Source organism: Onychomys torridus, chromosome 10 (genome assembly GCF_903995425.1).
Source record: "Onychomys torridus chromosome 10, mOncTor1.1, whole genome shotgun sequence".
Taxonomy (NCBI): domain Eukaryota; kingdom Metazoa; phylum Chordata; class Mammalia; order Rodentia; family Cricetidae; genus Onychomys; species Onychomys torridus.
The window spans coordinates 34,846,342-34,990,520 of record NC_050452.1 but is presented as its reverse complement, the minus strand read 5'-3'; positions in this window follow the sequence as shown (position 1 = coordinate 34,990,520).

The window sequence follows — 144,179 nt, the reverse complement described above, 5'->3', positions numbered from 1 at the left end:
GTGATATAATCTACAGAGATTCTCATGGCTCACTCCTTACACAATGCAACACTTTGATTTTGATCCTTTTTTCTTTGTCTGGCTTCCTTCCTTCCTTCCTTCCTTCCTTCCTTCCTTCCTTCCTTCCTTCCTTCCTTCCTTTTTTTAAATAAGAACGGGTCTCATGTGACTCCAGGCTGAAGCTTGCTATGTGGCCAAGGCTGGTCTTGAACGACTGACCCTCCTTCACCTCCTAAGAGCTGGGATTCCGAGCACCATCCCACCCCACCATACATGACATGATTTACTACTTTTTAAAAGTGGACAAATAGGAGACTATACCTTGTCAACATGTTTCAGCCAAACTTAGATCTTTTTTTTCTCTCTCTCTTCCCAGAAGGCTGCAAGGATATGGGGTTTGGGAACACCATAAACAAAACCAAAAGCAGACCAAGAAAAGCCGCGGCCATAAACATTCCTGTTAATATGCACCTGGGTACTCCGCCACGGTGGGAACTGAACTTAATTTGTTGTAATATGATGAAGCTATTTAGCATTTCCTCCCCTTACTCCTCCTTCTTCTTGTTAATTCTGAGTGGAGATAAATCTTGAACGCAGAATTGGAGGGCACAGTGGGGAGCCCTGCAGAGTCATTTGGGTTGTGGCCTGCCACTCTGCCCTTTGCTGTTACTGAGCAATTAAACCTGGGCAAAAAAAAAGACAAAGTGTTGCCGATGTAATTCATGAACACTAAAGAGCTTTGCTCCACGGAATATTTAGCTTCTGATGAGGGGCGCCTTGGGCACCCACGGGTGTTCAAAAATGATCTCCATCGCCCCAGTAATTGTTCTGAATAGGAGGTGTACGAGCAAAAAGACCAGCAGTCACAGTGGTTGTCAACCCCTTAACTTTCAGAGCATTCCAGAGGAGTAGGCAAGCTACCGAGCTGTCAGTTCTTAAGCCAGGAAACAAAGGGTCCTGGGAGTTGAACAATTTTCCTCAGGCAACTTGTCTAAGCAGGCGACAGAAGCTCGGGTTCTCCGGCTCTGAAAGGAAAATGACAATCCCCACGTCGTTGTCACCCTCCTCTCCCTCCCTTGGTGGTGAGGGTTTGATCCCTGCTATTTCCCCCTGCTGCTAGTTTGATCTGCTATTATTATTTTGTTCTCTCCTTTTGACCCTCACATGTCTCCCGACAGCCCACATTTCAGCGACTCCAAGATGCCATGGAGTAAAAAATAAGCTGTTTCATGTGCAGCTAAACAGGAGAATGGCTGCCAGTTAAACCACGGCATGACCTTGATCATGACTTAAGAGATGTTAACATATGTGTGCTGGGGACCTTGATCATGACTTAAGAGTTGTTAACATATGTGTGCTGGGGGTGTCTTAGGAGCGCCCAAATGTAGTATAGTATAGTAGTCCAGATCAACGCTCTTTTGGGGGGGGGATGTGTTTGTTTGTTTGTTTGTTTGTTTGTTTTGAGACAGGGCTTCTCTGTGTAACAGTCCTGGCTGTCCTGAAACTTGCTCTATAAACCAGGCTGGCCTTGAATTCAGAGATTCGCCTGCCTCTGCCTCCCCAGTACTGGAATTAAAGGTGTGCACCACCACCGCCCGGCTCAGATTCGGGACTCTGATTCATCTTCCAAACACCCTGTGGTCCCACTCTGAGCCACCAGCCAGTGTCCTCAGCTCCATTGGCTACAGGACATAAGAACCCGATGCCTGAAGCCATCACGCATCACCTGTGATGTCTGTGTTGGAGTAGGGGCCGGGGGGGGGGGTGGGGGGGGTGGGGGGGGGGGGAGAAGAGTGCTTCCTCTCTAGTGCTTAAGACAATGTGGGGCTTCAACCAGGAAGCCGGTACCCCAGTCTTTCGGAGAAACCTAATTTGAGGGGGCAAGCACCGTAAGATCTGCAGAGGTAGAGGGAGAATGGCCTCAACAGGATTAAACTATCACGTGTGTCCCCAGGGCCACATACAGTAGCACCTGCGCACTCCATCTTGGCTCTGCCGAGGGGTAGGTGTTCAAGACAGACTGCGAGAATCTTGGTTTTTGCAGATACCAAAAGAACAGATAAGCCAGCAGGATCCCACCCTCTTTCTTCCAGGCTTGTTCACACAAGTCACAGTGAAAAGTAAATAACAAACATCCTGGTTCTGCTTTGTGAATTTAGCCAATGGTTTTCACTACCAAGGATGGTGAACATACATTCCTGCTCCACATTCCATTTACACCAAAGAAAGAGAGTTATATTTTTTGACAAGAGATTTCATTGTTTTAAAGAGAGAAAATCAAAACACCCCTCACAGAAGTGGGAGAGATGCTATGATAAAAACCATATATTAAGACTACATGGGGACTAGAGCGTTGTCTCAATAGTTAAGAGCACATACAGAGGCAGTTCCTAGTTCCCACCATGGTGGCTCAAAATCTCTTGTAACACTAGCTCCAAGGAAATCTAACGCCTTTGTCCAGTCTCCACTAGCAACTGCACTCATGTACACATACATGTCCCCACCCCACCCCCAGACATATGAGCATACATACAACTAGAAAAAAAGTTGAATCATGAGCCAGCAAAATGGTTTAACACATATGGTGTTCGTTGTGTAAGCCTGGTGACCTGAGTTTGATCCCTGGAACCCACATAAAGGTGACAGGTGAGAATTGGCTCCATGGGGTTGTCTCCTGACCTCCATACACATGCCATGGCATGCATGTGCCCCCAATCGACCAAAGAGAAAGAAAACAAAAACAATAAAGTACAGGCAAAAAAAAAAAAAAAAAAAAAAAAAAAAGGTGGGTGGTGCATCTGTGGAGAATGATTTGTGCAGCTTGAGGCCCTGGCCTCCTTTCCCAACAAGAACCAACAGGACTGGAAACCTCCAATAGGCTTAGCCCTCTTGTACAGTCCTTTCTGTTGATGATACATCTCTTTCTACTCCTGTGGAAAAGGCAGAGAGAGGCTGAAGATTAAGGACAGATTTCTTGAGAACTGAAGAAATTTGAAAGTGAACATCCAACACCTGGCAAAACCTAATGTTACCCTCAGACTGTCCACTGTCCCTATTTCCAAGGGTTTCTGCTGGATACTTTGCAAAACCTTTCTGTAGAAAACTTCACAAGTCATCAGGGAATTACACTAATCCACTTACCCTGTTTTAACTCTTCAAACGTCCCCACAAGCCTCGGGTTTTTCTATTGCAGAGAACGGTAAGTGGAAAATTGCTTTTGAGGTTTCTTTTGTACAATAATAACCCTGGGCAGAACCCACCTTGCTGCGTCCTCACGTGCACCTTGTAAATTGATCCCACACTGCTTCCTTATTCAAAAACCCAATCTCCTTGGAAACGAGAAAGAAAATGAATAGTCGGGAAAGCTTATTTTGCTAGCATCAAGATCAAAACCTTCATTACATAAATTTGTTTGTCCTTTGGTGACTTTTAGGTCAGAAATATTCATTATGAGTTGGTGTTGATCTCACATTTTGGCAATATTTTTTCATCTAGATGGATCCTAAAGTTGTTGTAAAGTTGTCTAACTCTTATTGATTAAAAAAAAATTCACTTCCTCCCCTTACACCCAGGCATTTTATTACTTTTTGTGTGCCTGTGTGCAGAAACATTCCTTTATACTGTTTTCTGAAGGTTTATTAACTTTTTACATGGAGAAATGTTGAATGGAAGCAATATTACCTTATGGGTTTTTGATCAGAGCATTTCCCTCAAAGAATGTCTTTTGTGGGAAAACACTGAATGAGAGAAAAGTTGTGCTCCTGCTGAGTAATCGCTTAAATATTGTGCTCACCTGGAGCCTGTTGGGAAATGCAGCGATGCCTCTTTTCTCTCTAGAGGAAGCAAGCTTGAAGCACAACCAAAATGCAGCACAACGCCACCAGCTTTTGAAGCTGTCCGAAAGGTATTAATAATTCAACACTGAAAATGTTCTCTCACAAGTGAGAAGTCTTCAGGAGACTTCGGCGTGGGTATGAGAACCTGCAGAGCAACCTCCCATTCCTCAGACATGTGGTGTCACTGAAGCCCCCAGGGACCACTTTGGTCTCCCAGACTTCTAAAGCCCATCCCATCTTGTAGGGATGAGACTGGGCATGGGATCCTGGTACCAAAGGAGCCGGTGGCTGTTTTAATTCCCCACGCACCCTGTGTATTAGAAGTCCTTGACCTCCCCTTCCAGTGATGTCAGAAGCCTGGCCTCCTTCCATTCCCTTGTCTGGTACTCTAGGTTCTTGCTGGAACTCAAAACTCATTCACCCGACTCTTGTTCCTTACCATCGGGCCCCTCACTGAATGATGGTTTCTCCACCGCTGGTTCCTAGTAGCAAACGGAAAAAGTCTCCTGATGTTACTGCACTTCCTCCAAAGTTAAAAGTTGAAGGGAAGGGAAAGTGTCTGTGTCTGAACTACACTGAAAATTGTTAGATGTATGCCAGAGCTTCCGGGGACCAAAAGGATAATGTTTTTCCTGAAAGCAATGTCAATACATGCAGAAGTGGATCGAGAGAAGACACAGGCCAGGCAAGCACTGCCTACGACATTTATCCCTTACCAACAGTTTTGCTCCCCTGTGCATCATAGCATCCCCATCCAAGGCTAGCTGTGTGTTCCCCCGGTTCCTGTCCAGCATTGTCCTGCGTGGATCCTAACCAGGGCCAAAATGCAAAAAGCAAAAGGCATGGAGACAAGAAAGAAAATCAGACAGTTGCCTGTATTTATAGGCAAGATGGTCTTCTATGTAGAAAATTCTAAGAGAACTACAAAGAGAGAGAGAGAGAGAGAGAGAGAGAGAGAGAGAGAGAGAAACAAACAAACCCTACCCAATTGCAATTAATATGAAAGTTTTAGCAAGGCTAAAGAATTAAAAAAAAAAAAACATGCTGCAGTCTTCAGTTATGATTCTATGTAGCAGGGATAAAAATATTATACATTATTAGGCATGATGGTGCATGCCTTTGGTCCCAGCACTCAGTGGTAGATTTCTGTGAATTTGAGACTAGTCTAGTCTACAAAGTGAGTTCCAAGCTAGCCAGGGTTACATACTGAGACCATCTCTCAAAAGAAAAAATTTATAAATTATGTTTCAATACACCCCAAAGTCAAAAGATATGCCATTATAGACTCACTAGAATAACTGAAGTTAAGAAGACAGATGATGTAAACATTGATAAAGGTAAGTGGGAACTGCATGCCCCAGACCTTGTCACCAGGAAGTCTGACACATGACAACACAGCATCTTCAAAGAGAGTTTGGGAAGAGACTCCTACCATATGATTTAGTGACTTCATCCCTAGGTATCAGCCAAACAGAAATACAAGCATGTATGTCTCCACGAAGACTTAAACCCAAATAGTCATTTCAGCTTTACTAATAAGAGGCCCAAACTGGAAATGGTCAAAATGCTCATCCCCACATGTGCTGGTACATTAATTGTGGTATGTCTGTACAATAGAGTAGCATTCAGCAAGGAAAAGAAACATGTGATTCATGGCCTATTATTGCATCCTAAGAACTTCAAGAAGCGACTCACTGTACATTTCTATTGCTGTCCTTGCACGTTGCCTCTGAATTGCGTGTATGTATCACTCCTTTTCTAGACATATAAAGCAAATCAGTGGTGGCTAGGGCCCGGGAAAGAGATTAGCTGCTGACTCACGAGGCAAATTTTATAGTAATGAAAATATTCTGTGTTTATTTTGATGGTGATTACATGACTGTCACATTTGTCAAAACTCACTGAATTGTGCATTAAACTGGATTTTTTTTTTAAAAAAATCATACGTAAAAGCTGCGTCTAAGAGGCAAGCGTGGCAGCATGCCGGCCTCTGTGTCTGCATTGTGCGAAAGTGAGCAGGGTGCTCTGAGCCAGGAGGCAGCCGGCAGTAAAGATTTTAGGCTTTGTGAGCCATGCAATTTCTGTCAAAACAGCTCAGCACCAGAGCAGCCACAGACCACAGCAAACAAACATGAGTGGCCCTGTTCCAACACTAACTTTAAAAAACAGTGAAATCTGAATTTCATAAAATGGCGACATCATGCGATATCATTCTTCTGCCCCTCCCCCAACCCCCACCGCCCAATCATTTGAAAACGTAAAAACCATTCTTAGCCAGCGGGCAATACAAAAACAGATGGCACACCAGATTTAGCTCCAGGCTCCATTTTAACCAGCCCCTGTTACCAATGCATGTTAGGAAAATACAACAATTACCACCATCACATCAAAGAGGTGATGGCGCAAGGGAAATTTCTAGCAATTCGTTCATCGCCGGCACAGTAGAGAGCCACGCAGTGAATCAGGCTTTCCTGTTACTTGCTCTCCAATGGTGCGTATTTGCTCACCATATCAAAATTACTCTGGGGCTAGGGGGCTTTACAACTCGGGACCAAGGAAATGGAGTCAACTTCTCAGTTGAAAATTCCATATAAATTCGCCTTCCTTGGCCAAAAGGTTTGACTGCCCCTAAGTGATTTTTAAAAGCTTAAGTGTATGCTGTGCCTGAGTTCTATGACACCTCTACTATTTCCTCTTCTGGCTAATTCATGAGTGACTTTGCACTGGTTAGTTCTCTGGAATGTTCTCCGGCACATCCTCATTTTCTATGGGTGTCTCTGCTGGCAAGCTTCTCTGGCCACAACCCCTCTGGTAGTAGACACTTTACAGCTTTTCTGCTCTGCACCCCACCCCACACTTCTTACCGTCAGTCATACCATAACTTCACTTCTCTATGTGTATGCTTCTGTTTCTTCCTCGAAGTGTCCCAAAGGCAAAGGTTTTGCTCAATGTGTGACTGGCTGGATGAGTCACCTAGGAACGCAAAAGTCCGTCTTTTGTAGGAACATCACCCAGCAACTACCACATATGGAGCCAAGTGCTCCAGATCGTTAGCCTAGAACAACTGGGGTGCTATGAGAGAGTGGCAAGTCACCTCAGCCAGATCAGAAGGCCAGCCAGTCATAGTATATCCCGAGGTGCTCACAGCACCCCTAACACAAAGATGTCCCCTTCAGGAACTTGGCTGACACCATAATGATCATTTTCCTTTCTCTACGTCTAACTTAAAGTCAACTTCTAACATTTTTCTTACTAGGGTGTATGTAAATAAGATGGCAGAATTTCAGTAGGAAAGTATTTCTTGGATTTCAGAGAGGAAGGCCATGACTTCAGTCACGGGTACCCAAGAGACTTGATATATACAAATAAAGAGAGTGTATTTGCTTCCTTTAAATTGCGGAGTTAATTTGTACAAATCTGTACCTTTAAAGTTCCTGCCATATAAAGTTGACACTTCAGATCTGATGGAAGATGAAAATGATACAGGTGAATTAGAGTGGCCTGTAGAAAGATATTCTCTGACGTTGCAAAAAGTTTTTGTTTTTAAATGATGAGTAACTTTTAAACTCTGAAATGACCATAAAGGAAAAAGGAAGGTGGGTGGTAAAGAACATTAGCATTGACTCTAATATCCCTTTAAAATTCATATGAAAGGGCAGGGCTTGGTGGTGGAGGCAGAGGCAGGTATCTCTGAGTTAGAGGCCAGCCTGGTCTTCAAAATGAGTTCCAGGACAGCCAGGGCTACACAGAGAAACCATGTCTTAAAAAAGAAAGAAAGAAAGAAAGAAAGAAAGAAAGAAAGAAAGAGAGAAAGAGAGAGAGAGAGAGAGAGAGAGAGAGAGGGAGGGAGGGAGGGAGGGAGGGAGGGAGGGAGGGAGGGAGGGAGGGAGGGAGGAAGGAAGGAAGGAAGGAAGGAAGGAAGGAAGGAAAATTCATATGAGAACTAATAGATACACACATCGAACAGATTTGTGTTTGAAACATCTTTGTTTTTTTTCCACATATTTGAAAACATAAACAAAAAATATTTTGTTGTAAAAATATGCTCTGTAGTTTTTTAACATGGAAGAGCGTGTCAGGATGACTGTGAGGTCGGCATGTAGAGGCTGGTGGTTGATGTAGTTTGCATGTGAAATGTCCCCTGAAGACTCGTGTTTTAGAAACTGGGTCCTCAAGGCCGCAGTGTTCAGAAGTTGGTATCGAGAGGTGATAGGCTCTCAAGAGCTCCAGGCTCATCAATGGCTGAAACTACCGAGGGATCCATAGCTGAATGGATGCCTATTGAGATGTATGATCTTCCTAGGGGAAGTACATCGCTGGCCATGCTCTTGCAGGGCACATTTGGTCTCCAGCCCCTTGTTCTCTCTGTCCGCTTCCTGGCCACCTTGGAGAGAGCAGCCTTCTTACATCTCTCCTTTCCAAGGGACAATGGACCCAGGTGTCCATGGAATTAAGACCTCTGAAACTGTGAACCCAAGCAAATCTTTCATCCTTGTAAGTCCATTTGCTTTTGCCATGGAAATGGAAAGTTAATGCAAGTTAACTTTGTGTGTTTGTATATATAAATATTTGTTCTGACTACTAGCCTTAAAGGAGAACACTAGTGAGTGTTCTCTTCAAAATGTAATATTTTGGAGCTGGAGAGATGGCTCAGAGTTAAGAGCACTGGCTGTTCTTCCAGAGTTCAATTCCCAGCAACCACATGATGGCTCACAGCCATCTATAATGAGATCTGGTGCCCTCTCCTTGCGTGCAGGCATATGTGGAGGCAGAATGCTGTGTACATAATAAATAAATAAATAAATCTCAAGGAAAAAATGTAATATTTGCTTGATTTGTTTTTTACCGCTGAGGGTTAAACCGAGGACTTTGTACATGCTTCCTAAGCATGTATTCTACCACTGAGCTACATCCCTCTCACTTCCCAGATTTATCTGATTTTAATACCCATTATTTCCCTCATTTTAACAACTCTGAAATTACGCTATCTTGCAATAGATGGCATCCTGGACTAAAATTCTCAGTATATGCTTCTTATTATGTGACATGTAAAATAATATTAAACTTCTCAGTTGACATCATTTTAGACCCCATTAAGATTCATATGGAATATATTTTAATGTTCTTTCTTTTATTGTGTGCATTCATTAGATGGAGTTGAGTTGCATAAAGACAAATTCTTCTAAACGTATCACGTACTTTGACCACATTAAAGCCCCCCTTCCCCTCTTCTCTCTCTCCCTCTCCTCCCTTCTCCCAGGCTCCTTCCTGCTTTCATGTCATACATATAGAATGTTTTATATCTCTACAAAGAATTATAAGATGCATGAAGAGAAAACATACAATATTTTTTCTTTTTGTGACTGAATTATGCTTAGCGTGATAAGCTCTAATTCTTTTAATTTTCCAACAAATGTTGCCTATACTCTTTGTGGCTAGATAAAACTCCATTGGTAGAGGAGGGATCTGGGGAGAGTTAGGACATGGAATAAAATATGATCAAAATATATCATATGAAATTCTCAAAAAATGAAAACATAAAAGATAAAAGTAAATATTTTTAAAACTCCATTGGGTATACACACACACACACACACACACACACACATACACACACATATATTCTGTGTGTTTTGTTTCATCATCTGTTGATGGATACCAAAACTGATTCCATAACTTGGTTATTATAAATGGTGTTACAATAAACAGAGATGTGCAAATATGTCTGAGACATGTTGACTTAGAGTCCTCCAGATAAATACTCACAAGTGGTATAGCTAAGTAATATAACAGTTCTACTTTTAGTTTTCCAGGGAGCCTCTATACAGATTTCCATAGCGGCTACCACAATTTGGATTTGTACGAGTAGTGTGTGAGGGTTCCTTTGTGCCCGTATCCTCAGCAGGGTTTGTTAATTTTCTTCAACTAATGAACTTTTTATTTTTTAAGAGTGTTTTGTTTTGTTTTGTTTTTTAACTATGTGTGTGTGTGGGGGGGGGGTGTCTATGTGTTGACATGTGCATAGGAATCCTGGTGCCCGAAGAGGCCAGAGGCAATGGATCCTCTTGGAGCTGGAGTTACAGCTGACTGTGAGACAGTTATCTGACCTTAGTACTCAGGTTCTCTGCAAGAGCAGTCTTAACTGATGATTTGGCCCTCCAGCCTCCAGCCCTAGTTTTTGACTTTCTCAATAATAGCTACTCTAACTGAGGTCAGATGAAATCTCCTTCTGGTTTTAACTAGCATTTCACGGAGGCTAAGGATACTGAGAATTTTATGTGTTTATTGTTTATCCATTGAAATCCATTAATTTTGTCAACCTGTTATACATTAGATTGTTTGGTATTGTTACGCTTAGTTTTTTGAGTTCTTTATATACTATGGATATTAATCCTCTGTCAGATAAATGGCTAGCAAAGGGTTACTTCCCACTCCATAGGCTGTCTTTTCACTCAACGTTGCTTCTCAGAAGCATTTTAATTCCATGCAATCCTGTTTTTCAACAATATTATTTCCTGTGCCTTTGAAAGCCTTTTAAGAAAATTCTTACCTATACCTATACATTGGTGTGTTTCCTCTGACAGTTTCAGGTCTTACATTAATGTCTGATCCACTTTGGATTGATTCTTACACTGACTGAGACATAGAGATCTAGCTTCATTTGTCTACATGTAGACAACCAGTTTCCCCAGCACCATTTGTTGAAGGAGCTATCATGTGACTGTGGTTGTATGGATTTACTTCTGGGTTCTTTATTCTATTCTGTTGATCTAAGTGCCTGGTTTTGTGTTTCTGTGATGCTGCTTTTAGCTCTGCAGTATTTCTAAATCACAAATCAGGTATGATGACAACTTCAACAGTACTTCCCCCCACCCCTACAATTCCTCTGGCTATCCAGGATCTTTTGTGCTACCATATGATTATGTCATTGGAATTTTGGTGAGGACTGTATTGAATATATAGATTATTTTTAAGATATGGTAATTTTCACAATTTTAATTCTGATATCATGAGCATGAGGGCTGTTGTATTTTTTAAATGGTGGGAAGGAGTCACACCATACAACAGGGTCCACATGGGAGGTTTATTGAGGGGAGGGGAGAGAAGGGGCAGAGAAGGGGGCAGAGACCAGTCAGTCCCTGGGGACAAGAGTTAAGGAGAGAAAGAGAAAGACAGGAGGTGTACAGGGCCCTCCTTTTATAAGGAAATGTGGCGAATGCACACAGGGGGTGATCTTAGTGCCTGCAGCCGAGGTACATCCTGTCAAGACTTGAAGGGCAGGCCAGTACAGATACCTAATTGCTAACAGAGGCATCTTTCTATTTTCTTGTTTCTCTTTCAGTATTTTAACATTTTCATTACAGAGATTTGTAGCAGAATCTTAAAAAGTTCTTATTAATAAAATCAAACCTGAGGCCAGATATTGGTATGAATGCTGGAAGATCAGAGAAGCAGAACAAGCCACAGCTTCCTCACCTTGCCAGTTCCTCAGCTGGTCTTGTTTCCTCAGACTGTAAGCTTCTGAGTCCTCCTCCAAATGAATCTCAGCTGAACTGTGCTGCTCAAAGCCTAAAAGCATAACCAGCCAAATGCTTCTAGTTTCTGGCCCTCACACTTTATATACCTTTCTGCTTTCTACCATTACTCCCTGGGATTAGAGGCTCGCTTCTTGGGATTAAAGGCACTGCCTATCCTCTATGTTTAATATTGTGGCTGTCCTGTTCTCTGACCCCGGATAAGTGTATTAGCGTGCACAATATTTCAGGGAGCACAATACCACCACAGAGATTTTTCACTTTCTTAGACAGGTTTATTCCTAGAGCTTGTTATCTGTCTGTCTGTCCGTTCATCTGTCTATCCATCTATCCATCCATCTATCTATCTACCTATCTACCTACCTACCTATCTTCCTATCTACCTATTATCTATCTATCTATCTATCTATCTATCTATCTATCTATCTATCAATCAATCATCTATCTATCATCTACCCACTTACCCATCTGTTTATCATCTATCTATTTATTTTAATAAGCCATTAATGAATGGAATCATTTTCCTGATTGCTTTGTCAGTGTGTTTATCATTGGCATAAACAAAAAAGCTACCAATTTTTGTATGGTGGTTTGTATTCTGATATTTAAGTATTTATAACTTCCATATATTTTCTAGTGGAGTCCTTTGAGTCTCATAAATACATACTAGTGTGATCATCATATCATCTACAAATGAAGATGATTTGACTTCTTTCTCATCTGTCGTTTTGTGGCTCTTACTTGCTCTAGTTAAGACTTCTAGGAGTGCATGAACTAAGAGTAGAGAATGTGGATACCTAGTCACATTTCCGGTTTTAGTCAAAATGCTCTTTCCACTTAGTATGTTGGCTACAGGTTTAGCTTTTATTATGTTCATGTGCGCTTTTTTTTATTGTTAGTTTTTTCAGGGCTTTTATAATGAAAGGGAGTTGAACAAAAGCCCTTTTCTGCATATTGAGATGATCATGTGGTTTCTGTTCTTGACATGATTAATGGGATGTGCTACATTTATTGGTTTTCATATGTCAAACCATGTTTGGATCCCTAAGGAAAGCCTTATTTGGTTATTGGGAATGATCATTTTGATGTGTAGTTGATTTCAGTTTACAGATATTTCATGGAGCTGTTCATATCCATTTCATTAAGGAGGTTGCCTGCAATTTCCTCCTTTTATTGTGTCCTTATCAAGTTTTGATATCAGTGTAGATCTGCCTTCATAGCATGAGTCTGGCAGTGTTTGTCCCTTTCCTATTTAGGAGCATTGCTGTTAGTGCTTTACAGATCTGGTAGAACTTGGCCGTGAGTCCATCTGCCCCTGGCCTGTCTTGGTTGGAAGCCTTTTTACTAGTACTTCAGTCTATTACAGATCTATTTAAGTTGTTCATGTCTTTTGGAGGTAATTTTGGTGGATCATATGTGTCTAAAATTTTTCCATTTCTTGTAGATGTTCCAATTTTTAATACTATAGGCTTTCCAAGTATATCTTAATAATTCTCTGAATTTCACTGGTACCTGGTATAATATCCCCCTTTTCATCTCTAATTTCATTAATTTTTGTCTTCTTATTAATTTGGTTAAGGATTTGTCAATAGTTTTTATCTTTTCCAAGAACCAATTCTCCATTTTACTAAGTCTTTTTTATTATGACTTTTTATTTTCTTGAAAATTTCATTTGTGACATTGTATTACATGATTTCTATTGCCATCTAATTTCTCCTATGCTCCCCTCTCAAATTCATGATCTCATCTCCCTTTGTTATTACTATCGCTGTTTACACACACATAGTGTATATATGTTTTATGAACAGTTAGTCCACTTAGTGTTGCTGTGTGTACATGTGTTTAGACTAACAGCTTTGGACTGGATAGCACATCATTAGTTATTTGTACTGTTTGCTGTTGTTTTTTCCATTTCATTAATTTATTGCCTATTACCTCTGTGTATTGGTTTTGAGCTTGTCTTGTCTTTTTCTCCTAAGATGTTGAGGAGCATCGTTATGCTAGATTATTTAGGATTTCTTTGATTATTTTAAAAGCAAAGTCTTCTAATAAGCCAAGGATGACCGTGAACTTGTGAACCTCCTTCTTCCATCTCCCCGGTACTGAAATCACAGGAATGAGCCCCCATGTTTGGCTTCCTGATATTTTAACTTAGACATTTACAGCTATATACTTCCTTCTTAGAGCTACTTTCATTGTATTCTTCTTGATTCCATCAATAACCCACTCATCCTTTGATAGTGTGCTGTTTAATTTCCATGAGTTTGTGTGTGCGCTATAATTTCTCTTGCCATTGATTTTTAGTTTATTCCATCATGATAAAATAGAATGTAGGAATTCCAGTTTAAGATTTGCTTTGCAGTCTGGAGAGATGGTTCAGTAGTTAAGAACACTGGCTGCTCTTCCAAAGGTCCTGAGTTCAATTCCCAGCAACCACATGGAGGCTCACAACCATCCATAATGTGATCTGAAGCTCTCTCTAGCATGCATGCAGACTGAGCACTCATACCTTAAAAAAATACATAAATAAATAAATTTTTTTTAAAAAAAGATTTGCTTTGCATCTTAAAAGATGGTCTATTTTAGAGAAAGTCCCATGGGCTTTCTCTACACTGGGAAGAATGAGAATGTGTGTTTTGCAGTATTTGGCTGGAACATTCTGCAGATATCTGTTAAGTTCATTTGATCTATAATGTCATTCACCTCAGGTTTTTGTTGTTGATCCTTTTTTTTTTTTTTTTTTTTGTCTGAATGAACTGCTATTGATGAGACTGTGTTACTGAGGCAAACCACTATTGGTGCACTGAGATCAGTTTGTGCCTTTACATCCAATAGTGTATGTTTTATAAATTGAGTGTAGCAATGTTTGGTGCTTATATGCTTATATGCTTTGAACTATAATGCACTCTGGACCCCTTAATCAGCATGTAGTGACTTTCTTTACTTTTGACTAAGATTGGTTTGGAGTTTGTCTTGTCAGGTATTAAAACTGCTTAAGTTGTTGGTCCTCTAGGTCCATTAGCTTGGAATATCTTTAGCCTTCCTTTCCTCTAAGTCTGAGTTTATCTTTGCCATTGAGGTGTATTTCTTAGAGTCTACAAATAAATAAATCCTGTTTTTAAAATATAATCTTCTAGTCTATGTCTTTCAGTAGAGTTAAGATAATTAATGCTCATACTTATTATCAAAAGTTATGTGTTTACTTCTGCCATTTTGTTGGTTTTGTAATGTTAGATGCTTTCATGGCCCTCATTTGCTTATTTAGTATTCTAGAATAGTCTATTTTTTCCATTGTGGCTTATTTCTGTTCTATGTGTATGATTCCTTAAGTGTCTTTGTACTGTTGGTTTAGTAGTCATAAATTTCTTCCATTTATACTTATTATGAAAGCCTTTTCTTTCTCTTTCAACTAAGAAGGGTAGTTTTCAGGACACATTAATCTGGGTTGGTAGTTACTGTTTTTCAGACATTGAAATACCTTGCTCTATGACCCCCTGGCTTTTAGAGATTCTGTGGAGAAATCTGCTATTAATCTACTGGTTTGTCTGTATCTGTGACTGGCTGCTTCTCTCTTGTGGCTTTTAAGGTGATTTCCCTGTGCTGGATAGTTAGTGTTATGGTTCTAGTATGATATATGGAGGTTCTGTTCTGGTCTTGTCCACTTGATGTTCTAAATGCCTCTTGAACCTGAATGATCATCTCTCTCCTTTCCCCAGATTTGCTTTGGCTTTATTGGATATGTCCTCTATACCTTCAGCTTGAAATCTTCTATGATCATGATTCATAGATTTGGCTTTTTAGTGTGTCCAATAGATCTCTCATGTTGTGATCACACTTTTCTATTATTTGATCTTTGTTGTTGTCCAAATGCTCTAATTCCTCTACCTTGTCTCCAAGCCTGATATTCTGTCTTCTTGATCCATTCTATTGGTGTGGTGTTCTATTGTGATTTTATTTGACTTATTAAAGTTTGTACCTCTAGTATTTCCAAGTGACTCTTTCAATACTTCTATTTCTTTACTGAATTCTGTTTTTCTAGCTCACATTAGCTTCCTTATTTCATTCAGCTGTTTCTGTCCTCTCTGAATTCATTCACGTGTTTGCTTATATTCTCTTTGATTGTGTATAACATTCTCATAATAATCCTGTTGACTTTCTTTGGCCTGGGATTTAAGTCATTCATTCTCGTTAGGGGCCATTACTGTGGAATTCGTATACTTCAGACAAGTCATGTTGCCTTCATTTTTCTTATTTCTTCTGTTCCTGCACTGGGACTTGTGTATCTGGAATCAGGTCATTGGTTGAGTTTTTTAGTTACCACCTTCTTTCAATGGAAGTGTTAGCAGTGGGATAGTTGATTATAGGCCGTATTAAGGTGGTGGTGCCATTTCTCTCTACTGAGTGTCTAGGTCAGTAGTTATATCTCTGCCCACATGATCAGAGCACTGAGTTTGTTCTCTAGTACTACTCACAAGTACAGTACTATCTGCAGCAGCAACCACAGCTGGTGGCTATGTCCACTAAGAACATACTAACAGTCAACTGAAAATAATTATCCATTCAACTCCAATACTTTAGGGGAGTAAAGGACCCCTAATAGTTTTATGTATGCTATATGATTTAGTTGCTATAAGTATTAATGAAAGATAAATAAGCAAAGTAAGACTACTCATTATTAGGGTGAGAGGAAAACAGAGAAAGTAAAGAAGGGAGAATGATGGGTACAAGTGGGGAGATACAGCACTCTAGCTAGGAAGTAGAACAAAAAGAGAACGAGATAAAGAACCGCAGACAATGTAAAACAATCTCTACACTTGGAAGCTAGTTCAAGGAAAGCTCCAATTTCAGAGCCCCAAATGCCCATGTCCTCCGGGAAAGTTCATCAATAACAAAAGGGTCCTTAAACCCACAGAGAAGTGTAATCCTCCCCCCTGGTCCGAGAAACTTCTCTTTGCAGAAACAGTGATGACCACAGAAAACCACAACCAATCAACAGACAGAGTTGTGGACCCCAGTCCCAACGGACACATCTACAAAACACTCCCACACCTAAGGCACAGGGAGCACTGTGAAAGAGAGAGCAGAAAGATTGTAAGGGCCTGAGGATCAGGGAGTCTGCTGCGAGATTTTGTCTCCCAATGATGTCAGAAGCCACACCCAGGAAGTCTCACAGCATGACTGCCTAAACACCAACTGAAGAAGGAAGATCCCAATGAACATGCCAGACTTGCACTATGAAAGCCCACTAAGCCTCAACCCTAGAGAAGGAACTATAGAAAAGTGAGGAAAGCTTAGAGCTGGAGAGGCGGTACTCCCCAGGGAAGAGCATACCAATTGGTTGTTCACTACCAAACAGTCACCCTGGAAACATGCACACAAGTAACATTATATGGACTCAAAAGGTTATATTTAGGAATATATATGTATATACAAATACATTTATGCATGTGATAACAATGGATGAAAAGAGAGACCATGAATTTGAAGGAGAGCAGGGAGGGATATATGGCTTGGAGGGAGGAAAGGAGAGAACAACATGTTGTATTTAAAATACAATCTCAAAAATATAAAAAAGAAGAAGAAGAAAAGGCAAGGGAGAGAACAGAGAAAGACAAAACTAGTTCACTAAATTGGCATTATATATTAAATATGGAAAGACTAAAAGAGAAAGCAAAGAGGTGGGTAGAGGCTTGGGAGTCTGTATGTGGTCTTTCTTTTGGACACTGGTGATGAACCTCTGGACAGACTATCAGGGAGTTGGGGTGTTGATCATGCTACTGGGTGATCCTTCTCAGGTCTGATCAAAAGTGCTGGCAGTGCCTCTGAGTGCCTTTACAAGACTGGATCGTTGGAATTCTTTAATAAACTGAGCATGTGTCTGTGTGGTCTACTGCAGACTACAGCTCCAACCAGATTTCCACCTCACTGAAGTCTATGTGGTTTTGACTCAAAATGCCCCCTGCCAAAATCTAGAGCTATTCTGTGGGCTAGCTTGCTTTACTTCTCAGAGGAACTTGGACATTTGGGTCACCTAGCTCTGATTTGTGGCTCTTCTTAAAATAGCTTGTTGACATGCTTGTTGATTGCAGAGAAGAGAGGGCTCCCCATGCTCCCATTTCCTCTCTGTGGGTACGTGTATATAGAGGTCATGTGTTTCTCCCTCTCCATCCCCCTTCTCCAGGAGAATCAGTGGTTTAGCTCCACTCCAAATCTGAAGGCTTAAGAACCAGGATCCTCAATAGGATAAATTTTATTTAAAATGCAATCAGCTTCAAGGCCTAGACCCAATGTTCCTTTCAAGGTCAAAGGCAGGAAAAAGCTAATGTTCAAAGGCATTTCACCAAGGAGCTATTTCTAGCATTAGAAGGCCAGCTACGTTGTCTCCTCAAGCCTTGAAGTAGATTGTATTGGTCCAGATGTACTCTAGAAGACAATCTGTTTTACCAAAGAGACTGCATTAGTGCTATCTCAAAATACCAAAGATAAATGCTTAACCAATATCTGGGCATCCTCTGGCCCAATTGGGTTGATGTATAATTTGTTTTGCTTTTTGAGTCACTCTCTTGCTATGTAGTCCTGGCTTGCCTGGACCTTGAGATCCTCCTTCTACAACTTGGCAAGTGCTGGGATCAAATGCACAGGCCACCATGTCTATCTGCACATAAAATCAATCATGACCTTCAATCTGAGTCTTACTGTTCTTTATGAGGAAAGAAGGTTACAGTTCTGGTTCATTAGGATTGCAGTCGGGGGCAAATGGGGCCATATAGTCAAGGTTTTTCATTTTCCCAATTATTTTACCTCTGCGCGTGTCTGTGAATAGTCAGGGGCTAGCCTGGTCTTTTAGCCTTTGTTTTGTTCCCCCTAATCCAGTTCTATCCAGTCAGCAAAAAATTGTTTTCACACTCCATTGTCCCTCTGTATGCTTCTGAAGTATCTAAACACCTTCCAGCCAGGTTGGCAGAACCATGTTGTTCTCTAGGGAAGAACCTTGTTCCATAAGCTGGTATATCTGCATCCATCACAAACTAGTTCCTTCCTGGCCTTGCTGTCTCTTGCAAGTTAGGGCCAAACATAAGTCCAAAGAACTCCAAATTTCACCAGCTAAACTCTTTCAAGCCCTCTTCCTTGTCCTTCCCAGCTTATGCAAAGGATGCTGTGTGTGTGAGGAGGAGTCTCCGCATGCTTTACCTACTCCATGTTGGGGACATGAGTCATGGATCGCTTAAGAATCACCCTATTTCTTCCTCAGTATTTCACGCTGGCCATCTGTTTATGAGATTACTACATTTTCTTCCCAAATTGCACACTAACTCTCACTCAGTATTTTTTTTCCATGTTACAATTTCCAAATTATAGTGCTTTCTTTCCAATGAGCTTAATCTTGAGTAAATCGATATGCCCATATTATTTTTTCATCAATTTCATCTCTGGTGAATTGAATCTCATTTTCAGTTGAGCGGGTTGGGGGGGGGGAAGGGTTGGTTGAGGCTGAAGAAAGACCAACAATGACTGTATAGACTGGACCTGTATTTTCTTCCTCCCTAAAATCTTGCTGCTTTTACCTTTCCTGTGGTCATTTTAGACCAAGTTTCTAGCCATTTTTCTTTGAGGGCCTTATAGTTATCCACATCACTAAAATTCAAAAGAAAGGAACAATAACTGTTTTCCTTTGAGGCTTTAAGAGAAATACACTCCTCGGCAGAAAACATCTTTATTTTGATTCCACGGTGAAGTCATTTCTGATCTTCAATTGGAACCTACGTCACCCCTACTCACCATATGTCTAATCAAAGTGTGTATGTTCCTTCTCTTAGGCCCCTTTTAGGAAATACGATATGCAACCAAGGTTAACAACTGTTGTCAGGTAAGCATCTCATAATGAGAAAGGATGGACTTCCAGAAGTCTGCTAGTGTGCAACTTTTTGCCCTTCTGATATTTAAAAAGTATGCATAATGGCTGGAAATAATTTTCATTAAAAATAAAAAGGAAGACTGTCTTGTTGCTGAATTAAATAGTCCTGCAGCCTCGGCTTCTGCCTTCTGAAGAATCCTGGCTCAGGGGCGGTGCGCATGGCAGTAGATTTCCCAGCTTGTGACAAAAACCCACAGTGGTGGCTGAGGAAGGTGACATCTGGGGGACCAGTCCTGCCACATCCTTCTTTCTCTGCCACTTTTGGAATAGATGGTTTCTATTATTAAGACATTGCTTGCAACAAAATTATGCTCTGACAAAGACTTGTGTGCCTGCCCGCCCTTTGTACATTCACCTACCCCACTTCAAGAGAACGGGCTATATGGAATTTGCATATGAAAAATCCTTCATTGCTTCTAGACCATACATAGGTTCAGAAAGGGAACCAGCTGATGTGAGTGCAAAGGTCACATGTTACAACTTCACTTAGCAAGTCCTGAATAATGAAATTGGTACCCAAAAGGAAAAACCTGTCTGGACCAGATGAAGAGCTGAGTGATGGAGGATGTAGAAGGGAACATATTAACACTATGCCAGACCACCCTCACGATCGTAATCCGAAAAGCAGCTTCCCTCCTTAAGACACTTACCCTGATGATATATAAACATTCACACACCAGCAATCTCCCACACTGCATCAAACGCTGTGTCTTTTGCTGGCTTAGTACCTTGCTGTCTGTCTTCTCCAAATTGCAACCCACAAGGCTCGCGTCTGGAAATGTTTCTCAGTCTAGTGATGGCTTCCTTGTTTTAACTGATCATTCAAAACTCATTAGACCAGTGATTCTCAACCTTCCTAATGCTGCAACCCTTTAATACAGGTTCTCATGTTGTGGTGACCCCCAACCACAAAATTATTTTCATTGCTACTTCATAACTGTAATTTTGCTACTGTTATGAATCTTATATGCAGATGGTCTTAGGTGACCCATGTGAAAGGGTCATTCAGCCCTGAAAGTGGTGGTGACCTACTGCTTGAGAACCACTGTATTAGCCTCTACAGTCTGCCTTTTTGCTCAGTGAACCCTATTGCTTTTGTAATAGGGAGAACATGGAGTATGAAGAGGAGAGTAGAGGTTAGGCAGATTTTCCAGGGTTCTCAGAATTCAAGGGCTGTACCCTGTCTACGTCTTCATGGATACATACCTTCTTTCCCCCAGGACCTTACTTTACCACCCGTCATGTCCATCCTATAGCCCATGGGCTACATGTACTCCAAGACAGCTATATATACAGCCCTACATGAAATTCTAAACTTACTCCAAACATTGGGAGATTTTCTTCTTTGGCCGTTAGTTTGTTTTTTAATTTAATTTTTTTTCCTTTGAGACTTGATTGGGCATTCTTGAGTGTGAACTTTGTAGACGACAGGATTATTTGACATGCTCGCTACCATTATTCTGTTCCTTGCCAGCGGGAGACCCTTGCCTTACTCTGCTGCAGTAAACAACTATTTCTCCTGTTTATTCATCCCTTCCTCCCTCTGTACTTCTCTCTTTCCCTCCCTTACTTCCCTCCCTTACTATCACTGTCTGCTGAAGCCACCAAGTACCCAAGGTTTCTTTCCTCTCCATCCAGAAATGACATCTAACCCTTTTCACTCCCACATCAACCCCACCTGAAACACGCACTGAAGTGAGACTGCTCAGAGACAGCTCAGCCATAGGGTGCAGCCCAGCCACAGGGTGCAGCCCAGCCATAGGGTGCAGCCCAGCCATAGGGTGCAGCCCAGCCACAGGGTGCAGCCCAGCCATAGGGTGCAGCCCAGCCATAGAGTGCAGCCCATTCACAGGGTGCAGCCCAGCCATAGAGTGCAGCCCATCCACAGGGTGCAGCCCAGCCATAGAGTGCAGCCCATCCACAGGGTGCAGCCCAGCCACAGAGTATAGCTCAGCCACAGGGTGCAGCCCATGCAAAGGGTGATGCCCATTCACAGGGTACATCCCATTCATAGGGTGCACCTCGCTTTTCAACTTTTGGACTTGACTAATTCTAATGTATTTTTGTTGTTGGGCGATGGTTAGCCACTGTTCATTGTTGAATACTAATATAGGCTGGGAACAGCCAAGCAATATTCATATTTTCCCCCATTGAAAGTCCATCCAGACTTTGAGTTAGGAATTATCACTAGTCCTTTCTTTGTAAGTCAAGATAACTACACTGAAGCTGTGACTTGAATGTGGCTTTATCTCCATCAAAGTCCATGTTAACTATTTTGTTTGTTTGTTTATTTTGCAGTGCAGGGGATTGAACTCAAGGCCTCACGCATACTGCACAAGGTGTTTACCCCTCAGCTACATCTCCAGTCCTTTATGTTAGAGTTTGGTCTTCAGTGTTCAGCAGTCAGGGAGGTGGGACCTAGAGGGAGGTACTTGGGAAATGTAAACAGAACCCTCATAAATAGCTTAGGTCTTTTACTTGTAGTAGTGAGTTAGCCTTCCTGGGGTTCAGCCCCATTTTCTCTCCACTGCACACAGTCAGGTCCCCTTCTGCTTTCTACCATGAGTTAAGTCAGCATGTATTCCTCAGCAGACCCAGGTCCCCTTAACCTGGGCATCCAACTTTCAGCATCATGAGCCAAAATAAACCTCTTAAAAAAAAATTATATCATCCAATCTCAACATCCTGTTAAAACAACAGGAAAGAGACAGAGACAACTTAGGTAAGTTAAGGAAATTGTCTCCAAACCCTCACCGGCAAGAACCAGAGGTTTGGTTCAAACTCAGGAATTCAGACGGCCCAAGCACCCAGACCCTCTCAGCCCAGCCGAGGACCAGTCTCCTGTCTGTATTCTAATTTTGCGCGGTGGTATTCCATCACAATCTCCGTCAAGTTTCATTTCTACTACTATGTGTGTTTGTGTCCTCTCTTCCTAAATTGCTTTAATCTCTAAATCCCTGGTGTTGCATTTCCTTCTCTCACAACTCTGGCTTCTTAAAGCATGCCTAAAATCATGTCATGATTGAGCTCCTAACCCTAGCTCACATACCCAAATCTTGGAAGCATCAAAGCAAAGTTGCCCAAGGCAGAGAGACAAAAAAAAAAAAAAAAAAAAATAGAAACTCCATCTTAACATTTTCAGCGGTGGGTGTGGAGCCCCTACGAAGATGGGTCTGCTGGTGACCCTCCTCTTCAAAAGGGATGCTGTGTTCTCACTGGGAGTTGATCTGCAGATCACTGCTGGGAAATCGCTGCCGGGGCAGATGGCTCCTGTCTCGGAGCATCTATGGTGGGATGTCAGCAGGCACTCTAGTCTCAGAGGGAAAGTAGACTTTCCTCCATTGCACTGTAGGCCTTCTTCTGGTGACAGCTTGAAGAGTGTCCTTAGGAAAAGGTCAATGATTATCATGTCTTCTGCTGGCAAGTCTGGAAGAAAGAAAGAGCCTTGAAGTTCTTTGTAAAGGTCACCCGGCTCCCCCAGCTCCAGGCTTGGGCCATGGTCTTACAGCTGCAGGCCTTGGACTGGGGACTTCCAGAAACCCTGGGAAGACATCTGCAACACTAGAGGTAAAGGAATGGCCTCCACTGCTGTGGAAGGCACTGTGGGAAGGAACTTGGGGAGGAGCCAATTCCTGGGGCAAGATGACCTAAGTGGCCCTTGAACATATACCCAAGGTGATTTGTTAACCACCTCAGACTGCTCAACCGGATAATTCCATTCAGGTAGTTAGGGGACACCCGTCGCCGTTGTCATTCATTTCTCCTGGCTGCCAGCCATTAATTTCACTTAACAAATATTTATTGACTGTTGACTATTGCGTCGGGCAGGACCATGGGGTACATGTGACGAATACAGTAAGCTGGCTGCAGCCCTGGTTCTGGAGGCAAACAGCAAACAAGCCAATTCCTCGGGCATTTATTACAATTAGAAGCGTATTTACTATGATGATAATGAAACATCAGCTTCGGGGATCTCTCTGGCTTGCATAGGCTGCTCAGAAGGTCCTGAAGGGGCTGAGTCATGCTTATGGGGTGTGGGAGGTAGGCTAGTAATTTATTCATGAGCCGTGTTTTGTAACATTGGCAAAAAGCAATATATTTGTGTTGCCTTTCTTATGGAAGGTGCCCCGCGTGTATAACCTCCAGCCTGATTGCAAGATAAGGAGCTGTGCATAGATTACTACCTGTGAGCAGCCGTGAAAGCGGCATTGGGCCTTTTGTGGAAAGGCGACCGTGAACGTGTCTGCCGTTGCTATAGACGATCAGCTCTCATTTGCTTTTTCACAATCTCTCCAGGTTTTCTTATATGCAAATCCAGGTCAGTACCGCTCAGCTCAGGGGGTGGCACAGAGACTTTTCCATCGCTGCGAAGTAAAATTCAAAAGTAAACAGAAGCACCAACATCATGTTTACTGAAAAACAGCCTGTTCAGCCCGCCTGGCTTCCTTGCCACAGAGAGAAAGAAGGGAGGAGAAAAAAAAAAAAGAATGATTTTTCAAATTAGCATTGAGATTACTCAAGGCCAGTTGAATCAGGGCCTGAGCAGGCAGGGCTGGGGCTACAGGGCGTCCCAGGAGATCACAATAAAACCACAAATCCACTGTGGTAGTAACAGCAGAGCAGCCAGGACAAAGGTGGAGGGGCTGTCCTTCTCTCTGTTGCAAAGATAGTGGTAATGAGTGGGGAAGTTGAGCTGAAGATTTTAAGTCCATTTTAGTTAAAGACTTCTGGAGGAAGTGCTGGTGACCTTGGCATAGGTGCCTCAGGAGTGTGTTAGATTTCAGTCATTGTGACAAAAATCTCTAAGACAGGTCAAGGAAGAAATGTTTATTTTTTTTAATCTTTTAAAACGATGCTTACAAGTTCTTTAAGAATTTCAATGTATTTGATTGTATTCACCCCTACTCCTTCTTCTAATTCCTCTGACATCCACCTCCACCTCCCTACCCACCTCAACTTCATGTTACGTTTTGTTAAATGACCCATCGAGTCCAATTGCATCCATAATTTCCTGAGTGTAGAGCATAACCTCCTTGCCCTAGGCCATACCCTTAAAGAAAATGGACTCTCCCTCTCCCAGAAGCCATTGGCTGTCTCTAGCTTCTTGGTTAGGAGTGCTGACCAGCTTGGGCTTCTGCAGAGGGCACGCAGGCCAACATGGCTGCCGTGAACTCAAGAGTGCAGCTTCTTGTCATGTCCAGAAGACACACTTCTCTCCCTGCCTGACCTCTGGCTTTGACCATCTTTCTGCTCACTCTTCTCTAGTGGCCCCCGAGCCTTGGGGTGGAGGGTGGTCTGGAGGCCCCTACTGGAGACACTTCTGCACTTTGATCAGTTGCGAGTTCCTGCACTGACCTACCCGCCACTGCACAAGGAAACTTCTCGATGAGAGCCGAGAGCTTTACGGATCCATTTAAATTTTTTATCATTATTGCCTTTGTGTTGGATGTGTGTGAGAGAGCATGGATGTACCATAGCACACACGTAGAAGGCAGAGGACAGCGTTGTGAAGTCAGTTCTCTCCTTCCACCCTTACAGGCCTCCTGGGACTTCAACCCAAGTTGTCAGGCTTACAGAGCAAGTCCTTTACCCAGTGAGTCATCTCATTGATCCTGACATTTTTATTTTGGCTCTTGGTTTTAGTTCAGGACTATTTGATCCTATTTCTCTGGGTTGTGGTGAGGTAAACATCCTAGCAGGAAAGTGTAGTAGAGGAAACTACTGAACTCACAGTCACTGGGAAACAAAACCAGAAAGAACCAGCATAGTGGTGCTTGATTTTAACCCTAGTAGTGGGATCTCTGTGAATTTGAGTCCAGCCTGGTCTGCATAGTGAGTTCCAGGACAGCCAGAGTGAGACCCTGTCTTGAAAAAACAAAGCTCGCTCTCTCTCTCTCTCTCTCTCTCTCTCTCTCTCTCTCTCTCTCTCTCTCTCTCTGTCTCTGTCTCTCTCACACACACACACACACAGACACACACACACACAGACACACACACACACACACACACACACACACACACACACACACACACACAGAGAGAGAGAAATGGACCAATGTCCTAATACCCTCTTCAAGGGCATACCCCCTGTGAACTACTTCCACCAACTAGACCCTGCTCCCTAATGTCTCCCCACCTTCTAATAGCATCATTGGGACCAAACTTTAAACATATGAACTTTGGGAGACATTTAAAATCTAAACCACAATCATAAGTAAAAAAGCTACTTCCTGCTAAAAATACAATCATCTCTACAAAGGACAAAAACATGGCCACAGTACACAGTGAGCACTGTTAGGTGATGAACTGCAGTCTCCCAAATTTCTGTGTTGAAATGTTAATCCCTAACATTTCAGACTGTAATCCAGGATGTCAGTGTTGTGGAAGGGATTAGGACTCAGGCACACACAGAGGGAAGACCTTATGAAGATACACACAGAGAGTAGTTCACCGAGACCATGAAGGAGAGGGGCCTTGGGAACACAAACCCTGATGACACCTTCATCTCAGACTTGTAGCTCTCAGACTGTGAAAACAGATCACTGCTCTGTAGATGAACACTTTTTGCCCTTGTTACCGCAGCGTTAGCTGACTAATACAGACCAGTACTGATGTCAGTGCTGGGTCCGGATAGTGATAATGGAACTCTGAGTCCAAAATGGCCCCACAGAAAGGGGCCTTGGTGAGCCCAGACAAAAGCAGTGTTCTTTGCCTTCCTGGGACAGCTGCTGTGTGTGCACATCAGATGTTACAGTGTTGCCTTAATGTAGCAAAACTCCACTGGTTTCTCTGTAGGCAGGAGGAGGCTTGGTAAGAACTTCTATGGTTACTCTGAATATAAAGTGGTGTAGCTCATTTCTGGAGTATATTGTTGTTTTCTTAGAGAGCGTGACTCTCCAAATGACTCAGCAGTTTCTCTCCAAGGAATTTTGCTCAAGAGAAATGTTTGAAATGCTGAAGAGACATATATACAAATGACTGTGGCAGTTTTATTCTCAGTAGACTAAAATAATCTAGATGTCAATCACTGAATGAATAAAAAGTCAACTGTGAGAACTAATGGTTGGTGGGGAGTGGGGAGGGAGAGATGTTTTCTTCAGTGGTGTAGCTGCTCACATAAAGAACTCTTACCCAACCTCCTGCAAGCAATTCTGATTAAATTCATTGCTTCACCAAAGGAAAAAGGGATGGGGGGGAAGGGGGAATTAAAACAGAAGGGCATTAAAACAGCTAGGGGTCAGTGTGAGTGGTGATTGCAGGAGGTGGCTATGATCAAAATACATTTTAGATCTCTGGAATACCATAATGAAATATTATTATGCACAATAAGTATATCTAATAAAAACGTTTTTAAAATCTAGAAAAATTATACTCCTCAATAAAAGGGAATAAAATACTGATACACACAATATGGGTAAAAATGTCAAAATTCCTCAGCTATATGAATGAAGCCAAACACAAAAGGCATCAACTACTGTGGTGATATTGTGTTCCCCAAAATATTGTGCACTTATCTGGGGTCAGAGAACAGAACAGCCACTAGATATAGAGGCCAGAAAATGGTAGCACACACCTTTAATCCTAGCATTCCAGAGGCAGAGATCCATTTGGATCTCTGTGAGTTTAGGCCATACCGGAAACAGCCAGGTGTGGTAACAAGAGCCTTTAATCTTAGGAAGTGATGGCAGGAAGCAGAAAGGTCTATAAGATGTGAACACCAGGAACTAGACTGGTTAAGCCTTTAGGCTTTTGAGCAGCAGTTCAGCTGAGATCCATTTGGATGAGGACTCAGAAGCTTCCAGTCTGAGGAAACAGGATCAGCTGAGGAACTGGCAAGGTGAGGTGGCTGTGGCTTGTTCTGTTTCTCTGATCTTCCAGCATTCACCCCAATACCTGGCTCCTGGGTTTGTTTTTATTAATAAGACCTTTTGAGATTCATGCTCCAAACTACAATGGCATTTGCATGAACATTGTAGAGGAGTATTGTTTTATGTGTGTTACTTTTGTTCATGAAGCTGTGTTACTGTGCCTGTCTAGAACACCTGATGGTCTTATAAAAAGCTGAACAGCTAATAGCAAGGCAGGAGAGAGGCTAGCCAGGGCCAGCAGGCAGAGAGAATGTACAGAAGGAGAAATCTGGGAGGAGAGAGGTAGGAGTGAGAGAAGGAGGAGGAGCCAGCCACCCAGCTACGCAACCAGCAACTGAGTAAGAAAGAAAGGTATACAGAAATAGAGAATGGGAAACGCCCAGAGGCAAAAGACAGATGTGGATATTTTAAGTTAAGAAAAGCTGGCAAGAAACAAGCCAAGCAAAGGCCGGACATTCATAATTAAGAATAAGCCTTCATGTGTGATTTATCTGGGAGATGGGTGGCAGGCCCCCAAAGAGCCAAAACAGAATAGAGCAAAAGCAAACAACAGAACATCAATGAGATTAAAATAATTGTGACATTAAGAAAAGGTTACAGTTATTAGGGACCAACAGTCAGAGAAAGGAGACTATGGACTGCAAAGACATGAGACTAGTTTGGAGCTATACATGTTTATATTGGTTGAAGTGCGGCATTATTTAAATATGTAACATGCACACTATGTACACACACATGGGTGGTATTAAATAGGCTGTGATATTTAAATACATCTGTGGTGTGAGACACTGCATGTTGTCAAAGCTCATTAAACTCTCCACTCTTAGTGGACAAACTTATTAAACATAATATACTTCACTAACGCTGATCTGATGGGTCAATCTGATAATCATGGAAATGAGGAGAAAGGAAAATAACAGCGGCAAAAATAATCAACAATTGCTTTTGGCAACCATATTTAATGATGTTGGTGTCCCCACTGTTTTGAAGTAGTCACGTGGACAATGTGGGGTCAGCCAGATCCAGTTATCTTCTTATTTCTGGCATCTTTTTTGTCCTTGAGAACCAAGGGACAACTATGCATATGGAAAAGAAGAGAGAGGTGTAGACAGCTTAAGTGAGGCCCCTGAGCACCAAGCTAATATGAGCATATTAATAGGAGCAGATGGAGTGTTTTGTCAACTAAAACACCATGGAAACAACAATCACATCCGATCAGTGAGCATCCCTACCACATTAAGATTTATCAGAGAAATGTACAAGATGAGTTCCGATGATCTCACCTCCTCCTGATAATGAAGAAGTTATGCAAGGCAACTGAGGTCATGTAAACAATATTCAAGGTTGATGTAAAAAGCTCCCACCAGCCCAGAAAGGGAAAAATAAGAAGCTTTCATAAGAATAAGGCTTACACTGGATTGAAAGCTCTCAAATATGTTCGAGTGCATATGCTCATAAAAATGCTTAGTTTTTTAATTGGCAGAGGATCAATAGTCCATTGCCTTGAGAACTGGGAAAATTAAACACTTATCGGATTGCTTGTTCCTTTATGAATTCATTTTGGTACCCAGAAAGTAGTTTTATAAGTGTCTTGTTTATAAAACTATCTCAGCTAATGAATTAAATAAACAAGAAGATGGAGGTAGACTATATGGTCTAGCAGCTGGAAAGAAATTTGTAGATTTGGATATTTGGCATCAACAATTACCATCACTAAAACAGAACAGGAGTGAGACACTTTGTCCCTGTTGATGACGTAGTCCTGCTAAAGGGATCAAACTTAAGTCTGATCTGGATCCAGTTACCAAGTTTTCAGAGGAGATATGGGGAGGCGAGGGTGGGGGGTGAGGAATGACATGGGACAGCACCAGTACACAGTTCGTAAAAGCCAGTCCCCAGGGACTCTGCAACAGTTGTCTGTCAGCCCAGTAGATCTGTTGGGGGGGGGGGGCAAGAAAAAGAAAAAGGATCCTGACAGAGAGAAGCCAATGGACTAGAAGAGACTTATCGACATTTCAAGCTTTTTTATTTTTATTTATTTATTTATTTTTGGTTTTTCGAGACAGGCTTTCTCTGTGTCGCTTTGCACCTTTTCTGGAACTCACTCTGTAGACCAGGCTGGCCTCGAACTCACAGAGATCCGCCTGCCTCTGCCTCCCAAGTGCTGGGATTAAAGGCGCGTGCCACGACCAGTGTGGAAGACAAACCCTTGTGATCTGATTGGTGCAAATGATTACTACAAAAGGCAAGACAATGGCTCTTATTTGGAGGGTGCTATGGCCTGAACTGTGTCCCCCCCCCCCAATTCTTGTGATGAAGTTCTAACCCTCAGGACTCAGTCCAAGTACGTTTGGACCTGGCATCTTTAATGAGGTCACTGAAGGCAGAAAAAGTTCCTTAGGGTGAACCCTGATTCCATATTCCTGGTGTCCTCACATGAAGAGTGACCTTAGGAGGTGACATCTGCAAGTCAAAGATAAGGGCTTCTGGAGATTGAAACCACTGATACTGTCTCTCAGACTTTAGTCTGCAGAACTGTGAGCAATCTGTTTGCGCCATTTAAACTACACAGTTGGCCGTATTTTTTAGAATAGCCACAGCGGGCTAGTTCAGAGGAAGAGATGGGTTGCAACTGAGCAGGACACAGTTGGAGAAACAACAGTTAAGTGGCTGAAACAGTTTTGTCCTAAGTGGTGCTGACAGGAGTGTCTACTTTTTAGCGACTCCTAACCTGCCGCTGTTTTATGAGGTGTCTCTGTGCCCATGTTTTATTTGCTAGTGTAAATGGTAGAAAATAAGAGTGGGAGATGAAGATTCATTGTAAACAAAAATTATCCAGGCAATAGAGGGTCCCAGCTGGGACTAGGGAGGGGTGGAGGTTTTCATAGAAATGAGTGTATTTCTGGCATGATGATTTGAATGAGGACGGCCCACTATCCTCATATGTTTGAATACTTGGTCGCCAGTTGGTAGAAATGTTTAGGAAGGGTTAGGAGATGTGGCCTTGTTGGAGGAGGTAGATCACTGGATAGAGAGTTCAAAAGCCCACACCATTGATAGCTAGCTCTCTGCCTTGTGTGTGTGAATCAGGAAGTGAGCTCTCAGCTACTGGTCCCGCACCATGCCAATCTGCCCACTGCCATGCTCCCTGCCATGATGACCATGCGCTCTAACCCTCTGGAACTGTAAGACCTCAATAAACTCTTTCTTTTATAAGTTGCCTTGGTGGTTGTGTCTTATCACAGCAATAGAAAAGTTACCAAGACATCCAGCAAACTTTCTGAGTAGGGGTTGTACAGGAGAGGAAGTGGACAGAGAGTTGATGCTGTAGGATAGGGGGTGGTAGGTGAGGGTTTTGCTGAAACCTGATTGCTCCTGAGTGACAAGGCTAGCTGACAGCAACCTGTCGCATGCCTGAAACTCCGGCTCCAGAGATCCAGCGCTCTCTCTGGCCTCCTTAGGCACTGCACTCACACACACAGAAACGCATATACATGTAAGGTATTTTTTTTAACAGTAAAATGAAGTTGTTCCTTTCTCCCTTCCTTTCTTAGCTGATGCATGCACACACACAAACTGTACCCATCAATGGAATATCATGTACTTTTTGAGACTTGTAGATAGTGAATAATGTTTGAATCAGATTAAATATATTTGTGACCTCAAACATTTGCAACTTTTTCTTTGTTGTTTGGTTGAGACAGGGTCTCACTTTGTAGCCCAGGCTGACTTAGAACTCACGATCCTTCTGGATCAGCCCCCCAAATTCTAGAATGACAGGCATATGCCATCATGTCCAACTGTCATATCTTTATGAGGATAAATGTCAAAATCTTTTCATTCTTCTGTCCCTAGAACTACATTATACATTATTGTAAGATAAAATACTATGTATATTTTACCAGCACAAAAAGTGTCACTTTAAGACAAAGTCTAGTCCCACATGCAGAAAAGCTTATAATAAATAGCATTCATAATTCTTTGTTTGCATTGTATATTTATTCTCCTTTTGTGCAGTGCTGATGCTAAAGCCAGGGACTCATGCTCCTCAGGCATGTGCTCTCTCGTCAAGCTCCCTGCCCCACAGCAGACTTCTCGCCTTTAACATTATTGCCCACCAGACAGCTGCAAACATCTGGACCGATGCATGCTGGTCTTCTTCCCACCTAAAAGTGTGAACTCATCATTATAGTTTCATTCTGTTACTGTGACAAACTGCTCTGGCCACAGGCAGCTTAGGAGAGGAAAGGGTTTATTTGGCTTATTCTTCTGGGTCATAGTCCATCAAAGAGGGAAGGCAGGACAAGAACCCAAGCAGGAACTCAAAGCGGAAACTATGGAGGAATAGCATTTGCTAGATTTCTCAGGCTCATGCTTAGCTCGATTTCTCAAACAGCATAGGGCCACTTGCTCAGGGGAATTGTACAGCACACATCAGGCCCTCCTACCTCAATTAATAATCAAGACAATCCCTCACAGACAAACCTGATCAAAACCATTACTCACTTGAGACTCTGCCCCCTGCCCCAGTTTCTAGAATTAGGCTCAGTGAGTAATTAAGTACTTGCTTTGCGAGCATGAAGACCCAAGTTCAGATCCCCAGCATCAACAACAAAGCTGGGAATGGCATTATGCACATGTAACCCCACTGCTAGGGGTGGGAGATAGAGACAGGCAGATTCCGAGGGCTCACTGGACAGCCATTTTAGTTGAGACAGCAAGCTCCAGGCTCAGTGAGAGACCTTGTCTCAAAAAATAAGGTGGAGATGGGGGCTGGATAGGTGGCTCAGCAGTTAAAAGCACTGGCTGCTCTTCCAGAGGACCTGGGTTCAATTCCTAGCACCCACATGGCAGCTCACAAATGCCTGTAACTCTAGTTCCAAGGGTCCCAACACCTTCACACAGATATACATGCAGACAAAACATGAATGCACACGAAATAAAAATAAATCAATTTTTAAAAATGAAGTAGAGATTGAGAAGGTTATTCTGACATCAACCACTGTCTTCCATACACATACACACACACACACACACACACACACACACACACACACACACACACACTAGAACTGGGATTTATATCACAAGAATCTAAGGAAACCCCTACTATCCAAGGCCAATGGAACTGGGTTGAAAAACACAGGCAGGAAACCACCCCTGAAGCAGAGAGAGGCCTCCTGCGGGACAGGGCCTGCCTCATGTCCAACCGTGGGCTGTACTATTCATATCAGACTCTAGGATCATGCGCTAAACCCAGTGCCACAACGTCAGAAACATGGACAGACAGTCCCCACTCCAGCCGCTCTTTCCAGTGTCCCATTTTTTAGAAACGTGAGCCTTCTGCTCAGCAGAGAATGTGAAAGCTGTCTCTTCCACCAATGGTGCTGTCAAGGCAGTAAAGCTAACCCTTTTCTACCCAATCTGTACTCCTTCCTCTTCTTCTGAGGCTGCAGCTCTCCAAAAGTAGATGAGAAGAAAGTGGGGCTAGGAGGAGGAAGGAGGAGAAAGACAGTGACAATTTGTATCCTTGGACACGTCGACTAAAAGTCAAAGTGAAATTCTGAAGGGGAAAGAGAAACCTGAAATGTACTAAGGGTTATAATTTTTCACCTGCCACATCTCTTTCCGTCTCCGGATAGCTGGATAGTTCAAGAGGAAGAAGAAAATTGATTTCGCCTTTCTGGAACCTGAAACATTGAGAGCAGGGTGATTGTGGACAGATTCAACATGGACTGAGGAGGTAGCTGGAACTTTTCTGGACAAGCATGAGGGTCTGAGTTGGGTCCCTGGAAGCCATGTCAATCCAGACATGGTAGCACACATCTGTAATCCCACTGTTCCTACAACATTAGGAGGCAGCTAGTCTGGAGGACACAGCAGGAACCAAGAGATCTTGTCTCGAAGTAGTAGGTGAAGACTGGCATACACACACACACACACACACACACACACACACACAAACACCATGAACACACAGACACATACGCACACATAGATGCACACAAACATGTATGCACACACATATACACACACACAGTTCTTTTTTTCAAAAAGACTGTAAACATTAGTCATGGTCTTGGACCTGAACCTTGCAAAAGAGATACCTGGCAAAGCTGCCTCAATGACTCTTGTGCAGGACTGTTCAGGTGAGAGTTTTCACTTGGAACTGGCCTTGGAGATACTTCCTGGTTAAAGTTCAAGGCATCTTAATACCTGAGGCCTTAATCCAAGTTACCTGAGATTGAACTCCAGTCCTCATCCCAGCCTATACCTTTGTCCCTGACTTGTCCCCGTGATTCTTTCCCTGGGGCTGCAGAAAGGGCCTTTTATAACCACATAATCCATTCTTCTTTTCTTCTGTGGTACAACACTAATAGAAGTTGGGGGTCCAGGGACTAGAGATATCTTGGTAGTTAGGTGTGCATATTGCTCTTGCAGAGGACTCAAGTTCAATTCCCCACACTCACATCAGGCTAACAACCACCAGCTCCAGGGTATCTCCAGGCTAACACTCCAGCTCCAGGGTGTCTGACACTTCTGTGGGCACCTGCACCCATATGCATATACACATGACACCCACACACACACATACACACACACTAAAATAAAATAAATCTTAAATGCTTTAAAAAAAAAAAAATGATGCGACTCCAATTGCCATGCTAAAGATGCCATCTCCTGGCTTCCCTTGCAGCTATATCTGGTCATGTGACTGTTAACAGCAATGGAATTTAAATCAAAGTCATGACCTCAATGGAGCAGAGCATGTTCTCTTCTTACCCAGTTCTATCTCCCTCTCCACAGGAAAGAATCCCAGTATTGAGAAACACAGAGCAACTGTAAAAAGAACATTCTTCTCTGATGACTGCAGCACTACGGTGCTATTCTTCTCTAGCAGTTTCTTTTGCCCTACATACCATCCTTATACTAACAACAGCTCAACTTTCCTCAAGCGCAACATATAAACTACGTACAAATGAATCAGACATGTGTACTATACCCTATTTGGCACAGCTGTACTTTAATGTGCAAACAAATCACATTAAAATGCAATGTCTTGTTGAAATGCAGAGTGTTTCAGTAGGTCTGGGCTGGGAGCTAAAATTTGGTATTTCTAACAAGCTGTGATGCTGATCATGTTGATTAGACCACATGCTGTGTAATGAGAACATAAAGACTGGCTGCTGAGAGGTCCCTGTCATCGCTCTACTCTGAGTGTACAGGTCCTCCCGGGCACCCTTTGAACCCGAGAGTCTTCCCCAGCTTCTCTCTTCTTGCTGAAGATCTGTCAGCATCGTGGTGTTCCCATCTCTCTGCACCAGCCTGTGCTGACTCAGGTCCTTCTTAGGTCCAAGGTCAGGCTCTCAGGCAAAGTAAATGGTGTGGCCAGATGTGTGGGACCAGACAGCAGACAGCTATAGTAGTGTCAGAGCATCACCTCTAGGTTACAACATTAACCCAGATGAGGCTTCTCAGTGAGGTCTTCCAGGCCATTTTCTCAAAAATTTCATCCCCACAATGACTTCTCCCCTTTGTTCCCTCCACATGCCCCAAGGGGAACTTCTTACCACCTCCCACCATGCATTTGATACAGTTACTTTATTCACTGCCTGTCTCCTCTCACTGAAATTTCGGCCAGAGTCTGTGTTTATCCAGTGGGTCCATAACAGGAAGCTCATCGTTGCACCAACAGGGACTCTATAAAGACACTCCAGGCAGCCTGGTGATGCGTTTCACAGACATCAGTCAGGATCAAGGAAAAGAGACCCAACTGTGGCCATTCAGGAGCACAGCCAGGCTGCCAGTACAAGTTCTTGAACTCCCAAGAAATATCAAGATCTTATAGATAAGAGTAGATCTCAAAAAGTCCTGCTGCTTACCTCCAACCACTGGTGTTTCTCCCCATTTCTGGAAATCTGATGTGTACCTGCCACTATCGTAGGGTGGATGTTATTTGTCCCTTTCGATCAATGAAGACACTGAGGCTTAGAGACTGGAGATCTGTGTTCAAGAAGAAAAGTCCGGATCCAAACTCAATTCTGCTTAAGCCTAAAGACATGAGGGCTTGTGTGTGGGAGTCCCAGAGCAGACTGGGTTTCTAGGTGAGGGTCTGCTGTGGAATGTTCTGTATGTCAAATGTGTTGCTCTGATTGGTTAAAATAAATAAAGTGCTGATTGGCCAGTAGCCAGGCAGGAAGGATAAGGTAGGCAGGACAAGGAGGAGGAGAAGGCTGGGAACAGGAAGGCTGAGGGGAGAGACACGGCCAGCTGCGGCCATGACAAGATGTAAGGTACCAGTAAGCCACGAGCTATGTGGCAAAGTATAGATTAATAGAAATGGGCTAAATATAAGAGTAAGAGCTAGACAATGGTAGGCCTGAGCTAATGGCCAAGCAGTTTAAATAATATAAGTGTCCGTATGATTATTTTATACGTGGATTATGGGACCACAGGGGCTTGGTGGCACCTGGAGAGAAGCTCTCCAACTACAAGGGTCAAGTGACTCCAGTTTTCAGAAGAAAAAGGCCAAAGAGGCTGTGAACACTAATATGTGTTTCTTCCTGGATGGCTTATGGGCTGATTAGTTTTGCATAGCTGTGACCAATGTGTTACAGAGCAATTTAAAGAACGGGAGATTCATTTTGGCTCTTGTTTTTAGAGGTGTCAGTGGAACATGGCAGGGAGAGTGTGACAGAGCAAATCACAATACAGAGCAGACAGGAAGTGGGGGTGGTGGTAAGAGGACCCCAGGTCCCAGTACTTTCAGAGGCACACCCCAGGGACCCACTTCCTCCTGCAAGAGCCCACTTCCAAGCTTTGACAGCTTCCTAGAATAGCACTGCCAGGTGGGGACACAGATTCAAACCATGAGTGGTGCATTTTGAATTTCAAATATCATTGATTCTTTTCTCTGGGAAAGCTCACACATGCTGTCTTTCATTTACCCTTAGGCCCGGCTTCCAAGTAAGCCCTGCTGACTCACCTGGTCTCTGTATTGGTCTCTTTCTTTGATTTGGAGCAGAATAGTCTAAGATACCCACTTGCGTTATGCCCCTTTGTGACTGACTCTAGGCTACTAATGCTAGCCCACTAGGCCACCCCTGAGCCCCTTACCCTGTAGAACGAGTGAAAAGCATGGCTAAGCGGACTCACCCCTTGGCGGCCACCCCACACACTTCCCCTGAACATTAGGGGCTACCCCCTTCACCCATAGCAACTTCAGGTCACAAGAAACATCTTTAAACAAGCAAAAGTGTAATACAGTTCTCCCGGTGTTCATTTCCACACAGTTCCACAGGTGACATACATGGAGTAAAAGCCCCTCAGGATTCCTACTTGGGGTGGGGGGTCGGGGAGGGGTGCAGCAGAGAGTCCTGGCACAGAGGGACTTCTGGATGCTGCTGTGCTCCCTGCCCCAGGTGGTTATTAAAGCTCACGCAGGCTTTCAGACACAAGCCCACACCTGTGACCTGCACGGCCTGACCAGTGAGTGCTCTATGGACGTGCCTCTGCAATTACTGCGCCCTGTGGAGAGGGCCTGAGAGATGGCTCCCCTCTTCCTGAGTGACACAGCCATGGCCTGAATTTAGAAAACTCCCTTTCTGAGGAACTCAACACCCTTCTAGACATAATCTCATTTCTCCTCCCAGCTGCCTGCCAGTCCTGGCTGCCCGGTTCCTAGAGGTGAAGAATGAGGTCTAAAGAGCTGAAAGACAGCCGGCAGCAGGCAAAAGCAAACACTGACACCTAGGTCTCCTGACCCCATCCCTCAGGCCCTATCCCCCACCCCTCCCACCCTGTGAACACCATTATCCCGAGGCCCTGAGCACCAGAGAGAATGCTCATCCTTCTGCTCGCAGATGTCTGAAGAAAGGCTGGCCTTCAGAATCTGTGCTTTGTCACAGAACAGGGCCCAGGTCCAGGCTAGGTTAAAAACACATAGAATTCACAATTTCGGATTCCTGAGAAGCCAAGTGAGGACTAACTAACGCAGAAAAGCACAGGAGAGGGTGATGGGCTCCCAAGCACACGCTGATTGAGGCCTCAGTGGCTCTCGGCCCCTGAAAGCATAGGCGTGCACGCCATCTCAGCGTGAAACACAATGAACGATGCCGCATGATTCACATGCAAGGATTGGTGGCACGCCTAGTGTTCAGGGTTCATTGGTTTCTGAAATATTCAAGACACAGGCAGATGGTGCAGTTCAGGCTCGTGCCTCCTCAGTCACGGCTGCTCAGGTGTCTAGGCTGGCGAAGACAGAATTGGGCATGACAGTTGTTTGAGTTCATTTTCTGATGCTAAAAGCACAATGCCTCAGAGTGGGTAAGTTATACATGGAAGGGGGTCACTCATTGCTTGTAGTTCTTCTGATGGTGATGGTGGTGGTGGTGGTGGTGGTGGTGGTGGTGGTGGTGGTGGTGTGTGTGTGTGTGTGTGTGTGTGTGTATGTGTGTGTAAATGCTCATGTCAGTTACAAGCAGAGACTAGAAGTCAACCTTGGGTGTTGTTCCTTAGTATGTTCTTGCCTTGCTTTCTGAGAATCTTTCACTGACCTGAGACTTGCTGGTTGAACCCCAGGAATCCAGCAGTCTCTCTGTCCCTAGCTCGGGGATTATAAACACATACCACCACACCCAGCCTTTAATATGTGTTCTGGGGATCAAACTCAGGACCTCATGCTTGTGTGGCAAACATTTTCTGGGCAGAACCACCTCTCAAGCCCTAAGTGGTGGCCATCTTGCCGGTAGAGTCCTGAGGCAGTATGGGGTACCCATGTGCCAAGAGGCAGGGAGTACTCGAGAAATATAGCCAAACTGGCTTTGATACCAGAACCATTAATTCATTAATCGCATGAATGGGTTAATTTATTCATGAACACAGAACCATAATCACCTCCTGGAAGACCCACCTGATCCCTCCTCTGAGGGATCTGTCACACTGGAGATGCAATTTTAACATGAACGGTCATAGGGCAGACAATGTTCAAACCACAGTAGCACCCGGCAGGATATTGACAGTGTTAGCAGCTAACTTTTATTGATAGCTTGCTCAGGAAAGGCATAGTCATTTCATGAGTCTTACCCATTTAATCCTTTGAGAAAGCTTACAATGACCATCCCATTTTCCTTCTGAAAATACTGAGGCTTACTGAATATGTTTGAGGGCTTGTAAGAGAACTCAGGACATAACGTGCTTGACCTATGTGCCTGATGATCTGAATCCACATGGTAAAAGGAGTGTCCAAGTCAGTGTCCTATTGCTCTGCAGAGACACCATGACCACAGCAGCTCTTATAAAGGAAAACATTTCAATAGGGGCTGGCTTACAGTTTCGGGGGCTTCGTTCATTATCATCATGTAGAAAGCATGTCAGCAGGCAGGCAAATGCTAAAACAGTAGCTGAGAACTACTGATCCATAAGAGAGAGAGAGAGAGAGAGAGAGAGAGAGAGAGAGAGAGAGAGAGAGAACAAACCTGGGCCTAGTGTGGGCTTTTGAAACCTCAAAGCTCACCCCCTAGTGACACACTTCCTCCAGCAGGGCCTAATAGTGCCACTCCCAGCTGACCAAGCATTCAAATCTATGAGCCTATGAGGCCATTCTTATTCCAATTACAACATTCCACTCCTTGGCCTCCATAGGCATGTAGCCATATCAATGCAAAAATGCACTCAGTCAAACTTCCAAAGTCCCCATAGTCTAAAACAGTCTCAACACTGTTTAAAAGTCCAAAGTTCAATGTCTCTTCTGAGACTCAAGGCTATCTCCTAGCTGTACTTCCCTGTAAAAATCAAAATCAAAAAAAGCAGATCACAGACTTCCAACATACAATGGCACAGTATATGCATTACCACTTGAAATCATAGGGAAGGGATCTTAGTGAGGAAATACTGGACCAAAGCAAGACCTGAAACCAGCTGGGCAAACTCCAAACTCTGCATCTCCGTGTCTGACGTTGAAGCTTTCTTTAGGTCTCCAACTCCATTCAGCTTTGCTCACTGCGACAAGGAAAATTGTTCTCTGACCTCTGCTTGCACACCATAGCACATGTGCACACACACATCACACACACACACACACACACACACACACACACACACACACACACACCACTACTACTAACTACTATTGCTACTACTACTAATAATGATAATAACAGATATCTTAAAAGAAAACAGTTGATGTTGTTTGCCTGACTCTTCCTCAAATATTCTGCCATTTAAGTGCTTCTATCTGGAAAGCCTAGTCATTGATACACCACGGGGCTTCCTGATGGTCACTGCAATTTTTCTTCCCAAGAAAGCCAGAGAAATGCCAGCATCAACACTCAACACTGAGAAGCAGATGCTACTTTTTAAGTTTCTTCCAGAGGACCTGAGTTCAATTCCCAACACCCGCATGACAGCTCACAACTGTCTGCAACTCCAGTTGCAGGGGACCTGATACCCTCACACAGACATACATGCAAGGAAAAACACTAATGCACATAAAATAAAAATAAATAATGAAAAGAAAAAAAAAAAAAGAAAACCATCACTTTGCAGTGTGAACCTCTGATGACTTCTTCGGAGTTCTAGCACACACTGCTTATACTTATTTCAACCTCCTGGAACACAACATTTAACCACACAACATGGAGAGTTTTATAGGAAGAAATGTGTATGGGCTCTGTTCCCATCACCCTGAGGTCAGTGACAGCATCTTCCACATCTCCAGGACAGGCGCTCACCTTGCCCTCACACTCCAACTGTAACCATTCATTTGCACAGGCTAAAGAGGCCTGCCTGGAGGGTGACTTTGGAAAGACTGTACACCATCAGATGAGTGGTTAGGACACCCGTGGTAACCCTTTGATCAGCAAAGCTCGGCAGTCGCTCGGGCCACAGCTCCCACAGGCTCGCTGTTCCTGCAACCTTAAAGCGAGAGGCAGACCGCGTCTTGACTGATGGCCTTCTGTTGGTTCTGTTTCCTTACTGACAAGCTGCCGCTCCTTTCCTGCCTGCTGAGAAGACTAAGGACAGAGGAACGGACTTATGCAATGTCAGACTCAATGCATCTCGAGGACAAGGATTCAGCCTCTCCTGCTCAGCAGAGTATCCCACACACCTAGCTGTTAGTCACTAAACACTTGTAGAGGAAAAAAAGCATGAGGGGCTGGAGAGATGGCTCAGAGGTTAAGAGCACTGGCTGCTCTTCCAAAGACCCAGGTTCAAATCCCAGCATGTACATGGCAGCTCACAACTGTCTGTAATTCCAGTTCCACAAGACCCAAAACCCTCACCCAGACATACATGCAAGGAAAACACCAATGGGCATAAAATAAAAATAAATATTTTTTTTTTAAAAAAAATGAGTAAACATCCGTGAAAGAATGAGTGAACACAGGGACACAGCATTAGTCAGTTTCCCTCTGTTATAACATATACCAGAGATGATAAATCTGTGAGAGAAAAGGTTTACTTTGCATCACTGTCTTGGAAATTGAGGTGCATCTGCTGTTTTGTGTGTTAGGAGCAGTGCAGAGAGTTAAATGGTATTTTCATCCTATGAAATACAGCACAGGCATTAAGGAGAACTGAGTAAATGGGGCGGGGCCGACAATACATGACTTTAATTCCAGTACTTGGGAGGCAGAGGCAGGCAGGTCTCTATGAATTCGAGGCCAGCCTGGTTTACAAAGAGAGTTTTCAATGACAGCCAGAGCTATTACACGGAGGAACCCTGTCTCAAAACAAAACAAACAAAATGAAGCTATTTAGACTTAGATTTACTTTTTAAAAACAAACAACTTGGGGGGCTGAAGAAATGGTTGGACAGTTAAGAGCACGTGCTGCTCTTACAGAGGACCCCTTTTCAGTTTCTGGTACCCATGTGGGGCTCACAATCACAATCACCTATAGCTCCAGCTGCAGGGGGTCCTACTCACTGTTCTAGCTTTCTTGAGGAATGTGTGCACATGGAATACTTACGTATGCCCAGGCAAAACACTCAAACAGATAAAATAAATAAATTTTTAACAAAAAAATGCTTTTCAAACTCCAAGGTTTTAATAAATGTCCTAAACAGCTTGATCTCAGTTGTATTAAAAATTAGATTTCTAGTCAGGTGTAATGGTATATACCTATAACCCATTAGCTGGGAGGCAGAGGCAGGAGGATCAGTAATTCAAGGTCATTCCCTGCTATGTGTCAATTTCCAGACCATCCTGGGTTACAGAAGACCCTGTCTCAAAAGCAAAACAAAAAGACGGGGAAAAAAAATGTGTTTCTATCCATGTGCTTATGTGCAGATTCATGATAAAAAGCCTATTTTTTTTTTTTTTTTTTGAGCTAAGGATTGAACCCAGGGCCTTGCACTTGCTAGGCAAGCGCTCTACCACTGAGCTAAATCCCCGACCCCAAAAAAGCCTATCTTGAAGAGCCAATCCAAACATGGTGATCTCTGAAAAAGTAAACTGGAAAATGGGTAGATGTGAAAGGGGTCTTTCAGCTTTCAATTCGTGTATTCCTTTGCAATGCTCACTTTTTGAAAAATGAAATTGTGCTATGGTTACAGCATCTGGAAATTCAGACAGAAAGGTAGCAAGTTCCAGGCCAGCCTGCTTTCACATAAAAACCTTGTCACAAACAACCCAGGGAGCAAAGCGAGATTGTAGTCACACATTTGCCATGGATTATTTTTTTCTTATTATTTGTTTGTTTGTTTGTTTGTTTGTCTGTTTGTTTTAACACAGGGTCTCACTGTGTAGCCTTGGCTGTCCTGGAACTCACTATTGGCTGGGGCTGGCTTGGAATTCACAGAGATCTGCCTGTCTCGACCACCACACCTAGCCCTTTCTATTTCTGAAATATTTTAAGTCAGCACAACATACCCAAGAATTTCTCCCCTGTAACAGGTCTAAAAAAACAAGAAAATGGTACAATACAATCAGCCTTTCATATCCAAAGTCATCCATCAACCTAGCCAACTCCAGATCAAAAGTACGTAGGAAAGTTCTGTTGCTGTGTGTGGTGTGGTGGGTTTGGCTGTGTGTGTTGACCATGCAGAATTTCCTCTTCCTCCTCGTCCAGTAAACACGCAACACAACCACAACTTTGGTAGCATGGGTTGTGTGAGGATTATAAGCAATTTTAACACGATCCAAAGCACAGAGGAAGCCATGCACAGGTTACATGTAAATAGGACAACATTTTATGTACGAGCATCGGCAATTGCAGATATTGGTGTCTGCGGGTTTCTGGAACCAATTCCCTGTAGACACTGGAGGTTGTCTGTATATTAATTTGAGGAAATTAGTTATCTAGTCTGTTGCCATAGCCAGAGGCTCTTAGGCATAAGCAATACTTAGAAAAAATCATTGTTTTTAATCCTGTTAAGTGAAAATTATTGAAGGCCATTGTTTTGGAAATAGCAACCAAGTTATTACCTACCCTTCAGAGGAATCAGGAAAGAGCCAAATTTCCCCCCAAAGGCCAGTTTTAATCAGCATGATAATTAAGTTCCTTCAGTTTCATCCTTACAAAAAAGTAGCCTGATGTCAGCAGATTAGTTTCTGGTGTTCTGTCTTCGCCAAGTCCCACAAGAACAGGAACTAAACTGACCCTTTTCCTGGCTGTAAAAACAGCCCCTTCACACAGCTCTTTGAGACACTATTTCATAGACCTAAGTGCAGCCCCGTTCCAGAATGGAAAATCAAGCCAATTAAGATCTTACCAAATTGTTGTAATTTTGTCTTTTGATAGTCTATTCCCTGGAAACAGTCTGGCTCAGAGTCATTGGCCACCTCACTCTAGGGAGTGTGTTCAATCAGGAGCAATGCCCAGGAGTAGCAACCGCGCCACTGGGAACAGAGAGAGAGAGACCAAGCTCTCCAGGCAGTTACAATAGAGGCTTCCATCGTGTTTCTGGCAATGCTGCCACTGGAATGTTCCAGCAAGTGGCCCTTCCCCATCCAGTAGGCATTAGTCGGGGCTGCCTTGGGGTGCAAACATGCCATTGAGCAAAACCACGCCACTGAGGAAGTAAGCCAAGAACTCTAAGCCAACGACTTTGAAGCAATCGTGTTAAGAACCGCACTTTGGACAGGAGACTTGGTTGTTCACCGAAAAGCACTCCATCATCCTTAGCTTCACCTAGAGGGTGACATGGATCTCTTTCCCAGTACACTGACATCCAGCAACACTTTCCTTAAGGAAGAAATGGTGGGCATCAGCCATGGCCTAGGCTCCCAAAACCCCAAGTTGCTGGGTCCCTGTTTCCAGGTATGGGATGCCCAAGGTATCTCACACACAAGGTAGAAGTCACCCTTGTGAAGTCTGGGTCACAGACACTTTGAGTCTCCCTTTCTTGTCCCCCATAAATCTCCTAGGAGGGGGGAGGAGACCCTGGGGACTGCTGGATGTTGGTAGTCACTCTGGCATTCATCCATGTTTCTAACTTTCCTTCCTTTGCTTCGGTTCACCTATCCCAGCTTACAGTTCTCTGTTCTCTGAGCCTTTCCACGAGAGCATTGGAGGAAGAAAAAGGCAACAGAGGTCCAGGATGGTGCTGTGTGTTCAGAAGGCAATCCTGGGGGACATGGCACATTGCCAAAGGCAGAGCCAGGGGCATGAGTGTATGGTCTAGGGTACTCCTAGCAATTCCAGGAAGCCAGATATTATTGACTGCATTTAGCAGCAGGCCTCAGGACGTTCTAGGCCAGTGTTTCTCAGGCTGCAGTGTGAAGACAGACCACCTGGACCTTGTTGCAATGTGGATTCTGCTTCCAGCCCAGAGGAAATTTCAAAATTCTCTTTCTGGTTTTCTGGTTTAGGGATCATACCTGAGATTTTAGGAAAAAATGATTGTAAATGGGTGTCACTGGGTTAGACCAATGACAGTCCTCACCCTGTCACCCCCACCCGCCATTTACAGAACAGAGTCCAAAGGAGATAAAATTAGCCGCTGGTATGTGATGAGCTGTAATGGAGGTCCTCAGAGCCCTGGTACTGATCTTTTAACCATTGTGAAGAGAAGGTACCCTTTCCTGTGTGAGTCTACCTTCTGGAAGGACCAGTGCTGTCTAGCTTGGTGAGAAAGAAAGGCTTGGGATTAAGGGCTTAGTTAGTGCTTGCCTAGAATGTAGGAAGCTCTGGGTTCAATCCCCAGCATCGGATAAACCAGATCCGACAGTCTACACAGTGAGTTAAGGACCAGGCTCTCTCCTGTCTTCATCAGAATGCTGGAGGACAGGCCAGTACCGGCCTGGCCTGGTGCTGAATCACAGTGGGTCCTTGGCAGCTATCCCAGCCTTCAGCTATGAGAAGCAGCGAGGGCCCAGGCACCACCTGCCTGGCCCCATTCGCTGGTCCTCGTGCAGCTGCGGGCTCATTGCTCCCAGCAGCGCCTAGGCAAGCACCCGCGTTCTCAGACCTCAGCAGAACGTTGCTTAGCTCAGGCTTGAAATCCAACCTAAATTCACCCCCTGGGCCTGCAGGCACACGCGCCAGATGCTCTTCCCAAGCTGAGCTGGTGTAATGGGAGGTGACAGGCTGCGCGTGGGGACCCAGAGTGAGGGGCTGAGAGGCTGACAACTAAGCACTCCTCCTTGGGAGGAGACCCTCAGCAGGAAGGGCTGGGCCCACACCCTGCACCTCTCTGGGACACTCTTATGCCTCCAAACCACTCCTTCAGGCTCTGATGCTCCACCTCCTTCAGAGTTCGAGGTTCTGTTGGGTAGCTCCTGTTCCTCAGAGAGGGGTCTTCAGCCTCACCCTCAAAGTCCGCTGCAGCAAACCCCCGATATCAGGCTTTGTGGGAATGTTCTGGGGTGGAGAATAAATCGAAGTCACCCTGGCAACAACAACAAAATTCCATTCAGCCCCTTCCCTTCGCCCAGCCCATCTGGCACCTTTGTGGAAAAGAGAAAAAATACTTGACTTCAGGTCAAGTCAGCAAACAGGGTCAGGACAGGCCAATGAGGAAGAGGCCCAGCTAATCATAGGGCTCCGGACTTTGAGAGACAGCATGGCCCAGCTTTCAGGGTTAGCCGGTGCCTAAGGGCAGTGAACAACAGTCTGCCAGATAGCTTTCTTTCCTTTTACCCTTTCTTCATCAATTGTTGGCTGAAAATCTAGTCCCTGCTCTTCAGCCCCTGACCTTAAATCCCAGGGCAGGGGCAGGCATATAAATGGACAAGGCACTAGGCTTTCTGATGACTGGGACTGAACCGTGGTTTAGACCGCACATGTCTGAAGTCGGGAACCCAGGCACCTCAGCAAGAGTCAGACGGTCCCTTGGAGTGGTTCCCTCTAAAGCCCAACCCAGCAGCAAAGGGTCTCAGGAGTATAAGGGGTCAACATTTCCCATCCAGAGCCCCTGCTTTCCTGTAAGGGCCAATAGGAGGCACCAACAGAGGCCTTGCTCTTCCAGTCTCTCCATAGCATGTCTGGAAGCTGGCTGAGTGACTTTGCTTTACTAGGGCATCTGAATGGGGGCAGTGAGAGGAGACAAGGACAGAGCTCCAGGGCTCTTTGGGGAAGGAGGCCAGAGAAGGTCTCCACAGCAGTGAGTTGTTCAGGAACATCTGCTAAGGAAAATGTCTACCCTGGAACACCCAAAGTTCCACTTTGAATCTTGAACTGCTTGGGGTGAGGGATGGAGATTAAGCTGGCGTTCAGATCCTTTTAAGTTGTCATGGGTCGAAACCGTAAGTGCTGGAGGCAAAGGAGCCCTTGAGAATAGAATTCCTCTAGTATCCACCCCACTCCTAGTGAACTCTTGGGGTCCCAGACCATGGCATCAAGGATTCAGGATATTTCAGCCACTGCTGGAGAGCAAGGTGCCGCGACAATGATGTCTATGGATCTGCCGGACAGGTCTTCAGTTCAGGGTCATGTTCAGATGCATACAGCAGTTCAGCAGGTAGAAGGGCAGGGCTGGCTAGCTGGGAGGCAGCAGAGAGGGGCAGACTTAGTTGCAGAGTTCAGGAACTATCCCAAGAAAGCAAGCCAACATGCTAGACAGTCGCACAGAAGAAAAGCCAGAAATGCAAATGGCTGGGGGCAAAAAAAAAAAAAAAAACCAAACCAACCCTCATCTTAAAAGAGAACTATCCCCAGGATGTAGCTCAGTTGGTAGAGTGTGTGTGTAGCATTGGGTTTGAAAACCAGTACCATATAAACTGAACCTGGGGCGTACCTGCCTATAATCCTAGTGTTTGGGAAGTAGAGGAATGAGGATCTTAAGCTCAAGGTCATCCTTGGCCCCATAGCAAGTTCGTGGCCAGCCTAGGGTTACATGAGACTCTGTGTGTGTGTGTGTGTGTGTGTGTGTGTGTGTGTGTGTGTGTGTAAAACTATATATATTTTTACACACACACACACACACACACACACACACACACACAAAGAAACTCAGAAAATATTTTTAAGGTTCAAGAGTGGGGCAAAGATGTCTTGAGCTGAACGGGAAAAGGAGGAATCTAGGTTGGAAGATGGAGCAAAGTCAGGGATACTATTCATTTTTAGAGCATGTCCTGAGGCCTTTGGCACTGTTCGGGGAAATGGGAAGGAAAGTTCTGGCCTGTGAGTCGCAAGCTGGGCTGTAGCTCTGTTCTGTTGACAATTGTCCGTGTGACTTCCATGAAATCATTTGCATTCTCTGGGACTTATTCTCACTCTTAAAATGGAGGTATTTAATGGGGTCTCTTGATAGCTGGAGATCTCATGTATGGAGGGGGCAGAAGGTCGGAAGAGTGGACGAATAAGACACTTTCCAAAAGCATTGAGTTTATCTGTCATGTGTCTGCGAGGTGTGCTAAACTGAGTCTGGAATTCTTGCTTCCTCTGCAAAAGTCCACATAAACTCCAAAGGCCTCGATGAGGTGCCGCACGGGAGAACAATGCTTTTAAAAAAGAAAGAAAGGAAGGTCCTTCCTTGTGGCTACATGTGTGAGCAGGAGAGCTGGGCCCTGGCAGCGATGGAGGGGAGCTGGCGGTTTGTGCTGCTCCAACTGTACCCTGGCTGATGTTTGTTCGATACCACCCAGCCACGGCAGAGGAGATGTGGGTGGGTCCTGCATCCTTTATCAGCTGAAACCCCGAGGAAAATAAGCTGTAGGATGTTACAGATGCTCTGAGATGAAATACAGATGCTCTGAGACCAAATGATGTCTCCTTGAAAATTCATGAGGCATGGCCCGCTGCCCTGCCTGTTGGCAAACTGCCTTATGCTGCATCAAGACCCCTGCTCCCTCCCCAAGGCCACTCAGCTTTGGGCGTTAGCCTGAGCCCCAGGACAGCTGAGCATTCACTGGGGACTTTGGGGGTGTTATCTGGGGAATCTAATGATCTGGGAAGGTTGGGTGGTAGAGGTAAGGAGGGGGTGCCCTGCTGGGAAGGAACGGCTTAACCAGAAACAACCCGAACAGAGCGTTGGGATTGAGTCATTTTAGGAGGCAGCATTGTTTATGGAACATTTCATTCTTGATAGCTACTGTCACATTCTAGTCATTAGACTGCATTTACTCGTGGGTTGTAGAAATGACTTCCCGTGGGAAGTGAAGGCAATTCCTTTTTCAAAGGATGCTTTGTTTTCGAGGAGAAGAAAACGAAGCATGTGACTGTGAGGAGACCGAAGTCTGAATCCCCTGTAGAGTTAGTCCTGGTTGGAATCCACAAAGCACAAACGTATGAAGAAGTAGCCAGGAACTGATGCTGTTAAAGATGGTGGTGGAGGTGCTGGTGCTGGTGCTGGTGGTAGAGGTGGTGGTGGTGGTGGTGGTGGTGGTGGTGGAGGTGGTGGAGGTGGAGGTGCTGGTGGTGGTGGTGGTGGTGGTGGTGGTGGTGGTGGTGGTGGTGGCGGTAATGGTCATACCCACTTACTGCACACCTTCTGCATGCCTCCCTCTGAATTAAACCATTATATGGGTGTCTCAAGGGATCCGTACAGATACCCCTAGGCACTATTGTTCACCTCATTTTATAGATGAAGAAACTGGGAAGTCAAATCTGTTTGCTCAAGACGATTCAGCTAGGGGACCTGCTCTGTCCAGTTCTGAAGCCCATCCCTACAGTACTGACCTCTCCATTTTAGTATCCACTGCATTTAATAGAGATTTCCCTCGTCCCCCTGATGTAAAACTTCTCCCACCAAAACCCACAGGAGGAAGGAGGAGTAAACAAAAGAAATAGGACACAAACCAGACAACAAAATGGGAGAGAGCCACGTGGCCTCAGCCTTAATCTATTACAGCCATTAGGCGACAGCTGCTTCCCTTCGGTCCCCCAGATGCTGACACCGAGCGCTTAAGATGTCTGCAAATTAAAGTGGGACTGCAGTGGGGTCCAAGGAGGCAGGGCTGCAGCCCAGCTCTCTGCAGCCCCACCTGGCCAGCCGGACCTCCGTCCTTGCCTTGTTAGCATTTATATGAGGCCTCTGGCTGCAGAGCCAATAGATCAAGCCGGGCCACCTCACACTTTCTCATTTTGATTAGTTATGGTGAAGCCATAATAACTGGCCTGATTTCTTCCCGTCACACCTGACAGCATGCCAGGGGCTCCCTGGGCCCATCTTGCAGTCTAGCATCAAGTCTTGGATCCATCCCACCTGAGCGATAATGATTAATTAAATCCATCCATCCTTTTAGCCCATTTTCCAGTTTCCAGAGCTTCCAAATCCACTCTCTTGTTTGCAGAGCTATAATTAGGCAGTGGGGGCCCAGCTAGAAATCTATCCTGCTGCTCCCCACACCACACCTAAAACTCCTTCCTATACTCGGGAGAGCTGAGGCCAGTGGGCTGGATTCTAGAAGGCTTTGGTCTGGAACTGATGTTAGAAGGAGGGAGATGTGTCGATCTCTTTCTCTTCTGATGTTAGCAAGTTGATAGAAGGATGGAGGTAAGACCCGCGGGCCCTTAACATGTTGTTCCTTAAATCTGGGAACTTCCTTTTTGGGTGTCTCCTACTTCCAAGGTGAGTGAAGATTTAAATTAACCCTTTGGGGGTAGCCAGAAGCTTTTCCTAATGGCAGGATCCGCCTGATGATATAACAGCTACTTTGTCCTTACCTGACACTGGGATGCTCACTGGGTCTCTCTCAGCTAGCTGTGAGTGCTGATGTCTGGTTGGCCCATGGCCAGCCATCTCTCCCCAGGCTTAGCCCATGGGTTCTCCAAGTCCGTGCTCCTAGGTCAGACACTGACATGTCCTTCCACAAAAACTTTCTCTTGTTGAAAACTGAACATGGCTGAGTGTGGTGGCACACACCTTTAATCCCATCACTTGGGAGGCAGAGGCAGGTGGATCTCTGAGTTTGAGGACAGCCTGGTCTACACAGTGAGTTTCAGGGTAACCAGGGCTACATAGTGAGATCCCGTCTAAATAAATAAACACATGGAGTGTAAGGTGGTCAAGTAAGTTTGTGAACCTTTGGAATCACTGAGGGAAGCCAGAGTTGAGGAACTCCTAGAGTTCTCTCGGGACAGGGAACACCGGAGCTGAATTGCCCTGTAAAATGTTTCATGATACTGAGAGCCAAGAAAAGGGTCAGAAAGACACACTGACAGCAGGAGGAGATATCGGAGCTGACAGGCATGCTGACAGGCATGGGCAGGTTGCTTCTCACACAGAGTCCAGCATTTAATATTAGGGGCATGCAGGGTTGTGACACGAAGTTTCTTCGTCTCCTTATAGTCACTAAAGTCACCGGCTAACATGCACAGAGTGATGTTAAAACAGCGTTTGCAAAATTGTAGAGAAGTTTCTCCACCATGAGCAGAGGACAGCTGCCGTAGCCAGAGCTGAGCTGGGAAGGCAGCAGCATTTGAGGAATGGAGCTTCCAGGAAAGCACAGCCCCCGAAGAACTGCGAGGTATAGGATGTGGGGAGTAGATGAGGGATCTAGGGCTAGTGGAAGACACACAGCGAACCCTGACCACAGCCCTGTGAGGTAGGCGGAACAACTGGCTATCACTATGCTACAGGAGAGAAAGCCAAGACATGGGCACAGTACCACACTTGCCCAGCTCCACACCACTGACAAGCTGAGAAGCCCAAGTAAGACGCAAAACTCCGTTCCATCCCCAGCTACAAGCTTCCTAACTACTTACTGTCTGTTAATTATGAGACAAGCAGAGAAAGCCTTGGAAGCTAGTTTGGGTTACGTAGTGAATCTTGGGCCAGCCTGGACTACATAGCAAGATTCTATCTCAAAATACCAAGCACACAAAGGGCAGCCAGGAAAAGATAGGGGCAGGGACAGCTTCTAACACACTGCCACCACCCTTGCCCTCTGTTCACTCTGTCGTGACTTCTTCTATGAGTGGAGCCTGGAGCTGCAAGGGGGAGGGAAAGGCCGCTTTGACACAAGGGACATTCGTGGAGCAGAAAATCTGCTTAGGACACCGCAACAGCAAACACTGTGTGGGTGAGGGAAGAGAAGGAGTCTAGCAACATGGGCTCCTGCCTCAGGCAGGCCAGAGCTAAGTCTAGAGGGTCAAGGCTTCACCCAGCCTCTCCACTGTATTGATTCCCTTTGCAGAAATCCTGAGTCTTCTAACTTGATATGATCCTTAACTGTAACCGTCATGTGTGCCTTTCGGCCTACCCTACAGTCTCTTTCCTTGATTCCAATGGGTACTGTCTGCTTAATCTTTCAAATCGACTATTCACGGCCAGGGCTGGGTTCCTCATGGGTGCTTGCTTCCTGGGTAATGGCTGATTGGTTCCCTGATGTTTCTGCCGTGTAACTTGTGATTCTCACATGCTCCTGAACATGAACCGGGCTGAACTGGTGCCATCTGTCATTTGCAGGTGGCCTCGTGGGTGCATTCTTTCCAAGCCGCTGTTGTGGTAAGTAAGCATGACTTCTGTCCCTGGAGCTGTCCCCAGTGACTGCTGTCCCTGAGGCTAATGCTTAATGACTCCATTCCCTGAAGTAGGCTAAGGTGGCTGCTGTTGGGGGGGGGGGGCGGGGAGTAGGTGCCGCTACTCCCGGAAACCTGCCTGATGCCAACAAAGAGTCAGCAATGTGGACCCAGAATTAGAGGCTAGAAAACCCAAGAACCTCTGGGCTGGAAGAAGACTTAGAGGAGGGGTAGCACACTGTCTGGTACGGCCCAGCTGAAATCTGTTGTCCCCATGGAAGCATTACCAAACACCTTCGCAATCTCAAAGCATCACAGCTCAGATGACAAGGGACCTAGAATCGTCCTACTTAATGGTCGTCTAAGATCCTTGTTTTAGTTGATGTTATTTTGCCCGCCCCCCACGTCTTTTTTTAACTGACTAGTATTCCTATAAATATCCATCTTCTCAATCCGGATATTCACCGAAGACACCTGGGTGGTTGCATAACTGTCTGCAGTACCACAATGAACAGGAGAAGGCAAGGCTCTCTTTGGCATAGTGATTTTCGTCTTCTTAGAATGTATCCCCAGCAGTGGGATTGCAAAGTAACATCTTCTTGCTCAGTTGTGGAAACCAGTAAGTTAGCCTTAAAGAAAAAGGAGATGTAAACATGGTTGCCAGAGACTGGGCAGGACAGCGGGGAGGGGAGGCAGAGAGGATCCCAATAAAGGGCCAGAAAACAGAGTGGAAAAATCATGTCGGGTCATTCTTCAGCACAGTAGTGTTAACCATTGGTTAAGAAAAAAACCCCAGGATGTATGGCGGTGCGTGAAATTTAGTATACATAAAAATGATTAAGAATGAAAGATATGGGGCCAGTGAGATGGCTCAGCAAGTAAGGGCATCTGATCCCAAGCCTGATGACCTGAGTTCGAGTCCCCACACCCACAAAATAGACCATAGCTTCCTGAATATTATTCTCTCACCTCCACATCCCACGCCTTGACACATGCATGCCCCTAAGTCACAAAATAAGTAAGTAACTGAGTAAATAAGTAAGTAAGTAAGTAAGTAAGTAAATAAGTAAGTAAGTAAGTAAGTAAATAAGTAAGTAAGTAAGTAAGTAAATAAATAAATAAATAAATTGAGGTACTAGGAAAGAGATATAAATGCTTGTTTCTCTGATTTGACCATTACATATTGTATGTATGTAGTGAATTGGCATAATATACCCACAAAGTTGTACAGTTTAAAAAAAAATAAAGACCCTCCCTGTAAAGATGCACTGTCTATGGAATTTTTGTCCAGTGTTCATCCTGAAAAGAATGGTCGTGTGTGTGTGTGTGTGTGTGTGTGTGTGTGTGTGTGTGTGTGTTCAAAAGCATCAAGTTCACACTTGAGTGGCCCAAGTTCAAAGACAGCAGTAGGAGAATTGCTTGGTGCTGAGGTCAGTTGGCATGAACTGTGTATGTATTATTAAAGTAAACAGGGCCTGAGGACAAGTGCCTTTTCTAGAGTCTGTATCCTTGAACATGTTTGGATGGACTTCATTAATACTGACAAGCAGCCTTTAGAAAGCCAAACAGGAAGCAAACCCCAGGCCCTGCTATAAAATAAACAGTCCCTCACAAAGGCCCCCTTTTGTCTTAGGTCTCTCCCTGAATTAAGAGTTGGCAAATCTAAACTGAAGGAAGCTCCTGTCCCAGAGGCACCAGCTTCTCCCAGCCAAGCCCTTGGTCATTCCACATCTTCCCTTTCCCATGTGCTCTCTCCTGCCCTCACCTGGGTCCCGCCAGGCAGTATCATCTCATCAACTCAAACCCTGTGCAGGTACTAAATTCAAATCAGAGAGCCACACCAGACAAGGCTGTGTCCAAGGCAGCTGGTGTTGGCTTGTAGGTGGAGGCGAGTTTTTCTCTATTTGTTTGCTGTGGGGTTTGTTTTTCTTTGTATTTTAAACTTGTTTTGATGTGATCCAAGCATTGGCTGTTTCTCAGGTAAGCAAGGAAGGACCTGAGATCTGGGACCTCACAAACTGTCATGGCCCCTCCTGGTGTAGAAAAGTAAACAGCCTGATGTGGGGGTGTGCAAAGGCTTCCCACCTGCTGACTCTCAGTATTTGCATAGCTGGGATTCTCAGGAAACACCCAGGTCCACCTGGATATCTATGCAAAGCACCTTCCCCTGAGGTTGGCAGAAAGAAGTGGCCCGGTAGATTCTAAGTCTGTCAATGGTAGACTCCAAGTCTGTCAATGGTAGACTCCAAGTCTGATGGCCACACAGCCCTCACCCTGGGCTGAGATCTCACTACAGGCACAGTACAGAAATCCTTCTGAGGGAACCTACACTTACCCCTTGCAGAGGTGAGGAAACAGGGCTTGACAGATACCAAACGATGACCACAGTCATTCAACACAGAGGTGAAGGCAGCAGCCATACTGAGGGATCCCAGGCCAGGCTTTCCTAACTTCCCTGTGTGTTCAGACCATCAGTCTGGTTGTAGTACATAGCCTGACTCAAAAGCTTCTGAGGTGGCCCAGAAACTCTGCCTTTGGAAGAAGCTCTGAGAAATGCTGTTCAGGATAGTCCAGGGCAGTAGTGCATAAACCCTTTTGTTAGAAAAAATCAGCTTGTCAATATTTGGAGTTTCTGTAGGTCACAGACAGCTTCTGTCACATATTCTTTGTTATTGACCTATTTTAAAGCCATGTGAAACCACTCATTGGCTTTCCAGCTGTCCCAGGACTCAGCAGCAGTTTGCAGGCCCCTAACCCGGGACACTGGATAGAAAAGTCCAGGTAGGGGCCATCTCCCATTGTGAAAGGACCCTGCTCCCCCACCCCCACCCCCCCACCAGTCACCCTGCAAGGAAGCGGTGGAGGTGAAGCTTAGATTCAGCCCTGCTTTGCACAGTGAGGTGTGAGCCTCAAGACAGTAAGATTCCAGACAGGCCAGAGGGCACACAGGCTGGAGCTGGAGGAGGTAGGGGCAGACACCCGGATGATGGTGGTGGAGGAAGGGGCCAAGCTTCATACATGATCCTATGTGCTCTTCCTTTTGCCAAAGCAGCAGCCGAGGGTTGAAGGGGGACTCCTGGGACAGGTGGGGGGTCAAACTCGCAGACGCCTTCAACTCAGTCAGGATCCCACGATCATGAGGCTCAGGGGCTGTCATGAGATAGTCTACGCCCATGGGATCTGATTCTCCTCCAGTCCATCGGCAACCGCATCTCAGAGCGGCTGCCTTCTTATCTGCTGCCTCAGCCAGGGAAGAGCTGTCACTGCTCTGTGATGGGTGGGTGGGGAACCCCAAGTTCTAAAGCTCAAAAACAGAAGATGAAAAAAAATCTTCTACTAGAGAGACTACTCAGTTTGGAGGGATCCCGTTGGCTTTCCCATCTTCTCATAACTTGAGAGTGGCATGTAGTCATCTCGCTTCGGGGAATTCAATCTATAGAAATAATTAGAGCTATGAGGATAGACTCCTCCCCCACATGAAAGGGTCCCCTCTGCCTTATTAGTTTTCCGAGCCTTTTGTGCTTTTACCCATTTTCCTTTAATACTCCTTTTTTGGTTGTGGACAGTCTTGTTCTGGCTCTTAGCATGTCTCTTTCCCCACAAGTGAGCTCTTGGAAATGCTCATTTTATATATACACACATTTTAATTCACTTTGTGTATTGTGCATATAATTTGCTATACTTCTTCTTCACCTGCCGCTGTATTTTTAAGGTGCAGCCCTGTAGCTAAATATAGACACATAGTTCTTCTAGCTGTTACATACCAACTCCACATAACCAAGTTTGCCTTTCTGTTTCTTCTGTGATGCACACACAGGTTTGTTTCTGGCCGGTTCATACATACTGTAATGAACATTCTCACCCCTGATCCTTCATGGCCTTGGGTAAGAAGTTCCTGTGACTTCTCAGGGGACTAGAGTGGTGGTCTGTAAGTACTTGTGAATTTCACTGGATTTCATCTTGTCAGTGACTCTCAAGGAAGGCTAGGGCAGTCAAAGGTCCCACCAGCCGTGGACCAGGGTTCCTGCTGCCGCATCATCTCAGCGCTTGACATTAACCGTCCTCTCTTTCTGCTAGTGTGATACTGAAGGCTTCTCTGTTGTGTTGGTCTGTCCTTCAGCGGCCGAGTTTTGAGCAGCTTTATCTTGGCTTTGTAGGCTCTGGGGTTTTCTTTTTCCATCAACCTCGATTTGCTGTTCTTCTGTTTCCCCAAAGCTTTCCTGATTTTTGTCTTAATTTTTCCTTTTAAAAATCTCGATTTGCAGGGGTTTCTTGACTATTCTAGAATTTAGATCTTTGTCCTTGGTGAGTTTCTGACATTGGCAGTATCTTATTTTGAGTTTGTTTGTGCATTACTATGGTATCTTCCGTTTGAGAAGTCCTTAAAATTGATGTAATCACGAATACCAAGTTTTAATCTCATAGTTTATCTGGTTGGGCCTACCTAGTCCATCTACAGTGCCGGGCCAACGATAGTCTCCTACAGTCTATCTTATCATGCAACTTAACATGTCACATTGGGGCTGTCTTATGATCTAGTGATGACCCCTCAGCAGAGTTATAATTTCTCAGTGTAGTTAGTATTGCTGCAACAAATACCAGAATCTGGGTAATTAACAAAGAAAGAGATTAGCTTGGGCTCGTAACCCAAGGTCAGGAGGCCACGTATAGTCAAAGTCTGATGAAGACTCCAGGGCTTTTGGCAGAAAAACATGAAGGGGGAAATGGGCTCATGTAGAAGGATTGTGTGTGTGTCCGGCCATAGAGTGTGTCAGGTTCACCGCATAACAACCTGCTCTTGGGATAACCGGCCTGGTTCAGAGAGATTGAGCCCATTTCAGGGAGAGAAATCACCCACTCTTTGGAGGAAAACACTGGTCTCATCTATCAAGGAGGGCAATGCCCCCACAACCTAATCCTTCCCAAGGGCCCCACCTCTGACACTACCACAGAGATGAGTTGAGCCATTAAACTTCAAGATGAATTTTGATAAGGACAAATCATATTCAAATTATAATGCCTAGAAAGGGTTTGAGGGTTGGCAAGATGGCTCCTTGGATAAAGGTGCTTGAGTGAAGACCTGAGGACCAGGTTCTATCCCTGGATTCCACACGATGGCAGGACAGAATCCAGTTCAGAGAGTTGTCCTTTGACCTTTACATGTAATTAAAAAAGAAAAAAAGAAAAGAGCTGAGGCAAAAGGATTGTGATTTTTGAGGCCAGCCTGGGCTACATAGGGACATAGACTGTCTGAAAATACTTTCTTTTTTTTTTTTAACGGTGGAAAGAAACAGAACATTTGTAGTATTTCCCCAGTTTGCCTGATGTTGTCTGCAGCTGTGAACTACTTCTTCAACATAAAGTTCCAGCTGCAGCCAAGACTGACTGCTAACCACATGGACTGTCCTTGTAAGAAAATTCACTTTCCATAGGAAAATGATAGCATTTTCTTAAAGTAATCCAAAAACACTTCCTAAAGAATTTTAAAACAATATTTTAATGAAACATTCCTCATGTAAAAAAATAACTCTAATGTGCAGTGGGTGAGACCTGGTTAAGCAAAGTGTTCTAGTTGTGTGTGTGTGTGTTTTTTTTAAGATTAATTTCATTGTTTTCAATTATGTATATGTGCACGTGAGGGCAGTTGCTCACAGAGGCCAGAGGCATGGGACTGGCTGGAGCTGGAACTGTGGACATTTGTGAGGCACTCATCATGGGTGCTGGGAACTGAGCATGAATCCCCTACAAGAACAGCACCCACTCTTTTTTTTTTTCTTTTTCAAGACAGGGTCTCTCTGTGTAGTTTTGGAGCCTGTCCTGGAACTCACTCTGTAGACCAGGCTGGCCTCGAACTCACAGAAATCCGCCTGCCTCTGCCTCCCGAATGCTGGGATTAAAGGCGTGCGTCACCACCGCCCGGCTGAGCAGTACCCACTCTTAACGGCTGAACCATCTCTCTGCCCCCTGCTGGTTAGTTTGAACTGTTGACTTGAATCACCTGGAATCATTGAGAGGAAAAGCTTGATTATTAATTATCTAGCTAGATTGGCCTGTGGGCATGTCTATGGAGGATTGTCTTGGTTGTTAATTGATGTAGGAAGATCCAGATTGCTGTTGATGGCCATTTCTTGGTTTGGGATCCTGGACTCTATGTAGAAGCACAGAGAAAGCTATCGAAGTCCCGACGATTGAGGAAGTCTGTCTGCACACATTCTCTCTTTGCTCCTGACTGTGGATAAGATATGACTGAGTGCCTACCCTGACTTCCCCAGAATGATGGACTATAACTTGGAGTTGCAAGCCAAATAAACCTGTAGCACAAATCTCTGAAGTTCTTATTAATAAAATCAAACCTGAAGCCAGGTATTGGGGTGAATGTTGGAAGATCAGAGAAGCAGAACAAGCCACAGCTTCCTCACCTCACCAGTTCCTCAGCTGATCATGTTTCCTCAGACCAGAAGCTTCTGAGTCCTCATCCAAATGGATCTCAGCTGAACTGCTGCTCAAAAGTCTAAAAGCTTAACCAGCCTAGTTCTTGGTCCTCACGCCTTATATACCTTTCTGCTTCTTGCCATCACTTCCTGGAATTAAAAACGTGAGTCACCATGCCTGACTTTGAACTCACAGAGATCCAGACAGATCTCTGCCTCCAGAATGCTAGGATTAAAGGTGCGTGCCACCATTTTCTGGCCTCTGTATCTAGTGGCTGTTCTGTCCTCTGACCCCAGATAAGTTTATTAGGGTGGACAATATTTGGGAGAATACAATATCACCACATTTCCCCTTTTTGTCTAAAATTTAAAAAGCTTATAACTAATATAAGAAAAACTATATACAATATATACAGTCAAGAATTACATTAACAGCCGGGCGGTGGTGGTGCACACCTTTAATCCCAGCACTTGGGAGGCAGAGCCAGGCAGATCTTTGTGAGTTCGAGGCCAGCCTGGTCTGCAAAGCGAGTTCCAGGAAAGGCACAAAGCAACACAGAGAAACCCTGTCTCAAAAAACCAAAAAAAAAAAAAAAAAAAAAAAAAAAGAATTACATTAACAATGTCTAGTCCATTAACATTTGACAGATTCAGACAAAAAAACTCCATTATATATATTAACAATGTCCAGTCTATTAACATTTGACAAATTCAGACAAAAAATTTCCATTCCTTATCCTATTTAAAACAAGTAGTTTCTTTCAAAAAGCAGATTCAATGATCTCCCTCTTTATCTTATCATAAACCCTTTCCTCCTGTGTCCCTTTGGGTCAGCGACAGAAATGACACTACACCACAGAGATAACACAAATAAAATCTCAATTTACAAGTGGTGATATAAAAGATGTGTATCCAGATGTGTCTAACTGCCCTGTGACGGAACAGACTCATTCATTTCTAGGACAAAGCCTTTTCCACTTGGGCCTGAGGAGGACATACCATATCCAAACTGTAGCATCAGGTCAGGGCTCAGGATTCGGGGACATCTTTGTGAGGGAGTGCATCGCTCTGCGTTCCATAGTCAGGTACATCTAAGGAGCTTCCCTGGGGAGGGAGGTAAGCCGAAGTCCACAGCTCTGTAGACACTTCTTAAAGAGCCTTCTTCCTCGATGAGAAAGAGATCCACAAAGAGGAAGCCATTTCCCGTAACCAACTTTCCATCCTCTGTAAGCTGCTGTGGTGTGAAGACTCAACACTTTGCCCCCAGCAGCCATCTTGTGAGCAGAAGTCTACCCTGAGAATGGCAGAACTGAAGAAGGAAAGAGCTTGTGTCCTTCCCCAACAACCCAACAGACCTGGGATAACTTCCTCTGGACTCCTTAAACTAGAGGTTGATCGATCAGTCCTATTCATAAGCCCACTGTTTGTCAGTCGCTCTGGTGTGTGTAGGCAAAAGCACTGTAGTGAGTAATAAGCCTTGACTCAGTTTCTGTCCGTGAGAAGGTAAGCATTCCCACACTCAGCTTCTCAAGGACTGGTGTCAATCCAGACTGTTCTTCCTCATGTCCACAGTTGGCTAAGTGTAGTACTATGAGTATTGAGTATAGTTCAAGTAAACAACAACAACAACAACAACAACAACAACAACAACAACAATTCTCTTCCTTCTTCTCCAAGAGCCACTCTGTCTATTGGTTCTATCTTTGTGGAGTTCAGCTTACCTCCCTCCCCATGGAAACTCCTCAGATGTACCTGACTATGGATCGCAGAGCGATGCACTCCCTCACAAAGATGTCCCCGAATCCTGATGCCCTGACCTGATGTTACAGTTTGGATATGGTATGTCCCCCACAGGCCCATGTGCTAAAGGCTTTGTCCCAGTCCATGGCACTCCTGAGAAGGGACAAGGATGGACCCTTTAGGAGGCATAGGTCTGCAAGTCATTATGGGTGTGTCCTAGAAGGGGACTATAGGACTCAGACCCTCTTTATCTCATCTGTCCTAGAAATGAAGTGAGCAGTTTTTCTCTGCCTGTGTTCTTGCCATAATGTGCCACGGGCCCCAAGCAATGGGGTCACTTCATCCTAGGTGGGAACCCCCAAACCTGTGAACTACAGTGAGCCTGTCTCTTCAGAACCTGACTGTCTTAGGTGTCAGTCACAGCATGGATCGCTAATAATGCCCCTGTGACAGTGCCTTACTCTGAAGCAGGGAGTCTGTAGCCATCATTAAAGTTAGAGATCCTGAAGTGGGGGGGGCGGCGTTGTCTTGTTTTCTGGAAGGGCCTAATTGAATTGCATGAGTTATGAACCTGGAGAACCTCTGTATGCTGTGGTTAGAAAGACATAAGATATCAGAGGGTAGTCAGAAAGATGGGACATTGCTGGCTTGGAAGACAGAATGTGGGCCCACCTCGAGATTCTGCAAAAGGAAAAAGAATGGATAGATAGATAGATAGATAGATAGATAGATAGATAGATAGATAGATAGACAGACAGACATCTGGAAAAGGAATAGATGATAAATAGGTAGGTGGACAGGTACATAGGTAGGTAAGTAGGTAGACAGACAAACAGACAGATAGGCAAAAACAAACTGTCCCCTGGGGCCTCCAGAAAGGAATTTAGCTCCACTAGAATCTTGATTTAACCCAGGGAGATCCCTAATATATAGAACTATGCTGTAATTAATGTGCATTGCTTAAGCCACTGGCTAATAGTACTTTACTGTAGCAGTGACAACAAACTGAGAAAATGGCCATGAACATGTCAGGGAGTCCAGTTTTCTTTACAGTATATAATAGAGTACATTAGAGTGGGAGTTGGGGGTCCAGGAAGATTTGTGTACAGATCTTGTGTGACCTTGAGCAATTCCCTTGACTTCTGCATCTGAGTTATACTAGAGATTAGATGTGAAGATTGACAAGAGGCTCTCTCTCTCTCTCTCTCTCTCTCTCTCTCTCTCTCTCTCTCTCTCTCATAGGTTTGTTGTGAGATTTGAATGAGGCTGAGCAAGCAACATACTTAGCACAAGACCAGGCCAGCGAATTTCCCCGGATCAATGGTAGCCATTATCATATTTATTGAAGGAGAGAGATCAAGAGCCTTGAGGCTCCTCTGGGGTGAGGGATGCCTTTAAATCAAGCATACTGCACATTCAGTTTGAAGTCAAGAGGCATGTGATACAGTGGGAAAGATCACAGACTCCAAATCCAGGCTCCCTGGAGTGCAGTCTAGCTTTGTGACCTTGGGCACATGATTCAGCATCTTAGCCTGGTGCTAACCACGACCAGCGTTCAGAACTGTATTTGGAGGAGATTCCAGGAAACACACAGTAGGAACTGGGAAAGTGTAGCAAGAAATGGAAGGAGGCAATAAATACGTATTTCCACCATTGCTCAGCCTGAGCAATTCCAGAGCAATTTGAGACCTCATGTGTGCCTGAGTTGTCACACTTAAGGTTGAAGAAGTCAAGCATATATACCAATTCCTGTTGTTTCGGGGGCCAGGGCTTCTTTTAGGGGACAGCTGTCCTGTCACACAAGGGCAGAGGAAGCTCTTAGGGAGAGGCGGTGGCAGGAGGAACATGGGCCGGCATGCATTGACTGGGCAAAGGGTGAAGGGACATAGAAAGAACTCACATCCGTCGAAGGTAGCATTATCGTTGTTAAAGAGAGAAGATAATGATACCTAGAGGTGGGCGGAGGTTAACAAAATGGATTGCTCCCTCCAGAGAGACACATAATCACTGCGGATGCCTTAGTGAGCATCAGCTAAAGTTCTTTGCACTTCCATAAGAGAAGAGCTTCTTCGCCTGACTCCCCAAAATGTTTAGTGAAGCTAAAATCACAGGTGCTTAGGAGAAAGGGGGGATGTGAGAAGTAAGAACAGGGACTAACATTCACCCTTGACCAGAGTCTCATATGTAGGGCTGGTCTCCGTGGAAGCTGAGTGACAGAGTCGGGTACTCAGTCAGCAGTTTGCACTGAACCTAGAGGGCTTTGGGATTCTGTGGAGCACAGATTGGAAGTGGACAGCTCTGTCTCTCAAATGATGCCCAGGCCACAGCTACTCTAGATGTTATGAACTCAGTTATGAGCTTCCTGAGGGCAAGTGCCCACGGCTGCTGGTCCTCTTTCTTTTTCTTTTTTCTTTTTTTTATTCTGGAGCATTGTCAACACTCAATAATTGTCTGTTGGGGAGATGTGTATGAAAAGGGCTGGGAGAACCATAAAGTGATGTTTCCACCTAAAATTAAGTGTCCAGTGCCATTTTCAGGTGCAATCTCTTAGCTTCAGCTCTCTTTCCCTGGTCACTCAGTCACCAGGAAGCTCCCTATGTCTGTCCCCAGCTGATGCCAGCAACCTAGGCGAGCCTCAGCAGCACCCTCTACGATACAAACCACAAGCCCCTACATATTTATACCAATACATGCATTTCAAGTGGGCCCTCATTTCTTCCTGAAAGGAACCCCAGTGCTCTGTTGGAACTGAAAACATTTTATATTTGTGGCTCACCAGTTATTGAGGGAACAAAAAGTACTCAGCAAATATGACCTTATTAGTTCTCACATGAGGCCTAGGGGGAGAAAGAATCTGGCAAGAATTCCTAACCTCCTCTGAGAGGTGAGTATAGGCCCAGGAAGCTGGCTAACAGGCACCAGGGCCTGGGAGTAGAGAAAACTACAGGGGAATGTCAAGTTCAAGAGTTAGCAAGCAGCCTTTGTGCTTGCTGTGTGCAGTAGGAATGAGGGAAAAAAAAAAAAAAAAAAAAAAGAAAGAAAAAAAACCTGGAAACAGCTCCTGTGCTGCAACATGGGGTCTGATAGCTAGGGTATGAACAGCAATACTATTTTGAAGTTCAAAAAGATCCGTGTATTTGGTGTGAAATGATGTTGGAGACATTTGGGTGAGAAACTCAAGGTGAAAGAGCCTGTGTGACATTATCAGAATTATTATTAATTAACTGATTATTAATATAAAGGGGAAATGTGAAAGGAGGTGGGCCAGATCATATATGGAATATAATTACATATTTCTTTTGCATTAGTGTTTTCAAGAGAAAGTTCTAGAAGAATGTACAATTGTTGGTTTCAAACTGCTTCTATTTTCTTAATTATGCATTTGTTAAACACATTTTTTCCCTAGCTTTTGCTTTGTGTTTGCTTTTCTTTGGTAATCGGGTTAAAGTTTTCTAAAAACCTTGAGAAGGGAAATCTCATGTCACCTAGAAAGCACGAAAAATAGGAAATAAAGCGATTAAAATTTGCTCCGAAAAAATAGGAAATGGAGCGATTAAAATTTGCTCCCATCACTTTCTTTCTGTAAGAACGCCAGAAGTGTTTGCTTTGATGTGAAGAACTTGGAAAAGCTCCAGCGGACTGCAAGGCCACCCCTTCTGCACAGCGGAGCGTGGATCGGATACTCTATTTGGTAAACATATGGTCCTGGATCTGCAAATCCACAAACAAGAGGAAACCTTCCTGCTTTTCTCCTCTCTGCTTTCAAACACAAGACAGACCTGATTGACGGCCTGGTCTTTTTACCTGCTAAGCAGGGGTAGAAGAAAAGCAAATCCCACCCCAAGGAGGGATTTCAATCACCCACAGCTCAGAATTTTCACGAGCTATCAGACAAAACATATAAGCTGCTTCGTGTCATTAAACTTTCTCTTTAAAAGCTCAGTTCTCTGTGATTCACAGTAACCTGGACATTGATCACATGACTGAATTGTACAAGTCAAAATGGCCAAAGCAGTACATTTAATCTTGTGCTTTTTTAAAAAAAATATATAACAACAGTAAAAAAAAAAAAAAAATGAAAGCGTGCAATCAACCAACCGACCCTCAGCCCCTGGATTCTGTGATCCTTCTTAGTCTCTGGATAAGGATAGTCCAGAGAGGCGAAGTGGCATCCCCAAGGGTCTTGGGTACAGGAAGTGGTGGCATCAGTGCTGCTGACCCCCAAACTGGCACTGTGTGACTCTTGACTCCAGGGACTGCAATTGTCAGGACAGAGGCCCAAGCGACCAGCCTTGTTCTGTGTCTGGCTCCCTGAACGGGATCGGCAGGCAGCTACAGCCTTCCCACTCTGTGTGCCGGGTCTTATCCTCATACAAAGAGGGACAGCTTACGCTGGACTTTCTGACCACAGCCCTTAGAACACTTCACCAACATCTGTAGGCACTCCACTCCTTCCCAAGGCCAGAGTCCGCATACTGACCTGCCAGTTTATTTACCCGTCTTTTCTTTCTCTGTTTTTGTTTTGTTTTGTTTTTGTTTTTCGAGACAGGGTTTCTCTGTGTAGCTTTGCTCCTTTTTTGGAACTCGCTCAGTAGCCCAGGCTGGCCTCAAACTCACAAAGATCCGCCTGCCTCTGCCTCCCGAGTGCTGGGATTAAAGGTGTGTGCCACCACCGCCTGGCTTATCCATCTTTTCAACCAGTACTAACATGGACGTCTTTGGCAGGCCTATTCTAGGAGCTGGAGATGAAGTATGAGAAAACAGTTAAATATAATTTTGTGCTTGGCTCCCAGTGTCTAGGAGTCTGTCTTCCTCTCTCTTGTCCCATCCTTACTGATCCACACCTTTTTCTTTTATAGAAGTGGGTCTCTCTGGGTCCTGGAAATCACTAGCACAGACCATGCGCAGAGAGAAAGCTGTCCCCTTGCTAAGAGAGGGCTAGATTTCAGTCCCTACTCAACAGGAGGCCAGGCACCTGGGAGTATGTTGTGTCACCCAGCAGCCCCCTCTCGGAGGTTTTTAAGGGATTAGAGATCTCTTCATGGCCGGCGCAGGTCCTTCAAGTCCAACGCTGACCTACCTCCCACATGCTTAGCCAAGTCCGCTATCCAATCCAACCCTACTACCTGGCCACTTCTCCATAACTCCTTGCTCCACAATGACATATGACATAACTCAGACACATTCTGCCCACCTCCCTAGGTCTTACGCTAGCCAACTTTCCATTGCTATTAAAATGGTTGAGAAAGGGCCAGCAAGGTGGTTCAGTGGGTAAAGGTGCTTGTGGCAAAGGCTGACAACTGGAGTTCAATTCCTGAGACCCACATGATAGAGGAAGGAGCCAACTCCTGCAGGTTGTCCTCTGAACTCCACACATGTGTTGTGCATGCACACTCATTCCACACACATCCCTCACACACACACATATAAACACAAACACACATACACACTCATACACAAATAAATATAAGTAAAAAGTTTAAATGGCTAAAATAATCAGTTTGTTAAGGGAAAGGACTTATTTGGGCCCCCAGTCTAGGAGGGTCCAGACCCGGCTGCCTTGTAAAGGAGGTAACAAATAAGCATATTATGACAGCGATGTATGGCAAAACTATGTCTTGTGTTTCAGATGCAGAAGAGAAGAAGGGTCTGAGTCCCCAGATGCCCCTCAAAGGCCACGTCTCCAGAGATGTGAGAAAGTCCTGCCATCCTCCACCTCTTATAGGCCCCACTACAGCCCAGTACCAGAGACCACACCCCAGGCCTTTGGAAGACAGTTGCCCAGACCTTAGCAGACTCCCCTCCTCTTCTCTCCCTGGCTCTTAGAACCTGAGACCTTCCCCACCTCTTATAGCATAACACCATCCCATTCTCACACCAGGACGCAACAGGCCGGCTGCAGTTATCCACCGCTACTCAAGAACCATTCTGATAGTGGGGCCATTTTTGAGGCTCCCAACACCGTGTCTTATTAACTAACAGAAAGACGGTGCAGATGATGTGAAACCACAGCTATGAGGACATCCTCATTCCTTCCTCCATTCCCACATCGGAAGAGAATGCTATTTAATTACCAGGAAGTTGTCTAGAAATAACACTAGAATATGTCTTCTATTTGCCAAGAAGACAAGTTGTGCTTCTATGGATCTAGGACCTCCTATCTTACTCTTACCTGGATGATTTGCCTCCACAACACCTTTCATCAGGCCACTTCTTCCAGGAAGCTATCCCAGATAGCCTCTTCTCTATCCCTGTGCCTCCATTTCATAGGAGAGCCAGATGTGCTCTGTGTTATCCTAAAGCACCTGTCCATGCTATGGTTTGTATGTATGAAATGCCCCTCATGGACTAATGTGCTTGTGCTGCTGACACTGTTTTGGGAGAGTGTGGAACTGTTAAGAAGACTCACTAGTAGAAGTGGGTCATGGTGGAAGAGAGGGGGTCAGCCCTTTAGGATGGATAATCTGGACCTGCTTTGTGTCTTCTCTTTGCTTCCCCATTGAACAGTGAGCAAAAACCTCCCATGGGCTCCCATGCCTTCCCTGCCATGAACCTATATCCCCTTCAACTGTGAGCCAAAATGAATCTATTATTCCTTAAGTCGCTTCTTGCCAGGTATTGGGTCCTGGATGAGAAAGGTCACCAAAAAACCATCCTAGCATTTGTCACATGGAATTGTGATCATTGCTTGTTCCAGCACACCCCAGCATAAACAGACATTTCCTGTCCCAACTGCCCAGTCCCAAATAACCAACTCAAAGGCTGAATATGAATTATAAATGATTGGCTAATAGCTCAGGCTTGTTACCAGATAACTCTTACATTTAAATTAAGCCATATTTCTATTTATGCTTTGCCACATGCCTCATGGCTTATTACCTCAATTTTTCACATGTCCTGCTTACTTGGCAGCTGGCTGGCATCTTCTTGGACTCCTCCTTCTGTCTTCCCACCATTCTCAGCTTGACTTTCCTGCCTAACTTCCTTCCCAGCTACCGGCCTGTCAGATTTTTATTAACCAATGAGAGTAATACATATTCATAGTGTAGAAAAGAATTTTTCTTTTTCTTTTTTGTAATTAAAAGGGAAGGTTTTAAACTTAATATAGTAAAACTATATATATAACAAGACAGTTATTAAGTAAGAATTACAGTAAAAATATCCAGTCCATTTGTATTTGACAAAATTAGAGAAAATACTCAATTATCTGTCTTATCTTGGTGAGTCTAAAGTTTTGTATCTAATTTACTTTTTATCATAACTAAGGAAAACTATAACTGTGACTATCCAGTCTTCAATTCTGTCAAAGACACCAGAAGGGTGAACTGTTACCTAAAGACAGGGACATCTCCCTGCCTGGACAGTCACCCAAAGTTTCTCTGTAACATTGGGGCATCCATCTTTGGTCTACAGTCCAAAGATATGACAGACTTTCCTGTGAAGCAGGGAATTTTGAAGGACTGTCCCACCTTGTCTTGGCAAAGTTCAGCAACCACCTTTGTTACATCCTGCTGGTCCAGTTTAAACAGTAACTGTCAGCAATTGAGGCAAGGGCAGTTTCTTTGCCCACATGGCTAGCTTTTGCCATAAAGAAAACAAACTCCATGTGGAGTTTCTTTGATGCCCATCATCTTCTTTGAGGTAGATTGGTGCTGTCAGGAGCAGATGTGGCTCACTGTCATGAAAAGCCTTACATTATTAAACACACTAAATGCCATATTTGGTAGGTATTTGAAGTGTTTGAAGACCATCTATCTAAATGTATCTGTGTAGGCCTTGAAAACATACCTAATATGACTACAAGTTTGATTGTAATAGGTGACTAACTACTAACCCAAATTTCTTTGTTATCCTAAATAGTTTGAAATAATAATTTTCAAGGACTAGAAATTTACATTACATTGTTAAATGAGCTGTATAGGAACAATACCTTGAACAAGAGTAGAAACATATGTTCTAACAAAAAGAACCTTGAATTTGTATCAATATACAAAAATATCTTAAACAAGAGTAGAAACATATACACAATATAACAACAATAATCTCAAATTTGTATCAATATACAAAAATCCATACCAATGTAAAATATTTAAGAATAGTAGTTGTTTGGTTTTTTTTTTTTTTTTTTTTTGGTTTAAAAGTAGATTCAATAATCTACCCTTTTATCCTATCATTTCTATATCTCCCCCTTTTTTTTTTCAGAACAAGATCTCTGAATCTAATCTCCTTTTTTCAGTTTTTTTTTTTTCTGACCGTTACCAATAACAACTTGTGACCAACCCCTAAATGATGACTCCATAGAATGTACTCTGAGAACAGGGACTAGGGCTAACCCACTGGCCTAGCTCCAGCATTGAATGCAACGTACTCTGTGTTCATAAAGTAAGGAGAGGATATTGTGTTAAGTGGAGAAAATAGCATTTCCTCCAATGGTGGGTAGCCTGATTTCTCCTGGGAAGAATGAGGGAAATGAGAAATTATGGGAGCTCTCAGGTCCCCCTCAAAAACCTCTGTAAGTCAACAAGTATATACCACACAGCAAGTCCCTCCATACACTCACTCAGAACCACTTCCTGAGCATTCCTGTGAATCCAGCTGTTGCAGAGCCCACAGTGAAGAGGAAGCCTGGATATAGCTTATCTGCCAGTGGGAAGGGGAGGAGGATGCTTAGAGCAAAGCACTAAACATCCTGGCAGGAGAGAAGATGTTCTAGAGAGAGATACTTGTGCTCCTCCCTACAGCCATCAGACTGTCGAGACAATGGACGGCAAGAACAGCCACACACACACACACACACACACACACACACACACACACACACACACGCAGGAGTCCACACTAGAAGGAAAAGCCTGGGGTTCTGGTGCCAACCAGAGGGAAAGTCGAAAGTCTATGTCCCAGAAAGAGATTTCACACAGTTCTAATGACCTATCAGATCTCCTCCCAGGAGAAACTGGAGCTGCCACTATGGCTGGTCAGTGAGGGGCAGGATCACACCTTGACCAGCACTGCTGAGTTATGCATGCCGCTTGCTTCCTATTTAAGCTTAAACTCCACTCTGGTTTATTTGTTCCTCTTCCTAGGATGTCACAGCGAATGTCTCCTTTCCTCCTTTCTCTGCCTTTCATGATTACCTGTCCCTTTAACTGACCTACAGAGGACAGGCGGCCAAGCCTAGTTTCCCAGGGGTGCCAGGCTTCCCCATAAGGTGATAATAGCAAGAGCATCCACTACCTCGTGCTTATAGAGCCTGCCTGACAGCAATGTCAATAACATTTAGTTATGATTATTCCCTCATCACCAAAGACTATGAAATGTTCCCTGTTCCGTATATATTGTGGCAATGTGAAAGGGATTACATTTATGATCTCATGCTTAGTAGTTACCCTACCATTTATGTCCCTGGTCCTCTTTTAACTTTTTATCTTGAGACCAGGTCTCACTAAGTTGCAAAAGCTGGCTCTCAACTCACTCTGTAAACCAGACAGCTCTCGAACTTGTGCTTTTCCTGCCTCAGCCTACCGAGGAGATTACAGGCCTGTGCCACGAGGCTTAGCAAAGACTCCTTCCCCTGCCTCACGCTAAGTTTTACTGGAGTGTAACTGGCTGGTGCATTATTGGGGCGTGATCTTTGGGATCAACTTCAGCTCCCCAGAGGCTGCAGCACAGAACACGGCCCTGCTGGTTTCAAGCAAGAACGTGGGGCGTAGTGGGAGGACTCCAACACGAAGGATTCTGCTTGAGTTCAGGCCATTGGGTCTGCCGTGGAAGTCCTAAAGCTCATTTCCCCTTATTATTGAACTTGAAACAGCGAGGGTAAACAAAGCAGATTTGAATCAACTGCACTGTAAACAAAAGGCACAGATGGTGAGGAGAGATTGACAGCAGCACAGAGCCCTGAGGTCCTCTTGAACACCCCCTAGGGAGGGGTGCTAAAGACTGCTTCTCACTGTTGTCTTTTGTTCTTGGCATTTCTAAATTCCAGGAACTCCTGCCATCAACAGGATGCTAGATGGGGAAGGCGCTTGGAAGTTGGGAGTTGGGGTGGGGAGCTGTCATTTAGAATCTTCTAAGGTCATGGGGCAACTGGCTATCCCAAGAGTCCCTAGCAAGAAGGGGCCTCGGGTTTCCCAACCGAGGGAAATTTAAGGTCCTTGCTGAGGTGGCATGATAGAGAAGGAAATTGGAAAGAATGATGGGGGAGATTTGATAAACAGCTTAGGCGGATGATTCCAGATTCACCTGACCTCTCTTAATCCTCATCACACACAAACCACACGTGGACACACAGAAGTCACAGGCATACACCTGCTGATGAGGCCAACTGCAAACAATTGCCACTACCTCACTTGAAACCTGGACTTTATGTGGTCCTAACTCCGTGGTCTCTGTTGCTTGGCCCAATGGGGATCACTTCACTCGAATGAGTGCGATCACAGACTCGATCCTGACCCTAATCTTTTACCACAGCAGACCATCTCAAGGTGAGCCAGTCAGAGTCCATCCCAGGATTTGGGTAGCACAGAGAAAGCCAGTCACTTGGCATTGTGGAGCTGCACACTGGAGGGTATAAGTCAGGTGTTCCAAGGGTGAAAAGAGGGGAAGAGAGGAAAAATGAGCTCTGACGTGTAATGAGTTAAATTAAAAGCTGATGGAGGACACATTGACTCTTTGGACTACTAGAAGGGACTGGTCAATCTGATTTCCCAAAGGTCTTGTTTCCTAGCACTCACTGTGGAGGAGGAAAAATATACAGTGGAGCAATGCTCTCAAAATGTGGCCCTGGGATTTTGGGGGTACCAGAACCTTTTCGGGGTATCTGTGGAGTCAACACTCTTTTCCAAAAGTGTTTGGGTGATGTTTGCCTTTTAGGGACTCACTTTCTCGCAGGGACATAGTGTTTCCCAGAGACTCCAGAGCATGTGATATCACAGAAGCTAAATGAAGAGGCAAAATCCAGGTGGCTTCTATCAACCCAGACATCAAAGAGATTTGCAAGAAATCCTGAAGCGAGGCAACTGAATTCAGTGCAGATTTTGTTGTTGTTGTTGTTGTTGTTGTTGTTTAAAATAGCTATTTTCATTAAAATTAGATGGAAACACATTCACTTCTGTTCTTCCTAGGTAAATAAATCTTACATTTCTTTTTCATTTTCATCTTCTCAAATAGCAAATACTCAAAGGCACCTGCATATCAAACAATTATCTTTAGACTACGAAGGGTCCTTAGACTGAAAAGTCTGGAAATCACATTCCAAGGTTTGAATGGACTTGTCCATAACCTCTTTCAGCTAGATACGACATAGAAAGATGTTCAAAGGGGAGATAGAGAAGAGATCTTCAAGAGAAGCTCCCTACACTACAGTCCATGACAGTTCCCCATCACCATCATTCAGTCATGGGGTTGGGCCAAGAACCCCAGGCCCAGGTATTTTTGATGGTTCTTGGGACGATATCAATGACACTACATTGGGGAGCAGGCTCCTGTTATTGTCAGTCAAGTCCTTCCATACCTGGGGAAAGATGTGCTCCTCAGAGTAGAAGGTGAGGAGGAAGACATCTTTCCTACAGCCCCTGAGAACAGGTGCCTTTCCAGGAAGAGACCAACTAACTTGAGTCTAATAGGAACCAAGTGGCGATGTAACAGCCTCAACTACAACTGGAAATCGGGCTTGACTTCAGTTGGTATTCACAAAATGGAAGTAAAAGCCCTGGTGTGGCCTGTGTTTGCAGGGAGCCCTCAGCCTGCAGAGGGGCATGGTTGATGCCACAGGTCATGCAGAGTTGTGATCCTGATTGTTCATGGAAGGCTAAGCTCACAGCTGACTGTCTTGGCCTCAGTCTTGGGACAACTGGGTGGCTCTGTTCTTCTGCATACGTACATAGGACCCTTGTGTAACCACTGGCTTCTGCTTTCAGCTCAGTGACCTGCAGGTTCCCAGTCCCTTTTGAGCCTTTGTCCCTGAGTCCTGTTCCTGATCCTTTCAAGATTAGTCCCTGCTAGGAAAGTCAAGCTAGCATGGAATAGAGAGCTCAGAGAGACAGGAAGAGGACCAAAGATCAACAGCCTCCATTTTATGGGGTTTTTCATTCATAGAATGGTAGCAAAGCACTCACTTGAATGGTTCAATAAAACACATTGAAGAGATTTTTCAGGCCTGTGCACGGGAGCTCAGGGACCAGGCAGTCTAGGAAATGATGGAGGGGAGATGGCAAGGAGAATCAGGGTGCATTTTTTATGTTAGTGAAGTCATTAGTTGCTGTACTCATATTCCATCTTCTCAGAAGAATTTAAGTTCATTTGTAAACACACACACACACACACACACACACAAATTAACTGAAATCAATAAGGTAGGCTACCTTTCAAATAGCCTAAATAGTCAGATTTACCGAAAACAAAGGAAAACTCAGGTTTCCAACAGGCATGGAGACTCTCCAGCTTTTTACAGCAATCATTCAACATTCCTGTGGAGTCCTGAAGATGGTTCAGGAAACTTATTAAAATGAAAAAGCAAGGCCTGGAGTCTATCTCAGCAATAGAGTGCTTGCCTAGCATGCAGGAGGCTCTGGGACAGACTCCCAGTACCCCCATAAACCCAGCATGGTGACTCACACTTGTAAACACAACATTCACAGGCAGAAGTGGTAGGATCAGAAGTTCAAAGTCATACTTGGCTAAACAGTGAGTTCAAGGTCAGCCTGGGTTACCAAGACCTGTTTCAAAGAAAGGGGGCTGGTGCGAGGGGGGGGGGTGGGAGATGAGGGGGTGTTAGTCTACCTTATGCAAACACATTGACACATACAGTGAGGGTTTTTAAAGTTTTATTTACTTTTATTTTATGTAGTGAACTATGCACATTCAGTACCAGTGGAGGACTGAAAAGGGCTCAGGTCCTCTGGAACTGGAATTACAGACAGTTATGAGCTGCTGTGTAGGTCCTGGGAACCGAACCAGGGTCCTGTGCAAGAGCAACAAGTGTTCCTGACTGCTGAACCACCTCTCTAGCTCCGCTGCGGAGGTCTCTATGGTAGATTGTTGTGAAAACACATCCAATATACCTTAACTATTAGTTAACTCTTTAGTGAGAGCTAACTCAAGTAAAGAAACAGATGAGACACCTGGGCACAGGGTCAGTAGCACTAAAATTAGAAGTCAGGAGGCAGCTGGAGGTTAGGTCAGAGTGGAGATCTCCAACAGGCCAGGGCAGGCTGCGTTTCTCACCCAGAGCACTTCCCCCAGCTCTTAGCATTTGACACAGGGACAAAGACAAGATGAGCCAAATACTTCTTGAGGTTCATTAGATAAAAACAGTCCATCCCTCAGTTTTGGATTCATTCAGATAACCCCCAGGAAGGAGGTTATAGGTTCAACTGTGTAATTTAAGACTTGCAATCTCCCACCCTCTTTGCTAAAGTAATTGAACATTCACCTACAGGTGTCTTAAACAATGATCCTAGTACAGAATCGAAATAATTACCCAACCAAGTAGTGATCATCAAATTTGGATATTTTTCCTCTCTTCTTTCTCCTTGATAATGGTAGTCATGCTAATCTCCTTCATTAAATAGTATCTCTTTTTAAAGGTTGGATACATATCTCAGTACCCACAGATGAGTATAGCTCTCAGTCCTCATCACAGAGTTATCTTGGTGCCATGGATAGCAGCTAATCAGGAGACTCACACCAGGTAAAGTGCAGAGAACAAGTGTCTGTGAAGGGCTTGGTAATAAAGGGACATCTACATTGCACACCCTTCTCCCAAGGTTCAGGGATCATCGTGGTGTAGTAGGATTTTTTTCTTTGGGCCGCCAGCTCACAAATAATGACATAGAGACTTTCTACTAATTGTAAAAGTTTGGCCTATAGCTTAGGCTTGTTCCTAACTAACTCTTATAACTTAAATTAACCCATTTATATTAATGTACATTCTTTCATTGTGGCATTACCTCTCTTCCATCTTGTACCTCCTATTTTCTCTCTGTGTCTCCTGGCTTCTGTACGCCTAGATTCCTCCTCCTCTTCCTTTCCCTCCTGGGAAATCCTGCCTATACCTCCTAACTAGCTATTGACTGTTCAGCTTTTTAATTACAGCAGTCACAACAATACACTTTCACACAGAGTACAAATAGCCCACATTATTATGATGCTGAAGAAGGGGTGAAAAGCTCTAAGATCATGGAGGACTGAGGCAAAACAGTGTCTTCCAGGCATGGGAGAATGGTTGCACCCATGAACTCACAGTACCTGTGGTTGCCTAAACAAGATCAATCCAGTCAGCATTCCAACAAGGATGAGGAAGGGACCCAAAAGCTCCCCTAGCTGAGGAGCTATTGACAGTTGATGACTGCAAGGGAAAGGGAAAGTAAGTTTTGTTTAGGGGTGTGGCCCCTGGTAGATTGCCCATTCTTCAGTTACGGACAGCCCCACTCGCACGGGTATATGGGTAACACTAATTAGATTTGGTAGATTAGGGGTGGGGCACATGAACGTGAACTTGGTTGGTCAGAGGCTTCCAGGAGGAGTGAGGGAAGATAATATGGTGGAATACATTACAAGTATATATGAAAATCTTGAGATATACAAATAAAAATGTCTCTTAAAAAGGAAAAGCTTATGATAATATAGGAGAAAAACAAATGACTATTAGAATGTATTGGAACAGAAGAGGTTTCCAGAACTGGTCCTGAGAGTATTATAGCCAGGGAAGTTTGAACTAAAGTTCTGATTCTTGTTTGCAGGCTAGAACCTGTTAGCCTGGGCAATAAATGTAACGCTCACCAACCTTACTTTGTCGTCTACAACAGTAGTTCAGACCCCATTGGGCTGCTATGAAGATTATTAAGTCATGTATGTAAAAGATACAGCAAAATTCTTCGTCTGTTATAGAGGCACTTCTATAATAGATGCCAGCTTCCCAATACTGTAACAGACACTGAGATAAATCAGCACAAAATACAAAGAGTCCTACTAGCTTACACTCTGAGGGGTTCCAACCCATGGCCAGGCGGATCCAGGCCTGTCACTGTGACACAGCATATGCCCTGGAATGAGTGTAAGGTAGAGGGAACCTCTTCACCTCATGGAGGCTGGAAGGAAAGAGGGGCAGGAAGGCTTTAATGTCTTCTTTCCTTTAGACCCCACCTCAGAGAGGTTTACCCATGAGCCTTTGGGAACATGTCAGATCCTAAGCGTAGCCATAGGCACTTACTGATCATCGGCTATGATCCAGAAAAGGATCCAGACTCATTAAGTCCTCACCCTAGCCCTGTTAACTAAGGGGCTTCTGTGATTGTGGACTCTGCTTTACCTGACATACACAGAAGCCCTGGTCACCAAAGGGTTGTCCCTGTGAGCTTAACAGTGGGCTGTTCAGAAGGAAGGGTGATTCTGCCATGAGAGATTCTTATCTCTGCTTCCCTGTCTCTTTTCAAATGTGAATAACCAATGAGTACCTACACATTATGAATTTATGGTTTTAAGGCAGGATAGCGGTGAAGGTACTGGCTACCACCTACAATATACAACCAGAATGAAGTGACCTTGTTTTGCTCTCATTTTCTTTATTATTGTTTTAATCATTAAGCTCTGTGAAGGACAAGGGCTACTAATTGCTTATTTACAGTGGCAATATGCAATTTCTTTTTAAAATAACTATGCTTGTGTTTTGAAGTTGATAACAAGTCAGACTATTAGGTTTTACATATAAAAGGCAGTTGGTGAATGGATGCAAGTGGAACTCATGGTGGCCATATCTGAATACCTAGTTTTAAAATTCCTCCTCTGTGGGGTAAAATACATCCTCCTGGGCCGATGTCACGAGGCTTTCTCTAATGTGGCGTTTGCTTATGTTTCCAGGTGGTGGTGGCTGTTTCTTTTGGGGTTTTCACTTTTTGTTTCTGTGTAAGCCCATGCCACTGACTCAGATACTTGTACTTGCTCCTCACAGATGAACTTTCGCACAAAGCACTTCCAGACACCAGGGCTCCAGGGTGATGCCTTTCCATCTATCCTCTTCACACTAACTAAGCTCACAGATCCTTTGTTGATGGCCTGCAATGCCTGTACTGCTCTGTCACAGAATACTCGACCACAGCATGGCTCCTTTATGGATTCTGCTTTGTGGAAACTCACAATTACGGTACAATATTTAAATACTTAACTATTTATTGTACATATTTAGCATCATTCTCTAAATATTTACTTCATCAACTTTGCCATTTTGTTTTTCAAATCTCCTGAACCTTTTCCTGTTTGTGTATTCTTATTCTACCAGTACATAAAGTATGTCTTATAAGTATTACCATGATTGCATAAAATATCTCCTTATATTTGGATTTCTGTGTTTCCACAATATATTATTTGGTGCTTACAAGTTTACCATTGTATTTTCTTTTTGTTAGAGTGTGACCATGTCCTGTGCATTTCTGCCTTTAGCTGGTAGCTGGCTATTGAATCAAAGACTCAATGTGATTTTATAAAATCAGTTAGCTCTCCACAAGAGGTTCAGAGAGACTTGGGTTTATAGAAGACACACTTTTAAAAACAGTCTTTTGCTGGATGTTTGTGCAGGGCTCTGTCCCTTTATGGGTTAGGAGCCAGAGCCTTGGTCTAGCAGTTTTACAGGTGTTTATAGAGCTGAGGAGCTTACAACGTTAAAAACAAAAGATAGCTGGCAACATGGCTCAGCTCCTACCCCCAAGTCTAATACCCTGAGTTCCATCTCTGGGTCCCACATGGTAGGAGAAAACCAGCTCCACTTGTGCTCTGTGGAAGACACACACACACACACACACACACACACACACACACACACACAAAGTAAGTACAAAATCAAATATAATGAAAATATTGTTGTGATGGTTGAATAAAATGTCTCCCCTATGATCATTCACTTAAACACTTGGTTCCTAATTCCTGTCTGAGGAAGCTTAGGAGGTGTGGCTTTGTTGGAGGAAGTCCGTCATTGGAGGTGGGCTTTGAGAGTTTCATGACTTTCGTTACTTCCTTCCGGTTCACTCCTTCTCTCTGTTCCGCCCTCGCGGCTGAGGTGTGAGCTCTCAGCTCCCTGTTCTGGCTGCCATTCTGCCTGCCTGCTGCCATGCCTCCCTGCTATGAAGAATTCTTTTTTTTTTTTGAGCTGAGGATTGAACCCAGGGCCTTGTGCTTGCTAGGCACTGAGCTAAATCCCCAACCCCGTGAAGAATTCTTATTCCCTGAAGCTATGAACCCAGATAAGTCGTCTGTAAGTTGCCTTGGTCATGGTGTTGTATCATCACAGAAATGTAATGAATACAATTGTTTCTCTGCAAACATTTTTAAAAAATTTTAAAGTCAAAATTAACAATATGTATTTCCTCTAGGAATTGTGAATTTTAATATTCATTCATGTTATCTTTGAAAACAATCTGCAGAGTTGGTCTTCTTATTCAAGCAGGATTCCAAAGAGTAGACAATGATTTGCCAAAACATGTCCAATTATAAACAAAATGGAATGTCCAAGTAGTTCATAATTTGATTAGAAAAAAATTAATTGTAAATTTTCATCGTACAAATGTTCTCCTTGAAGTGTGATTCTATATCTTGTGAAAGAGGCAAAAATCCATTGGACACTGTATTAGTTACTTCTCTGTTGCTGTGATAAAAATGGGTGACCAAGGCAATTTATAGAAGAAATTTTGTATTTGGACTTACTGCTCCAAAGGTGTAAGAGTCCATCATGGCAGGGAGGCATAGCAACACTCAGCTGACTTGATGGTTAGAGCAGGAAACCGAGAGTTTTCACAAAAAGTGAAAACCCCAAAAGAAACAGCCACCACCACCACCACCTGGAAACATAAGCAAACGCCACATTAGAGAAAGCCTCGTGACATTGGCCCAGGAGGATGTATTTTACCCCACAGAGGAGGAATTTTAAAACTAGGTATTCAGATATGGCCACCATGAGTTCCACTTGCATCCATTCACCAACTGCCTTTTATATGTAAAACCTAATAGTCTGACTTGTTATCAACTTCAAAACACAAGCATAGTTATTTTAAAAAGAAATTGTATATTGCCACTGTAAATAAGCAATTAGTAGCCCTTGTCCTTCACAGAGCTTAATGATTAAAACAATAATAAAGAAAATGAGAGCAAAACAAGGGAGGCATAGCAACGGTCACCTGACTTGATGGTTAGATCAGGAAACAAGAGTTCTGCTTCAACCACAGGCATGAAGCAGACAGAGAACAAACCGGAAGTGGTGCAAGTCCCTAAACTCTCAGAGCTGCCCACGATGGCATACTTCCTCCAGCAAGGCCACGCCTCCTAGACCTCCCCAAACAGTGCCACAAACTGGGGACCAAGTATCCCAATGCGTGAGTCTATGCACTCAATCCCTTACAGGACCCTGAGAGCCTGTAAAATGGTCCAGGCTAAGACGATCTCAGAGACAGAGATCTGGCAGACCTAGCTTTTGAACTGCATCCTGCATAATGAGATCAAAGAGGACATTTGCACAGAGCCACCAGCCACAGTGCAGAGGCCAGGGTCACGTGGCCTGGGAAGATGGAAAAAAGAACTAGGCGGGGGCACGAGGAGATCGGGCTGAAACACTCCAATTCTGGAAGGATCTGAATGCTCTGACTGAAGAGTGGAAAGTCACTCTGAAAATGCAAGGAACGAAGAACAGCCCCAGAATCCAAATATGCCTCCTGGGGTCACGCTGCGTGAGAACCATGCTGTATGGTTTCCCTTCCCCAAGTGAATTTGTTTTCATTTCAGCCTAGGCCATCTGGCTTCCAAAAAGGCACACTGTGGGGAGACATAAAGAGGCTGGGAAGGCAGACTGTGTTGGCGCTCCCATCCTCTCCTGTTCTGCCTCTCCTAACCCCTGCACATCCATCCATTAACACACAATTAATCCCCTGGCCTTTTCAAAGCCAGGACCGCCCACCTCTCCCACCACATAGCAATTAAATCCCTGCCAGTTAAAAGGCCAGAGAGGACAGGTGTGTGTCACACTTGACTTCACTTCCTGCAAGGTGCCAGACGGCAGGCCGAGGCCACAGACCCCTTTGTTCCTACACCGTGTCAGCCTCGGTTAGGAACTGGACAGTCTCTCTGCTTGCTGGCAGCCTCAGCTGCCACCAAGGACAGGGCCTTCACTGCTTTCCTTAGTTCTCCTTAGACACTTGGTGTCTTGAGACAAGAGCCGCCTGGGCTGGTAGCAATCTGAGGTGCTACTTTCTGCCCCAGGAATCTGTACCTCTCTTTTGGTCTCCCTCCCTCCCTCCATCCTTCCTTCCTTCTTTTCTTTCTTCCTCCCTTTCTACCTCTGAGTACCATTCCTCCCTTGAACCTAGAGGAACCAGTCAGTATGTGGCAGTCAGTGTGGGTTAAGAAAGAGCCCCACCTCTAAAGGTGTTAGTTGCAAGAGGAGACACTACAGTTTAATACAATGCAAGAGCTGGGTGATGGTGGCGCACGCCTGAAACTCGGCAGGGTGGTGGGCGGTGCACACCTGTAATCGCAGCACTTGGGAGGCAGAGGCAAATAGATCTCTGTGAGTTCGAGGCCAGCCTGGTCTATAGAGCGAGTTCCAGGACAGCCTCCAAAGCTACAGAGAAACACTGTCTTGAAAAACCAAAAAAAAAAAAAAATGTTTGATTGAGCTGGGGGTAAAGCTTAGTTGATTGAGTGCTGGTTCAAATCCCAGCATATACTGGGCATGATGGTACATGCCTATAATCCTAGCACTCTGGAGGGGAAGGCAGGAGGAGCAGAAATTTAAAGCTATGTGGCTAGCTTAGTTCAAGGCACAGTACTCTGACAGTGTTGGGTACTACTCTAAACCCTGGGAAAATGTGAACTCATTGGATTCTTACAATAACTCTATGAGGCAGAGAGACATCTTACAATAACCCCATGAGGCAGAGAGACATCTTACAATAACCCCATGAGGCAGAGAGACATCTTACAATAACCCCATGAGGCAGAGAGACATCTTACAATAACCCTATGAGGCAGAGAGACATCTTACAATGACCCCATGAGGCAGAGAGACATTACAGTTTTACAAATGTAGGAGTAGGTTAGGTATTAGTAGGCTAAGTGACTGGCCTGAATGGACCCATGCAGTACATTAGGGAACCAGGATCTGAAGCCGGGAAGTTCAGCTCTCAGGTCCATGAACTTGACCAGTGCTCTATGCTGCAGAGGATATTAAGCTCCTTGACCCAGAAACGTGACTTCCAAGGTGCCAATAGCACACCAGTTCCTAATAGTGACAGAAGTGCTCACCTCCCTGATGCCTCTGGGCTGGTTTCTGTGCTAAGAGATGTTCCTAGGTCACCTCATTTCATTCTATGAAAAATTGCTGTTATTGTTCCATTTTCCCTAATCTGGAGATTGAGGCTTAGACAAAATCAAAGTCTTGGCCTCAGTTACAGAGAACTGGACTTGGATAAAACAACGTGACTCCAGAATCCAGTTTTAGCCAGCCTGTCAGCTTGGGCAAAGCCCCCTTTGGAGGCAGACCTGCCTAGAATCCCTTTAATGTCAGCATGAGGAGAATATCTGTTCCCACTAAGGCTTTGGCCCTCTGGAGCTCTGGCCCAGATCTCCCCAAGGTCATCTCCCAAAGTAAAAGTACACTTAGTTCTGGGGCTTCTAGATGTTGGACTGGGACTGTTGGATAGTAACTCTGTGGTCCTAGGCCTTGGCTCTCTGTCGCTAAGGGCCACCCCAAAGGTTACCATCCACATAAGTAAACCAAGGCCCAAGTCTACAGGGTAGGGGGCTTTAAGCCAGGATTAAGGAAGGGGTGGCCTTTTGTAGGTGCAGGTCCCTGGGTCAGGTGCAGACATATCTCTCTGGCCATGCGACCAGGATATGCCCAAAAGCTTCTCCAGGGAGTTAAGATAATCAGCTGCCGTGTTTCTTGACAATTTCTCTTGCCTGATTTGACCTCCTCTGTCCAGCCAGCTAATTGCAGCCTCGTGACCAGTTTGGGTTTCAATCTTATCTGTCAGAAGAACAGAGTCTCAAAAAAGGAGCAAGACCTCAAATAAGGTCTGCATAGGGTGGGAGGGATGCTGGGAAAATGTAGAGGAGACAAGCTCTTGAGGTGACAGTGAAACTCCCGTGGTTCTTGAGGTGACAGGTCATGGAAGCAGCCAATCCAGAGGCATTCTCAATGCCCTCAGCCCCCGTGTGCTGTTGTACAAAGATCATGTAATTTTTCACTCTCTTGAAATGAAATACACGGCTAATATAACCACCCTCAGACATAAGTTTTTAAGAAATCAATGTAATTGCCTGACTGTCATAGAAAAAAGAGAAAGAACGTGTGTAGTGAAGTAATGTGTGTGTCCATCCACAGTACTCAGAGACCGTACACAGAGGTGCTGGATGTAGTTGGGTAAATGTATCTTCTTGAAGATCCATTGTGAATGCAAGTTTGCCGTGCAGGAGAGTCAAGCTGGGTTGGGTAAGCAATTTGAAAACTACAAAGGGCATTGTCACCATTATGTAATACTCCAAAATGCACAGTTTGGCACCATCCACAAACAATCCAAGTAAAACCATCTCTTGTTTTATAACGGAAGTCACACTCGAAGAATAAGAACAACGAATGTGCAGTAGAAAGATGCAGAAGTGGATTGATATTTCTAGGGACTTCATGTTCATGTCTGTGCTCATAGCATGAAGATTCTTTGGGGATGGGGCTGATTCGAGCATCGCCGATAGTGCTCCATTCACTGAAGACATCTCCTGGGCTGCTAGCCTTCTTGTGGCCCAACAGTAGTAAAGAAAAGATTGTAACCAAAGAACACAGGATCCACCTGCAGATACTCACTTAGTCACTCGGCAGACATCTACAGAATGCTTATTTCCAACAAGAAAGCTGTCCATTTATTGAACGACAATGTACTGAGTGCATGCCAAGAGAAAGGGGGTTTGGGTCTGAAGGTCAAGGCTTAGTCCTTTCTCTCAAAGACCATAAACTACTACAAAAAGAAAAGAGACAGAAGGGCAAGACAAACAGACAGAAGCGTATTTGATTTGTATTTGGTACCAGTGAGTGGCTAAAGCTCGAAGGTCTTGGTTTCCTAGGGGGAGGTTTCCTGCTTCTCCATGTCTCAATAACCAAGATGTTGGGGATTTTATCACATAGGGAGCCTCCCCCAGTACACAGATGTGTGCATATTCACTGTGATGGTTCATCTTGAGCGTCAGTGTGATTGGACCGAGAGATGCCTAGGACATCGGTCATGCATACTTCTGGGTCCGCCTGTGAGAGCATTTCTCCTGATGACTGCGGCTGAGAGGGGCGAGATGCCTCCTCACTGTGGATGGACTCATTCTCTAGACAAAAGCAAAGGAAGGAGCAAGCCCTTCGGTAAAACCCCACTCTCTCCTCTCTCTCTGCTCTCTGATTATTATGGCAAGAGTGTCCCTTCACTGTGATGCTCTGTCCTGTCCTCAAAGAAATGGAGTCAGCTCACCACGGGCTGAACCTCTGAGAAGGAAGCAAAATGAATCCTCCCTGAAGCTGTTTGCTTGGGCTTGTCCCAGTGACAGAGACTGACTTACTCACACCCACACACCTTACATTTCTTTGAGAGTGGCTGCCGGCTACAGGGTGTGTCTTGGGGAAGTCTAAACCCTCTGGGCTACAAAGTCATGAGCTAGTTCTCCAGGAGGGGGATGAGAAAGCAAAACACAACCAGAAGATGGATGTGAAGGAAAGAAATGTTCCATCATATCTTGGAACACATGGCACTGGAGGTGGACAAGGAGGAAGGTGGGTCAGTCACAAAGAAAAGAGGTGCTTGTCCCCTGGGAAGCCTTTCCACTCTCAGGGGCACCGGTCACTCTTCCATCTAATATTTAGAACAATATCTGAATACTTTGGTACATTTCTCTTGTCATAAGTCCGAGTCCAAACTATGAAGTATGTGACATAAAGGGATTGTGGTTCTGTTGTCTTAACGCAGGACTTGAGCCAGAGCCTGGAAGAAGCCAGCAGGTCCTCCACAGAGCCCACTGAGTGGACAGAAGGAAGAAAAAGAAAGAAAGAAGAGAAGGTACAAACTTTTCTCTGTGGCCCTGGGGAGGTCCACCAGGTAGTCTAACTCAAGATAAGGATGGTCACTCTTAACAGCATCCAGGATAATGAATGCAGAGGGAAGGGGGAGGAAGAATTATAACATGATAGGTAGATAGACAGACAGACAGACAGACAGATGATAGAATGAAAGACTGATAAATGATGGATGCATGATAGATTAAATGACAAATACATAGAGATGATGTATAGATTAAGTGATAGATAATAGATTAAATGATGGATGGATAGAGGGATATAGATGCATGGATGGATGGATGGATGGGTGGATGAGTATAGATGATGGGTGGGTGGATGAGTATAGATGGATGGATGGGTGGGTGGATGAGTATAGATGGATGGATGGGTGGGTGGATGAGTATAGATGGATGGATGGATGGGTGGATGAGTATAGATGGATGGATGGATGGGTGGATGAGTATAGATGGATGGATGGATGGGTGGATGAGTATAGATGATGGATGGGTGGGTGGATGAGTATAGATGGATGGATGGGTGGGTGGATGAGTATAGATGATGGATGGGTGGGTGGATGAGTATAGATGGATGGATGGGTGGATGAGTATATATGGATGGATGGGTGGGTGGATGAGTATAGATGATGGGTGGGTGAGTGGGTGAGTGAGTGGATGGATGGATGTGTGGTAACATATCCACTTACTGTCATTTCAGGTTCTTTTCATGGTAAACAAAGCCCCTCATTCCACACTTAGGGGTAAAAGGATTTCAAATGTAGATTTTTAGAGAAACCACACATTGACAATATAGAATCTCAGGCTATGGTGAGACGATGCTGGGTTCTTTCTCATTTTAGATAGACAAACAGGCAGAAGTGTTGGGATCAGCCTATTTTGGAAAAACATGCTTTTTTTTTGGTTTTTCAAGACAGGATTTCTCTGTGTAGCTTTGTTCCTTTCCTGGAACTCACGCTGTAGCACAGGCTAGCCTTGAACACACAGACATCGCCTGCCTCTGCCTCCTGAGTGCTGGGATTAAAGGTGTGAGCCACCACCGCCCCGCTGAAAAGATGTTTCTTTTTTTGTTGCCTATTATAATATTTTGTTATATTAAGAGATTAAAAGACAACAATGATATGATTATTTACTCAAGTGAAGGGCATTTGATATAATTCAATATCTATTTTTTGTGTGCTTTCTTTTTTTTTAGAAGCATAAATATTTATTTGTAACAAAGGAGTTTGTACAGTGTTGAAAATCTACAACTTCTTGATAAATTCACATTTGCACTTTTCCTTTTTAATCAAACATTTATGATCATTATTGTATACAGATATAGATATGTAAATACAACATCGAGTTCAGTGGTCCTTCGGCATTTTCCACTTAAATGCTTTTTTTTTTTCAACATTAAAAACAGGTTATAATTCCAAAGTCCAGAGTTACTTAAAACTGGAAAATATATTCTCTGTAGAAAATAGTAAAAATGATAACATTTCCCAATAAGCCATTTTAAGCCAAATAATAGCTGAATTTTACATATAAATATTGACTAGATTCTTGTGTACAGAAGAGACTTATCTTCATCTGTTCAGAGAGCTATGTTTTACTTAAGTTGTGTAAGTGATCTTCCTATTCATCTTCCCCTTCACTGTTTGATTTACGGCAGACATTTTTCTATGGGCTAATCTATAATCTAAAAAGATTTTAGCCTCCCCTCCTTAAAGTACAGCCAGCATATGCTTTCATCTGCTTGACATGGTACAATTCTTTTCCTAATAGTGAAATACTTCACTAGAGCATGCCCAGTGATTGGGCAAAACCAAAATGTATTATAAGCCACAGTCATCCTAGGGTCCTCCCTGTTAGGTAGCCTCCCTGGATCTGTGGGTTGAGGTCTGGTTGTCTTTTGCTTTGTATCTAATATCCACTTATGAGTGAGTACATACCGTGTTTGTTCTTTTGAGTCTGGGTTACCTCACTCAGGATGATATTTTCTAGTTCCATCCATTTGCCTGCAAATTTCATAATGTCATTGTTCAACCTAGATGCCTGTCAACTAAAGAATGGATTAAGAAAATGTGGTACATATACACAATGGAGTACTATAAAGCAGAAAAAAAGATGCTTTTTTTTTTTTTTTTTTTTTTTTGGTTTTTCAAGACAGGGTTTCTCTGTGTAGCTTTGCGCCTTAACTGGATCTCGCTCGGTATACCAGGCTGGCCTCAAACTCCCAAAGATCCTCCTGCCTCTGCCTCCCAAGTGCTGGGATCAAAGGCGTGCGCCACCACTGCCCAGCAAAAAAGATGCTTCTTGAGAGGCAAATGTTTTTCGAAAATAGGACCCAGGAGTCTAGAGTCAAGCTCTGTCCAGCAACACAACCCTGACTGTGCACATAGGCAGGCTCCCACGTCCAGCATGGCAGCCAGGCTGTGACATCCTGATAGGGTCTGTGCCATCCCCAGTTCCAAGAGCCTTTGCTGCCAGCAAATAAGCTGGCCCTGGGGTGTTTGTAAGCAGTCACTTTCAAAGACAACATTGTTGGACCGTGATCCCGGGCAGGCAGCGTGAACCGGAGCACCAAAGAGTCTTGAGTTAAGCTTTCCATTTTAGCCAGTGCTGCTCGAGCGCTTCCTAGAATATTGTGTTTGAGCCCTGTAATTAAAGAGGGGAGACAAGCCTGAGAGAGGCTCCGAGAAGAGCTGTGAGGGTACTAAAGTGTTGGAAACAACAAAGCTCATGAAGAAAAGGCTAAAAGAACCAGGATTATTTATACTGAAGGACAGAAGGTCAAGGAGCAAGCTTACAATCATCTTCAGATATACTCATTCTGGTGTCGGGGAACACAATCAATTCCTCCCTGATAAAATAACCACCTTTTGGGGCCTGGCTGCTCCCGCTGGATGGACTTGTTTGCAAATGACACAGAATTCTGTCATCAGAAAGAGCCATATCGAGCTGCGGCAATCCCACGGCTTTCCCTGGGTCGTTATCACTCCTCATTTCCTAGCCAGAGGTACCTGGGCCAAGGTTGATGCCTAGGAAGGGATGTGATTCTTTCTAGACACTGTCAACTTTCAGTGAGATGAGTGAATACCTCGTGTGAACAAAGGGAATAGCCCCCACCCATTTTATTGATCGGTTAATCAGAAGTTCATTTTTCCCTTTTTAAAAGTAATGCATGGCCCAGAAGAAAACAAATCCAGACCAATAGACTTGAGAAATGGGTGTGGGAGCCTTGGGACATGAGATTGAGGCTTTCCAACACCATCTTGGTTTATAAGGAGTATCACCCCGGACTACCGGATGAAGGCACTCTTGACTGGAAACCTGTCAGCTCTTGGGAAATGTCAAGTCTGCAAGAGGGTGGCAAATGGGCAGTAAGCACAAGATCCTAGGACAGGAGTCAGGCAGCCACCCCTTCCCAGATTCCTATCCCCATAGTCCCACTATATCCAACCTGAAGGGACCTGGAAGTAAGTCTGTGAAGGAGGTAGACAAATACTAACATGACTTGAAGAATGAGCTGAGCAACTGTCTCAGTCTGCTGTACAACAGTCTGCTGTTTCCCGTGTCGAATTGTTTCTATAGATCTCGTTAGCCTTATGTAATCTGGTGATTTGTATTTAATTCTGCAACTTTAAAAGAAAACTGTCTCAATTAAGGTCAGCTAATCAAAATGATATGTAGGGTATGAAACCCATTTTCATAAATATGTTTGCATGCATATCTACAGAGTTTACATTGAAAACCCTGGGTAATGGTTCAGTGGGTAAAGTGCTTGCTGATTGAGAATGAGGACTGAGTTTAGTTCCCTAGCACCCACTCAAAAAGCAGTAGTGACAGTTTACCTCGGTAAACCCAATGACTAGGGGCTAGGGTGGGCAGAAACAGCTGGGTCCCCAGGAGCCACTGGCCAGCGAGTATGGCCAAAACAGTGAGCTCTAAGTTTCCTGAGAGACTTTATCTCAAAAAAAAAAAAAAAAAATAGTGTGGAGAGTGATTAAGGAAGATGCACAACTCTGACCTCTGACCTCTACATGCACCCACACCAGTGAGGGCACCCCATGCACAGATACAAATCGTAACCTAATTTCATCCAATTCAGCAGGAATCAAAGATAGCCTGGGAAGGAGCAGATAGCTGAGTTAGACTACAAGCTGCTAAGTCCTCCATGCTCTCTTGGGTCTATATTCTCTCTCTATCTCTCTCCCTTTTATTTTATTATTGTTGTTGTTCCTGGGTGAGCAGATGTTTGCTTGTTTATTTGCTTGAGATAGGTTCTCACTATGTAACTGGGGTTGGCTTCGAACTCCCAGTCCTGCTCCAAGTACTGGGAGTGCCATCCCTTCCCAGCCTTCCCCTGTGGTAGGATTCCAGCCCTGGGTGCTTTCATTGTCCCCACCTTCCTCTGCTGATGTCTCAGTCCTTCCTGTTTCTTTTCTTCCTCCACTTCCTCTGCGGATGTCTCCAGACACCTGGCATTAGGACTTTTCCGCAGGCATGTTTTCCCCCCAGCTCCTGCCAACAAGAGGAATCTATTCTTAGCTTCCAAGGCTCCCTTTCCTCTGTCTTAAAGCTACGGACATAAGAAAGCAGTAACAAGCATGGTTAAGTGTCAGGACCATGGCATCCGCCCTGAGGGGTTGTCACCAACAATAAATGCCTCCTCTACGGACACCATGAATAGCCTTAACAAAAATTCATAAACCTAGGGTCATTTGCAAACCTTTGATGGTATTTTTTTGATGTCTTGAATATAGCACAGTGTTTTCCCTGTGTATAGACAGGCAGCCATAAAATACGGTGGGTTATTTTTAAGTTTCTCTAATGCATGTGACTGCTGTAGAGGGAAAGACTTGGTCCTCGCCTTCACTCACTGCCTGAGGACATTAGCCAAACCGTCCTAGTGAGGACACAGTTGTCAGGACCTTGACTCATGCAGATGACCCCACACTGAATACTCATGACCCTGTTCTGGGAGATGCTCTGTCCTCACCTCACATAGCCCCAACATTTCCCAGTTTCTCTAACTACTTTCCTGTGACTGTAGTACTCTGGTCACACTTACAGAATTTCAGGACTGTTTTTTTTTTTAAAACTGAGGTAAAATTCACAGCAAAAAAATTAACCACCTTAAAGTGAACAATGTCGTGATACTGCTGTGCTTACAAAGCTGTAAACCCATCACCTCTGCATTTTCATCATCCTCCTCCCATAGCCATCCAGCAATTATTCCTCTATCCATTTTCCTAAGCTGCTTCCAATCACCAGTTCCCTTTCTATTTCTGTGGATTGTCCTTTTCTGGATCTTTTACAGAAAAGGAATTATACATGAAATGTGAGGGTTCCCCCCCACCCCGCCTCTGGCTCTTTTCACTTAACACAATACATCTGAGGTTCATCACTGTGACGGCGTGTTTTAGTACTTCATTCATTTTTTTTTTTTGTGGCTGAGTAATACTCCATCATGTGCCCTAATGTGGTCATTCCTTGATGGACAGCTGCCTCTAGGACAATTCAGATGAGTAAAGCTAGCCAACTACATTGCAATAGGCAAAGGTGAGTGCTGAGGTAAGCAGGCTGCTATCATCTACTGCAAGTGGGACAAGATGAGCCATCAGTGACCAACACAGATGCAGTTGATAGCTTCCCAGAGAGTATTCCAGTCTTGTTGTTGTTGTTGTTTTGAGGTTTTCTTGTTGTTGTTGCTGTTGTTGTTGTTTGGCTTTTTGAGACAGATTTTCTGTGAAATAGCTATGTGTCCTGGAACTCTCTTTGTAGCCCGGGCTGGCCTCAAATTCACAGAGATCTGCGTGCCCCTGTCTACTGAGTGCTAGGACTAAAGGTGTGCACCTCCACACCCAGTTGTATTCCACTTTTGAGTGTGCATGTGTGTGTATGTGCAGGTGTGTGTGTGTGTGTGTGTGTGTGTGTGTGTGTGTGTGTAGGTAGGTAGGTAGGTAGGTATATGTGCATGTGTGTGCGGATACATATTGAAGCCAGAACTCAATTTCAGGTGTTGTTCCTGAACAGCCATCTATCTTGTTTTATTGTTGTTGTTCAAGAATTCTCACAAGAACTGGGGTTTACCAATCAAGTTAAACAGGTTGACCAGTGTGAGTCCCAGAGATCCTCCTGCCTCTGCCTCCCCACTGCAGGGATTATGAACTCCCATCACTATGGCCAGCTTTTTACATGGGTACCAGGGATTGAACTCAGGTCCTCACACTTACACAATAAGTCCTTTACTGACTGAGCCACCTTCCCAGGCCCTGGTTTTAATTTTCTTGAAGATATCTAAAAATTCAGATTCTCATATGAAGTCTTTTCAAACAGGACTGTTGACTATCTCATGTTTAATTACTCCACTGGAGCTTAACCAGATAGGACTATTCCTGGGGTCAGGCCCTGAATATGTTTGCACTGTCAAGTGGGTTAATGGAACCTGTACTTGGAGATCTGTCTCCTCACCAAATCATAACACGGTTACTACAGAGAACACCCTTAGTATTCTGTGCCTTTTGAGAAAGAGACAATCAGCCAGAGAGAGTGATCTACAGGATTCTTTCAGTTGTAACAAACCACCTGGAGCAGATGTTTCTAACATAACCCATCAACTTGGTATTGCGTTTCAATGGACTAGTTCACCAAAGAGATTGACGCTGGCTACCAAACCCATAATTTCAAAATCATGGAATAAAGATGGAGTATTCTGCACTCATTATAAATCTACTATTTACACGGAGTAGCTGGGCAAGTGCTGTATGTTTTATAATAGAATATCTTATTTTGATTGAGGGAAAGGTAATACAGAATTTTCATTTTCGAAATTGTGATGAATACAAAAAGGTTAATAACTGTTGATAATCTGGCTCAGAGATAGCAACAGCATATGGGTGTCTTTCCTTATAAGTGTGTTCTGTAGACATGTATTAGTTTTCATTGATGGGGCTCATCTCAAAATAATTTGGGGATCTTAAAGGACTTGGTTGTCATATGAATACAAACTTCAATAGTGCAAGTCCAGTTTTTTGTGATTTGAAGCTATTAAAGTGATTCTCATGTTTTCAGATTAGGATAGCTCAAGCATTGTAAAATGGTTTGAAGTAACATTTTCACCATCTTTTTTTTTTTTTTGGTTTTTCGTGACAGGGTTTCTCTGTGTAGCTTTGGAGCCTGTCCTGGATCTCGCTCTGTAGCCCAGGCTGGCCTCGAACTCACAGAGATCCACCTGGCTCTGCCTCCCGAGTGCTGGGATTACAGGCGTGCGCCACCACCGCCCTCACCATCCTTTCTTTTGCTTCCAGTTTTCAAACACTGGCTTTAGCATTAAACTAATAGTTTAACATGTATTTTTAAGTTAAATCAAATTTGTGAGACTCCTCTAAGACTATTTTGGCAGTTCTCCTTTCAAAGATCCAGGATGTGGGATTCCTCCCAGGTGGGGTGATAACAGGCTTGAGAGAAGGGTCTCCCCGTGTGTTAGCTACCCCTGCACAGGGAAAGGCACTCTAGAACTGTGTGAGTCAGCTCGGGCCCTACAGCTGGATGCATTCACTGCACGAGACTTCTGCAGCCTGCAGTCCACGTAGTGCCGCAGTTGATGCTGTTTTTATTCCTGTCGTCCACCCTCTCATTTTCTCCCGAACAGGACCTTATTACTGACCCAATTCACTCTAGGGGAAGGTGGGGGATCTCACGTGACTCATTGAGATAAGAGGATGCTTTCTTTTACTCCTGCTATCTTGGATAAGAAATATAGAATTCAATTGTGAGAAACAGGTTTTGTTTTGTTGTTGTTGTTTCTATTCAAGATGGCTACCCTGCCAAGGTCTAGTAGTTCATGTACCTCCTCTATCTTGTGAAACCTTTGTGTATATGTGCCTGTTTGCCCAATCCCTGAACATCCTTGAGACTGAACTCACTATCACATCCTTCCCCCTTTGCACTAATTGTGAATTAGCTAATCACATTGGATTGTAAGGCCAACTTCCTATTAATGAGATGAGACAGGAAACACTTGCATTATTTTAGAAACCAAGTGAACTTTCTGCCCACACCAGTATGCTTGCTCAACGGCGTTGGCTGGTGGTGGCACATCCTTTTTGCAAACAGAAATTGCCTTGCCAAATTACTTTTGCTTTCTGTGTTTCTTTGTGCAACACTGAGGATATGCTTCTGCCACACACTGAGCACCAAATTCCTACCACACTGTGCATTTAAATTAAGCTGGTGCAGGAGACAGCACAGAGGTAACAGGAACAATGCCTGGAAACTTCAGGGCCTGTCCAACTGTGAGCATCTCAGGAATATAAGAAGATACCACTGAATGGGCCCATCAGAACTTCCTATCATTGGCAGCTGAAGTGTCCTTCCTGGTGCTAGCCCTAAGGTTCAAGGGTTCAGCAAGCTTCTAGATGCTATAAATAGTCCTGCATTATTCAGGTTTTAAAGCAAAAGGAAAACTTTTATATTTTTGTTATTGTTATTTTTAAAAATAAGTCACAATAAATATAATATGAATGTAGTTTTAAGAAACTCATTACCAAGCCAAGTGCAGTGGTGCTTACCTGTAATCCCAGCATTTGAGACATAGAAGCGCTGGGTGGCGCCGCACGCCTTTAATCCCAGCACTCAGGAGGCAGAGCCAGGCAGATCTCTGTGAGTTCCAGGCCAGCCTGGGCTACCAAGTGAGTACCAGGAAAGACGCAAAGCTACACAGAGAAACCTGTCTCAGGGGAAAAAAAGGGGGGAGAGAGAGAGAGAGACATAGAGGCAAGAAGTTCAGAAGTTCAAGGTCATCTTTTAGCCACATAGAGAGTTCGAAGCCAGGCTTTGACCCTGTCCCCTTTCAATCCCAAATAAGGAAAAAACCTGCAAACCTATCATGAACAAACTCTGTATAAACACTGTATACTTTTTAAAAGATTTATTTTATTTTTATTCATATGTACATGGAGGAGGGAATTGCATATTTGTATGGGTACCAGTGGAGGCTAGAAGAGGGTTTTAGACCCCCAGGAACTGGAGTTACAGGCAGTTGTGAGCTGCATGATGTGGGTTCTGAGAACCAAACCCAGGTCCTTTGTAAGAGAAGCAAGTTCTCTTAACCTCTGAGCTATCTCTCCAGCCCCTAAATTAACAAATCTCAGAAACATGCTGGAGTGGAAAAAATCGGGCATAAGAGACTCAAAGAGTCTCTCTTAAGTCTTGGAATTGACAAAATCAATTCTTGATGGTCATTGGGATGAGATGGAAGGTTGACAACAAAGGACCAAGTAACTTCTAGGGAGATGGAAATTCTACTTTGTTCTCAGTGGTAGTTGCACGTGTGTCTAATTATCAAAAATCCCTACACTGAACACCAGATCTCTGTACTGCATGTTGACTATACATTAGTAAAAGCAATGAAAAATAAAAATACATTTGTGAGTTCAGGAATGACCTGAATGACCAACAAGAAATGGTGAGAATCTGAGTATCAAAATGTCACGCAGCTTTAAAAACCAAAGGAATAAGGACCTGGGAATGCAGTGAGATGCTCGCATGTTTACCTAGTATGTTCAGGGCTCTGAGTTCAAACCCCAGGATCATAAAAACCATGGCATTGTTTACAGTCCAGGAGGATTAGAAATTCAAGAGAATTCAAGGCTAGTTTGGGATACCTGTGACCCTGTCTGAAAAAAAAAAAGAAAGGAAGAGAAAGAAGAGAGAGAAAGAGAGAGAGAAATAACCATCTGACTGAATAGGATAATTTTTAGCATAAGACTTATTTACTTGTTCAAGATAGGGTCAGTATGAAACCTGCCTAGAAGTCCCATGTTGACCAGGCTGGCCTTGAACTCACAGAAATCAACTTACCTCTTTTGGGGACTAAAGGCAGTTTGGGGACGAAAGGCATGTGCCACCATACTTTGCTATTATGAAATTCAAATTTTTTTAAAAGTAAGGTATACAAGAGGAGATGAATACACAAAGATGGGGCAGACAGAAGGCTCAGGAAGTAAGAGCACCAGCAAGGAAAGATGAACAACCCGTGCTCCATCCCCAGAACCTACATAAAACACCAGATGCAGCACTGCTTTGGCAAGATGGGCCGGGGGAAGGACAGAGACCCAAAAAGTCACCCAGAAGCTGGTCTCTGCAGCCCAGTGGAAGAAACAGCAAGGAGAGTGCCTCAAAAGCAAGGTAGGATGGGAGAACTGACTCTTGGAAGAAGTTGTTCTCTGAATTCCACATGGACAAGCTTACCCTCAGAAAGTAAATACATAAGTCTTTAAAAACACACAAAGACATGTACACTTGTGCGTGGATCTGTCAGGGGTAATATTGGAAGAACTGGTTTGTGGCAGCTGCCTCTAAGGATGTAGAATTGATAGGTAAACAAGGTGTGAGTGGAGTAAAAGGGCCGATGGAGACCAACTTAATCTCTTACCATGAAATCCGGCTTAGTTATACTTAACGGTATTTACGTTACTGGCCCTGACCATTGGTGGATGTTATAGTAATCAAAGGTAGTGAGAGTCAGGTCCAAGACAACTGCCTGCTAGGCAGGGTCCGCATCAAGCCTGCAGTGGCCAGTTTGCTTAGCACTGTCAGAAGTGAAGGAAGTTAGTCCTTACCACTTGCTAGCTGGTGTAGTTACTGGCCTCCTTCTAACACGGTGGCTCATCTATATGGGCCAACAAACAACTGATGAGAAAGAACACATATTGCGCCTTTGACCAAATGTAAGGTTATTTTTGTTTGTTTGTTTGTTTTTTGTTTTATGAGACAGGGTTTCTGTGTAACTTTGTGCCTTTTCCTGGAACTCACTTGGTAGCTCAGGCTGGCCTTGAACTCACAGAGATCCTCCTGGCTCTGCCTCCTGAGTGCTGGGATTAAAGGCATGTGCCACCACTGCCCGGCAATAAGGTTTATTTTATTTAATTTATTTATTTATTTATTTATTAATTTATTTATTTATTTATTTATTTTGGTTTTTCGAGACAGGGTTTCTCTGTGTAGCTTTGCGCCTTTCATGGAACTCACTTTGGAGACCAGGCTGGCCTCGAACTCAGAGAGATCTGCTTGCCTCTGCCTCCCAAGTGCAGGGTTTATTTTTTAAAAACCTAATCTTGTATGTCTGGTGTGTGTGTGTGTGTGTGTGTGTGTGTGTGTGTGTGTGTGTATGTAATGTTTAGTCTTTCTTACTCTGGTTACAGGGTTTCAGTTAACAAAAAGAAGGTTACAGCAAACCTTCTTCATTCGGGATGAAAAGGCCTCTTTTAACTCCAAACCAATCCGTGTGACAAACAGTGAAAAAGAATAATGGGAACACACTCCAGTGAGAGCCATCAAGAGATGCTCATTTTCTGTGACATGCACATGACCTCCAGATCTGCTCTGGCATCATTGTGTATTTCTGAACTATTACAATCTGTGGCCGTGTACATAAATTATTTGAATTAGAAAGCAAAGAAATATAGAGCAAACAAGGAGGTAAGAGGCAAAGGCTATTTGAGGTAATTAAGGTGGTCTAGATACTACTGTGGTGTGGGTGGCATCCTAGGCTGCCAATCATTCTTCTTCAGGACAGGTACTCACCTGTGCATGCATACCTCTCAGGTGGTTCCAGCTACATTTGATAACATTCTATACACACCTGGTTTCCCTTTGTGGCTAGACTGACTAAGGCTGAGAATACAAAGCTGGTCTTATTATCTATCTATCTATCTATCTATCTATCTATCTATCTATCTATGTTGATTCCTTCCTTCCTTTCTTTCTATCTCTCTTTCCCTCCCAGAACCCATCCCACAAATATGTGGCAGCTGGATAAATATTTGATTATGAAAGACAACTCTCAAGGGTGAAGTTTCTTTTTATCAATACCAGGATAACTGATAATTGTCACATGAAACACTGGTGACCCCAAAGAGATCACACCCTACAAAAACGTTGCTTACATTTTTTGCTTTTATGCTTCAATATTGTATTGATGTGACAAGCTTCAAAAATGTAAGTATTGTCCCTGCATTTGTAAGTAAAATAAGCAGAAATGTGCCCTTTTTAAAAATGTTCCAGGGGCTCATCATTTGAAGCAATGCATCTTACTAGGTCTTTCTTTTATTCATACAATACTTTCACCACTAACAGTATAATGCTTTTGTGATGAGAATAATCAGAGCATAATTAATGTTTCCTAAATTCAGAAGTTTAGGTCATATATTTTCTAAAGCAAGTGTCAACTGTTCTTTGATTAACACCAGAACGACCTTTTTCCTAGTGCATACATTTAAATCCTACCTGACTTTTAAGGTTTTCATTATTGGATGAAGGTGAATGTAATTATTAAAGGGGAAAGGAGATGGGATTATAAAATAAGACAAAGGCACAATCCTAGCCTAGCGGGAGATGGTGGTGAACACCCTATAACAGCGAGGGGAAGAGGCAGACTGTCTGGGAGAAAAAAGGTTCATTTACCAGGAGACAGAGGGAGGCCAGCTGGGCAGGCTGCAGAGGGAGGCAAGGAGAGCAGCAACTGCAGGGTCCTGAGGTTGAAAAGAAAAACACCATGAGCCGCTCACGTCCGGCTCTGTTGGGCGGGTTCTACTTGTCAGAGAGTATCAGGGAGAATACTGAATTTGAGTTCCTTTCCTCAACTAGGATCTATCTTTGCAAAAAAAAAAAAAAAAAAGCAGTAACAACAACAACACAGGCAAAAACAAAAACAAAAACAAAACCCAACCCCACAGATGACAGTGGTCCTGTGGAGGTGGGAGCCACGCTCTAGTTAGTTACCTCAGGACCAACATGACATGCCCCTGAAATTCACCACCTGGCAGTTGATGGCTCTAATCTTTGCCTGTTTGTTTATTACACAAGTGCATTGAACGGTGGATCTGAAGCATTCTATCTCCCTGTCTTTCTTCTCATAAGGAAGTAGCTTCCCTAAGGTGGCTCCTACTTCTGCCTCCATGTTGCTTTCTGAAACTGAGGCGAGACTAATAGCAGGTCAAGGAAGCCATCAGTCATCTGTCTTGTTTGTTGTCTCTGGGAAAGTGAGCACTACGTGGCAGAGATGGATAGCGTTCTATATACTGCTAGATAACCCCAGGCCCGTACCTGGTACTCAGTAAACATTTGTTGAAGAAATGCATGAAATAGTTGAGCACCTATCTCATCCTCTGGCAGGGATGACAAAACTCGGAGAAGAGGGAGGAGATGGTGTCAAGCTGTGTCCTAACTCTTCACAGAGACCGCTCTTTGCCGAGAACTGACCTAAGCCAATTTGGTCATTCTACAGTCACTGGTTATTCTTGTAAGCATGAGTCACCTCTGGCAAATGGGGTGGATAAAAACCATGAATCCCTCTTCTCCAGCCTTCTCCAAAATACCACCTAGTAGCAAGGTATAATACAGAGAAAGTACTCCTAGGCCAGCGTCTTTGAATATAAGCCTTTGTTATCAGGTAGGCACAAAACCAGGCATACAGTTTTGTAAGCTTGGAAAAGTCCACTCCTTATCCCTAAGACTCCTGACCACAGCTTGCCTACAAAACTCACTCATAGCTTTCCCTGGCATTCTGACTAGCCCAGTAACCAGTGTTTCCAAAGTGTTATAGGGACAGAACTCTTTGCGAACCAAGAGGCCAGCACAGGACCAAACAACTCAGAGTAGAGCCTCAGCTCTGAAAGTACCAGGTTCTCCTTCCAGCAGGGACAGTGGGGGTCTGTTGTGCCCTTCCAGATGATGACGTAGCTTGAATAACACCAATGCCACTAAGGGAATATATTGCGTAGTATCCCTACACCAGTTAATAGGCTTTCTATTATGTACTTTTTAAAAAATATTTTAACTTATTTTTTATTGTATGGGTACAAGTGTTTTGCCTACATGTAGGTCTATGCACCACATGTATGCAGTGCTTACCCAGGCTGGAAGAAAGTGTCAGATTCCCTGGAACTAAAAAAAAAGGATGGTTGTGAGCCACCATATGGGTAGTGGGAATTGAACGCAGATCTTCTGGAAAAGCAGTCAATGCTGTTAGTGGATGAACCGGCCCTGCATGTACTTTATGGATAATCCAGCCTCCCCTGGAATGCAATATGCAATTCCTAGTCAGGTTCTTCAAATATTAAGTAACCACACAGTTGTTTTATGTATTCTTCTAGCACAGAATAAAGTTAATTTGCACATATGTTGAGGTTTAGTCTGAGGAGATGTAGATCACTGCACAGATCTCTTCAGTTCTGCCATTTCTCTTTGGGTGAAGGAAGGAGAGAAAATGTCTTTGAAGCACTTAACACGAGGAAACCAAAACCCGGACGTGAGAAGTCAAGACTGGGATTCAAATCTGCAGCAGGGTTTTGGGGCCTGTCCTCTAAACCACTGCATCCTGCTGTTTCTTTCTGAAAATAAGGATGACTAGAGCGATTTAAAGGAGGCATCCCACCTACACTGTGAAGGGCAAAGGTGTGTCTGATGGGAGAAAGATGTGTCAGCTGACCACACTGTACAAGTTTAAGAGCCAAGCAACACATAGTGTGAGCAAATCCATATGAGGGTGCCAGTTCAGGAATTATAAAAATCTTTCTATAGGTCAAAATATCTTTTTCATCCCAAATGTAAATTTGGATTCTGAACCTCAGAGGATACAACATTTTTATATTTCTTCATCATATTTCAAATAGAAAAATATCGTTTAAGGCTTCAGGGTGGCCAAATTTAGGGAGTAAAATGTTATTTTTCAGTATATTTGGAAAGTAACAACTAACACAGAGATAGCCTCTACTCTCTCAGGCTGAAATTAGCCACCAGGAAATGTGACTAAGACTCAAGTGACTCACTCCAGTTGAGGAGATAAGAACACAGGCTCTGGATTCACCAGTCTGGGTTGGAAACCTGCTTTTGCCACTAAAAGTCTTTTGCAAGGGAAAGCATCTGCCAGGCCTCGGTTCTTCAGTTATGAAATAGGAAGAATGGGAACAGTGTGTGCAGGGCCCATTAACAGGCCAGAGTATAACAGCTGTCATTAGAATGTTAATTATCCCTGGACAACTTGCATTTATTCAAGGTTGCCAGAGACAAAGAGTCTCTCTCATCACAGAGGAAAGATTTCCCGGAGTGAAGGATTCACTCAGTGGTTGGCCACATCTTGTGAATCCTCTGCTCATAGGATAGAATCACTCAACTTAGTTGGGGTCGAAGCTGGTTGATGTCCCAAGTAAATGTGATGTGCTTGATATTATCAGACAGCATCAGAAGACAATGTCAATTTTCAAAAGCTTGAGAAGTGCTTTGTAGACAACCAAAAATAAATGGTTGGTCTAGAGGCAGATGTGGAAGCAGCAGGCAGATGTTTTCCAGGATGGATATTGTAGTTGGATGGAGAATGTTTCCCACAGGCTTCTGTTTGAATACTTGGTCTCCAGGTGGTGGTACTGGTTAGAGAGCTAGGTAGAGGAACCTGCGTGATTGAGGTCTATATGGCAGACATGTGTCACTGGCAGCCAGCTACCACTTCTGCTTCCTGATTCGCTAGGATGTGAGGAATTTTCACACACACACACACACACACACACACACACACACACACACACACACAGTCACTCCTTGCTGTGCTCCCGTTCCTCCATCTTGGAAGATGAATGCTTATTCTGTGCCATTGTATGTTGGAATTATGTAACTTACCATTTTATTTTACAGAGACTCACAGCTAAAAGTTTGCCTTGATTATTAGAAGCAATTGCAAGCAATGTTGGGAGCATTAAAGACTCTACAGACTTTGAAAGTTGGACTAGATACATTATGAGGCCAAGAGTATATGGGGCCAAGGACATGATACTGTTGCTTGAATGTAAAATGCTCTTGCCCCCCCCCCAATTTGCATGTTTGAACACATGGTCCCCATCCAGTGGAGCCACTTTGGGAGGCATGGGACCTTCAGGACTCTCTGGCAGAAGTCAGTCACTGGGGTGGTATCTACTTCTGGTTCTGGACTACTCTCTCCTTCCTCATCTGCCAAGCTGTAGGAAGCTGCCTCCTCACTTTCTTATAATGATGCTGCCTGTGCTATGAAGGACTTATATGCCTGACTCTGTGAGCCACAGTATTTCTTTAGCTGCCTCTGTCACGTATCTTGGTCACAGTAACATAGAAGTAATTCATATGGATACAGACTCAATGGGATAGGAAGTAATGATTTCTCCATCACTGGAATCATTCAAGGAATCTTAGTTATCATAGTGCAGAGAGGACATTGTTCCCTCAGGTGCACATGGGCCTGAAAAATAGCAACGATGTGAGTAATAGTGCTAACAATCACAGCTTCCATTTATTGAAGCATGCTGGACATTGTGCTAGATACGTCAAGACTTGGGTGTATTTGATAGTTATAGGAAGGTTTCTGGTTTTCTGGTGCTATCCATTTGGCATATTATTAAATCAAAATTGGGGGTGTTAAATAAAATATCAAGCTCACACCACTGATATCACCACTAAAGCTGGGAACCAGAGCGGATGCTGCTTTCCCACCTTCCAAAATGATCCAGTTCTATGCTTTTCAAACTGTTTTGGGTAACAGATCCTTTTTGTTAAATAAAAATTTATACCGTGCATATAAGCTTAAATTATTACACTAATAAATAATTTCCATAACTTCAAATGTATCATACTTTCTCACAAAATTATCTCCAAGAACAATGAGATTATTTATTAATGATAGAAAAATTATCTAAAGTTATGAGTAACATATTATCTAATATCAGCCTTAGAATAGAAATCAAATTTCTAGTCCATTTGGATTGCTAACTGCCAATGGCCCAGTGTTTCATTCTCTACTTTTGTATCTCTGGACATAGTTCAATTGGACAAGCTTGGAAGCTGGCGAGATCACCATGACACTTTGTTTGAATCATCAACAATATCTAACCGCCCCATGCAGCTTTATCATGATGCAAAAAGTCAAAACAGAAGGACCAAGAGCTCACAGAACTGTTCACATGATCCATACGGTGATATGATCATCACATGGTGGTTATTTCCCCCCACAAAAATACTTTCTGGGAGTCAGTGGAACATGTTGATGTTGAGCAGCCTAGCTCCACCAATTTGCTAGCAATTTGACTCTAAGCAATGTTAGCAACGTTTCTGAAATTTTGAAAATTACTAAGTTATTTTGGGTAGACAGTGATAATCTCCAAAAGATTCTATGTCATCACAGCCATGCAAGTATATGGCAATGACCAAGTGCTAGAAGGTATGATTAATGAGTCACCCAGTCTTGTCTGATAGAAGATTGGTGGGATGCCATCTATTTCTCAATACTTTAAAAACAGCTTCCATGGAAGTCCAATTTCAAGCAGATACAGCCACAATTGAGCAGAAGAATTCAGCTAATTGTCTTCTTAGGTGGGTGACATAGTCCTTCTCTAATGCCTTGCATCTAGGAAGAACTAGAATCCTAAGCAAGGGTTGTCACTTGAAGGGTGTAGGCTTTTGTCATTTGAAGGTTGACTAGGCTCTTAGTTGGTACATGTTCCAGGTCAAGAGTGCCTATTCAATAGTTCCAGTTAGTTTATGGCCTTTGAATGCTGTTTGTTTCTCCAATGAGTTGTCATTTCTACATCCATAACACTAACTGGAATAACCTTTGGGGTTAATCAAAAATAAAGAGCATGGAGTCTGAGTTGTGAAGGAGTCTCTTTAAAATGCTAACTAACCTTTGGATATTTTATATCAAAGAACTAAAAATAATTAACTACTTGCCTCTAGATAGAAATTAAAATTAAAACCTATTATAGTAAAGTATTTTAAAGTAAATTAAAGATAAATATAATGTGAGTAAAGAGTACCCCTCACAGGAATGTTTGCAAGAATTGACAATAACCACTACAGACTGTTTCCTGTATGCCAAGTACTCGGTAGTTCATGTGCAACCTCTCTCATAATCCTCTCAAAAGCACTATGAGTGGGACGACATTATTAAATAATCAAATAGCCAATATTTAGTTAGGATTGTTTCCAGCACACAGTAAACATGTGGTAAGCGGGAAAACTCTTCCTTTGAAGACCTGATGAATGTATCATCACAGGCTCTCACCAGCATCTAATCCCTGTCTGATACCTACATAGACACCCCTGTGTAAGCTAATGACAGTTGTTCATCTTTGCCATTTAGCTGAATAAGGATGGGTCCAAGTTTATAAAGACCAGTTCAAAGCTTCTAATCAATGGCATGTTTCCATAAAACTCCAACACACTACAGACATGGCAAGTGCTTCATCTCAATGTCTACACAAATTGACTATCCCAGGACACACATAACATCAACTATCTCCAGTATGTTAATTTAACCCAGTAAACATTGGGATATATGCATATGTATAAGTTTGAAAAGCATCCAGAATTTTTTGTTTATAAATATTTGAAAAAGGAAATTAGAATCAAACATTCATGTAATCTGTGAAGGGTTTCCCACCATGAGATCCCAGACTGATGACCAGCTAGCGTCCAGGGTTCATCCCTAAGTCCTAAGCAAAGGATAAGGATCTAAGATCTACAGAAGCCCATCCTTTCAACCAAAGAACTAGATCCAGCAGATCTTTATTTTAAATTCCAATCAACACAAGAACCTGATGAGCAAACCGTCATTCACATCTTCATCTCATTGAATAAACATGAAGGTTTGCAGTTTGCTAATCATTTATCTCCTTCTCTGCCTGTTTCATGCTTTGTAAGTTCTTGGCTTTAACCATTAGAGCAATTTCATGGAATTTTATGAGCTGCCTATTTCAAAAAGTCACATGCTCCTCACCCACAAGACCTGCTCTGCATCACGATTTGATGCAGACGCTCTTTGCTACAAGGCTTCTAATGACACAGCAGAAGCCTTGAGCTTTAAGGCCAGCAGCCTCCTGATTAAGCTCATGTGTCTACGTTCTGCTTTTGTGTGTTTCACCTGATTTCTTGCAACTAGAAGTCCTAGGTTACCCCTTCTTGAGTCATTGGAGTAACAGGAATGAATGCAGCAAAAAATAATAATAACTTCCTTCAGGACTCTGTGGACATTAATGTGAAGCTGAGAGAAGAGGGGAGTGGAGCAGAAAAGCAAAGCATGGGACAAAATTTTTAAAGCTGGAAAGGTGGTTCAAAGTTAAGCTCAATTGCTGTTCTTTCAGATGATCAGAATTCTGTTTCCAGCACACACATCTAGTGTGCTTAACTGCCTGTACCTCCAGCCCACTTCTGGATTCCATATATGTAGTTTTTTTTGTTGTTCGTTTGTTTGTTTGTTTGTTTGTTTTTGAGATGGGGTTTCTTTGTGCAGCTCTGGCTGTCCTGGAACTCATTTTGTAGAGCAGGCTGGCCTTGAACTCACAGAGATCTGCCTGCCTCTGCCTCCAAAGTGCTGGGATTAAGGCATGAAGCACCACCACTGCCCAGCATAAAAATATTTTTAAAATTAAAAATATATTGATAAACGTATCTATCTTTTTTATTAAGAAATTTTTTATTTGTTTTACATACCAATCACAGATCCCCCTCTCCCCTTCTCCTACCCCTTCAGCCTCCCCTCCCAGCCACCCTTCCATTCCCTCCATCAACAAAGTAAGGTCTCCCATGGGGAGTCAGCAGAGCCTGGTACATCCAGTAGAGGCAGGTCCAAGTCCCTCTCCCTGCCTCAAGGTTGTATAAGGTTTCCCACCATAAGTAGTGGGCTCCAAAAAGCCTGCTTATGCACCAGGGATGGATCCTGATCCTGCTGCATGGGGGCCCCTTAAGCAGATCAAACTACACAACTATCTTGCTTATGCTGAGGGCCTAGTCTAGTCCCATGGAGGCTCCACAGGTGTTGATCTAAATTTCACGAGTTCTCACTAGTTTGGTTTGGTTGTCTCTGTAGGTTTCCCCATCATAATCTTGACCACCACCTTGCTCATAGAATCCCTTTTCTCTCTCTTCGGCTGGACTCCTGGAGCTCGGCCTGGTGTTTGGCTGTGGATCTCTGCATCTGCTTCCATCAGTTACCGGAGAAAGGCTGATCTGATTACTGGGGTAAGCCAGTTCAGGCACCCTCTCCACTATTGCTGTGTCTATCTATCTATCTTAGGAGGGAGATAAAAGTTAAAAGCCCTGCATGTGGTGTCAGACTGTGACAAGACATAGAAGACACAAAGCAAGATGCTCTTGACAACCAACATTTCCAAAAAGAAAAACTAATTCAAACTACACATGGAATTACCCAGATGCAAAGAGTGAGTGCCCTTTTTAGCTTTCAGAGAAAGGTTGTAAAAATCACTTAATGTAAACTAAGGCATACCTTTTGGTAATATATATATTTATATATATTCCCCAAAGCAAAGAAAGGTAATATAATTAATTTTTAGATCAAATTTTGAGTGAAGGGAAAATTTTTGCATTTGTTTGTCAAACTTGAAAACATTAACAAGCAATTAATGACTCCTAAATTCAGCAAAGCCATTACCAAACTAATAAAGGCAATCATAGCCGAGTTCCCCAGTTAGTCAACCTAAAGATGGAAAGGACTGAATTAGCTAAATGAGGTGAGATGATAGATTAAAGAACAAAAGGAAAATAGAATAAAACAAACTCACCAATCTCGTTAATCGAGAAATTAAGAAAACAGCCACCAACTCTCGTGGCTCTCTGTCACCTCAGGCCATCTCTGCCTCTCCATGTCTGCTGATTGCTTTACTTCGATTACAAGGCACCGAGGCAGGGAACATCTCACAGCTCCATTCCACATTGAGCTTCCTTGGCACTAAATGGCACATATTTTGTGGTTCATTAGTTCATTCAGCCAGGAAATTATTGCTAAAAGCATGTTGAGTGCAAAGCATTGATTTGCATGTGCTGGTTACATAAAGATGAAAATACTAGACCCTTCCCCTTGGAGGAGTTAACAGTCTACTGGGTGACACATGCGAATACAATTACTATATGATATGCATCTACACATGATAATAACTATAACACAGAGGACCTTTGCAGAAAATGCAATGGGAGCTAAAGGCTGAGACACTGGCCAAAGGCCTGGGAGTGCTGGAAAACCACAGGAGCACATTGATCATAGAAAACTGCTCAGTTCAATTTGCTAGATAGTCAGTGCTGAGGAAGCTGGGAACGGTGAGAGCCAGCAACTCCCACAGTCTTTTTTTTTTTTTTTTCAAGACAGGGTTTCTCTGTGTAGTTTTGTGCCTTTCCTGAAACTCACTCTGTAGCCCAGGCTGATCTTGAACTCACAGAGATCTGCTTGCCTCTGCCTCCCAAGTGCTGGGATTAAAGGCGTGTGCCACCACTGCCGGGCTCTTCCCCATTCTTAATACTTTCAGGAAGTCAGCCTCAGAAGATAGGGTCTGCTGTACATACAAAATTTATTTTAAAAGTAGCCACCAACTAGGAAGCACAAATAAGTTCATTTTGTCCATTAGATCAGGTGTCCACTGGGGGCTCTGTGTGTATGGATGGCCAGGTGTCCACTGGGGGCTCTGTATGTATGGATGGCCTCAGTCAGGAAGAGTCTCTTTTCAGAGGCGGGATTCAGTTAACCTTAGAGATGACAGTAAGCAACTATAAATTCTCATGAGAGGCTGAGTAATGTAGTTTTTAGAAGAGGTTTTTAGTTCTCCATTTTGGAAGCTGGTAGTCTAAATGGCGTGGTGTTGTCTTAAGGAAGCCCTCTTCTGTTGCATCAAATCATGGCAGGTGGCGTCGTGACAGGACTGTATGTCAAGTGATGAGGCAAGAAGCCAGAGAAAGACTGGGGTCCCGTGAGAACTGCATTAATCCCTTCTGAGGGCATGTCTCTAAAGACTGAACCTCCCACGAGACATCACCTCTGTTATGTCCCGCCACCTCTTCACATCACCAAAATGGAGACTGAATTTCCAACACAAGAGCCCTCAGTGGGTAAACCCAACCCATAAACAAACCATGACATCCTCTGAAGGCCATGGTTGGACATCAAGTCATTGAGAGATTCCATGTCAAGTACCATCCCTAAAATACTGCCCTCCAAATGTTTATATTCTCCATGCTGGACTGAAAAGTGCCAGATATCAGCCAATCCCTAGTTCTTCAATAACTGTCATTTCACCCATGAAAACCATTTCAAATAGTCAAGCTGCTCAGAAGCTATCATTTCATCAAGGAAAAGGAACTCCGGATTTCAAGGAAAAGGAACTCCGGATTTCAAGGAAAAGGAACTCCGGATTTCCTGTATGCTGACTCACACACCCTTGAGGGTAGTCAAGCTTGAGCTTGACTCTCTGGAGCTATGTGCAGCATTATGGTGCCACTCGTCACATTCGGTCACGGAGCTTGACTTCAAAGACAGTAAGTCAAGACATCCCATGAGCACACCAGAATTCAGACTTAGTACAAAGCAATGATGAAAAAAAAATGTAAAATATCTCATTAATAATTTTATATTGTTACATGTCAAAATAATACTTTGTATATATTGGGTTAAACAAAATATATTAAAAAACTAATTTCACCTGTTTCTTTTAACTTTCTGAAAAAAAATGGCTGCTAGCAAATTTAATATTAAATATGTGCCTTACATTATATTTCTATTGGGCAGTACTGCTCTAGGGTCTAGCATATGGAATTCCAAATTAGAATGCTTGTTGGTCTCCTCTTGACCTTGTATTCCTAGTGAAAATGCCAGTAGCCTTAGGTATGGCTGCACATGGCTTAATCTAAGTAGCATGGCTGTAAGAGCTCTCTCTCTCTCTCTCTCTCTCTCTCTCTCTCTCTCTCTCTCTCTCTGTGTGTGTGTGTGTGTGTGTGTGTGTGTGTGTGTGTGTTTAAGAAGACAGACTGAATCTATACTGTCGCAGGTTTCATAGTCTCTCTGAATAGAGAAAAAGAAATGACCCCAAATCATAAAGTCCTAAGTACTATACAGAGAACTCTAATGGGGTGGTATATTAAAGGGTGTTCAGGCCGCTCTTTCAGCTGGCTATTCCAGAAGCCCTCTTGTGAGGAGGTGACATTTAAGATGCTGTCTGAATAACATACAGGAGCCAGACATACAAAGATAAGGATGAGTGAAGGGTGGTCTGGGCTAAAGAAACAGCAACCTCGCCAGCTCAAGTGTGGGAATGACGTTAGCTGGAAAAGTACAGGCATGGTGAACAAAGATGCCATTTCATGAGCTCCAGGGAGAGAATGACAATGAAGAAGGGAGCCCAGCTTCAGGCCGAGGAGAACAGGGATGGACATACCACAGGGTAACGATGAGCGAGCTCACAGGAGGAAAACAAGCGGTAGCAACCGTTCTCGAAGGTGTGGTATATGGAGTTCCAGATTAGAGTGTCTGACAGTCTTCTCCTGGCCTCGCATTCCAGATAAAATGCCAGCAGCCTTAGGCATGACTGCATAGAGCTTAATCTGAGTAGCATGTCCATAGCATCAAACCACATGTGTATGCCAAAGTGTTCTTAAAAGGCATCAGGAGACATGACAGTGGTCACTACCGAATTCAACTAAATGGGAACCCTTGAGGATTTAGCAAACACCATCTCAACTGGGTGGTGGGAATGCAACTCCCCAAGGTTGAGTGGAAGGTAGTGGAGACAGCAGGAGCATGTGCTTGCTGGGAGGGGCCAAGAGAATATACCCTAAATACTCTGACCAGCAATTGGGGAAACAAGCTCTTCATTTCAGAAGGACAGTCAGGAAGTCAGTGCAAGTATAGGACTAAGTGGCATATCTATTTAAACTTTTTGTTCCCTAGCTTTATTGCAATGTAAATGGTCTACAAAAACGCTGCATGTAATTAAAGTTTGCAATATGGCGAGGCTGGGTATATGTATGTATTCACATCACCATCATCAAAGCAATAAGCATGTTCACCATCTCTAAAACTTCCCCACATCCTATCATTAGAGGTTTTTTTTTTACTCACTTAAAAAGCTGGAGGAGATAGGAATGGAGGAGAGGGGAAGGAGGGAAGGTGGGGGTGGGGGCGGGAGGGGGAGGACAGGGGAACCCATGGCTGATGTGTAAAATTAAAGCACAAATATAATAAAAAAAAGTTTTAAAAACTTAGATTGTTTTTTGTTTGTTTGTTTGTTTTTGCTAGGCATGATGATGAACACCTTTAATCCCAATACTCAGGAGGTGGAGGCAGAGGCAGGCAGATCTACATAGTGAGTTCCAGGACAGCCAGAGCTACATGGTGAGGCCATGTCAAAAAATAAATGAAAATTTAAAAATTTAAAGATTTATTTATTTATTATGTATACAGTATTCTGCTTGCAGGCCAGAAGAGGGCACCAGATCTCGTTACAAGTGGTTGTGAGCCACCATGTGGTTGCTGGGAATTGAACTCAGGACCTCTGGAAGAGCAGTCAGTGCTCTTAACCACTGAGCCATCTCTCCAGCCCAAAAAACTTAAAAATTTAAATTGACATTCTTGTTTAATGTAGATTTTTAAATTAAGTTGTCAAAATAGTGCACTAACAAATTCTCTACTTTGATTTATTGACGGCTATGGTTTTTTGGCTTTCCCTTAAGTTTACCTCACTGCCCTGAGCTCTCCTTCTGGTAATTATCTAAGTCGTTGGTCAGGCAATCAGGAAAGAAAGATGGAGTAATCAGTGACTTTAGACACATATATCCCAGACAACAGAGAAAGCCACCTCCCGGACACACCCCCCAAAGAAATGATCTGAGTCCTTCTGTAGGAGATGCATGGAGATGCGCCTTTGCAAAGTGCTTGGAGGAGGAGAGGTGAGCTGGAGACAACCTAGGGGACCACTGCTAGGTGACAGACGTTAAGGAGGTCCAGCAGCCTAGTGCTATGAGCTACAAGAACAAATGTCAACGTGGATGGATCCTTAAAACGCAGAGCAAGAAACAGTAGGCGATCCGTGATGTCATTCCATATGTGTAAATTAAGGACAAGTGCCTAGCACTGCGGAAAGGGTACATGCATTTTAAGGACATGCAGCAGACACACTAAAGTGAGTAGCTGTGGAGGCAAGGGGTGGGAATGTGGTCTTGGCATGAGGAGAGAACGTAAAATCAAGAGAGGAGCCTTGTAATGTTTCCTGAAGAAGTATGACCAGTTCAACTTTCTCTATAAGGACCAAAGTCAAATATAATTAATTCCCAAAACTGTTATGGTAATTAGGGGCTGGGAATAGAAAGAAGAGTGTTCCTCTAGCAGGTGCAAGGTCCAGGGTTCCGTCTCCAGCACCCTAAGAAGCAGGAGGAGGAGGAGGAGAAGAACTTGATGGCAATCATGTTATACGAAGCATTTGCAAATTCTGTTAAGGAGTGCACACATGCTGTCACACGGCTCTCTATCCTCAGCACCACTGCGCTGTCTCTGGCTCACCAGGCTGTTCTGTAGCAGATATGTAATCCAACTCAACGGAATTTCAATTATGCCTGTAACTCGCATTTCAGACACTAATCCCTTCTCAACTGCTCAAAATATAAGAAAATATTTATTTGAACTAGCTGGTTAACAAACCTGAGTTAAGAGATACACAAAAAGCAACGAACAGGAGTGAAATATATTGGGAGAGAGGTGGCTGCTCTGCCATTCACAAATCCTGTCATCTGAAGTACATATGTTCTAGTTTGAAGTACCAATGAAACTTGTTCCTCAAAGCCATTGTCCTAAAATAGAGAAAAATCTAGAGTATATTGAACGGGTTAGTCCCAAGAAACAGCTAGACCAACTGGAAGCTAAATTAAAACTAAAATTGGGCCAAAATGGAAGTTTAAATTCATCTGCCTAGTGGTGGTGGTGCACACCTTTAATCCCAGCACTTGGGAGGCAGAGGCCAGCAGATCTCTGTAAGTTCAAGGCCAGCCTGGTCTACAGAGCGAGTTCCAGGACAGCCAGAGCTGCACAGGGAAACCCTGTCTCAAAAAAACAAACAAACAAATTTAAAAAAAAAGTTTAAATTCATCAACTAATATTTTGCAAAATTCTGTGAAAATCTAAAAACAATCCCACCTCCAGCAAATTTATGTGAATGTTACAAACAGTTAAAAGAAGCTGGTCAATTGATAGACAAGGCCAATAATTTAAAAATCCAGCCTCTCACTTGGAGAATTGACCTTCAGTGAGTTGACCTGAGTGTAAGGGACTAACCACGGCTTTGTTTTTCCACTGTCATTAGAACTGTGGGCACCTGGACCAAAATGCTGAAGGGGGGGGGGGGAGACAGGGAGAGGGCCATAGAGATTGGCCATGATGACTACTCGTCCTCAAAGTCAGCCCCAATTATCCAGTGGCAGAATTTCAATACATCCCATCTTCCTGAACCTGATTACAGGAAGCCAAGTGGAAAAAATCAACCTTGGGCAGAATCCAGTCCACGAGCAGCTGCAGCCGAGTGGCCTTTTCAAAGCACACATCCGATCACCCCACTCCCTGGCTTAAGTCATTGTGAGGACTTGGGATCAAGTTCTAACGACATCTTGTGGCCTGGAAGGTCCTTCAAGATGAGCCGGTCTCTCTGACCTCAGCTGAAATCTGTTTCCCTTATTGTCCTGCAGCTGTGTGTTCTAGCTACCCTGAACTCTGAGTATTTTCTCAGCTCTCCAGGGCTGCTGGGCTTTTCTTCATCCATGCTATTCCCTACCTGGAAGACTCTCCTCCAACGCTCTGCACTCTGGACTACCAACTAGCAGCTAGCCTTCACAGCTCCTAGGAGACACTGCTCTAGAAGCCTGAGAAGAAACCATCTACTCATACAGCTAGACTGGGAAACTGTCATCACTGGGTTTCTCACAATTATACACATCCTGAAAATTGAGGTCTTCATGGTCCTTGCTCCAGACTAGATTTTCCAGGAATGCTTACATTAGGAGCGGTGTTGGAAGTGAGGGACATTGATTCCCCTGGAGCCAAGAGCAAGGTGGTTTTTAGCTTAGATCTAAAGGTAAGGTCTCCTCCAAGCAAGGGAAGATATGCCTACTGTTCATCCTAAGACCTGGGTTCCCAAAGCTCTGAGTTCCCTCTGTTAAATGTGCCCCTCTGCCAAATTCGTGTGTGTGTGTGTGTGTGTGTGTGTGTGTGTGTGTGTGTGTGTGCGCGCGCGCGTGTGCGTGTGTGTATGTGTGTGTGTGTGTCTCCTTGGAAAACTCGTGCTGAAAACTGATGTAAGCAAGGTGTTTGGTGGTGAGCTGTCAGCTGGAGGGTGAGGGGGTGCATGTGGTGCATGCCTTTAATCCCAGTACTCTGGCAGATGTCTATGAGTCGGCAAAGCCTGGAGGGCAAAGAGAGTTCCAGGGCTACACATAAAAACTCTGTCTCGGGAGAGAAAAAAAAATGGCTGTCATTAAGATGGCGTACTGCCTTTCTTGTGAGAGCCACTGGTTATTTAAAGGCAAGACCCCTCCATGTCTTTTCTGTGTTCTGCACATGTCTATGTGCCCTGTTTTGATTCCATGAGGAGGAGAAGCCATATGAGGTACCTGCTCTTGAACTTCCCAGCCTCAAAAGCTGTAAGCCTTCCCTCTGTGAATTACCCAGCCTCAGGCTTACTGTAATAGCAACAGGAAATGAAGTAAGGCTAGGCACTCAATGACAAAGCCCTTATCTCAGGCCCAGAAGTCTCCAGTCTTCTTTCCTATCCACAAAATTCTTGATAGGCCAACCAGTTGGTTTGGATGTAGGGAAATCAGACCCTTGTCCTTTCTCCATGGTAATATATAAATGGTAATTTCCTGATTTAAATGGTCACACTGTAGCTTAATAGAATTATGCTTATGTTTGTAGAAAATATACCCTTGAGTATTTATAAGAGATGGGCATCACAGAAGCAAATTATTTTTAAAGGGGCTGAAATTGTGACTCAGCAGTTAAGAGCACTGGCTATTCTTCCAAAGGGCTCTGGTTCAATTTGCAATACTCACATGGTAGCTCACAACTGTCTGTAACTCCAGTTCCAGGGGAATCTCACACCCTCTTCTGGTCTCCCTGGGCACTAGACACATAAGTGGTGCACAGACATATATGCAACAAAACATCTACACACATAAAACTTAAATTAAAATTTTACTTTTAAAGAGCAAAAGAAGTATTATATTGTGCTTGTAACTTTTATGCATGTTTGAATTTGCTTTGATGTTTTAAAAATTAACCAGTGGAAGCTGGGCAATGATGGCACATGCCTTTAGCCCCGGTATTTGGGAGGCAGAGGCAATCGGATCTCTGCGAGTTCGAGGCCAACCTCGTGTATAAACTGTGTTCCAGGACAATTAGAACTGTTACACAGAGAAACCCTGTCTGGGGTAGGGGGCAGGGAATGACCAGCAGGCTCAGGTGATATTAGACTGATTCATCAAAGATAACATTTTCTCTTAATGTCTTACTTTATGGCTTTAGCAGCCACCAATGAGCCATTACTGCCTTGATTGAGTATGGGAGATCCCAAAGTAATGATTTCTTTACTCCGTATGAATTTAGAAGCTGTAATTTTTCCAGAAAGAACTATTTGGTTGATGCAGAAAGGGCAGCAGTGGCAGCAGCATGAAAAACCATTGAGTCGGTGCCTTTTGCCCAAAGAGATGGTTTCCTGCCCGGAGGAGTTACCGAAGAAACGTGTTTTGATTGCTTGCTTCGTATACCCTCGTAGTTTTTATTTACTTGGTGTTTTCAATCTGTGGCCATACATTATTCCTTTTGGTGTTCAAATTGCTTGTCTCTAACCAGTGTCAACATCTCTGAAATGAATGTGGTGTCCTTGTGTCCTGACTGCCAGTCTTTGATCGCGCCCTTGCTTTGGGAACAGGAAGAGTCCAGGGTCGTCTTGTATATTCTTGCTGTAGATGTGAAAGAAGCCATTTCTCTAAGGAACGCCGAGTCTTTTTAAGTGAGAGTGACCATTTGGAGGCTGTGTTCTAAAAGCTAAGTCATGACTGCAAGGTCACCTTGATTCTGGGCTTTCCAAATGGCTTAAGGGAGGACACACATGCCATATCATGAGCCCATGATGCTGGCTTCTTTCCAAAACTTCTTTGATTTTGTCTTTTTCTCATATACCAAGCTTTGGTTCCTGAACACATAAGCATAATTACATATTTCTCTTACACTATGATAGCAGTACCTCTGATATCATGAAGCACCCATGAATGGTGTGGAGTGCACTCAGACATTTCTATATTGTTATCTTGTCATTGGCATACTCCTCAAAGGTTTGCATGATCAAACTGTGGACTGGATGATTGTTTGTTAGGGAGACAAACTGTCCTGGATTATTCAGGAATGAGAGGTTTGCCTAGCTCAGTGTTACAACCCAGGCAGTCCTGGGCATCCCAGGGAAGCTGGCTAATGTCTTTGAAGTAACTAACTGCTCTGCTCTCGGTCACCAACTGGGCATGGGACCAAGTTCATCTGTCTCTGGTTGCTTTATTGTTTTAGGAATTCACAGAATTCTTTAAAACTTTTACATGATTCCAAAGCCCAAACAATGTGATACAAGCACATTGAGGGAATCTGGCTTCAAGCATGTCTCCCTTATTTTATTCCCTTGCTCCCTGCAAAAGGAATGATCTTTAGGTGTCTGTTTATTTTGCCAATGTTTCTTTATCAAAAAATATAAGCAAATCCATGCAAATAATATTGCTTCTCTTCCGTACAGTAAGTATAACATTCTGTAAATACTATTTCCATATACATTTCTGCATTTAATCCGGACCTGCAAAACCACCTGCCCAAATAATCACACATGTCACACTCAGACTGTCACTAAACCTAAGATGGGAAGAAACAACCCGAAAAGCCAGCTCCAGAATGACCTGAATGAGCCAGGCTACCTGTGACAGAATACTGTAGGCTTTTCACACCATGACCCTTGCATTACCTACTCAACCCCAAACAGCTTTGAAAAAAAAATGTTGCTGGACTCAGACCCAGGGCATTTAGAGATTTACTATAATAGCCAGTGTGGGATGGTGAGAGAAACTGCTTTTAGCTCCCAGCTGTTGGGGGTGGGAAACAGCTGGACCAAGAGCAAGCAGCAAGGGCCCCTGCAGCTCAGTACTGAGGAGCAGAGCACAAGAGACAAGCCAGCTTTTGGGGGTGACAGGGCTCAAAGGGGGCAGAGCAGCGCATGCTGCTTGAAGGGCTCAGTGGGACTCGAAACAGGGCAGGAGACCTGGAGGCTGAAAGAAGAGTCAATTATGAGATCCAGTGATTTCCCCTGGATGCGCAGAGAAATGGTCTCCCATTTTTTTTTTTTTTTTTTTAACTTGCCAGAAGCCATACTAATGCCTGGGCAAATGGAGTCCGGCAAGCTACAGACTGAGCATGGGTGGTTGTGGCTACCAGAACATTCTAGACAGGGTTGCTATGATGCTAAGATGTATGGACTAAACTCACAGGTGTCTCTTTGCTGAAAGCTAAGGACACCCCACGCTCCCTTTCCATCCAGGGCCTACCCCACTTGTACTTGGAGAGAACACATTCTCTCAGCTGACAAAGAAGGACATGCTCCATTTCTCAATGATCACTGTGTCATGAGCTTCCACTGGTGGGCAGAGGGAGCAGGAGAAGTTCCAGTAAATTCAGTCATGGCCTCTGACTTGAAAAGCACAGGTGTAAAGCGAAGTCTCAGAAACTGGCTTCCCGGATTTGAATTCTGGTTCTACTGCCTTCCCAACTAATCACATAGGCACACTTCTCATCCTTCCTGCCTCAGTTTCTTGCTTTCCAATTAGATGAGACTGAGGCTCTACCTGTCTCACTGTTGCAAGGAATCTGGAGTAAGTTAAGACATGCATGGTGAGAGTCTGAGAGCAAGAACCTCTGAATATGACCTTGTTTGCAATGAGAGTCTATAAAGATACACTTGAGTTAGGGATCTTGAGAGAACAACATCCTGAATATAGAACAGGCTCAAAATACAATGATCAGTGTTCTTCTTATAAAAGGAAAAGAGGGAGATTTAAAGGCCAGAGAATGGGGTGTGGCATCTATATGAATATAGAGTTTGGAATAACTCATCTGGAAGCAAGGAATGACAGAAGCCTCCAAGAGCTAAGAGGCATGGGTCAGACTCTCCCTCAGCAGCTGGAGAGCAAACAGTCTTGCTGACATCTTGACTGCTGTGGCATATCTTTCTGTATACTGTAAATATGTGTTGTTCTGACTGGTTGATAAATAAAGTCGTTTGGCCTATGGCAAGTCAGGTTATAGCTAGGCAGGAAATTGAAGAGAGAGACAGGAAGAAAAAAGGCAGAAGAGAAGAGATGCCAGCCACCACCATGAAAAGCAAGATGTGAAAATGCTGGTAAGCCACGACCATGTGGCAACTTACAGATGAATAGAAATGGGTTAAGTTGTAAGAGCTAGCTAGTGAGAAGCCTGAGCCATTAGGCCATATAGTTTGCAAGTAATATGAGCCTCTGTGTGTTTACTTGGGTCAGAGCGGATGCAGGGCCGGGTGGTACACAGGAAAACTTCTGACTACACTTGACTTCCCCAAGAACTTCAGGAGGAATCCTTCTCTGTCCCCTTGAGCCACCAAGTGCATGGTGATTTGTTCCAGTAGCCCTGGGAAATGGACGCCGCCCTGAGAAGCAATGATTGTAGATTCTAGAGCACTGAGAGCCAGAGTCCCGCTCACCTACACCGAACAGGGGGAGTCTGCCGGAGTTCAGAATCTTCCCAGTCCCCTCAGCTCACCCTGCTCTAAGTATTTATAAGCTGCTAGCTGGAAGGCTGGCACATGGAATAGGATACAAAACAATACCTCCTGCTCCTGTGTCCCGCCTTCCTAATTCACAGCCCAGCTACAGTTCTTGGCATTCTTGTCCTAAACACAACACACTGATCTCTGTCTGGAGCTTTATGGTTTGTGGTTGCTATCGTGTGTGTGTGTGTGTGTGTGTGTGTGTGTGTGTGTGTGTAAAATTTTTTAACAACTTGATTTTGGTTTTGATTTTCTGTATTTGGTTTGCTTTGGTTTGGTTTGGTTTGGTTTGGTTTGGTTTGGTTTTGGAGATAGACTTTCACTATGTTACCCAGGCTGGCCTCAGACTTAGCAATCTTACCTCTGCCTCGAGAATGCAGAGACCACAGGTGTGTACCACCATACTCAGCTTCCTGTTAATTTCGTTTGTTTGTTTATTTGTTTGCTTTTGTTTTTTCAGATAGGGTTTCTCTGTGTAGCCCTGGATGTTCTGGAACTCACTCTGTAGACCAGGCTGGCCTTGAACTCAGAGATCTGCCTGCCTCTGCCTCCTGAGTGTTAGGATTAAAGGCATGCGCCACCACGCCTGGCCACATTCATTTTCAAAATTCATGATTATTTGCCTTTTCTTCCTAGAAGGTAAGCTCTGATGAGAGAAGAGCTGAAGTGACCCCGGCACATAGTAGCTTCTCAATAAAGGCACCATGGACTCATGATGCTGTTATTTCTGTCTGAAGCACACTTTCCCACTTACCTAACTGGGAACTCCTAACTCACCCTTCCACACTCCACTTCTGTAATACCTCTGACAAACGTCCTCCACCCTGCCTCATCCTCACCTCTCCCACCTCACTGCCTCTTGTGAACTCTGTGGGTTTCTTCCACGGCCCATTATGATTGCACTTGTCCTGCCTTTTATTTTGGTATCTTTACAAATCTGTCTCCTAGGAGACCAGGTGTCACAGAGGACAGGAGCCAAGCCTTGATGACTCAAGCTTCTGTTAGCTCTCACACACATATTTGCATGTGCTCACACACGCACACACACACACACACACACACACTAAGCACACTGTTCTAGCACCCAACCAGCCTTGTACATCATACCTAAAGTGAATGAGAAAACAGAAGAGGAGTGTCCAGCTCACATGGGTGGAGAAAGGTGGGCCGGAGAAGGATTACTTTTTTTTTTCTTTTTGAGCTGAGGATCGAACCTAGAGCCTTGCGCTTGCTAGGCAAACGCTCTACCACTGAGCTAAATCCCCAACCCTGGGAGAGAAGGATTACTTGAAGAGGTATAGTTGGCAAAAAAAGAAATAGGAAAGAAGTCTTCATTGGGGACAAAAGGACAGTCCAAGGAAGCAAAAGAATTTCAACCCCCACAGTGTCTGAGAGTCCCTTGGGAGAGTACTGACTGCTAAGGGCTTCCTAGCTGACCAAGCAGAGCCCAAAATAAGAGACTGAAATGAAAAAAAAAAAAAAAAAAAAAAAAAAAACTGATGCTTCCACCTAAGAAGCCCTTTGCTTTCTCTGCTGGAAGCCAGGAGAAGTCCCCAGCTGTCCCCTCTCACAGCTGGGTCAGCAGGGAGAAAGAGAACATGCAAATTGCTATCCTGGTGGCAGTTTTGCCTGGAGGCAATTTCTGAGACCACACAATAGATGTTTTCAAATAGATGGTTTTGAGTATCCACGAGGTAATGAGATCAGGGCTCAGGACTGCCAGCATGGAGCACAACAGGAAAAAATATCATTTGCAGCAGGCTCAGACCTATTTGCATAAAGCTGATGAACCCACATGCATAGAGTCCTGGTGCAATCCCAAAGCCTTCTCCCAGGTTTTTGTTTGCTCTGGAGGGCGGAAGCCAATCAGGTGAACAGAAGGGAGCTCCCTAAGACTGACTCCTAAAGATCTGAATTCATCTAGACATTCCCCTTGTGGCTGTGTTAAAGGAGAGGAAGCCTTTCTCTGTACTGTTTTGCAACCCTTCCGTACCTGCAAACTCACTAAACCAGTCACTCCTGACATCTGCATGCCCAGAAGGGAAGCATGGGCCTGATGCTCACATCTGGACACCTCTCTAGAGGCCTGGCTATGAGTTCCTGAAGCCCATGTCCCTCACACCTCGTCCATGAGCTCCCAGCGGTAACAGCTCTGTGGTGCATTGGTAGAAGGAACACAAACCAACACAACTATTTTCATAGGTAAATTAGGGAGATCGAATTGTGGGAACCTGCAAGTCCCTGTAACACGTTAGCCCTTCTCAATTTCCTGCTCTCTCCTCTTTCTATACCACTTAGCCTTACATGGGGACATCAAATCTAGCAAAGACATGGGATTTATGTTGTAGAAGCCTACGGTTATCGAATAAATATGAAAGACATTGCACCCCTCCTCCAAATACCGTAGATGATGTCATCTGCAAGTGTTTCTAGAGGCGATGCATCATCAGGGTCCCTGGGTTCTACTGACTTCTGTGAGGGCTTGAGGTGTTAGTGGGGCAGCCTGTCTGCCCACTAGAGGCCATTAGGAGCTCAGTGAACTGTGTGGTGGACTGACGGAGGTGAGGATGAGCATCTTGTGGAAGATGGGAGGTTCTGCAGAGAGCCAAGAGGGAAGCAAGGGAGATGGCGTCAGAGCAGAGAAGAGTTTGAGGAACTGACCATTGAATACAGCATCATATCCAGTGAGGGCTTGTGTCTTAGCCTCGGGAAGAGAACTAGAAGGGAACGGGACTGTAAAGAGCAGGCTTGTTTGGCTTCAGCCAGTTAAGGATTTTGATGCCCGGAGACCCAGCATTGCAAGGTCTGCATTTTTAGGTGGACTAGCACATTTGAAATATTAGCTCCATCTGATTTAGATTGCCGTGCATTCCACACAAAGCATTCTGTGGGTCAGATTTGGACCTCTAGAGGGATTTGAGAATAGTGCTGCGGTACGCAAAGACGTTCACCAGAGGTGGGATATGAGCCTGCTGTGGGGAAAGAATGCAGGGACCCTTAGAGAACCCCCAAAAGGAAGACCTGTCATATAACTCAGAATATAACCTCAAAGAAAGGAAGACACAGACTATTTGAACTGATGGGGAGTCTTGGCTTCTCCAGAGAAGCTTCATGGTCAGAGGCAAGGGGCAGGTATGCCTGTGGTTGACATTAGTCAACAGAAGGCATTCAATAAGAAAAAAAAAAATACATGAAAATCAGGAAAAATTCCCTTTGGTTTGTATCACAAGAGGAAAAGGAGGTTGTAAGAGGGTAAGAAGAAATGAAAATTCTGGGTTATAGAAGAAAGAACAAGCTCACTTGCAAAGCACAAAGGGGTGATTTCAAGGAGGCCCCCAGCAAATGCAGGCCTGCTTCTCTAGTACAAGACTGCATGGGATTCATGCGCCTGAGTCTTTCACACTGTCACTGAAACCAGTGCTGTTTCAGCAGTGAGCTGGTGTTGGTGTGTCCTTCTGAATGGAGGGAGTGGACTACAAAGTAGAATTGGGAGAGCCCCATGGTTTCATGGCCAACTCTATGCACCAGATCCTACGTGGGTGCCTCATCCACTTTGACTGCTTTTGCTAGTGTTGGTGTCTTTTCATAACATTTCACAAATGAGAGAATAAGGCATCCCCTACCTAATGCCAGAGCTCCAGCAGGAAGTGAAAGAGCTGGGATTTAAACCAATTCAGCATGAAAACAATAGCAGTGAACCTCTCCATCCTCCTTGGGGAATCGTGTGGCTGCTGAGCTGTGGCTTCCTGGGAGTAATCCCAGTCCATCTTTAGAGGATGGCAAAAATTAAGTGAGATAGTGCCTGACAACTTAATGCACTGGCCTGCCCAATCTATAAAATTTTATAGCATTGTAGCCAAATATTATATTCATATTTAATATATTAATTATACTTAAATATATTTATTAGGTTTTTCAAGACAGGGTTTCTCTATGTAGCCCCGGGTGTCCTGGAACTCACTCTGTAGACCAGGTTGGCCTCAAAGTCAGAAATCCACCTGCCTCTGCCTCCCAAGTGCTGGGGTTAATAGTGTGTGCCACCACCACCACCTGGCTCTAAATAGAAATATTTAATATATAAGTAATGTTCTTTGAATGGATCTGGTATTTAAAGGCAGTGACTATCGTGGCGCTTGAGACAGACTGCAGTGGACTGAGAGGTGACCAGTAGGTGGGAAAGAGGCAGTGGGTATAGTTCCACTTCGGAAAAGTTAACTATATGAAGTTTGCTTTTAAGAAAGATGATTCAAGGAGTCTGCTCTGAGGGTGAGGCAGGGTTTGAGCTGCTGATTGGCCATCAGTGGTACCCACAGCCAAGGGAAACACTCAGAGACAAAAGTTCAATTGTCACCGGGCGGTGGTGGTGCATGCCTTTAATTCCAGCACTCAGGAGGCAGAGCCAGGCAGATCTCTGTGAGTTCGAGGCCAGCCTGGCCTACCAAGTGAGTTCCAAGAAAGAGGCGCAAAGCTGTACAGAGAAACCTTGGATGATAGGTAGGGCTATGGATCGGATGCTCCCATATCCTGCATAACTGGCACTACACCAAGTCTGTGCAGCAGAACTTGGCTGAGATGGGGTTGGCTACAGACCCTGACAAGGCCCTTTCATAAGAGAAAGGTGGAGAGCATGGAGGCGGAGGTGGAGGAGAGACCCAGACAGCTTGTACTAAATGACCTGGAAGGAGAAACCAGCCTCCCAGGAAGAAAGGGAATTCTTGGGGTCTCGTTGACTGCTCATTACCTGGTGAAAACATGGGAAGGACCAGAAGGCTGTGGTCTGAATGAGAACTACCATCAAGGCAAACAAGCACATTCAGAATAAGATCAGTGTCTGTCAGCATCATCCCCGGGAAAGTGGCAAGCCTTCACCCACTCATTGTAGAAAAAGAAGTTGGGGATTTAGCTAAGTGGTAGAGCCTTTGCCTAGCAAGTGCAAGGCCCTGGGTTCTATTCTCAGCTCCAAAAAAAAAAAAAAGGCAAATTCTTGATTTTTGGCGCACACCTTTAATCCCAGCACTCAGGAGGCAGAGGCAGGCAGGCGGATCTCTCTGAGTTTGAGGCCAGCCTGGTCTACAAAGTGAGATCCAGGAAAGGCACAAAGCAACACAGAGAAACCCTGTCTTGAAAAACCTTTAAAAAAAAAAAAAAAAAGACAGAAGGTGAGTGACAAATACTCATACTTAGGCCTCCTGGACCCAAAAAGCCAAAGTCAGGGCTCAAGGCAAGGAGCATAGTTTCCGATGATAAAGTCCCATGGACTTAGGTTACACATATTCCCTTCTGGAAAGGGAAATCTCTTCTAAAGACGATGACTCTTGAGATGTCTCTTGAGAGCTCACAGGAAAGACAGGGTTTGGGGCTGGAGTAATGACTCAGTTGTAGTAGAATATTATTTTAAGGTGTGTTACTTTTGTTTATGTTGCATTTGTTTAACTCTGTGAAGCTGTGTTACTGTGTCTGACTAAAACACCTGATGGTCTAATAAAGAACTGGCCAATAGCAAGGCAGGAGAAAGGATAGGCGGGGCTGGCAGGCAGAGAGAATAAATAGAAGGAGAAATCTGGGAGGGGAGGGCTAGGAGCTAGAGAAGGAGGAGGAGTCCAGGGGCCAGCCACCCAGCTACAAAGCAAGCCATGGAGTAGAAGTAACTTACAGAAATAACAGAATGGGGAAAGTCCAGAGGCAAAAGATAGACAGGATAGTTTAAAGTTAAGAAAAGCTGGCTAGAAAGAAGCCAAGCTAAGGCCAGGCATTCATGATTAAGAATAAGCTTCCATGTGGTTAAGAGCACTAGCTGTTTCTCCAGAGGACTTTTGGTTCTCAGCATCCACATGGTGACTTCCCACCATCTATAACACTAGTCCTAGGAGACTGAATTCCCTGTTCTGGCCTCCATCGGCACCAGGCATTCACATAGTGCACAGACAGAGATGTAGACAAGACAGAACCCCCATACATGTGTAAAGAAAAGAAAAACCACCTCTTGCTGCCCTGTTTTCAGGCTTGGTACTTTATTTGAATATGATCTGTACATGATAAAACAAAAATTTTTTAAGGGAAAAGAAAAGAGAAGAATGGTTGTCGGAATGGCATGGTAGTCCATACCTTTGATCCTAGCACTCAGGAAGCAGAAGCAGGTGGAGTTCTATGAGTTCGAGACCAGTCCCATCTACACAGCAATTTTATGATAACCAATGCTACATAGAGAGACTCAAGAGAGGAGGGACGGAAAAGGGAGGGCACAGGAAAGACAGGCAGGCATAAACATGATTTCTGGGAACCATGTTGAAACCTCTCTCCTGAAGTAATGTTTGTAGGAGATGGAGCTTTGAGGAGAGTCTATTGTGAAGCTGGAACCCTTAAAATGGGATCAGTGACCCATAAAGACACCAGAGAGAGCTCTCTCCCCAACTGTGTGAAGATACTGCAGAAGTCGTTCATCTGTAAGCTAAGTGGGCCATCCACAGAAACCAAGTCTGCCAATGCCTTTGTCTTAGATGGCCCAGCCTCTGGACCCGAAAATAAACAACGGTTGCTTAAACAACTCAGCCCCAGCTAAGACAGTGACACAAACAGATTGTGGAGTAAGAGGATGGAAATAGAAGGGAGAAAATACAGACAATAAAGAGAGGAGAGATGTACAGACTATTGGTTAAGCGACAGCGCTCATGGCTAGCCATGGCGAGGAAAGAGAGCACTGGATGTTGCAGTGCCGGAAGAATCACGAGCCATGGTTACCTTTCTAGAGCTTTATTGAGAGAGAGAGGGAAAAAGAGAGGGAGAGAGGGAGAGAGGGAGAGAGAGAGAGAGACCGTGCTGAGGGGAGAGAATACCACGGAAGGAGAGAGTGTGGAAAGAGAGGGCACGCCTGCTTTTTAGGCTGGGACGCCGTCGCAGGCTGGTGATGTAATGACATAGTCCTTACACAGACTAAGAAAAAGAGGGCCAAGGCCTCCATGGGGACTTACAACCATGAAGAACCCTGACATCAGTTTCCTGCTGGTTTATCTCCTGCTGTCCTCCATGAGTCCACGTACACAGATTGAATTCTGTTTGGCCTTATGTGTACCTTCAGACATAACAACAGTCCTACCAACCAGGGCTGAGTGAAAGTAGTGATGGACAGTCTGAAGGGGAGGTGAGGATAGATGGGTTCCGTCAGTAAACGTGGGCAACCCTATTATCTAAGCTTCCCAGATCCGCCAAGGGAAGCAAACCAGGAAAGTTTGGCAAGAGGGCCCTGATGAGAAATCAGGGATTGCTGGGGTGTGGCTAAGAAAGAAGGTGGGTGGAGGAGGGACGGGACCACCTCTTCTGACCCAAAACAAAGAAAGCTTAAAGTCCACGCAAGACGTCATCAAGTGAGAAGTTAGTTCCCTATGGTCAAATAAGCTAGAAATAACTACATGCTATAATCTCCACCAAGAGTGTATATTTCAAAGCAGCACACGAGAGGCTCTGGAAAGTTCTGTGGTGAAGAAATCTGGGGTCAGACAACAAAAAACACATTTGAGATAACTACTCTCTTGATAGGGATGGGGAAGAAGATATGGTAAATAATTGAAAAGATGGAATTCATCACCTACATAGGATTGAGGTGGTGTTGAATCTGCAAAGGGTTTGAAAAAGGAACAACAGTTATCTTTAGATGCCTGCTATGGAAAGGAAAGTCAGAGCTCTGGTGAGATAGCTCAGTGGTTATGAGCACTGGCTGCTCTTCCAGAGGACCTGGGTTCAATTCTTAGCACCCACACTTCCATATCAGGCAAATCACAAGTGTGTATAACTCCAGCTCCAGAAAGTCTGACACACTGTTCTAACTTCTATGGAAATTACCCTCCCCGCCCCCTACAAAAAAAAAAACTGAAAATAAAATCTTTTTTAAAAGAATGAAGCCAGCTATCTGTCAGACTTTCATCTTACTAACTGCAGTCTGCAAGTTTGGGGCTGACAAGAGAATACTCTTTATCCTGAGGAAGAAGCTAGATGTGGTGAAGGAAAGGAGAGAGAAACAGAACTCTGTGGGTCAGGACAGGAGGTTCCTAGAGACACAGTGTGTATCTACTGGGTTCATGGAAGAATGCTCCTGCTTCATTTTTCCCCAGAAGATGTCATTAAAGATTAAAACATCCTCAAATCAGCTGCATGGCATTGGTATTTCTTATAGAAAACATCATCTGTGTCATCATGTATGCAGTTGGGATGGCTCAGCATGCACAGAGGTGTGGACAAAATGTCCTCCAACTTATTTGTTTGTTAAAGTACCCTGTGGTAGTTTGAATAAGAATGGTTCCCAAAAGCTCATATATTTGCATGCTTAGTCTTCAGGGAGTGGTACTACTTGTTGAAGTAGGTGTGACCTTGTTGGAGGAAGTGTGTCACTGAAGATGGGCTTTGAGTTTTCAAAAGCCCAAGCCAGGCCCAGTGTCCCTCTCTTCCTGCTGCCTGCAGATCCCGATGCAGAACTCTCAGCTCCTTCTCCAGCACCATGTCTGCCTCTGTGCTGCCATACTCCCTGCCATGATGATAATGGACAAAGCTTCTGAAACTGTAAGCCAGCCCCAACCAAATGTTTTCTTTTATAATAGTTGTCATGGTCGTGATGTCTCTTCACAGAAATAGAACACTGACATACCCATTTTCCTATGACATTTACTAGTAGCTCAGAACGAATACACTTCCTACCTGAAATTGGGACCACCCTGGTTTATTCACTTTCCCTGCTCATATTCAGAGTAAAATGGGGGCTAGCGTAAAGTCTAAATTTGACTTCTATCAGCAAAATCCAAGGATGATACTCAAAATGTTTACCAAGAAGTCCAACATGACTTCCAGTAAAAAGTGTGGGTTATCCTTAGCCTAGAAGCAAACTCAAGCAGAATACCAAATCCTACAAGGTTCTGTGTTCTTCCTGGGCTATGTATAATCATGGTACTGGAGTGTAACTGGTAGAGACCTTGAGTGCCTTGTTCTTTGATGTCCTCCTTGCACACAAGAGCAAATAAACGGCCAGCTGGCAGCACAAACTCTAACCTGCTAATGCAGGGCACATTTATGCTACTCTGTGAAATCCAGAGAGCATGTCACCTGCTAGCTATCCAAGACTCAGATCTCCAGCCACAGATCTCTTTCTCCTTGATACTCCAACCCACCTGCATGCCATCTACAGTTATGTATAGGGAAGCAATGACACATGACGGGGGCATCGCTCAAGTGTAGAAGAAAGTATTTGACTCTGTATTAGTTAGGATGCACTCGCATAGGCTGCAATGACAGAGAAATTCAATCAGGTTATGACATCATACCACACAAGGTGATTTCTTGCTCACGTGCTGGATCAGAGTGGTTCAGGCCTGGGAGGGAGGGGAAGAGGACTCTTGGTGTGTGAGGTGTGAGGAGATGGCAGCTCTGTTTCCTTTGATGTGTAGCTTCCAAGGTCGTTGACTAGTCTAGAAGCAGTGTCATACTTTCATCCCTCCATTAACTCAAACTTAATGACACAGCTGCAAGAGGGGATGGGAAGCTTCACTGTTGTGTTCCAGAGAAAAACAAAGACATTCTGATGAGGAGCTATGGTGTCTGTGGCAGTGCTGTGACCATCCCTTTGCTATGCATACACAACATGAGGGGGTTATGACCCATGTTATCATTTGTATGGTGTGAATGCTGGCAGCTAGGTTCACTGATGCCTCTGCACCATATCACTTATTACATATGTGTAGCAAATACAGCAGTCTTTTCAAAATCCTTAAGAGTTCCAATAACCCCACTCTGTGAGTAAAAGACAAGTAGAGATGTAGTTGATTGGTTTTTGTTTTTTACTCTTTTGCTCTTAGCTCCTTAGGGCGGGGGGGGGGGGGCTCCCAAATAAATCACACACACACACACACACACACACACACACACACACACACACACACAGATTTATCTTTTCTTATAAATGCCTGGCCTTAGCTTGGCTTGTTTCTTGCCAGCTTTTCTTAAATTATCCCATCTATCTTTTGTCTCTGGGCTTTTTCCTTTTTCTTACTTCTGTAATCTTTCTTTCTTACTCTGTTGCTGGTTGTGTAGCTGGGTGGCTGGTCCCTTTCTTCCTCCTCCTTCTCTTGCTCCTTGATCTCTCTTCTTGATCCTCCCAGATTTCTCCTTCTATTTATTCTATCTGCCTGCCAGCCCTGCCTATTCTTTCTCCTGCTTTGCTATTGGCCATACAGCTCTTTATTAGACCAATCAGGTGTTTTATACAGGCAAAGTAACACAGCTTCACAGAGTTAAACAAATGCAAAATAAAAGAATGCAAAACATCTTTGCATCATTAAAACATTCCACAGCATGAAACAAATGTAACATGTCTTAAAATAATATTCTACAACATAGCAGAGCTGGTAAGATGACTCAATGGGTAGATGCTCCTGGACCAAGTATAAGCCTGGTAACCTGAGCTGTTAGATCCCCAGAATCCATAGTGGAAAAAGAGAATGAAATCTCTGAAGTTGTTGTCTGACCTCTGTACATACACTGTAGTGTGCACTGAACCACACTTATACACATACATCATACACATGCACATGATAATAATAACTCTCTTTAGAAAGATAAGATATAGGGCTGGAGATACATCTCTGTAGTTAAGAGCTCTTACTACTCTTGCAAAGGACCTGGGTTCAGTTCCAGCACCCACATGGTAGCTAACAAATGTCTGCAACTCGAATTCCTGGGAATCTGATGCCCTGTTCTGGCCTCCTCAGGCATCAAGCATGAATTTGGTGTATTTACACACATGCAAGGAAGTTCTCATGCACATACACACAAAAACAACAACAACAAAACCCTTAAGAAAGAAAGAAAGAAAGAAAGAAAGAAAGAAAGAAAGAAAGAAAGAAAGAAAGAAAGAAAGACAAAGGCTGGATAGTGTAGAGCCCACTGCTCTAACAGGTGATAGGTTTGGGTTCAGACAGTCCATACTAGCTGTATGCTAGAACTAGTCAGTTAACTTTTGGATCCCTAATGTCCCTGGACCATAAGTTCCAAGTCCCACAAGTGTAGTTAGAGTTTTCCTGTCTGGCCCAGTCAGGACAAATCTCTCTTATCCGCCAGTCCCACAGTCGCTCAGACCCAACTAAGAAAGCACACAGAGACTTACATTGTTTAGAAACTGTATGGCCGTGGCAGGCTGCCTGTTATCTACTTCTTCTCTCTTAAATTAACCCATTTCTGTTAGTCTATACTTTGCCATATGGCTTGTGGCTTACCAGTGTCTTTACATGTTGCTTTTCATGGCAGCAGCTGGCGGTGTCTCTCCCCAGCCTTCTACTTCCCAGAATTCTCTTCTCTCTTGTCCCGCCTATACTTCCTGCCTGGCCACTGGCCAATCAGAACTTTATTTACACAGAGCGATATCCACACCACTTCCCCTTTTCTTTTTTTTTTAAGGGAGGTTTTAACTTTTACATAGTACAATTACATATAACAAAACAGTTATTAAGCAAGAATTACAGTTACAGTATTAAAGAAGATATCCTATCTTATATTTGTGAGTCCAAGGTTTTATATCTAACTTATCTTTTATCATAACTGAGAAAATTATAACTATCTAGTCTTCAACCACATCAAAGACCTCAGAAGGATATAATATTACCTGAGAACCGGGAGAAGGATGCAAGCAACTTTTGGGAGTCTTGCAGGGTAGACAGAGACAGCTGGCAGCCTGGACAGTCACCTAATGTTCCTTTGTAAAGTTGGGGCATTTGTCTTCAGCCCACAGGGCTAGAGTCTCTCGGTCACTTCTCTCAGTGTCCTGTAGAATGTCTGGCAGTTTCCTCTGTGAAGCAGGAACCTGAAGGACCATTTTGAAAGCAAAGTTCAGTGGTCACCTCTCTATGGGTCCTGCATGTCCAGTCAATCAAGCAGTCCAGGCAAGAACAGTTTCTTGCCAAAATGGCTATTTTTGCCAACATGAAGATAAACTCCATATGAAGTGTCTTCAATGCCCATCCTCCTCTCTGAAGTAAATCAGTGCTGCCAGGAGCAGACATGTCTCACTGTCCAGAAAGTCTAAATTTTAAAAGTATTTTAAATGCCATATTCTGTAGGTCTTTGAAGTATTTGAAGATTACCTATCTATCTGAAATATGTCTATGTATATCTAGAAGACTTAACTAACATGGCTACGAGTATGATTATCATAGATGACAAATTATTAATCTATTTTTAATTATCCATTTCAATTTAAAATGAGCTATACAAACATAATACCTTAAACACGACTAGAAATATACACATAGTATAACAAAATTAACTTTAAGTTTGTATCAATAGACTAAAATCTATACCAATGTAAAACATTTTAAACAAGTTGTTGCTCTTTAGTAGCAAATTCCTTAATCTACCCTTTTATCCTATTATATCTATATCATATCCCCTCTTTTTCTTTAAAAAGAGATCACATTTATAATCCACCTGTTTAAAATAAAAATATTGGTTTTTCTCTGTCCCACACCAGAGAGCTCTTCTGATTTGGGACACAAGAATCTCTTAACCTTTTCTTTTAACAATATGTCTGGGTTTAGAGAAGGAGTGAGCCAATTCCATCTCCAAAGCCAGCTTGATAATTTTGGGAATGTGGGCGTAGTTTCTCTTACTACTTCCTGCTGGAGGGGGGCGCTGTATCTTATGGGGACATAAAGAAAATTTTAGGATTATGGAGTAGTCCATTAGGGTAAACCTCTGAGTCAGTTGCCTTGAAACCATTCTGGATGTTGGATCATCTGGGCCATGGTGTCATTGGAGACCTTTCAGGTGGTCTTGGCTGATCAAACCTGATGTATCTTAATCTGGAACAAATCCATAGCCTCTGGCTTTCTGTGGAAACAAAATCAGATACTCTTTTCCAAAGCATCATATCCTTATATCCAAATTTTGAAGTCAAGTTACCTTTAAAATTTATATATTTGTTTAACTCAACAGCTTTTATGATCAAATCTTTTTCTGTGGTTAAAAATCCCAAAGACAAGACAAATCAGATTCTCTGTGTAATATCCATCTTTGTAAGACTGAAACGCCGCTGTGGCTGCTGGCTCTGCCCACCTCTGCTTCCCAACATGGTGGTGGTACAGTTTACCGCCAGCTCTGGGTCTAGAAGCAGTTCTATCAAAGCAGTACATAGCCCAGAAACTTTTTTTTTTTTTTTAACTAGCAAAGGCTAAATCCACCATGCAGCAGAGTAAAGTGTCACTTGTAGACTCCTCATTCCTGCCACATGGCAGGTCAGACACACATGCCAGGAACCCGCCACAGTAGCTCAAACCGGCAGGCTGCCGCTAACTTGAGAAAGACAACTAGGAAGCTGTTTTTAGCTCTGTTTTAGAATCTTTTTTCTCAGGTTTTAGGTGGAAATTTCTGCCCCACGTTGGGCGCCATTTGTAGTTAGAGTTTTCCTGTCTGGCCCAGTCAGGACAAATCTCTCTTATCCGCCAGTCCCACAGTCGCTCAGACCCAACTAAGAAAGCACACAGAGACTTACATTGTTTAGAAACTGTATGGCCGTGGCAGGCTGCTTGTTATCTACTTCTCTCTTAAATTAACCCATTTCTGTTAGTCTATACTTTGCCACATGGCTTGTGGCTTACCAGTGTCTTTACATGTTGCTTTTCATGGCAGCAGCTGGCGGTGTCTCTCCCCAGCCTTCTACTTCCCAGAATTCTCTTCTCTCTCGTCCCGCCTATACTTCCTGCCTGGCCACTGGCCAATCAGAACTTTATTTACACAGAGCGATATCCACACCACACAAGACATCTGGTGCCAGATAGCTCAGTGTCTCCACCATTTCCCCATTCACTCAAGGCAGGCTCCTCCTGGGAGGATTCATGTCAGGGATGAATCAGCATTGTTGTTCAGATGGGCTGAGCAGAGCACTTGGGGGCTGGGATAGAGGGTGAAGTCAGCTCAAGCGCTCCATCAAAGCTTTACACGTGAACAGGCCATTTCAGTGAGCCATCTATCTCTCCTTGAAAGCTAATAGAAATACCAATTTTTCTATAAATTTTTCTGTCATGTCCACGCCACTGACAGCCTATCTAAATCTGCAGTCATTTTGCATTTGAGCTGGTTGTTAAACTAAGGTACATTCAGACTTCGAGTTCCTGATGTGGCACAAAGAAAACAGAAGCTGGTGTTTCCCCATGTATTAGGGTATCTTTTATTTTTTGCTACTCAAGTCATCTTCCAAGACTCAATATAATAAATACACTTATACTTGTTTAGAATAAGCAGGGGCTTTTTTTGCATTAAAGTCATAATACTATATATGACTACTTTAAAAATTAAGTTGTGTTTCCACTATCCTCACGGGAATTGCAAGGAAAGAGTCTGAACTGGACACTACTACAGTTCTGTTCTCCCAAGAAACTCTGACAATGGTAGCCACGATGTGATTTGTCATGGGCAAAGTAAAGACACACTGCAAATGTCTCAGTTTAGCAAATGGGAAAACAGGCCAGAAAATATTATATTCACAGTTTGTCAAGTATGTGCTCAGAAACATCGTAATAGAGCCACGTGTGGAAACACATGCCTGTGATCCCCAGCACCTTGCAGGCTGAGGCAGGAGGAACACAGGTTAGAGAATAGTCTTGGTTACATATGGAGTTCCAGGCCAGACTGGGCTACATAATGAAACTCTGTCTCTATAACAAACTAACTAAGTAAATAAGTAAGTAACATGTAGATAGATGATAGATAGATAGATAGATAGATAGATAGATACAGATGATAGATGAATGATAGGTAAGCAGATAGATAATAGAGAGAGCAAGAGGGATAGATGATAGATAGATAGATAGATAGATAGATAGATAGATAGATAGATAGATAGAAAGAAAGAAACAGAAAGAAAAAGGAAGGAAGGAAGGAAGGAAGGAAGGAAGGAAGAAAGAAAGGAAGAAAGAAAGAAAGAAAGAAAGAAAGAAAGAAAGAAAGATCAACAAAAATAAAATCAGAGTCCGGTGGATTTTCTGATCTCGCTCTGCACTCTGTCTTATTTATTTTCATCTGTCCACTTATTCGATCATTTACTGATACAGCGTGCACTGCAGCAACCTCAACTGTGCAGCACAGCATCGGCGAATGGTAAGAGAATTCTGAGCATCAAGCACGGTGACCTATTGAAGAGACAGAAGCAATGCAGACAGAATAAGCCCAAGGCAACCAGACCCAGTGAGAAGGCCGCTTCTGGTTGCAGGAGTGTTTGGAGGGTTGAGATTGAGTTTGGACATGACAGCAGGAGGGCTTTTAAAGGACAGCAGGGAAGCTGGCTTCGACCTGTCAAAGGAGACGCACTGATCTGCATGTTTGTATCCCCCACGGTGTTGAAACTCTAACCCCAAGTTGACAGCGGGAGGAGATGAAGCCCTTGGGAGGCGATTACCTCTCAAGGAATTAATGCCCCTTTGAAAAAGACCCCAGAGAGGCCCTTTATCCTTTTTGTCCTGTGAAGCCACAATGAGAAGACAGCTGTCTATGCAGAACAGGCCCTAGCACACACCAATTCTGCCATCTCCTTAACCTTGAACTTGGAAGCGCAGCGAGTGGAGCCCTGGTGCAGGAGGCACTGGTCCTGGAGATAGTCTTCTGATCCAGCGAGACGGGAAAATCCCAAGCGGAACAGGAGGAAGGCCGGCATGCTGAGTTCATTAGAAGACAGTGGAGGCCGGCTTGAAATGTGCTTTCCTTTGGGAAAGAGCTAGGGAACATGGAGAGAAAGGCCAAGAAGTTGAGAGGAGGCCCAAGAGATGGGTCAGAGTTTAATTCCCAGCACCTATGCCCAGTGGCTCACAACTGCCTACAACTCCAGCTCTAGATCAGACCTTCTTTTGACCTCCATGCATGTGCACAAGCAGACACATGCCCACGCATAAATAAACAATAAACTATCTTTTCTTCAAAAAATAAGCTGAGGAGACAGACAGACAGACAGAGACAGACAAAGAGACAGAGATGAGACAGAGAGAGAGAGAGAGAGAGAGAGAGAGACAGAGAGAGAGAGAGAAATGAAGACTTACTGCATATTTTCCCACCTGGCATTCGGAGCTGATTCCTCTGACCTCCCTTATGTTTATGTATGTTGGGAGCCTGACAGTAAATGGTGACACTTTCCAGCCCTTTGAATTCCGGACTATGGGTGTTAATGAGGTTCCTACCACAGCACTGGCTTCTGGGCATGAAACCTGCATCATCACAGAAGTCCCTTGCTCAGAAGGGTCAGGCCGCCGGGTTTGCTTTCCCACTCTACTGCTAGTGTTGAAATCCTGCGTATTATTACCTTAGAATTCATGTTTTGAGTGATGTCCCAGGAGTTAGTGGAGCTTGGTGGGAACAGATGGGGTGCACTCACTATGGGGTAGGACAGATGGGGTGCACTCACTATGGGGTAGGACAGGTGGGGTGCACTCACTATGGGGGTAGGACAGGTGGGGTGCACTCACTATGGGGTAGGACAGGTGGGGTGCATTCACTATGGGGTAGGATAGCTGGGGTGCACTCACTATGGGGGTAGGACAGGTGGGGTACACTCACTATGGGGGTAGGACAGGTGGGGTGCACTCACTATGGGGTAGGACAGCTGGGGTGCACTCACTATGGGGGTAGGACAGGTGGGGTGCATTCACTATGGGGTAGGACAGCGGGGGTGCACTCACTATGGGGTAGGACAGGTGGGGTGCACTCACTATGGGGTAGGACAGGTGGGGTGCACTCACTATGGGGGTAGCAGGGCTGCTGTCCTTTGATGCTCCATTTCCGCTCTGATTTCAGAGTGCCTCACAAGCTCAGCCTGGTAGATCTCTGATGCGCAAGATTTCAACAGGACTCCAAACTAGGAGCAAGCTAAGTGGACCAGTGTATCTTCAAAGGCAGGCTGCCGCCGGTCCAGCTGCCCAGCACAGAGAAACACAGGGCACTGGGACCATCTGTCTCCCTACTGGAGCTTTCTTAGTTTGCAGGTTTCTTACTTCCCTGTGTTGGGCACTGACCAGGTCTACCAAAAATGAAAACGGAATGAGAAATTAAAATCAGAGATGTTGAGTGTGGTGGCTCACACCTGTAATCCCAACCTGAAGCAGACGCATCGCCGGTTCAAGGCCACCCTGTGCTGTATAATGATTTCTAAGCCAACCTGGGCTACAAGATACCCTGACCCAAAAATAGATGAGTGAAGTGAATGATAGGGAAAATAAAAACTAATACAAAGGGCCAGTGAGATGGCTCCGTGGGTGACAACGCTTGTCTCGAGGCCTGACGATTTGAGTTTAATCCTGGAAACCCACACGGAAGGAGAGAACTGACTCCTGCAAGTTGTCCTCTGACTCCATACCTGAGTGCATGCATGCATGTGTGCTTGTGTGCATGCACGTGGGTGTGTGTGTGCAACAGAATCACCTTTAGGCTGTCTTGAAAGACTTTGCAATTTACCCCCAGGCAGATTCTTAGGATGAGGGTAGAAAGCAGCCACACCCTTTGCCAAAATATATGAATGGTCTCCAGCCCAGTTGCTAGTATTGTTCCCCTCTGAAGCCTCTGGAGTCCCCATAGTCCCCATGGCTTCCGGCCCTGCTGTCATTCAAGCACTACTTGGATGGCCAGTTAATCCCCACTTAACAGTGTTTAACTGCTTTCCTAGCCCAAACTCCCAAAGTCTGCCACATTCTTCCAAAAGCCAGCAGGGTCAGGTTTGTCACAGCAGCAGGCCACTCTCTGGTACCAACTTCTGCCTTAGCTACCTTTCTATTGCTGTGATAGAACATCATGGCCAGGGCAACTTACAGAAGAAAGCATTTAATTTAGGGCTTATGGTTTCAGAGGTTAAGAGTCCATGACGATCAGTGATGGGTGGCATGGCATCAGGTGGGCAGGCTTGGCTCTGGAGCAGCAGCTGAGAACCCATATTTGATCCTCAGGTAGGAGGCAGAGAGAGGGAGAGAGACATTGGGAATGACATGAGTTTCTTGAAACATCAAAGCCTGTGCCCAGTGACACACCTCCTCCAACAAGGTCACACCTCCTAAGCCTTCCCAAGCAGTTCCACCAACTGAGGATCAAATATATGAGCCCACGGGGCTAGTCTCATTCAAACCAACACGAACACTGAGTTGTTCAAACTGTCAGAGTTGCGTTTTGCTTTGTTCAGATTGTGACTGTGCTCTGGATTTTCCCTCAAGAAATAAGAAAGTATTTATTGTGGAATATTATTTTAAGATGTGTTACATTTGTTTATGTTGTGGAACATTGGTTTAATGATGCAAAGATATGTTGCATTCTTTTATGTTGTATTTGTTTAACTCTGTGAAGCTGTGTTAGTTTGCCTGTTCAAAACACCTGACTGGTCTAATAAAGAGCCAAATGGTCAATAGGGCAGGAGAAAGGATAGGCAGGGCTGGCATACAGAGAGAATAAATAGGAGGAGAAATCTGGCAAGAGAGATGGGGAGTGAGAAAAGAAGGAGAGAAAGACAGTAGAGGTCAGCCACCCAGAGACACAGCCAGACACTAAGTAAGAAGTAAAGAAAGGAATATAGGATAGGGAAAGATAAAAGCCCATAGACAAAAAGTAGATGGGTAATTTAAGTCAAGAAAAGATGGCTAGAAACAAGTCAAGCTAAGGCCAGACATTTATAAGTAATAATGCGCTCTCTCTCTCTCGCTCTCTCTCTCTCTCTCTCTCTCTCTCTCTCTCTCTGTGTGTGTGTGTGTGTGTGTGTGTGTGTGTCTGTTTAACTTGTTTTTTGATTTTACAGGAGCCCACAGCTGAGAGACTTTGAATTTCTACAGAGATTTTGGATATTTTGGAGAGGCCTGACCTTTGAAAGACACAGTATATTTTAAAGAAACTGAACTTTTAAAGTGTTTGAATTTATAAAGACTATGAGACTTAAGAAGCCAGAATGTTTTATACTGTGATATTAATATGAGATCTTAGGGATGAACAAGAAAGGAAAAGTTATAGACTAGTTAGTGATGTGTCTGTGTGTCAATTTGACAAGGGGTGGATTGTGCTAATTAGTTCTATGTCAGCTTGGCACAAGGTAGAGGGAACCTCAATTGAGAAAACTCCCCCGCCTCATTTTCTTGATTATGATTTATGTAGGAGGGAGGGCCCAGACTATTGTGGGCAGTGCCACCCTTGGGCTGGTGGTCCTGGGTGCTATAAGGAAACAGGCTGAGCAAACCACAGGGAGCAAACGAGTTAGTGCCACTCCTCCATGGCTTTTGCATCATTTTCTGCCCTCAGGTGCCTGCCTTGAGTTCCAGCTGTGACTTTCTTTGATGATGGACTGTGGTGTGAAAGTTTATGCCCCTTTATCCCCAAGTTTCTTACAGTCATGGTGTTTTATCACAGCAACAGAAACCCTAATGAAGACAGTAGATGTGTTGTATGTGTGTGGTATGTGAATGTTGGTACAGATGCTCTCAGGAGGCCAGCTAGATCCCCTAGAGATGGAGTTATAGGCAGCTGTGAGCCACCTGACATGAATGCCAGGAACTGAAGTAGGATCTTCTAGAAGAACAGCAAGTGCTCTTAACTGCTGCGCCATCTCTCCAGCCCCTAATAACATCCTTTAAAAGTATTTTATTGTGCTTGATGTGGTGGCTCACTTAGGAGGCAGAGGCAGGAATATCTCTATGAGTTCAAGGCCAGCCTGGTCTACATGCTAAGACACTGCTTCAAATAATAACAATGACAGTAATGATAATAATAACAACGATGATAATAATAATAATAATGTAGCATTGCTGAATTGCTTTCTATTCTTCACTCTGACTCCCCCAAAGAAGCCACTTTCAACTCTTGGTTCTTCATCCTGGTATTTGCTTCTGCATTTCTTTTCTGCATTTCAATTTTGATTTTATATTTACTTATTCACTTACTTATTTGTATGTGCGCATGTGTATGTGTGTGCATGCAAACACACAGAACTTGTGTGAAGGTCAATGGGCAACTTGTTGGGGGTCCATTTCTCTCTTTCTGTCCTGTGGGTTCAGGGCATCAAGCTGAGATCATCAGCCTTGGCAGCTAACACCTGTATCTGCTACGCCATCCTCTGGCTCCTCCCTTCATGCTTGATAGCGCTAATTTTGTTGTTGTTGTTGTAATTTTTAGATGGTGCCCGCTACATTCCTTCCTTGTGTTGTCCTGCACAAATGCTTTTATGTCACTTGTATAGTTAGCCATATACCTATTCCTCCTCTTTCTTTCTTCAACCATAACACGTGGACAGTTTGGGGTTCAGATATTCAACTCATTACCAACTGGATTATTGTGACCTTGTAAGCAGTGTCTACTACCGAGCCAGGAGTATTAACTATTATGCTTTTGTTTTGGGGGCCGGCAGTCTTTCCCCGAGTCCCGCATGCTGGAAGACACCGCACCCCCAAGCCTATCTCCAGCCTCTTCTGTTCACCATCTATATACTCCCACTTTATCAATTCCTTGGTTGAGGCTGTCAGCCTCACTGAACTCCAGACAGGACTGGAGTCATCTACTGCTAAGTGACAATTGTCCTTGGGTCTACTAGGTACCACTTAACTTGTTCACACAGAAGCTTTTTACCCTTCTCCCCTCAGGAAGTGGCCTGCCCTTTCCTCCAGTTGGCTAGATTGTCAACCTTGGGATTCCTCCCTCTTGCTCGCCCCCCCCTCTCCCCCACCCCATGCCACCTTCTTGTAGTAGTTGGTGTTAATTATTAGCTTTATAGACTATAGAGTCGCCTGGGAGATGGGGCTCTGTCTGCAGGGAGAGTGTCTTAATGCATGAAGACCTGTCTCCATGGTGAGCAGGACCATTCCCTGGGAAGGGTATCCATCCTGGAGTGTATAAAAATGGAGAAGGGGAACCGAGCAGTTGCATACGTTCATCTCTCTCTGTGTTCATGGTTGTGGATATGATGTGACCAGCGATGCCGCCTGGACTTTACCACTATGATAAACTGTACCTCAGAGTGTGAACTAAAGCTTCTGTCAGGGTGTTTTAGCAGAGCAACAGGAAAAGAATCTAAGACATTCATCTTCTTATACCCACAGAACGTTCTGTACACTGTCATCAAATGCATCCTAAACCTGGGTTCATGGATTCAAAAGGGTTCTGCATTGTAAAAGAAACAGTTGTGTGAAGAGATAGCCCACAGAATAGAAGAGAAATCTTTGCTACCTATACATCAGACAGAAGATTAATTAATATTAGAATGCACAAGGAACTCAAAAGCCTGAGTAACAATGGGGCCAGGCGTGGTGGTGAATGCCTTTAATGCCACACTTGGGAGGCAGAGGCAGGTAGATTTCCATGAGTTTAAGGCCAGCCTGGTCTAACACAGCAAGTTCTGGGGGATATACAGTGAGACCCTCCCAGAAAAGAAAGAAAGAAAGAAAGAAAGAAAGAAAGAAAGAAAGGAAGAAAGAAAGAAAGAGAAGAGAGGGAGGGAGGGAGGGAGGGAGGGAGGGAGGGAGGGAGGGAGGAAGGAAGGAAGGAAGAAAGAAAGAAAGAAAGAAAGACAGAAAGACAGAGAGGGAGAGAAAGGGGGAGGAAGGAAGGAAGAAAAGAAGGAAGGAAGGAAGGGAGAGAAAAAAGAAAAGAAAATATTAAAAAATAGTGTGGTGGTTTCAATGAGACATCCCCCACACTTGGGCATTTGAAGACTTGGTTCACAGTTAGTGGTACTATTTGGGAAGGTTTGGGAGTTGTAACCTTGTTGGAGGAAGTACATCGCTGAGGACAGGCTTTGAGTTTTCAGAGCCTCTCGCCATCCGCTATGAATTTTCTCTCTGCTTGGTGCTTGAGGTGCAAACTGTAGGCCCTCAGCTTCCTGTTCCAGCCCCCAGGATCCCCATGTGTGTTGCCACATCCCACACTCTGTCCAGAGAGACGTATTGTTCTGGAACCATAAGCCCAAATAAACTCTTCTCTAGGCTGTCTTGGCCATGGTGTCTCATCACAGCAATGGAAGAGTGGGTACTACTACTACTACTAATTAACCCTAAATCACAAGAAATCAATAAGTGGACTAATAAAACAACAAAGCGTTTTCAAAAGATAAATAAATACCAACAGCAAATAAACATGAAAAACTGTTCACCTTGCTAGTCATCAGGGAAATGCACATTAAAATGTCACGGAGATTCTTTCTCACCTCAGTCAGGATCACTATCAAGAAGAACACAAATAACAACAAATACTACAAGGAATGTGGAGGAGAGGCAATGGTTATACCTTGAAAATCAGTATGGAGGTTCCTCAAAAAGCCAAAAATAAAGCTACCACAGGACCCAGCTGTAGGGTCATAGGACTCCAAGTCAACGTGTCACAGAGACACCTGCACACCAATGTGTTGTCATGGCGTGATTCAGTAGCTAATGGGACCAACTTGGATGTCCAAACATGGAGGATATATCACACACACACACACACACACACACACACACACACACACACACACAGAGCAGAATTATTTTTCAGCCATAAAGAAGAATGAAGTTTTGTTGTCTGGAGGAAAATGGATACCACCGGAGGTAATCATGTTAAGTAAATTAAATCAGGCTTGGAAAGACAAATAATGCATGCTTTCTCTCATCTCTGGTCCCTAGTTTTTATATACAGTCATGAAGTCATAAATGGACACATTATGTGAAAGTCTAAATAAAACTGCCTAAGGACACCAAGGAGACTAACAGGAAGTGGGGGCGGGGGAGGGGCCACTGAAGGATAGAGGCATGCTGGGAGTGCGATTAACAGACAGTATATTCTTGTATGAAAGTGTCCGTATGTGACACAATTCATGTCCGAATAAATTCTTCTGTAAGTTGCCTTGTCCAAGGTGTTTTGTCACACCCATCAATAAAACAATCTATATTTAAAATTCAACTTAAAAGGAGTATATTTCCCCCATCCAACCATTTCTCACCCCTCACCCACCCCTGCCATCCCAAGTCCAGGACACAGTTGACTCTCACTGACATCGACTGGCTTTCTGCCCTCCCCCACCCTTGCCCCCCAACAGTTAATTCTCCATACAGCAGCAGCCAGACCTCTCCTTTTAAAGGCCAGTCATATCCTGTCACAGCTTGCTCAGATCTCTCCAGCACTTTCCTGTTTCCCTGAGAGGTCTGCGTCTGCTCTAATCTTCCACTTTCTCCTTCCTGCTCTGATCTAGAAACAGTGAGTGCCTTCCTGGCTGTACCTGGGACACTGCAAGTTCCTTACCTCCAGGCTTTCCTGCTGGCTTGCTGTAGTATCTGTCCCCCCCCCCACCCACCCCAACTCCTGCAGCCACAGTGCTTCCTTCCGACACAGCAGCATGGCTTGCTCCTTGGTTTTCCAATGTCTCACCTGTTCAAATGTCAGCTTATTGCAGTGCCTGTCTCCGATTAGTCCTCATGAATGAATGAATACCCTCTTACGACTCTCTGTATACCTCTTATCTCACTTTATCTCTCTTCCCAATATTTATCACTGCCTGACACATTACATATTTATTTTTTTGTCTGCTTTCTTCCCCTGGAAGGCAGGGAATGTGTCTGTTGTGCGTATCTCGCTTTATTCAGAGCCTAGAGTGTGCCTGGAATACAGACGGCACTCAATAAATATTTGATGATGAATGAACTAATAAGAAGTGTCAATAAGTACATGCATTCAACCTCCAGGCCAAAGCTGGAAGCAGATTTTTATATTCCACATTAAGTTCACTCTCTCTTTCCAGAAGGGCCTCCTTAGCCGGCAGGATCATTGTTTGAGTCCCTTTCTCTTTGGAGATAGGAGCCCCTTGGTACCTGGCACTGGGCCACCCTCAGTAAAGTATTTGCATTACTGTGACACTAGGGATTTCAAGAACAAAGGAGTAGTCCTCCTCCTGAAGGTCACACTTGCCCATCTCTGGGGTGTGTTCAGGAGTGAGCCTGTTACCCATGAGTCAAGACATTACACACTGCCATCCAAGTGTTCCCTGCTCTGAGCAGCATGGAGCACCTTACCTCTCTCTGACTCAACACTTTCTCTCCTCATGTCTAGGCTATCACTGCACTCACCACCACCCCCCTCCAGCTGACAGAAAATGTCCCTTGCTCTGACCTCGATGGAGCTGGGCAACAGATGGGTCCTGGCATCTGTCTACTCACCTTTCATCCCTTGGCAACTGTTAAGACATGCCAGGATGCTCTTTGCTGATGCCTGTCAAATTTGAAATGGGAACTCTGGGTGTTCAAAGCAGAGAGGGTCTTCACCTTTGCAATAACAGCCTCACTGTTTCCTGCCAGAGAGAAAGGCCTGGTTGGTAATTGGCAGGGTCCGAGAGAACCTTCCCAGCCTTTGTTAGTGCTGGTGATGAGGCCATAGACCCTGGGCAAGCCTTCCCAATTTGTCACAACAGGGAGGGCCAGCACTTTTAGAAGCCATGTGTGCTGGCACAGTTCAAGAGGGGCACTGGTCTATGCACGAACTTGAATTCTATTGTGTTGGTGCAGAGCAATTTAAAGACATATGGGGAGAGAAATGAGGCCTCTCTGGAAATGGTTCTCCGACCTTGGAGGAGGGAGGTTGGGCTGCTTCTTTACAAAGTCAAGGGCTCCAGCACTTCCTTCTAAACCCCTTGCTTTCTTTGGAATGAAAAGGTGTTCTTGCAGCATTTCCTGAACCTCAGCCTGCTGTGTTATGCAAACACATCTGTTTTATGAGAAAGTCCCCTGGGGCCTTTTGCAGGAGGCCCCGTGCTTGAGGTCAGAGGCCGAGGATCAGGAGGAGGGCCTTTACCAATTGATACAGTTTCGCAACAATCATTCAGAAATAGTGTCCTTTTAGAAAGTTGAGAACTTGCTGGTTAAATCCATGCTTGGGTGCAACATTAGGTGATGTGAAGTGTCAAGAAGAGGTAAAAGGTTCATCTTTTCAAACGCCACATCACCACCACCACCCCTAAACGTATTTCATTTGCCTAGCAGGGTGGTCTTTGGATGAGCAGGCTGCCTTGGTCTGTGTAAGATGACTCTGTTGGCGCCACGGGGTTGGCATTCCCCGTGCTCTCAGCAATTCGGGTTAACACTTGGCTTTTGCCTTCTGTTTTTCTGACTCTGTTGTATTCAAAGCGCTCCAGTGGAGCTCTGCAGGAGGAGCGTTTATCAAGAAGGGGTTTGGGGCTCATTTGCCTGGAAAAGCGAGCTGGGCTCCAGGCTATAAAAGGAACTCCCCTTTTGCTCCCCACGCCGGTACCTGAGCAGTGACCCACTCTGACCTAATGAGGAGGTCTGTGCCCAGAGTCAACTTGCTGGGCGCCCCCCTGGAGTCAGTTCATGACCCGCGTGGGGTGGAGGTGGGGCTGACCTCTGTACCCCTCCCAGATGAGACTGGAGACTCTTTCTTTTCCCTTCTAGAGCCTCAGAATCTTGCCAGCGATTAACTCTCTTACTAGGTGATTGCCTCTGGGCAGATGTGGGCTCCGCCTTTCTTAAAGGGCCTTCCTCCTCACCGCGCCATTGTCTTTGGCTCTCTTTAAGGTGTTTTCAGAAACTCTTGCTCTTATCCCAATATTTTCCTGGCTCCCGACCTAATGTTCTTCCCCCTACCTGCTGCTAAGTCTCCTCTTACCAAGGATGGAAGCCGGCTGGACAACTTCTGGACACTGCTCCACACACCACACTGTTCAGTCCAGCTGCCTTAGTACCAAATAAACAAACACTGTTTGTTTTTGATGGTGATAAGTAGCCAGGAGCAGACAGAAAAGACCCAAAGCTCCAGGGCAGTAAATTCCTTTTCTAATGCTTCCATCCACTCCTGGTGTGACCTTGACTTTGTAATACTTATCTCAAGTACTCAAGAACTTCTGATAACTTCCTAGGGCTATTTTGAGTAATACATATTAATTGGTTAAATCTCACAGTGATTACAAAACACTTTGTAAATGCAAAGCTTGAGACACACGGAGTGAATCTGACTGACTAATAAATAAATGGACTGGAGGAGAAATGTCCACATTGTTTTTTGCCCCGCCCCCCACTGCCCCCTTTTGAAATGGGAGCTAGCAGGTGAAGGTGCTTGCTTTGAAAGCTTGGAGTTTGATCTCCAGAACCCACATCAAGGTGGATAGAGGAGAGAAGAAAATGGACTCCCGAAGGTTGTCATCTGACTTCTCTCTCTCTCTCTCTCTTTCTACACACACACACACACACACACACACACACACACACACACACACACGCCGCCACTACCACCACCACCACCTCCTTTTTAGAAATGGAGACAGTAAAAAAAATTTTTAAAAAAATTAAAAAGAAAGAAAGAAAGAAATGGAGACAGTGAGGCAAGGCTCAGCTCAGTAAATCCCCAAAGTTGTCTTGAGGCCAGGTGCAGGGCCACGGTGCAGACTATAGTCCTTCATTTTCAGGGTTGTCCTTGGCCTCTTTGCCTTAATGACTCTCTCTCTCTCTCTCTCTCTCTCTCTCTCTCTCTCTCTCTCTCTCTCTGTGTGTGTGTGTGTGTGTGTGTGTGTGGTAGTTTCTCAAACCACTATGAGGAAGTTTTTGTAATTCTATTGGATATGGGACAGTTGGACGAAGTGATTTATAACTAATGTTTGCTCAATCATTTGCAGTTACACATACTAGACCATTAGATTCTGGTCTTATGATATCAAGGCTGTTATTTCCACTTTCTGAGAGGATGCAGCATCTGGGTTGTGAGTGACTTTCCACAAGCCGCTGCACCTGCCACATCTACCCAGCATATTTTCCCTCACGGGTGGGATACCCTGGCCTGGCTAGCTGGGGGTTTCCCACTCGTGCATCATTTATAACGTCTAGGACCAGAGTTCATGTTCTTAATAAACATGCCAGATTAATACAGATGTCCCTCTGTTAGGTTGTGATTATGTCTCAATAAGCTGAAATTATAATCAATAGAAACTTGAGGTCATAACTGCTGAGCCTTCTTTGCCAGCTTAGATCTTACATGTCCTTCAAAAGCTTTTATATTGAATGACTGGGCCCTCTTAGGATGCAGACTTGCCCCTAACAACAGTGGTTGTTTTTAAAAGGACCAGATTCCCAGGCCCTGTGGCATGAAGAGATCGGAGTATGAGCTCCTGCAGCTCTCTTTGGGACAGGGACCTGAGACACTAGACAGCCTGTCTGGCTCTTCTATGCTCTTTCCTGCAAACACTAAATTGAACTAAATCACAAGATGTAGAACTTCCTGCTCCCCAGCCCCACAACTTATAAAAGTTGTACTTTTCCTTTGTCCTGGGGATTTGCATGGAGACTGAGACAGGAGCAGTGGGGATTGGGGGGAGTTGCTCAGGAAGTGTTCTGAAGGCTTCATTTGAAGAGGGTGCTCTGGTCCCTTCCCCTCCCCCCCCCTCCCCCCCCCCCTCTCCCTCTCCCTCTCCCTCTCGGGAGGCAGAGGCAGGTGGATCTCTGAGTTTGAGGCCAGCCTGGGCTACAGAGCGAGTTCCAGGACAGCCAGGGCCACATACACAGAGAAACCCCCTCTCAGAAAAAAATAAAGAAATACATAAAATAAAAACAAAGAGCACAGAAGGCTTTAATGAGGAACGGATTGGGTGTAAATGTCACCTCTGCCACTCACTGTCTCTTTGTCAGACGCCAGGACCTATGCCGATGAGTTTTATACTATTTATTGGGGCCCCATTCCTAAACCCACCCTCAATGCACGAAACAGCAGCTCCTTCCCCAGAGAGTATTTAAGGCCCCCTCCTCAGCAGAAGGCTTGTGGTTTCCCCTCCTGAGACTACCCAGGAATACTCTGCTCAGATTAAAACCTGGACTTTAATTCAGCCTGATCCGATTTATTGCATCAGCAGAGAAACCCAATGATGGGGTCCGGAAAGCTTTCGTTACTGTCGGCTTGACACGGGGCACAGTCACCTTGGCAGAGGCAACCTCAACTGAGACAGTCCCCAGGTCAGATTAGTTCGTGGCCGGCCGTGGCTGTGGCTGAGAGTCTGCGAGAGATCATCTCCACAGGTGACTGGTGGAGGAGGGCCCAGCCCACTGCGGGTGGCCCCATCCCTACACAGGTGGTCTGGGCTGTGTAAGAAAGCCAATTGAGCAGGAGCCAGAGAGCAAGCCAGCAAGCAGCATTCCTCCACGGGTTATGCTTCAAAGTCCTGCTTAAGTCTCCACTCTGACTTCAGGGACAGACCATGACTGGAAGTATAAGCCAAATAAAGCCTTTCCTCTCTTGCATTGCTTTTGGTCAAAGCAACAGAAAGAAAACTAGAACAGAGCATTCATTTTGTGTTGGTAAAATGGGAATTAGTGGGATGTGGTGAGACTTAAGAGGTGGAGGTAAGAGGATCAAGAGTTCAAGGCCATCCTCAGATACATTGGAAGTTCAAGGCTCTCCTGGGCTGCAAGGTTCCCTGCCTTAAAAAAAAAACAAAAACAAAAACAAAACCAACCCAACAAAAAGAGTTCAGCTAGATGTCATGATATTGGAGGCTTAGGCAGAAGGATCACATGTTCAAGGTCAGTCTGAACATCTAAATGAGACCCTGTTTCAAAAAGTTAAAAATTGGAGTTAGAGAGATGGCTCAGTGGTTAAGATCTCTTGTTGCTCTTGCAGAAGACCCAGGTTCAGTTCCCAGCACCCACATAGTGGTTTCAGTGGATCCAACACCCTGACCTCAGTAGGCATCAGGAACATGTGTGGTACACATACATAGGTGTAGGCAAACACTCATATGCATAAAATAAAATAATCTTTTTATATTTAAAAATAATTTAAAGCCAGGTAGTGGTGATATACGCCTTTAATCCCAGCACTTGGGATACAGAGACAGGCAGATCTCTAGGCCAGCCTGGTCTATAGATTGAAGACAGCCAGGGCAGTTACACAGAGAAACCCTGTCTCAAAACAAAACAAACAAACAAACAAAAACGAAAGCAGAAAATTTAAAAATTTAAACAAAATAGAAAGAGCGCTCAGATGTAGCTCTGTAGTACTGGTCTGGGATATGGAGGTCCCAGGTTCAATGCTCTGTCCTAGAGGACAGAAAAGTTCCTAGTTTGGGAGGTTTGGGTTTTCAATCAGTTATTCTCATGGTTCCTGGGCTGTTGGCCAGGCAGACATCATGTGGGGACATGTCAGTCATGCAGCCAATTCAACCTCTCGGCCTCATGCAAAGCAGAAAGCCTGAGGTACAACAGACACTTTCTCAAGAAACCAAAGATAAACAAAGAGGTAAGTATCAGGGATCCAGACACCAAATGGGGACTGGATACATACTATTTCCATCCCACCAGGTCTGGATCGCTTTGCTTCCCATCCTGATCTCAAACCTAACAAAATCCAAGAGCAACTACCTCGGAGCAGGAATGAAGAAGGTCTTTGACCTTGAAGAGGGTGGCAAGGTCACAACTGTCCCTGTTGTCTCTCTCTCTCTAGGTGATGTAAACTTCTGACAGGGCATCTCCTTGCTCTCAGGAAGTGGGATGGGATACCACCAGCTGCAACACAGGAGACACCTCATGAGAGATGACTGTTTCCCAGAGATGCAGCAGGGGGTTCCCTGAAGCCATTGTGTTGGCTGCTACAGGAGTCTGGACTGTCCCCAAAGGCCCAGCTTCCCAAGCTCAGCCCCCATTTGGCTCTAGTGAGGAGCAGTAGAAATCTTAAGAGACTGGGGCCTGGTGGGAGGTTTTAGGTCACTGGGATGTGTCCTTCAAGACACTGTGAGACACTGGTCTCTTCATTTGCATCTGCCCTGAGGATGCCTTCCTAAAAGTGTGCTGCCTGGCTGATAGGCCCCAAAACACTGTGGCCTATTGACTGAACACTGATACCTTCAAAATTGTTAAGTCTTCCGTGTGTTATTTTGTTTCAGTACTGAGGACTGAGCCCAAGGCTTCCACAGTTGAGGCAAATACTTGGCCAAAATGTTGGCTTGTTTGTTTTAAATAAAATGTTATCATATTTATTTTTGTATGTATGTGGAGGTCAGAGGACAGCTTGATGGAGTATGTTCTCTCCTTCCAAACATGCAGGTGATAGGCATCAAATTCAGACTGTCAGGCTTATCGGCAAGTACTTTTACCCACCGAGGCATCACCAAACCCACTTTTGGTGTTTTTTATTTGTTTCTTTGTTTGTTTCTTTGTTTGTTTTTGAGACAGGGGGTATGTAATCTAGACTAGCTTCAAACTTACTGTGTAGCAGAAGATGACCTGGAACTCCTGATCCTCCTGCCTCCACCACTTAAGTGCCAGCATGTGC